This window comes from Mobula birostris, chromosome 16, assembly GCF_030028105.1.
Source record: "Mobula birostris isolate sMobBir1 chromosome 16, sMobBir1.hap1, whole genome shotgun sequence".
Classification (NCBI taxonomy): Eukaryota; Metazoa; Chordata; class Chondrichthyes; order Myliobatiformes; family Myliobatidae; genus Mobula; species Mobula birostris.
This window is the reverse complement of record NC_092385.1, coordinates 51,354,841-51,499,019: the sequence shown is the minus strand read 5'-3', so window position 1 is coordinate 51,499,019 and position 144,179 is coordinate 51,354,841. Positions and strand designations below refer to the sequence as shown.

The following is a 144,179-nucleotide window of genomic DNA, read 5'->3' as shown; positions in this document are numbered from 1 at the left end:
TATTGGAACCAAAGCTACATACAGCTCACATAATACATGATAAATCCTCAAATACAATTCCACCTTAATTAATCTCATAGCATTAATGAATGAATCCTTGGTCCAAGCTCTGAAATACTTTTGTACAGAATTTCTGCTTCCTGACACATGGCACTAGGTTGTAAAGGTTTGATCTCTGCACAGGATGCTCTTTCGTTGGATTAGCTCCTCTCCCAACACCTCTCCAAATCTTCATCCCCAAGCATTAAGGCATTATCTCACCCTCAGCTGTTCATAGTCATGTACATGGTAGTGTAATGACCAGTTTGGCGTCCAACAGTTAAGTAGAGAATTCAAGGGAACTACAATTAAATCCAGTTTTTCACAGTGAGGAATCCCTCATGTGACTCCAATCAGGGATCCTTTCAAGACTTTGGAAGTTGACCATTTCAGGTGCTACTGTGAGTGAGAGATGTTTCATTTCTCTACCATCTACTCAGCTCTAAATACAGTGATCTGATTGGCGTAATGTAACATTTCCCAACCAAATGCAACACTTTGTAACACTTCACCCATCTGACCACTGGGTAAAACAGGGAAAGGCTTACCTTTGCCCTTATCTATCACCACACGAACCTTTGTATCCAACACATCGTTCTCTGCAACTTCTCCAATGGGATCCTACCACCAAGCGCATCTTCCCCCGCTTTCTCGACTTTGCATGGGGATCAAACACTGCGTGACTTCCTTGTCCATGCATCCTTCCGCTTTGATCTCCCTCCTGGCACTTATCCCTGGAAGCGTGTCAAGTGCTATACCTGCCCCAACATCCCCTCCCTCGCTGCTATTTAGTGCCACAAACAATTCTTCCAGGTGAGGCAACACTTCACCTGGAAGCTTGTGGGGTTATGTATTGAATCCAGTGCAATATTCATGCATGTTTCACCAACTAACATGTCAATCTGGAGATCCTAGTGCCATGTTGCAGTGGCCTATCATTGGTGGATTCTACCTACTAGGAGGATGCTCCATTTCACCGAGTCTGTCTAATTGTCCTTGATGACCAGCAGGAAGCTCTCGCTTGGGTGGACTGGTTTCAGACTGGCTTCCTCAACCAAGAAGGAAAGCTGAATATGGGGGCACAGCTAAGTATGTTTGTCTGAGAGGTTGTGTTGCGAGGTGAATTTGTGCCCCTGTGAGAGAGAGAGTATTGTTTTCTTGAACATGTGCTTCTCATGGGACCAGGCAGACGAAGGTGAACAATTAGTTATCGCTCAGATAACTGTGGCTTTATTTCAGCTTGTAGACCTGGAGTCAGTGGCTGGCAGAGCCCAGGAGGCGTCTGGGTCCTGCTATCTTCACTCATATCAGAATTAACTCTCCGTACAGAGCAGGACTTCTTTCTTGACACAGAGGTAAGGCAGGAGGGGCACGGAGATAAAGATGATTCTGTAGATAAAGATGAGTCTCCACATACGCCATCTGTATTCCCAATTGCTAGATGCAGATGTAGATTTTTGCTATTTGTTGTGAACAACACTGGACTGGTTCTGGATAGCCTCTTTGTGTGAATTGACGGCAGCAGCCTGCTCGCGTGGGTATCTCTCCATTCCACAAGGATTTAAAGCTGCTTTCTAGGAACTTGTTTAAAGCAACTTTAACTTCCTGGGGAACAATATATCAGATGACCTCTACTGGGTCCAGCATATAGATGCAATCACAGGGAAGATGCACCAGCATCTTTACTTTCTTAGAAAGATAATGAGATTTGGCACGTCACCGAAAATTCTAACAAAAATTCTGTAGATATACTGGTAAAGTATCTTGACTGGTTGCATCATGGTCTGGTATACAGGAACATAAGAAGGTGTAGAGATTAGTTGTTTCAACCCATTCGATCACAGGCACATCCCTCCCCCACCATTGGAAGCAGTGCCTCAAAAAGGCAAGATCTATCATCAAAGACCACAATCATCTAGGCCATGCCATTTTCTCACAGCTACCATCAGGCAGGAGTTACAGAAGCCTGAAGTCACATACCACCAAGTCAATAATAGCTACTTCGCTTCAACCATTCATTTCTTGAACTAACTGAGGACAAATCCTCCTGGGAGGGGGGAGAAGATGGCAGCAGGACAGCAGCGCGCGCGGCCACTTCGGTGATGATATCTGTTATCTGTCAAGTAGGGGACCATGCACAGTTCTGATTTGATGGAGACAGACGTGAGAGCATGGAGGAACATCTGGAAAACTTCTGAAATGCCCGCTTCGCTGCCGCTGCTACTGTGTGGTAACCAGAATCTCCGGAGCTGAAGGCCCTGAAATCCTCGGCTTTGCATGTTTCAGTGGCCAGGGAGAGGTCGAAGGCGCTCGGGAGGCTGTATCGGAGAGGCTGGTTGGAAGCTCGAAGTTTTCGGACGGATGGACTCAGTGTCGGCTGTGGTTGGCTGCTTCCAAGGTATCGGCAAGTTGACGGTGCCTGGAAGTTTATGGCAGGGAGTTTCTCCCTTTTGCCGCCTGCTATCGGGGACTCGGGGATTGATCAACTTGGGGACCTTGACACTTTTTTTTACTGTGCCCATGGTCTGTTCTTCATCAAATTATAGTATTGCTTTGCACTGTTGTAACTATATGTTATAATTATGTGGTTCTGTCAGTGTTAGTCTTTGGTCTGTCCTGTTTTCTGTGGTATCACACCGAAGAAACATTGTATCATTTCTTAATGCATGTATGCATTTCTAAATGACAATAAAAGAGGACTGAGTGTTCTCATAATCAAAATCTAAATCTAACTGACACAACCATTTTCACTTCCTCAGCATAGGAAGACTATGGCCATTTTCAACACTCAACTTCACTCACCCCATTACTGAACTTTTCCCACAACCTATGGACTTATTTTCAAGGACTCTTCATTTCACATTCTTAAAAGTTCAAAGTTCGAAGTTCAAAGTAAATTTTATTATCAACGTACATAATATGTCACCATATACAGCCCTGAGATTCATCTTCCTATGGGCATACTCAGCAAGTCTATAGAATAGCAACTATAACAGGATCAACGAAAGATCAACTAGAGTGCATAATATTTATTGTTCTCGACATTTGTTCTTATTTATTTATTGTTATGATTATTTTTTTCCTCTTTCTTTTTGTATTTGCACAGCTTGCACACTGGTTGTTGTCCATCCTGATGGGTGAAGTCTGTCATTGATTCTATTGCAGGGGTCCCCAACCTTTTTTGCACTGCGGACCGGTTTAATATTGACAATATTCTTGTGGACTGGCTGACCTGAGGGGCGTGGGGGGGGTAGCGTTGCCAACGGACAAGAGAAGCAGTCAAATACGTTGGGTTTACCCCTAGAAAGACTACAATGACCATGAAGCCTTGTGCAGGCACCAGTGCGCATGCGTGTACGCGCCGATTTTTTCCTTCTACAAATTGTTTTTGCCGATTTTGTTGGGGGGGGGTGTTAATCATGACTGGAATATCGGTGATAAGTGGCTAATACACCAAATTTCGTTTCTAAAAGGGTTTATCTAACAAATTTAATATTAAACGCACAGCGCATATTTTCCTCACATGAATATAGTGATAAGTCAATTATCGGGGAGGACAGGGAAGCTTGAAGTAAGTGTTGAACAAACTTCCAGTAGAAGTGGTAGAGGCAGGTTTGATATTACCATTTGAAGAAAAATTGGATAGGTATATGGACAGGAAAGGAATGGAGGGTTATGGGCTGAGTGCAGGTTCGTGGGACTAGGTGAGAGTAGCGTTCGGCATGGACTAGCAGGGCAGAGATTGCCTAATTCCTAGCTGTAATTGTTATATGGTTATAGAGTATGTCACTTATAAGTCAATAGCATCATAACATTTTAAGTAACAGTTGGATATTAAACACACAGCACATATTTTTCCCGTATGAATATACAAAACCATTGCAACACGCCAATATCGCTGGATCAGTGGGAGCCCTGGGCTTGTTTTCCTGCAACAAGACGGCCCTATCGAGGGGTGAGGGGAGACAGCGATACTCGAAGGGGGTTCCCAATGTCCAGTCTATTCCGCAACTTAGTTTTCGTTGCATTCATTGCAGAAAACCTCGCTTTGCAGAGATATGTTGGAAATGGAAGCAAAGTTTTCAGTGCTTTCGTGGCTATCTCAGGATATTCAGCCTTGACCTTGATCCGGAACGCTGGCAGAGATGTTATGTCAAACATACTTTTCAGCCCACCGTCACTTGCAAGCTCGAGGAGTTGATCTCCTTCCCGCGCTGACATGGACGATGCGCAGGTAATGACCTCGTGTGCGTAATGGCTCAACAGTGGGAGTGACAAGGAATGAGGAAATGTTTCTTCGCGGGCCGGTAGCTCATGCTTTGTGGCCCGGTGGTTGGGGACCGCTGTTCTATCATGTTTCTTGAAATTACTGTGATTGTCCGCAAGAAAATGAATCTCAGGGTTGTATATGGTGACATATATGCACTTTGATAATCAATTTACTTTGCACTACAATACTTTCCATTTGTCACTATTGTGATCCTTCTTGTGTATAATACATGTTTAATTTAGGTTTTCTGTGAATGCTACGTATGTGACACTATGTGCCTGGATTGCAGCTGCAAGTAAGCTTCTGTATGTACTTGTGCATTTGACAAAAAAAAATTGACTTTGACATATTGGTAGATCCTTCGAGCACAGAAATCCTTGATTGTGCAGGGGGGAGTCTGGCAAAAAAATCGGATTTCAAGTGGGCTGCATCTGTACCTCTATAACATCTATGAACCAAATCCTAGCAAAAGTGTGTTCACAGTCTCCAGAGAGAACTTCTGGGTTAGCTTGAGATGGACGTCTTTACATCTCTTGTCATATTCTGTCTAACAGCATGTACACATGGACAAAATTTGGCCCCTCAAGCCTGCCCTAGTATTCAATATTATCATTGTTGATCTACCCCAGGATTCAATCTCTCCTCTGTTCCAGATTCCTATAGACATAAATTCCTAGATTTTTTAAAAGAAAATTTGTCTACATTCACCTTAAATATTTCTAATATTCAGACCTCCAAAACTCTCAAGAGTAAAAGATTCTGGGGGCCATCTGCAAGAAGAAATTTCAATGCATCCCAGTTTTAAATGAGCTGTCCCTTATCTTGTACTTATGTCTCCTGAGTCAAAGTTCTCCCACAAGTGAAAACTTCTCACCATCTACCTTAACATGCACCCTGAATGTGTTGAGTGTGCTCATCATCGGAGTTTGCACCAATGTTACAGAACACTCTTGTTGTGGCCCCCATCAGAGTCCACAGGGGCAGTCCATTCGTATGGACCACGCTATGCAGAGTCCACAGGGGCAGTCCACTCGTATGGACCACGCTATGCAGAGCCCACAGGGGCAGTCCATTCGTATGGACCACGCTATGCAGAGTCCACAGGGACAGCCCATTCGTATGGACCACTCTATGCAGAGGCAACAGGGGCAGTCCATTCGTATGGACCACGCTATGCTGCCACCATTGGGGTTGAGCCTCCACACCTGGATAAGGAAAACTGCAGCCTACTTGGTCTCTTGGCAACATGAGGCCTTCCGATCTTATCTCCTCATCCACTTTTGTACTCATTGTGAGGCCACATGCTGGTGCACTGCTTGCTTCTGTCTTCCCTTCATTTCCTTGTGCTCCTGCCCTGTGGTGGATTCTACTCCATCTCCTCTTCTTCAGTGGAGGAGGAATGAAGTGTCTTTTACTGATACCTTCAATAGGCAAAGCAGTTGCATTTTTAAGAAGTGGCAGAGTATGTTTTGTATTGATGTACAGAGACCACTAGCAGTCACATGTCAGAATCAGGTTTATTATCAATGAGCTATGTCAATAGACAATAGACAATAGGTGCAGGAGTAGGCCATTCGGCCCTTTGAGCCAGCACTGCCATTCACTGTGATCATGGCTGATCATCCACAATCAGTATCCGGTTCCTGCCTTAACCCCATAACCTTTGATTCCGCTATTTTTAAGAGCTCTATCCATCTCTTTCTTGAAAGCATCCAGAGACTTGGCCTCCACAGCCTCCTAGAGCATTCCATATATCCACCACACTCTGGGTGAAAAAGGTTTTCCTCAACTCCGTTCTAAATGGCCTACCCCTTATTCTTAAACTGTGGCCTCTGGTTCTGGACTCTCCCATCAGCGGGAACATGCTTCCTGCCTCCAGCGTGTCCGATCCCTTAATAATCTTATATGTTTCAATAAGATCCCCTCTCAGCCTTCTAAATTCCGGAGTATACAAGCCCAGTCGCTCCAAACTTTCGACATATGGAAGTCCTGCCATCCCGGGAATTAACCTTGTGAACCTACGCTGCATTCCCTCAATAGCAAGAATGTCCTTCCTCAAATTTGGAGACCAAAACTGCACACAGTCCTGAAATGCGTTGTTTTATGGCAGCAGCAGAGTGTAATGCATAAAGTATGAAGAGAAAGAGGAAGAAAGCCCTACAATCCGAGTGGAGTCATCGGGACGCCATTTTTTTTTAGCAGGCTCTCTTACTTTTACAAGGCCGAGTTGCTAGCTCGATGCTCAACCCAGCACAGATGGAAAGCGTGCAAGGGAGCCGGCTGGATTCGAACTCGAGAGCCTTCGCTCTGAAGTCTGGCACTGATGCCACTGCAGCTGGCTGGTGACGATCAGATTTCTAAATGGTACATGAATCCCTGAACATTACCTCATTATTTTTGCTCTCTCTCTCTCTATTTTTGCATATATATACAATGCGCCACTCCTCACACAGACATTTTCGCGGTATTTTTCCCTTTTTATTTTACGAGGTCGAGTTGCGATCTCGATACTCTACCCGGCACGGATGGAAAGCGTACTCGGGAGCGGACCCGACTGGTCTCGAACCCGAGAACCTCCGCTCCCAGGTCCGGCGCTGATGTCATTGCACCACCAGCCGGCCCCCATTTCTGCTTTCCAGAGAAGAACAGGTCAGTGTGGGAACTGGAAAGGGAATTGAAATGGCATACAGCCAGATGCTCAAGAAGTCCATTGCAGTCAGAATGCAAATGCACTGCAAAATGTTTGTCCCGTCTATGCTTGGTCTCCATAGGGACATTCTCTCCACTCATCCCTTCCCACATACCCACCCCTCAAAAGCAGTAGATACAATCAACAATCTTCTGGATAACCTCAGTGGATTGAACGGCATCAGTGGGAGGAAACTTGGGGTTGAAACCCTGCATCCCGAAGAGTGCAGAGGTGGGATGGTGAAGGGGAGAGGTAGAAGAGAATTCAAAGTGGACTGACGAAGGGAGCAAGGGTGGACTTGGAAGACAATGGCAAGTGGATGGTGGATGGAGACAGACAGAGAAAATGAAAAGAGGAAAAAGGGGAAAAAACACTGATGGAGGGGAAGGTGAAGGTTGCAGACAGCTGCTGGAGGGAAATAAATGGGAGCTCAAAGGTCACAAGTAGTGGATTCTGACGAATAATGGAGCTGAGAATGGGCAGCTTTTGGGGAGAGGTGAGTGGCATTGGTAACCAGTACCAGCTGGGAGGAGGGGGGAAACTGTGTGTGTGTGTGCAGTGGGTGGATGTAACCAGGAGGAACAAAGATGGGTGAAGAGGGATCTGGAGGATTAAGGAAGAAGGGAGAAAAATGGGAGCTTCAGAAGGAGATGGTGACAGAAGTGGGAGGGAGAGGAAAAGTGGGTCGGCTAACATTGGAAGACTCAATATACTTGCCTTTGGGTTGTGGATTACCAAGGTGGAATATAGGGTGTCGTTCCTCCAGTTTGCATTGGGCTTCATCCTGGCAGGAGAGGAGGGTGAGGATAAACAGGTCAGCATGGAAATGGGAAGGGGAATTGAGAGGAGCTAAACAGACCTGTGCGTTGACCTGCCCATTGTCAGCCTTTTCCACTGCTAAAGTGAGACTGAATGCAAACTTGAACAACACCTTATACTCTACCTGGGCAGTTTACATCCCAATGGCACAGACACTGCATTTTTCAATTTACGGGGACCTACACCTCCTGTTTCTTTACCCACCCTATTCAACCTGGCACGCGCATACTCTCTCTCTCTCTCTCTCTCTCTCTCTCTCTCTCTCTCTCTCTCTCTGTCTCTCTCTCTCTCTCTCTCTCTGTTCACCCTTTCCATCTCTCCCTCCCGCATTACCAAGACTTGTTACTATTCCTCACCTGATTCCACCTGCTTGACACCCTCACACCTGTCCACCTGTTTCTGCTCCTTTGGTTCACCTTTCCTATCATGTCCCCTTATCCCACTTGGCTTCATCTGCCTGTCATCCTTCCTTATCAACTTCCAGCTATCACCAATCAGTGTCTCTTCCTTTCCTTATCTCACCACTTCCTCACCTGGTTCCAACATTTAACTCCCTTTATCTGTTTTCACCTGTCAATCACCTCCCCATCTCAACATTCCCTCCTCTCCTCCTCCTCTACTTGGCTCTACCTGTCCATCATTAGCCGGCTATCATCTACTAGTTTCTGACCAATCCCTCCCTCTCACTTGCTAGCTCCCCTCACACTCTCAGCCCTGACGCAGGGGCTGGACCATTTCTCTGCCTCCACTAACACTGCTTGACCTAGACTTCTTCCAGCAGTTGATATTTTGCTCTCAATTCTAGCACCTGCAATCTCTTGTGCCTCCACGTGGACAGGTGGGTATGAACCCTTTGACATTTTTAGCTAGATTAGCCCTTCCATGTTTAATCAAATGTACGAACCAATTGAAAAGCTCGGCAGATGGTGCTGAGTCTTTTTTTTAAATAGGTAGATTAACTTTTACTTGAGTATCTATTAAAGGCAAGCATAGATTCTGTGCTATAGGCAAAGGCAATTGTGGGATTACTATGAAATGTGTTGTTGGCACCAACATTTCAGTTCTGCTTTCACCAGAAGACCATAGGAAATAGGAGCAGAATTAAGCCATTCGGTCCATCAAGTCTGCTCTGCCATTCCATTGTGGCTGATTTATTAACCCTCTCAACCCCATTCTCCTGTCTTCTCCCTGAAACCTATGACACCCTGATTAATCAAGAATCTATCAACCTCTACTTTAAATATACCCAATGACTTAGCCGCCACAGCCAACTGTGGCAATGAAATCCACAGATTTACCACACTCTGGCTATGGGAATTCTTCCTCATCTCTGTTCTAAATGGACATTCCTTAGTTCTGAGTCTGTATCCTCCGGCCCTGGACTCCCCCACTATAGGAAACATCCTCCACATCCACTCTGTCTAGCCATTCAATATTCAATGGATTTTAATGACATCTCCCCTCATTCTTCTAAACTCCAGTGAGTGTAGGCCCAGAGCCATCACATGTTCCTTTTCATCCCTGGAATAATTCTTGTGAACCTCCTCTGGACCCTCTCCAATGCCAGCGCATCTTTTCTTAGATAAGGGACCCAAAACTTCCAGCAATACTCCAAATGTGGTGTGACCAATGCTTTCTAAAGCCTTAGCATTACATTCTTGTTTTTACTGTATATTCTAGTCCTCTCAAGGCAGTTAGTCCACCTTTGGTCCCCACCTGGCACTCAGCTCTCACTTGTGGCTCCCTGTAGCTGTTTGTATGCGACGGCGACCACACCCCAGGCAATGGCTTCGACAAGCCGGCTAAACCAGGTGAGGGTAGCCGACGGGTCTCAAACCCTTGGTGAGATAGGGAGTTGCCTACCTCAGCATGTGAAGACAGACTCCGGTGGATTGAGCGGATGAGACCAATGGAAGGTCCAGTGGTCAAGAAGGCGGTCTCTGCAAGCGTCGTGGAACGTGTAGAGCAGGACAAGACACAGAAGACGTCCTGGTCATCCACTGCGCCTAGTCCCATCTCCAGCCGTCTCGACTCTGTCTTGTCACTGGATCCAGATGGGAATTGGGAAGAGAGAGTGAGGCTGACGCTGCGCAACTCTCGCTCACTTAAATCCAAATCACACGCTAGTCTCGACACCATCTGATGTCGAGGTCCTCATCGACGTCGACAATGGACGAACAGTCCTCTCAGATAGAAAATGAAGGCTTTCCTTACCACCGACTCAAGCTGCAAGTTAACCTTTAGGGAATCCTGCACGAGGACTCCCAAGTCGCTGTGCAACTCTTATTTCTGAATTTGCTTCCCATTTAGAAAATTGCCTACACCTTTATCCCTTCTACGAAAGTACGTGACCAGACATTTCCCTACACTGTATTAATCTGCCACTTCCTTGCCCATTCTCCTAATCTGGCCAAGTTACTGCAGACTCCCTGTTTCTTCTACACTACCTGCCCTTCCACTTATCTTCGTGTTGCCTGTAAACTTGGCCACAAAGCCGTCAATCCAATTCTCCAAATCTTTGACATATAACGTGAAAAAAAGCAGTCCCAACACTGTCCCTGCAGAAGACCACTAGTCACTGACAGCCAATCAGAAAAGACCCCTTGTATTCTCTTTGAACAGTTTGATGGTTATGTGTGAGATTGAGATTCTTTGATAAATAGAAAGGTTTTCCACAAAGACATTACCTGACTTACAGTCGAAGAGTCATAGAGCACTGCAGCACAGAAACAGATCTTTCAGCTTATCTAGTCCATGCCAAACTGTTAATCTGCCCAGTCCCATAAACGCGCATCTGGACCATAGCTATCCATACCCCTCCTGCCCATGAACTTATCTAAACTTCTCTTAAGTGTTGAAATTGAACCCACATCCACCACATCCTCTGGCAGCTTGTCCCACACTCTCTCCACTCTCTAAGTGAAAAAGCTCCTCCTCAGATTCCTCTTAAATATTTCACTTTTCACCCAGAACATATGACCGCTAGTTCTAGTTTCACCCAAATTCAGTAGAAAAAGCCTGCTTGCATTAACCTTATCTACAACCCTCATAATTTTGTATATCTCTATCAAATCTCGGTCAATCTCCTACACTCAGGGAACACTGCCCTATCCTACTCAACCTTTCCCTATAATTCAGGTCCTCAAGTCCCAGCCAAATCCTTGTAAATTTTCTCTGTACTCTTTCCATCTTATTGATATAGTTCCTGTAGGTAGGCCCACAATACTTGTTGTGTACTTCCAGTGTGTTTTTTTTTGTTGCTTTATTTCAGATTTTCAGCATCCAGAGTTTTCTTTTTGATTTTCATTAATAAGCTACCTAGTCAGCCACACAAAAAGAAACAAGGGAGGAGAAGATGGCAATGCGACGCAGCTCGCAGCGGCCACTCCGGTCGTGATGTCTGTTATTTGTCAAGTAGGGTGCCGTGCACAATCCTGATTTGATGGAGATGGACGTGAGAGCACGGAGGAACATCTGGTGAAACTTCTGAAATGCCTGCTTTGCTGCTGCTGCTACTGTGTGGTCTGGAATCTCTGGAGGAGAAGGCCCCAAGTCCTCGGCTTTGCCTGTTGCTTAGCGGCCGGGGCAGGGTTGAAGCGCTCGGCAAAGGATAGTGCTTGGAGAGGCTCTGTCGGAGGAGCTGGTCGGAGGCTCGAAGTTTTTGGACGGACTCAGAGTCCGCTGCAGTCAGGTGCTTCCAATGGTGCTGCATCGGCAAGTTGGCGGCACTTGGAGGTTCATAGCGCCTGCGTGAAATGATGAGTCTATCGGGACTTTGAGACTTTTTTTTACCGTGCCTATGGTCTGCTGTTTATCAAATTATGGTATTGCTTTCCACTGTTGTAACTATATGTTATAATTATGTGGTTTTGTCAGTTTTAGTCTTGGTTTGTCCTGTGTTTTCTTGTGATATCATTCTGGAGGAACGTTGTATCATTTTTTAATGCATGCATTTCTAAATGACAATAAATGAGGACTGGGTGTCCTCATAATCTAACCCGTGAGCTCTAGTTCTAGTCTCACCCAACCTCAGATGAAAAAGCCTGCTCCCATTAAACCTACCTATGCCCCTTATAATTTTGTATACCTCTATTAAATCTCCTGACATTTTCCGAAGCTCCAGGGAATGAAGTTCTAACCTATTCAATCTTTCCCCACAACTCAGGTCCTCAGAACAGGCGCATGCAGATGGAGTTCAGTAGAAATCAATCTTTTACCTCTGTGCTTGAATCTCAGCCACATCTCATTAGATACATGGCTATCCAGAGGAGTCTGACATGGCTGTAATCATTAGTGTAGAGTTCAGGTTGCTTTGCAGGGGTGTACATAACCGGTGGGGAAAAGGGAATGAGTGCATTCATTTATTACATTAATTGACTGGCACAGGATCGGCAAGCATCAGTTCATGTAGGTCGATATTTAATAATGAAGAAAGCAAAAGGATTAATGTGGCAAATAAATGCACACCCTTACTGAAACAATAAAGATCAGTGTGTTACCTAGAGCCCCTGAAATGGGAAATGCAGGACAGTGATTATTTACTAAACATTCAATATTGAAGACAAGGAATAATTTCTCAGAAAGACTGGCAAATAACAACTAGTGTGAAAACTTCGATTTGTAATTCTTATTTAATTGGCTGGCTCCACTTCCTCTATTAATGTTCTTTTGTGTCTCTCCTGAAATCCATTGTTTAGTCACTGTTTTAGTGTTGTCCATAAGACCATAAAGGCAACAAGACATTGCTGTAAAGCATTCAGCCCATCGAGTCTGCTCTGCCAATACACCATTGCTGACTTTTTTTTAATCCCTCTCAGCCAGCCCATTCTCCTGCCTTCTATCCATAACCTTTGACACCCTCATTAATTAAGAACATATCAACCTCTGTTTTAATTATACCTAATGATTTAGCTTCCATGGCCATCTATGGTGATCAGTTCCACAGATTCACCACCCTCTGGCTGTAGAAATTCCTCCTCATCTCTGTTCTAAATGTACGTACTTTTATTCCAAGGCTGTGCCCTCTGGTCCTCGACTTCCCCACTACAGGAAACATCCTCTCCACATCCATTCTATCTGGTGGTGGCACCCGTTAGTCTTGCGAGACCATGGATCTGCACCTGGAAAGTCTTGCTTCAGTCTGTCGCGGTGAGGCGACGCTGGAGTGTCCTTTCCAGGGCGTAGGCCTGGGCAAGGTTGCATGGAAGACCGGCAGTTGCCCATGCTGCAAGTCTCCCCTCTCCACGACACCAATGTTGTCCAAGGGAAGGGCAAGGGCTGATACAGCTTGGCACCGGTGTCGTAGCAGGAGTTGCCAGAACGAGGTTGAAGGCAATGTCGGACTGCCTTAGGGACTCTAGCTCTGGATTTGTCCTCAGGGTTTACTCCTGAAGCCTTTCCCATGAGTGGGTATGGCTGCAAAGCAGCGGAGGTTTGAAATCAGAGTTTTCCCTCTCTTAGGTGGACTGCCTTCCCAGGCTGACGAGCTCCATCTACCATTCTATCTAGGCCTTTCAATATCCAGTGGTTTTCAATGATATTCTTTCTCTTTCTTCTGAACTCCAGCGAGAATGGGCCCGGAACCATCAAACACTCCTTTTAGTTTAACCTTTTCATTCTGTAGATTCAGTTTGGTATTACCAGGCAGTGCACTGTGCTGAGCATTAAATGATTCTGTAAGGATGACCAAATTTGTAGCATCGGAACTTTATTCATTGGGTTTATTTTAAACATCTTCTATCTACCCGAGTGGAAAAAATAAAGTCATCCTGTCAATTGTGTTACTGATTTGCAGATGATCAGTAAACCGGAGAATTTTGCCAAGCAACACAGACTGGCTGATTTCTTCCAAGGGCTCTCTTCTACCTGATTCTAGCAGCAACTGTGCCAGTCCAGGACTCCATTACAGAACAGGTCACTGCCTCTATGCACCAAAGAAGGACTGCGTTTTAACTTTTAACATCAGATTTCAAGGTTGTCAATACCCACGCCATGCTCTCATCTAGCTGCTGCCTTCAGGAAGAACATACAGGAGCCTCAGGACCCACATCACCAGGTTCAGGAACAGTTATTACCCTTAACAAGTAGCTCTTAAACCGGAGAATTGTCTCACTCAACATCACTTACCCATCACTAAACTGTTCCCACAACCTATGGATTCTCTTTCAAGGACTCTCTTGTTATTTGTTTGTTTGTTTATTTATCTTTTATATTTGCACAGTTGTTGTCCTCTGCACATTGATTGTTTGTCCATCCTATTGAATGTGGATTTTCATTGATTCTATTCTATTTCTTGGATTTACTGTGAATCCCTGCAAGAAAACAAATCTCAGGGTTGCATATGGTGACATATATATACTTTGATAATAAATTTACTTTGAATTTTGAACTTTGAGATTTTGGAATGGGAATGGAAATAGAATTACTCTGGGTGGCCACCAGAAAATCACACGTGTTGTGTTGGGCAGAGACGAAGCAGTCCCACAATCTATATCATATCCTACAAATGCAGAGGAAGCTTCACCGGATTCTGTTGTTGCAAACAATACTTTCAGTTGGTTTCTCATACAAAAAGTTTATATCACATTAATTGTGGAGGAGAAGATGGTGGCGTGATGCAGATCGCAGCGGCCACTCCGGTGGTGATGTCTGTTATTTGTCAAGTAGGGTGTCGTGCACAATCCTGATTTGATGGAGGCGGACATGAGAGCACGGAGGAACATCTGGTGAAACTTCTGAAATGCCTGCTTCGCTGCTGCTGCTACTGGGTGGTCCAGAATCTCCGGAGGAGAAAGCCCTGAGTCCTCGGCTTTGCTTGTTGCTCAGCGGCTAGGGCGGGGTCGAAACGCTCGGCAGAGGATGGTGCTCAGAGAGGCTGTGTCGGAGGCTCGCAGTTTTCGGACGGACTCAGAGTCTGCTGCGGTTGGGTGCTTCCAATGTTGCGGCATCGGCAAGTTGGCGGCGCTTGGAGGTTTATGGTGGGGAGAGTTTCTCCCTTCTGCTGTCTGCATGAGATGATGAGTCTATCGGGACTTTGAGACTTTTTTTTACCATGCCCATGGTCTGCTCTTTATCAAATTATGGTATTGCTTTGCACTGTTGTAACTATATGTTATAATTATGTGGTTTTGTCAGTTTTAGGCTTGGTTTGTCTTGTGTTTTCTTGTGATACCATTCTGGAGGAATGTTGTATCATTTTTTAATGCATGCATTTCTAAGTGACAATAAACGAGGACTGAGTGTCTTCATAATCTAAAAAAAATGCTTGCTATATTGCCATCTGTGAGAATGATATTGATCTAAGATGGAGGAATGGTTGAGGTTGGGTTATAATGCAATCTATAATGAGGCACTTGCCTCCTTTGCAAACAGCAGTGTATTCCAGGTGAACCACAATCGATTGCAACATTAAATGCCACTGAAGTATGTTGAGAGCAATTGGGCAGCTGCCAGATAACACTGGCAGTCTAGCCGGCCAGTGTCATCGAGGGCAGTCAGAAAGCTGCTGCTGCTTTATTCCACAAACTGTGCAGGAGATACTCCTGCAGTGTGCGAATCGGAGGGGCGTGCTAACGTCCTCTGAGCTGGGCATTGGAGGTGCTATGGGACAGTGCTGCTGGTCAGGGTTTGCTAATGTTCAAGTCAAAGTCAAAGGAAAATTATTATGCAAGTATGTACATGCCACCATATCCTGAATACTACAATGCATTACAATAGCAGTTATGAAAACAATACATAAACAAAGGCAGACAAGCGTCCAAAGTGCAAAGTAAGATAAATTGTGCAAATAAAAAATAATAATGAAAACATGAGTTGTAGGGTCATTGAAAGTGATTCTATGGGTTCTGGAGTGAGTTCTGTGTTGAGGTGAGTAAAGTTATCCACATTGGTTCAGGAGCTTGATTTTTCTAAGGTAATAGTTGTTCCTGACCCTGATGGTGTGGGACCCAGGTCTCCTGTATCTCCAGGCCAATGGTAGTACAGAGGAGAGGAGGGGAGGGGAGGGAAGGGAAGGGAAGAGGAGGGAAGAGGAGGGAAGGGGAGGGAAGGGGAGGGAAGGGGAGGGAAAGAATGGAAGGGACTTATTGTGTAGAGAGAGTCTTACTGGCCAATATTGTGGGGAGTGAGGTAACTCCTGGTGTGTGTTACCGTGAATGATAGTGATGCTGGCCTCCATAGTGAACAACAGGGATGTTGCAGCATTAGTGTGCATTGTGATAGCATTGTGCTGACCTTCCAGCTGTTCCAGAGTGGCAGTGCTGGCCTTCCAGCTGTTCCAGAGTGGGTGCTGGCCTTCCAGCTGTTTTAGAGTGGGAGTGCTGGCCTTCCAGCTGTTCCAGAGTGGGAAGGTTGACCTTACAGCTGTTTTAGAGTGGGAAGGTTGACCTTACAGCTGTTCTAGAGTGGGAAGGTTGACCTCACTGCTTTTCCAGAATCAGAGTGCTGTCCTTCCAGCTGTTCTAGAGTGGGAGTGCTGACCTTCCAGATACTCCAGAGTGGGAGTACTGACCTTCCAGCTGTTCCAGAGTGGGAGTGCTGACTTTCCAGCTGATCCAGAGTGGGAGTGCTGGCCTTCCAGCTGTTCTGGAGCGGGTGTGCTGACCATCCAGCTGTTTTAGAGTGGGAGTGCTGGCCTTCCAGTTGTTCCAGAGTGGGAAGGTTGACCTTACAGCTGTTCTAGAGGTGGAGTGCAGACCTTCCAGCTGTTCTAGCGTGGGAAGGTTGACCTTACTGCTGTCCAGAGTCAGAGTGCTATCCTTCCAGATGTTCTAGAGTGGGAGTGTTGACCTTCCAGATACCCCAGAGTGGGAAGGCTGACCTTCCCGCTGTTCTAGAGTGGGAATGTTGACCTTCCAGATACCCCAGAATGGGACTGTTGTCCATCCAGCTGTTCTAGAATGGGATTGCTGCCATTTTATGTTCCACAAAGGGATAAACCTGTTGCTCATTTGAGTTCCTCTGACTGGCTAGTTTTCCTCAGTCTAGGAGTGAGTTTGGTCAGTGTTCCACAGAATGAAAACACTGCTGGTGTACATTTCAGGAAGTTTGACTGGAGCTGCTGTGTTATCCATTGAGCAAGCTTCTCATTGATGTCCCATAGAACAACATGCCTGCTGGCCGACACAGAGTGAGTCTGGACTGCTCTGTGTTCCAAAGAGCATGAGTGCAGCCAGTATCAACTTCACAGCATGATGGCGAGGCTCGTCTGTTCAGATTCACATTCAGATTCATTTATCACATGTAAATAAAAACATACAGTGATACGTGCTGTTTGTGTTAACAACCAACACGCCAAACAATGTTCTGGGAGCAGCCCACACGTACAGCCACGCATTCTGTGGCCAACATAGCATGCCCACAATCCTTGGCAGAACAACGCAGAACACAGCAAAACAGAACATAGCAGGCAACAAAGCAAAGGTAAATCAAACCCCGTTCCTCCCTTCCAACCAACCACACACATACATGTCCTCTAACCCCAGGAAGGGCCGTCTTCAGCCTCTAGTGGACTCATGGATTCTCATACACTGGGCCTAACAGACTCATGCCTCCAGCCATCGGGCCTCAACTTCAGGACTTCCTTCAGGCTTTAATCTTCATATTCGATCCAGGACTCGCCAGGGACAATGAACGGGGAGACTGGATGAGGATCTGAAATCCAGGCCTCAAACCCTAGACCTGCCAACTCATGTACCTCGGGGATCACTGCTGCTCATGCCTCCTTCCCCCACGGAACTCCAATTCCAGAACACGCTGATGACTTGCTGTCTATGGCGTACAAGTGGCGGAGTAATACAGACATACAGCATGAAAGCAGGCCCTTCAGCCCATCGAGTGCTGCTATCAGCCACTCATTTACACTTTCCTACAAGACCTTTATTAATCCCCTTTTGTATTCAAGGATCCTTGGGTTATTATAGCTGGGTGGGACAAACTCCCACTCCCTATTAAGTGCTCTCAATGAAATGCACCTCAAATAGCCTCTGACAATCAAATTCAGCTCCTGGCCTTCATGTGTGGCTTAGCTACTAAGCCCAGCGGAACCGGTTCCACTGATAGGAGAAGGGGCAAAGGCGAGTTACTGGTGCCTTAAACCAGTCGCTTCGGGCAGGTGGGGCTCGTCAGCCGTGGTTGGCAGCTCACCTAGGAAGGAAAACTCTGATCTCAAACCTCTGCTGGCTTGATGGAGTACTCTGGTGCTGATGGAGTACCTGGTAAGGCTCTGAAAACCTGTGCCAACCAACTATTGGAAGTATTCAAGGACATTTTCAACCTCTCACTGCTATGGGCAGAAGTTTCCACTTGTTTCAAAAAGGCAACAATTATACCAGGTGCCTAAGAAAAATAATGTGGGCTGCTTTAATGACTATTGCCAGACAGCACTTACATCTATAGTGACAAAATGCATTGAGAGGTTGGTCATGACTAGACTGAACTCCTGCCTCAGCAAGGACCTGGACCCATTGCAATTTGTCTATCACCACAATAGGTCAACAGCAGATGCAATATCAATGGCTCTCCACACAGCTTTAGACCACCTGGACAACACAAATACCTATGTCAGGATGCTGTTCATCGACTATAGCTCAACATTTAATACCATCATTCCCACAATCCGGATTGAGAAGTTGCAGAACCTGGGCCTCTGTACCTCCCTCTGCAATTGGATCCTCAACTTCCTAACCGAAAGACCACAATCTGTGCGGATTGGTGATAACATCTCCTCCTCGCTGACAATCAACACTGGTGCACCTCAGGGGTGTGCGCTTAACCCACTACTCTATTCCCTATGACTGTGTGGCTAGGCATAGCTCAAATATCATCTATAAATTTGCTGATGATACAACCATTGTTGGTAGAATCTCAGATGGAGATGAGAGGGCACACAGGAGTGATGTATGCCTACTAGTGGGGTGCCATCACAGCAACAACCTGGCATCTAATGTCTGTAAGACGAAAGAGCTGATTGTGGACTTCAGGAAGGGTAAGATGAAGGAACACATACCAATCCTCATAGAAGGATCAGAAGTGGAGAGAGTGAGCAGTTTCATGTTCCTGGGTGTCAAGATTTATGAGGACATAACCGGTTCCCAACATATCGATGCAGTTATAAAGAAGGCAAGACAGCGACTATACTTCATTAGGAGTTTGAAGAGATTTGGTATGTCAACAAGTACACTCAAAAACTTCTATAGATGTACCGTGGAGAGCATTCTGACAGGCTGCATCACTGTCTGGTATGGGGGGTGGAGGGGCTACTGCACAGGACCAAAAGAAGCTGCAGAAGGTTGTAAATTTAGTCGGCTCCATCGTGGGTACTAGCCTACAAAGTACCCAGCACATCTTCAGGGACCGGTGTCTCAGAAAGACAGCGTCCATTATTAAGGACGTCCAGCACCCAGGGCATGCCCTTTTCTCACTGTTACCATCAGGTAGGAGGTACACAAGCCTGAAGGCACACACTCAGCGATTCAGGAACAACTTCTTCCCCTCTGCCATCCGATTCCTAAATGGACTTTGAACCCATGAACACTACTTCACTTTTTGAATATATATTACTTCTGATTTTTGCACGATTTTTAATCCATTCAATATACATATACTGTAATTGATTACTTATTTATTTATTATGATTATTATTTTCTTTTTATTTTTTCCTTCTTCTATATTATGTATTGCATTGAACTGCTGCTGCTAAGTTAACAAACTTCTCGTGATAATAAACCCCATTCTGATTCAGATTGCAGTTATACCCACTCATAGGGAGGCTTCAGGAGTAAACCCCGAGGGAAAAATCCAGAGCTGCAGCCCTTAAGACAGACCGACGTACATTGAGTTCAATGCTGATTGGTAACTCCTGCAATGCTATTGGTTTCAAGATGTGTTGGTCTCTGCCGTTCCTTTGGGTTCATCGGATGCATGGAGAGGGGGAGCTTGCTACATGGGCAACAGCTTGCTCTCCATATCGTACTGCCCAGGCCTGCGTATCTAGACAGATAGGACACAATATCCATGGTCAACTCTGACCGATGGAGGCCTCGGACAGACAGTCCCATCAACTACACTTGGCTTCTAACATTCAACTACATATTAGGACCAATTTACAGTGTCAAAATAACCAACAAACAGTAATGCCCATAATGACTTTTCCTGGACACATACAAGTCTGGAAATGATGGTAGACTGTGACCAGTGACCTTCTCTGCTGACCTGACAGTTCGCTTTAGTGTTTGTATATCGTGACAGGATGCCGCACCGAACTAGACTGTAATGGCTGATGTGAGGATGGGCTCTGTGATGGCAGTGTACAATTACACTAGTATCTTCTGGAGAAGCTAGTGAAGTCTCACAGCATTAGAGACCCTCACCTCAGTGTGTTCTCCCTGCAACCATGTGGGTTTCTACCAGCTCTCGAAAACGTATTGATCGGCGGGTTGACTGTCCAATGTAAATTGTCCCCATCTAGCAAATGCTTCCACGGACATCCTGAGCATCTCCCTGAAAATGTCTACTGTCCCTGCAGGCTTCAAGGCTGCCACCATCATCCCAGGGTCAAGAGGCCCACAGTAACCTGCCAAAACGACTACTGTTCATGAATTGCATTAAATCTTGCCTTCCCACTACATTAGACCCCCTACCAGTGTGCATATCACCCGAATCGGTCTTCTGATGTTGCCATAGCCTCAGCCCTCTATTAAGTTCTGTCCCACTTTGAGTATGGTGTCTCCTACATCAGAAAGCTGTTCATCGTCCTCAGTTTGGCGTTCAATCCGATTATTCCTCAGATGCTAGTGGGTAAACTGTCCTTGTCGGGTCTCAAGTTGAAATTCAAGTTTAATTGTCATTCAACCACACAAAAATACCATGAATACAGCCAAGGTGCAAACAATGTCCTAACAGTCATACATGGCACAAAACACATATAGAACATATCAGATAGTAAGCACAGGTAAGATATCAGTAAAATACGATCACACAAAAAATATATATTCAAAGACCCTGAGTCAATGTATGTTGCAGCTCTCTGCAGTCAAACACAATATGGCTTGTCTTTTGCCAAGCGAACAGTGGGGAGCAACACCGACTCCAACTTGGGCACTGTGCCACAAAGTCTCCAGTGGACCACACCAACTCTGACGCCACTCTCCCAGGTGGCTGTGAACAGGTGACACCATGCCTTGAATCTAGTCCTCGCTACGACTGAGGCCATACCTTACGTCCCTGCCGTCTGCCAATAAATCAGTGAATCGGACTTGCAGCATTCCACGTTAACAATGTCCAACAGAGTCTTCCAATCACAAGAAAAGTGACTAAGACGACCACTCGCTACAAGACTGCACACCGACACCTCCGGTACCTCTCTGGCACAGGCAGCAGCACAATAATGTAGTCATAAAGAAGGCAAGACAGCGGCTATACTTTATTAGGAGTTTGAAGAGGTTTGGCATGTCAACAAATATACTCAAAAACTCCTATAGTTGCACTGTGGAGAGCATTCTGACAGGCTGCATCACTGTCTGGTATGGAGGGGCTACTGCACAGGACTGCAAGGAGCTAGTCAGCTCCATCTTGGGCACTAGCCTACAAAGTACCCAGGACGTCTTTAGGAAGCGGTGTCTCAGAAAGGCAGCATCCATCATTAAGGACCTCCAGCACCCAGGGCATGCATTTTTCTCACTGTTACCATCAGGTAGGAGATACAGAAGCCTGAAGGCACACACTCAGCGATTCAGGAGCAGCTTCTTCCTCTCTGCCATCCGATTCCCAAATGGACATTGAACCCTTGAACACTGCCTCACTTTTTTAATATACAGTATTTCTGTTTTTACACATTTTAAAAATTCTATTCAATATACACAATGGATTTATTTGTTTATTTATTATGTTTTATTTTATTTATTGTTGTAGTAACTTGTACTTTGAAAAAGGCACATTCGACAACTTCATGCCAAAGAAACAATTTTATGTTGAACTTCAAAACCGATATGTATATACAGAGGCTTTCACAACCTGTACAGCATGGTTGGCACACTATACACAAAGCCCACCAGAAGTAAAAAGAACGGAAGTAGAACCCCCCCATTATCCTAATTAGTATTAATTTACTTTTAATAATGCTCACATTACAACACTTCTCCCCCTTGTGACGACAAACCAAGTTATCAGAAGATTGATGCTGATGAGAGAGATAAGTGAGACAATGGAGAAACATTCAAAATGCTAATTAGAGAGAAGAGAGAGATTAACAAGAAAGAAACACATTTCAGAATATTGACAGACCGGTTGCTTTGAACCCGAACAGTTTGAAGTTTGATGGACAGGCGATACCCCAGCAGAGGGATAAAAAGAACAGGTTCGCTAAGGCATGACACACACCACGAGATCACGAGATAACGAGACCCTGGAAGAGCGGTGTGCCCCCACAAGTTGGTGAGAGTTTGGAGGTCTGGTCACAGGACCGACCATAGACGCACAGGGTGAAAAGGTACGATTGGCGGGAACCTGGTGTGTGTGTCCACCCTTGCCTGGGTGCCGGGTTCACTGCGGAAGAACGGTCGTATCCGGAACAGAGGGGTCACAGTCGGTGACCACAGAAGACATTAAAAGGGTTCGCCCGAAAGCTAACTGCGAAGAACATCAAAGGTCTGCTGAATCAGATTTGAATATCTCTATCTCTCTCTCTCTCTCCAACGGCACAACAGCGATTACTGCGAACTGTACTAAGCTGAACTGAACTCCGCGTCACTTGAGACTGATCATTTTACCCCTAGACTGCAATAGAGCTTGGTTGATTCCTATTACCCTAGTTCTGTGTACATGTGTGTTTTATCATTGCTAACCTGTTGCATTTATATCCTTACGATTAGAGTACTGTGTTACTTATTTCTTTAATAAAACTTTGTTAACTTCTGTTAAACCAGACTCCAACTAAGTGGTCCATTTCTGCTGGTTTGGCAACCCAGTTACAGGGTATGTAACACCCTTTAAAATCCAACATCTCCCAAATGTAAAAACTAGGAAATAAAAACAGTGGTGTTATTAACTTGCGTATCCCTGAAAACTTATACTAGTATCTCAGCAACAGTTTATCAATACAAAACATCTGGAAAACATGACAGATTCAACATTCAATCTAACAACAACAAAAAAAGAACTATCCCGTCAAAGATTCAGTCTGTCAGGAGGTTTACGAGTGTGCTGTGATCTGCGCACTATCCCTGGTGACCCAGCAGGCACCGCTGGCGAGGCTGTTTTGGGTGGATATGGTATTGGGGGCATGAGAGGGGTCTGTGTGTCTGCGTGAGAATGTCCATTTCAGGGGACCCCGACCCCTCTGCCAGTGTCTCGCCCTCTGGCAAAGTCACTGGTGGACATGCTTCCGCAGTAGTCTGTCTCACTTTTGCCTTCATCTCCGGGCGCAGCAGGTCCTATCTTGACTTAGGCCTACGCCCCATCAGCATCTCTGCTGGGGTGTGGGCAGTCGTAGTCTGTGGCGTGAGGCGGTATTTAAACAGGAAACGTGAAAGCTGAATGCTAAGAGAGTCCCCTGTCATCTGCTTCAGTCCTTCCTTCACTGACTGAACAGCCCGCTCAGTCAAACCATTGGAGGCTGGGTGGAAAGGGGCCGTCCAAATGTGACGAATGCCATTCTGCTGCATGAACCCACTGAACAGCTCACTGGTGAACGTCAGACCATTATCAGTGACCAGAGTGTTAGGCAACCCGTGGACTGCAAACACTTGCCTGAGTTTGTCTATGGTTGAGGGGGCTGTGATGTTGCTCATGATGTGAGCTTCGATCCATTTAGAATGCGCATCTACCATTACAAGAAACATCTGCCCCATAAAAGGGCCTGCAAAACCCAAATGTAGCCTAGACCAGGGGTGGTCTGGCCATTCCCATGGATGCAAAGGAGCTGGTGGTGTCATATTCTGATTAGTCTGACATTGTGTGCATGATTTTACCTTGTTCTCCAGATCCAGATCCATTTCTGGCCACCAAACATAGGAACTTGCAAGGCTTTTCATTCGAGACACTCCTGGGTGAGTCTCATGAATTTCCTCCACAATCTGTGAACGGCCAGGGGGAGGCACGATGACCCTCGCCCCCCCCCCAGAAAATGCAGCCATCCTGCAGACTGAGATCTGTCTTGCATTTGGCATAAGGCCTCAGTTCCTCTCCTTCCACGAATCTGGGTTAACCTTGTAAAAGAAAAGTCTTGACTTGGGACAGGACTGGGTCCCTCTCTGTCCGCTGCCTGATCTGGGTCACCTTTACAGGTGTCTCTGACAGCCTCTCCGATGAAAACACAGTCTCTGGAGGCACATATGTAGTACCAGGTGTCTCAGGTAAAGGTAGTCGAATCAGTGCATCAGCATTTGCACAGTGCGACCCTCCACACCAGAAACATTCCACCCGCTTTGCCTGTTTACCAGTCTCCCTCCTGCCCTGGTGCACTGCCGCCGACTGCGACCCCCCCCCCCCATGTCCTTTCTGGATATCCTTGGTTTTATTAGCAGCCATCTCCATGCCTTTGGTAATCTCTAAGGCTTCCTTGAAAGTCAGTTGTGGGGTTTCCCCTAACAGGCGGCGTTGTATGTTGTCATTATTAATGCCGCATACCAATTGATCACGGAGCATGTCTTCCAACACTGCTCTGAAATCACAATGCTTCACCAGCTGCTGAAGCTCGGCCACAAAATTGGCCGCAGACTGACCTGACTTCCTGAAACGGCTGTGAAACTTACACCGTTGGACTATCACAGAAGGTTTCAGATTGTGGTGGTTCCCCATGAGCTTGACTACTTCGTCATATGGAATATCCCCCGGTTTCTGCAGTGCAGCTAAATTCCTTATTAGCTTGTAAGTCTTTGCCCCACACACACTCAGGAGAATAGAGCGCTTCTTAGCCTCCTCAGTAATTCCATTAGCACAGGAAAAGTGTCCCATCCTTTCCTCATACTCTGGCCAGTCCTCCATCACATCCACAAAATCAACGATAGTTCCAAACGTAGACATCTGAACGTGAGGCCCCTTATCAGCGCTGCTGCTCCCGCTCGAAATGTGCCGACACGTCCACAAAACCAGTTTACCTTATCGCCAAAAATATGCAGTAACTTCTACTTTGAAAAAAGCACACTCGACAACCTCATGCCAAAGAAACAACTTTATGTCGAACTTCAAAACCGATAGGAGAGGAGAAGATGGTGGTGCAACGCAGCGCGCGTGTCCACTCCGGTGATGATATCTGTTATTTGTCAAGTAGGGTGCTATGCACAATTCTGATTTGATGGAGGCAGAAGTGAGAGCATGGAGGAACATCTGGAAAACTTCTGAAATGCCTGTTTCACTGCCGCTGCTACTGTGTGATCCAGAATCTCCAGAAGGGAAGGCCCCAAGTCCTCGGCTTTGCTTGTTGCTCGATGGCCGGGGCGGGGTCGAAGTGCTCGGCAGAGATGGTGTTCGGTGCTCGGTGTCGGAGGGCTGGTCGGAGGCTCAAAGTTTTCGGACGGACTCAGAGTCGGACTGTGGTTGGGTGCTTCCAGGGTGCTGCATCGGCAAGTTTGCGATACTGGAGGCTCATGGCAGGGAGAGTTTCTCCCTTCTACCTTCTGCATGAGATGTTGGGGCTATTGGGACTTAGAGACTTTTTTTTACCGTGCCCATGGTCTGCTCTTTATCAAATTACGGTATTGCTTTGCACTGTTGTAACTATATGTTATAATTATGTGGTTTTTGTCACTTTTAGTCTGGGTCTGTCCTGTGTTTCTGTGATATCATACTGGAGGAACATTGTATCATTTTTTAGTGTATGCATTTCTAAATGACAATAAACGAGGATTGCGTGTCCTCATAATCTAATCTAATATACAGAGGCTTTCACAACCTGTACGGCATGGCGGGCACACTATACACAGAGCCCACCCCAAGTAAAAAGAATGGAAGTAGAACCCCCCCCCCATTAACCTAATTTGTATTAACTTACTTTTAATAATGCTCACATTACAACAATTATTATTATTATTTTCTCTCTCTGTTGGATTATGTATTGCATTGAACTGCTGCTGCTAAGTTAACAAATTTCACGTCACATGCCGGTGATAATAAATCTGATTCTGAAGTCCAGCTCCTTCAGTTTCTCCACCAACGAGCAACTCACTGATGGGGTAGACATGCAGTACTTTAAGTTCTTCTTGTCTAGCAGGGTCTTGCAATTGTAAAAAAAATAACACATTTGGTTGGCCCCATAGAAACCACTGCTATCTTACTGGAAAAACACCTTCCTTTGTAACTGGATCTTGACGGAGAGACCTCAGGCAGCCCATGTGGCAGCAACATCTCCAGCTCCATAACACCGAGCACCTGTGCCCCACAGGGCTGCCCGCTCAGCCCTCTGCTCTCATACTGTTGACGTACCACTCTACTGCTCGACCCAGCTCTCCCCGCAGCATTAACTTCGCTGCTGTCATGACAGCGGTTGGTCGGCAACAATGATGAGCCGTTGCACGCAGATGAGGCAGAGTGGCGTGTGGACTGGAATGAGTACAGCAACTTGAGTCTCAACATGGACAAAACGGAAGAGGTGATTGTGGACTTCAGGAAGGTGCAGGCTGGCTGCTCCCTACTACATATCAGTGGCTGCTCCATGGAGAGAGTGAGGAGCACAATGTTTCCTGAAGTGTCATCATGGACGATCTCCCAGCACTACCTCTTTAGTCAAGAAAGCACAACGGCATCTGCACTTCCAGACAAGATTGCGGCGAGTGAGGCTCCCCATCCCCCTTCTAACTATATTCTACCGGAGCACCATTGAGTTTCCTGATCAGCTGTATCACCGTCTTTTATGGGAACTGCAAGGCACATAAATCCCTGGAAAGGATTGTGAGGACTGCTGACAAAATCGTCAGGGTCTCTCTCACCCCCTTCCCTCCTCCCCCATCCAGGACATGTGCCAGAAATGCTGCATTCACAGAGCTCTTCGCATTGTCAGGGACCCCACCCATCCCACAATCTTGTTGATCATTTCGAACAGAGCCTGGTGTTTCCCCATCCTTGGTAAATCCCCAGCCAGCAAATGGACACTTCGCAACAAGGACTGAGATTCGGCAGGGTGATAAAAAGGACACTATCATCCGAAGGCTAATGAAGATCGACAGGGGTATTGAAGGTATTAGTGACTGTAACAGCCTTTTTAATTCCTAGATAGGAGGAAGGAAGGAATTTCTTTAACCATGAGGGAGGTGAATTTGTGGAATTCATTGCTACAGACAGCAGGCTATAAAAATATATTGGGCATATTTAAGGCAGACATTGATCTGTTCTTAATTAGTAAAAGTGTCAAAGGTTACGGGGTGAAGACAGGATGGGGTTGAATAGGAAAATAAATCAACCCGACCGAATGGAGGAACAGACTCAGTGGGTCAAATGGCCTAATTCTGCTCCAATCTCTTACAGTCTTATAAAATTCTTATGAAAGCATTAGTACTTTAATTTTTGTTCCTAATCTTTACAAGTTCAAATGCTGTCTTTGTTAAACCTAAACCACATTCTGTTCCCTTTTTTAAGGCGAAAGGAAATGGATTAAACCCCAGCTATAAAGCATTGACTGGAGATGTGCTGTGGTGACCTAAAATGATGTATCCTTGTTTGTTGTGTATCCTAGCTGTGCAGACCATTGTCTGTGATTAGTCTTATTTAATGAAAATTTCTGATTGCTGCTTCTCATCAGAATATTCTGTCCTGATGAAGGGTCTTGGCCTAAAACCTCAACTGTTTATTTCCCTCCATAGATGCTGCTTGACCTGCTGAGTTCCTCCAGCAACTTAGCATGTATTGCTCAAGATTTCCATCCTGCAATCTCTATGATTGTTACTTGTATTTTAAGATCTTTGCCTTCATGTAGTTGAAGCCGTTTATATAAATCTGCAGTTACATAAGGACAGATGATTATTCATCAAAAAGGAAATACCTCCACAGCTAATTTTGTCAGAAAGTTAACAGGTCAATAATATACAATATGAATAGTCAAATAATTATTGAATAAGATCCATGAAGGGAAATAAAATGACATCAGATTCTTAATACATACATGAACATCAATTTCTTGAATTTCCAGTGATTGCCTCCCCACCACCATTCCCCATCCTATTTCCCTGTCTCATCTAATTTCTTTACCTGCCCATCACCCTCCTCTGCTGCTCCTCCCCCTTTCCTTTCCTTCATGATCTTCTGTCAGATTCCTCATCCTCTAGCCCTTTATCTCTTTCACCAATCAACTTGGAGCCAACCAGTTCATCAATCAGCTCCATGTACATGGAGCTCAGAAAAATGGAGGGCTATGGGTAAGCCTGGGTAATTTCTAAGGTAAGGGCATGTTCAGCACAGCTTTATGGGTCGAAGGGCCTGTATTGTGCTGTAGGTTTTCTGTGTTTCTACTGTCAGGCAGAAGGTAGCACAGTATAAGAATAAGGATTGTTAGGCTGGGTTATAGTTTCTTTCCCCAGGCTGTGAGAGTTCAGAACACCCTGCTACCACCTAGTACACATTATTATTGAACGTGCCAGTAGCATTATACTGTTGTATATTTAACTCTGTATTGTTATATGCACCTTATTTCACCTTGTACATCTACAGAATAATTTTTTATCTGTTAGTATTATTGTGCTAATATCATTGTATGTGCTGTATGTTATAGATGTACTGCATTTTGCATGTTGGTCCCTGAGGAATGTTGTTTTGTATGGCTGTATACATGCGTACGTTGAATGACAATAAACTTGAACTTGAGATGCAGGCGACTGATGGAGACGATGATGAAGAGAATGTGAGAAGAAAAAAGACGGGATTAAGGTCAGGCAACACACAATGTGTGTTGCTTGAATTTCCAGCATCTGCAGAATTCCTGTTGTTTGCGGGATTAAGGTCAGATTGGTATGAATGTGTGGTTGGTGTGGACTATTTCTATATTATGTCTCCATGACTCCAGTGTGAAGTGTTTGATCAGTCAGAGGACTTTCTTTCGGGTCTGTGCTTCAGCCTGCAGTGCTGGCCATTCACCAGTCCAGGCAGCATCCTCCTGTGCAATGACAGGACAATAAAGGAATGCTGCCTCATGAAGGGACTGAGGTCTTTCTACCATCGGACCCTGAGAGGTTGGATCCAATCAATAATTGATGTGTGCATTGTCCAAAGAGGCCATGAATGTTAATAGTGCCTTGTACAGTAACTGTACTAATACTACCAATATTTAGACCTTGTAACCTGTATAAGACAGACGAGACTATGAAGGTAAAGAGAGCTATGAACCATTTTTATTTGTATTTTCGTATATATATATTTTTCATAAATACATTTTAAATCAAACGGGTGTAGAGGGATCCGCCCAGCAAACTGCCTGCCTCTCTTTTGAAGTGGCAGCACTACTTGTGTATCCCTGGGGGAGAGACAGCGCAGAATAAATAGAATAAATTCCACTGGCTTGCTAGAATAAATGAATTCAGCAACCAAGGAAATGCATCCTGGACAAGAAGGATAATGTTTCTGTTTCAGTGTTTGATTTTGCAAATAAAGTATTTTTCAAATTAACCATGTTCTCCAGTCATTGAAAAAGGACTTCTCTTAGGTTGAGCGGACAACTCCTCCAGTATCCCATCAGCCATAGCAAATTTCTGTACAGTATTCTAAGGTGATTGGATCCTGGTCCTCCAGTATCCCAGCGCTCTTGGTTCCCCATCACCTGACTCGTGAACACTTCCGGTGTTGTGAGTAGCCGCTTGTCGTCGGTGTGGAGGCCCCAGCCCTCGGTCCCTGTTTCTCGGCTGCGGCCCGTTCTCCCTCCTGTTCGCCCCCCTCGCCTGACGCAGGATGTTGGCGTTTTTCAACCGGTTGCTAGACTGGATCAAGTCGTTGTTCTGGAAGGAGGAGATGGAGCTGACACTAGTAGGGTTGCAATACTCTGGCAAGACCACCTTCGTCAACGTTATCGCGGTGAGTGTCGCCGGCCAAGGCGCTCAGGCCTCCGCTTTAGCCCATTTAGATTCAGTCGTCCATTCCCTAGCCCTTCCACCCTTTCCGCAGTGCCCTCATCACATTACCTTCCACCTCAAGGCTCCTATATCCTCCTCTCCACCCTTTCTCAAAATGTCTTACCCTGCCTGGTTCAGTGTTCGCACCTCAGCGCCTCTCCGCCCTGACTCGCTGTTCGTGCCCCTGTACTGGCTCAATCTTTGTCTCTACTCCGACCCCGCCCTCTTAATCCCTACATTTTCCCCTCTGCTGGACCAAACTCAATATCTTCTTTCCCCATTTCACTAACCCTGGGTTTAAAAACTCCTTTCCCCTCCCATGCTCTCTGCTCTTCCTTAAAATCCCCTCTCTTTCTCTGGATAACACCTTCAGCTGTCTAACCCCAGCCTTTTCATTCTGTTCATTCTTCCTCTAACTCTAATCTTGACTGCATGTTTTGGAGTGCCTCCTAGTAACCAAGCCCTATTCTTGCCAGTGGATGCCCTTACCTCCACCTGCAGCTTTGTTATTCTCTCTAGTGTACGCTCCCGTTGCTTTGTTGTGCTCTCTGAATTTATTGACCCTTTATATTACGGTTTCTGCAGCTTGTGAAATGTTAATTGAGCTCGTTGTGTGGATTGTTTTGTTACTCTTCCAACCTGGGCTCAGTGTGTCATCCTCCAGTGTCTCAACCCAAGCAGCTAGTGAATTCTCAATTGGAGCCTCAAGACTTGTGTCTGAATCTGAGTTTAAAGATGTTACCCCATTTCTGTTGCGGTGAGAAACAGATTATGTGGGTGATGTGGTTATGCTTTTTCTAGCTTAAAGCTTAATACCTTGCATACGAGAGTGCCAATAAAGTAGGTATTGTAGGTTTGCTCACTAGAAATTGAAAATTCAAGACAATGTAAAACCAGGAACTGAAATCCATTTGGCAGGGAAGCCCGTTTAAAATTAACAATACATTTGGAAGGAATGGCCTTGGGAGCCCTCAAGTTGACTCTGGCTCTTTGAGGTCTCGGAGCACTAGGGTACGCATTGATAAGCTAATCTTGTGCTATGGAGCATACTCTTGGTCCTGAACTTGCAGAAAGCAATTAGGAAGAAATACTTAAGGGCACCAGGGAGGGAGAACATGCTCAGGGTTGGTTAATGTCCAGGACCAGGCGCTTGTTGGACGCATAGCTGTTTGATAAAGATTGAGCTGCAAGAGTGGCTTTGTGACATTTACTGATTGAGCACGATGTACAGAAGAACCCTGCATACATCTGTTATATTTAGCAGTGACAACAGCAGTGTCCTTACAAATGCTGACCTCATGTTGAAGATCTGACTCAATGTGAGGCATGGCATTGTCATTATCTTAAACTGGATAGATTTGGAACATATTCGACAGCAATAAGCTGAGCAGTCATGGGATCTTGTAGATCTGTAGATTACAATGCACCAGATATGCAACTTTATAGCCACATTTTGCATTCAGTGACAGCAAGCCAGAGAGATCACTGTTGGATTTAGTGGAGAATAATTTAAAAGTAGCATGGGACGAGTATTACAAAAAATCCTGTAAACCTGGTGAAGCTAAAATGTGATACAAACCAGTGAAAAGCAGGTAGCAGTAAACAATAATTATCCATGAGTTTCCCCATTCTCATGCTGACTGCTTACTGAGTGCAAGTCATCAGCTGTGTATTTCAAAATCATTTTCAATCAGCCGTTAATATCCTCCTCCAGAATCACAGAAGCTGGGTGTCAGCCGATTTCATTTCCTGAAAGCAGGGGTCCCCAGACTGGGTCCATGAACCTCTCGGTCCATGGCATATAGAAATTGTGGTAACCCCTGCCTGAAAGGGTGAGAGCAGTGGGTGCAACCAAGCCGGTTGACCTTGACAAAATCCATTTTGAAACATGCTCTGGAATTACTGTGCTTCCACTGAAGATCCTCCAGGATGTGCAAATCCAAACTGGTTAATCTCTGCCATAGCAGTTAACCAAGAAAGTGGGTGGTATCACACTGCTGTCAAGAGGTCCTTAAATTATTGCTATGGTGCTCCAGTCCTACAGTAGTAGACCAAACATGGGTCAAAGCTGAATATGAGAGTTGATTATAATTTCCTTGGCTATTGAAATAGCGTTTACTGGAAAACATTCCCCGGCTGCAGGGGTCCATGGCATGAAAAAGGTTTGGAACCCCTGCTCTAGTATCAATAGGATGTGGATGTGTGTGGGCATGTGGCCAAGTGGTTAAGGCATTGGACTAGCGACCTGAAGGTCGTGAGTTCGAGCCCCAGCTGAGGCAGCGTGTTGTGTCCTTGAGCAAGGCACTTCATCACACATTGCTCTGCGACGACACTGATGCCAAGCTGTATGGGTCCTAATGCCCTTCCCTTGGACAACATTGGTGTTGTGGAGAGGGGAGACTTGCAGCATGGGCAACTGCTGGTCTTCCATACAACCTCGCCCAGGCCTGCGCCCTGGAGAGTGAAGACTTTCCAGGCGCAGATCCATTGTCTCGCAAGACTAACGGATGTCCGCTAATACCCTCAGTCTGGCCCCAGGATGTGACAGAAGGAATTCTAAGGGACAATGTTCCGGCTCAGCCGGCTTCAGCTGCTCCATCCATGTTTTATTTTTGATATTAATGGAAATATTGACTTTGATATACATTTTGATTTTCAACAGTTCATGATGATGCAGTCCTATAGGTCAATGCAAGAAGACGTGAGATCTTCAGACATATGTGACTATGTGCCAAATACCATTCATGCCACACAGAAATGCTATGAAATTGCTGTCCACATTAAGACAGTGTGTAGTTGTTCAACGGCATTAACATCACCTCGTCTTCCACCAACTGCATCTACTAACTTGAAGCTGTCTGGAGCAGTGATGTATGCACAAGTATTTACAGAACGCTGCAGAGACTGAGTGTCCTCACTTCCTGAGTCTGTTTAACCTTACCGTTTTTTGTAGAACTTAAGTCGAGAATGAAGTGGAATGCTGCCTATCTGATTAAGTGCAGCTCCAAGAAGTTCAACAATAAGTAGTCAGCTCATTTGGTGCCGCATCCACTACCTTAAACATTAATTTCCTTGGTTGCCAGCATTTAGCACAATGTATGCTGTTTACAACATGCAGTTCAGCAATTGCAAGGCTCCTTTAGCAGCATTCTGAATCCTATAACCTGTACTGAACAACGGGACCAGGGCAGCAGAAGTTAAGGAGGGAGCTCTCTCAGGTGCTGTTCTCCCACCTGCCACATTAACAAGGAAGTTTTAGTGTTCATTCATTGGTGGGACTAAATGCTAGAAGTTCTATTCAGACTCCTGTGGGCAATAAATTCTGGCCTAGTCAAGGCTACATGCAGTAAATGAATTTAAAAAAAAGTCATATTAACAAGATCGTGGCAGAACATTTGAAAACTCCACGTACAGCGTACCATTTGATATCCAAAGCGCCACCGATCTTGAGTTGTAAAATACTGCTGTGAAAATCTGCAGCTCTCCCTAGCGATAACAGCCAAGTCAAGAGATTCCCAGCCCTCTGAATAATGTTCTTGTAGCTTCAGCTGGTACTGGTTACCTTCATATTTGGAGAATGTGATTCTTCTGGAATTTCAAGCTGCCCTAAAGTATCTAGGCAGGTATCTTATTGGGGTTCTAAGAATTTGATAAGTTTTAGTTAAGATTTTGGCATAGTTCATTGAAGTGAGCAATGCATAAGTTGACTGTGGAACAGCAAAGAAATACTCTTGACTTACTGGATTAATGACGTTAAATGTTAAATTTCATTCTTTATTTTCTAAACAAAACCATAATTGTATGTAATGGTAAATTCAGGCAATTAAATTTCCTACATTTAAAAAAAAAATTAGAACTGTTTCTGCAGCAGTTTCAATCTGTATGATGACAGTTGGAATCTGTACTGGGTTATGTAACATGGGGAAACAGATATGTTGTCATCTTTGTATCCTTCCAACTACCAAATACACTAGCTATTTGCAGCTGACTTCAAGCATTGCTTTCCGTTGTGTAATAGGAAAACAGAACTCTTCCCAGGCATCTTGCATTGCAGACACTTCAAATGTGTGCTCAGTCCCATTGTCCTTCTCCTCCCAATTTCCTCAGAACCTCTGTCTAAACTGGCACTTTACAGTTTTTCTTCACATAATTCCATCTGTATGCTAGAATTTTTTTTTTGCTTTACCCATTGATGTAGGCAACATCAAGCACTTCTATCCTTTCAAGCCATCTAACTGTGTGGTGAGTAAGTAGAGCAATGGAGGAAAAAAATGGGTGCATAATTAACATCTCTATCTTTATGTTCCTTTATCTTCTGGCTGCCATTTGCCAAATGTTATCCCCTATTTAAACTAATTTATTTTTAACCAATGTTGCTGAAGAAAACTACTTTGAGTCACCAGCGTAAGTGAGGTGAGGTTTGCATCTTAGTGGTTTTGTTCTGCCCCATGTAATAATTATGTACTGGTCTCTTAGGTGATTTTTGCAGTGCAGATTTCACTGGGAAGAATTTTGGTTGAATATCTTACTCGTGTTAATGTTTGATATTTTAGGACCAGCCAAGCCACCTTAGGCTGTTCATTTTGTGAAATATCAAATGGATTTAGCGGAGCCCAAGGTTAATGCTAGGCTCTTCTGTTTAATTTCTAGTGCAATTAATCATAAATCAATTTTTTTAAAAGTTGCAGAATTCCAAGTTCAACTTGGATTCAGTGCAAATCAGTTGCCATGATGTATTGTACCAAATTAAAATTCCAGAAGCCCACCCCACCCACCATTGATCATCTGATTAATTTGAGGTGGCTCTTTCAGGTGATTTTTTTTTTGGGTGTAAGTTTTTAAAATAATGTGTATTTAAGCAAACTGTGACAATTAGTTTGTTCACTGAGTTCTGTAAACGGATGATTCTTAGATGATTGACTAAACACATTAAATTAAACCTATAGATGTATAAATGGAATTTATACCAAATTAGCTTGAAGTTTTTAAAAAAAATCATTTGAATAGTGCAATTGTGCTTAAACTTCAGTTTCCATTATTTCATTTGTATGAAGCTTGATCTTTGATCAAAATTTGAATTGTCCATAGTGCTGTTTATGGGGCACTAGTAGAATTGCCCTATTTTAATGTTGTCTAAATGGTGACTAATCAATTGAATCCCTGTTCTACAACATAGTTTCATGCCAGAACACAGCCTTTATTAGCTTCAGGATGTGCTGTTGTAATATTCTTCTGCTGGCCTTCCATCTATCACCTACCATACACATCTTTTTTAGGACTGACTCGTTCTGACTTGCGTTTTGCTGTTCCATCCAGTACCCTTCATTTGAATTTGCTAAAACCATGGCATGGCCTAGCCCCTTATCTCTGTAACCATACTGAACCGGTTGAACCTTCGAAGTTTACTTATCTGGATGTTTTTTGTTCTACATTAATAATTTTAAACATTTTGCCTTTGGTCATCCTTTCAATTTTTTTGGTGCTAAATTCTAGGAGTTTGTCTAAGTTATCTCACGTTCATTTTAAAACGCTGCCTGCAACTTTAAGCAACCTATTGGTCAAATGCTTTAAATACTCCAAATATGATTGCAGCTGACCATTTAAAATGTTTTGATTTCTTAATCCCCTATACCAAAACTTGTAATCCTCTGCATATGGAAGCTTGTTCGGCTAATTAGTGAAAACCTTTACTCCTGGAGAAATCAAGTGAAGAGGGACAGTTAGAACCAGGTCACTTTAAAGTGACTCAGGTATCACTTTGGGCGTCTAGCTCAACATTTCTTCCTTTCAAAGCATTGTGAATGTTGTAACAGTTGAAACTGTCATGACTGAGGCTTTTTTGAATATAAGAATAACCAGGACTACAGCCTAGAGTGCTTAACTAGACTTGTGATCAATGAAAAAGTAAAATGAATATTGGAGGCTGAGTGTAATGTTCTGTTCCTACTTTCCAGAATGATAATACTGCCACTCTGAAGTAAGAGCAAAAAATATTTAGCACATCTGATAATATCTATCGAGATCAATGTCTCAGATCGGCCTCCTTTCATTGCAACCTGATCTGAGTGCTACCAGCAATTTTTGTCTTGTGCCTGTTCATATTTCCTTTTGCGATGTGGCAGCTCTTCCAGAATATTCTGCTTGACCATTGCCAGAGTATGTGTCCAATAAACAGCGTGTTGTCAGCAGTGAGACTGAGCCATTATCAGCAAAACTTGGCCACTGGTTGAAGTATAGAATTGAAGTAGAAAGATGAGCTTGCAGTTTGTGATGTACGTCCAAAGAAACCATGAGAATAAACGTGAAGGTTCCCTGATACCTCAGTAAAGTGTGAGCCATACCAAGTGGCTGGTTTCTACTGTACTGGGTATTTTTGACCAAGAAACTGGAAAATCAAGTTGGGTTTCTTGTTGCTGAATGTAAAGATTGGCAGGACAATTTATAAGGAGGGTTGGATAATTTGAAGGATTAAGTGCAGCTTTTATATTGACAGGTAGGGTTATTGTAAATGTACTTCAATACTTAGTTTATTAATCTGGGTCTGAAATGGTATAGATTTGTGTATTTGAAAGGTAGAAATAATGGGTGTAGAAAGATTGTATACAAATCAGTTTTAAAAATGGCAAAGGCTTATGGAATAATAGATTAAATACAATGGACAGAAGGCTTTCCTGCAGTAATACAAACTCCTTGTGGAATAACTGGAATACTTCCTTCTGGGCCCTGTTGTTTAGGATGCTTGAGTCTTGGTTTAACTGCATTACAGATTCACCCAAAAAAAACACAATGGGTAGCATAAACATGAGATTCTGCAAGTGCTTGGAATCCAGAGCAGCACACCCAAAATGCTGGAGGAACTCAGGTTATGCGGGACCTATAGAGATAAATAAACAGTCAACATTTTGGGCCGAGACCCTTCTTCAGGATTGGAAAAGAAGGAGAAAGATGCTGGAATAAAAAGGTGGGGGAGGGGAAGGAGGCCCAGCTAGAAGGTGATGGGTGAATCCGGGTGGGTGGGAAATGGGCTGGAGAAGGAGGAATATGATAAGAGTGGATCATGAGTGGAAGGGAAGGAGGAGGGGAATTGGGGGGAGGTGATAGGCAGGTGAGGGGAAGAGGTAACAGGCCAAGTGGGGAATAGAAGGGGGGGGCGGGTGGAGAGACATTTTACCGGAAGGTGAAATTGATGTCAGTGCATCAGGTTAGAGGCTACCTAGATGGAATATGGAGTGTTGTTCCTTGACCTTGAGAGTGGCCACATCATGGCAAAGGAGGAGGCCATAGACTGACATGCCAGAACAGGAATGAGGATAGCAATTAAAATGATTGGCCACCAGGAAGTTCTGCTTTTGGCAGACGGAGCAGAGGTGCTTGACAAAGCAGTTCCCCAATTTATGTGGGCTCACCTGTACAGTAAGCTGCATTGGGAGCATCAGATACGACAAACGACCCCAACAGATTCATAGGTGAAGTGTTGCCTCACCTGGAAGGATTATTTGGAGCCTTGAATGGAGGTAAGAGAGGAGGCAAATGGGCAGTTGTAGCATTTGTGTTGCATGCAGGGATATGTGCAAGCCGCATCTTTTATGAACCTACCGATTCCTATGGTTACCTTGGCTATACTTCATCCTACCTTGTCTCCTGTAAAAATGCTATTTTTTCTCAGTTCCTTCATCTCCACTGCATCTGTTCACAGGCTGAAGCTTCCCTTTCTAGGGCATCAGAGATATCATCCTTCAAAGAATGGTGCTGCCCTCCCTCTTCCATTGATGCTGCCCTCACTCTATTTCCTGGTCATCTGCACTCACCGCATCTTCCTGCCGCCATAACAGTGTCCTCATCTACCACCCCATGAGCATCCACATCCAGCACATTATTTTCTGCAACTTCTGCCATCTTCAATGCAACAATCGCTCGTTCCGTGATTCCATTGTGCGTTTGTCCCTCCTCACCAATCTCCCTCCTGTCATATGGATATTATCTCTTCTCCAATTTTTCCATTTCTCCAATTATGGCCACTATTCCATATCTTAGTAGCATGATAAATTTCTAAATTTCTGGGTTATGTTCTGAACGGTTCAGTGAAGCCCTGCGTTCTTGCATGGGAAGATGAGATGGAAAGATGCACTGAGGCAGAAACTAAGATGAAACGAAAATGTTTTCCACCCTGGTCGACTGAAATTGGTTAAGTCCGAGAAGCATTTTGGAAATTTTAGTCCCATTGACTATCGTATCTACCCAGATTTCTAATTTGCCCATTGACAGCTGTAAATAGCTTCTACTATGGTGTGAATAATACTTTATGAAAATTAGATCAGAACTATTGGTGTCCTTATGAATTTCATTACATTTCAGATAGATTTCAACTACAAGTTGGAAAAAGCCAATGATAAATTTTACTATTGGAGATTGATTGAAAAAGCTAAATTTTGGGGTTACACAGATAATATAATTCCTAAATAGACATTGTTACATAGATAGACAAACCTTTAATTATTGCTTTGTATTCAGTCAAATGACGGTATCATCAAAAGGCAGAGGAAAAAAAATCCCTATTTAGCCCTAAACAATTTTCAAGATTTAAAAAAAGTATTACAGTAAAACTGCCTTTACACCCACGCATTGACAGTGCTCACTCTCGTAATATTAATGTGATCCTTTGGTTCACTCTAAAGGTGGACATTTCTGATGACACAAGTTATTCAGACAAACTACTATCTGAGGATCGCACATTTTTTAAGGCTTGTAGAGGAAATGACTCTTGGAGTTATTTGATAATTTAATCTATATTGATCTCAAGATAGAAACGCAAGTTCAGTTTTAGGGAACAATTTATGATGGATACCACATAGAATGTTCTAGAAGGACTTGATATTCATCAGCAATGGCCAGAAAAAAAAGTTCATTCAAACTGAAAGGATATTTCTCTATGCTTTCCGGGAGTAACTGAAATGATACAATCGGATGAGTGAGGCATCTTCTTTCATGAGTTTCTTTTGCAGACTGGCGCTAAGCCTCTGACTGGCTTAATGCTGTAGCTCACACAGTAGCTAAGACCTATCCAGCTGTTGTATATTTAGCTTCTGCGGCATCAGACAGAGTTCCCGGGTGGATTGGAGCTACTTTAAATTGGTTTGAAGATTTTTGCTTTGCAGTTTTCCAATGGACAATTCTCCTAGCCATTGGAATTAATTGTTCTTGTACCTGCTTTGTTGGGATGTTGAAGCCTGTGAGGATGGAAGCTTGGTGACTTCTGCCTTTTGTATAACAGCTCCACTCCTAAGATTTAGTTAACTCCATACTTGACCTGTGCTAATATGGGTTGTCTCTTGTATCTTTGCTTTGCTATACACTGCCTCATACTTGCCTTTTATCTATTCCTCTGATTCATTCTCAATCCCAGAAGAGTGAAGAGCAGGGACTGACCTGATCATGTTATCATTGCTCTTATCCTTTTCCTAGTCCTGATCACTAACCTTGCATATGGGTATGCATGTTTCTTGCCTCATCTTGAGCGGGGTTGGGATGTCTTGTGAATAATTGTTCGAATAATACAATCCAAAGATGAGTCAACAAACATTTTTTCTTACATATTTGAATATTAAATATTTACTTCATAAAATGGTAAAATTTTTCTTCCCCTCTTCTTCTATTCCCCACTCTGATCTCTTACCTCTTCCCCTCAACTGCCTATCAATGTTTTATGGACTTACTACGTAAAAGACTTTGAGTATAAAAACAGTCTTCACTACTTCTACCTCCTGCAACAGCTTCAGAATATTTGGCTTGTGTAAATGCTTTGCAAGCAAAGAGTTTGGAAAAACAATTTTGTGTAAAACATTTAAGATGTTGGATTACTCAAAAGACATAAAGGAGAAGTGAGAAATAAGCTACCACCTACCCCTGCTTCTCTACTTAAGCCCTTGCAGCTGTGAGCCATCTTGTTCCCCAGTTACAATGAATTAGCAACCTTGACTTTGCTGACCATTTTAAAATAGTTAAAAACAAACAAGAATTAAATAGCTTCAACATGTATTTAAAATTAAATAACTTTATTCTTTTTCCTAGAATTCACAAAAAACAAGTTTATCATTCTTTAATAATGTGTTTTTAAAGTAAGATTTTGAAAGTTGTCACTTTGCAACATTTCAAGGTATGAGCAGAAAACTGAATCAGTAAAATATCAGCTGGGAAGGTATTATTGACACTTTAAGGAAATTAGTTTTTTTTTATTGCAATTCTATCAAATCTAGCCTCAGACTACAAGCAGGGTTTAAGTAAATCCTCAAAGGAAGCATTGATAGACAAAGTTAAGCGTAAAGAATGTTTAGATGTGGAAGAAGAAACCATCCCCAGAATTCCCCCCACCTAACGAAAAGTATCCACAACTGTTTAAAACCAGAGATTTGTACACTTGTGTAACTATTTTCATTAAAAGTTGGGCAATCACCGGTGTAGCACACAATGTGATACAAATCAAAAGGGATAAATAGAAGCCCATGAAAGACAAAATTACACTCCCTTTTAGAAAGAATCATGATAGAAACTTTTCATACAAAGTTTTTTTGTGACAACAACATACTAGGTTACTGGGTTGAATAAGAATAATTTTTCCCCAGATATTATTTTAAAAAATTGCTTCAGAAATCTGTATTGACAAGGCATTCACTTTTAATTCAACTAACAAAAATCAATGCTGCTCTGGAATAATGTGATGGATCAATGATTTTTAAGCTGAATTATTCAATGCAGACTTTGATTATCCATTTGACTCTTCATTTTATGACATTTTTCAGCTGGTTGAACTCCATGCAATAGATGAGGATGTTGGTTCATAAACCAAGTAAAGGAAAATACCATCCAACATCTATCAGTAGCTGTTTTTCAAAAATATTTAAGAAAACAACCTGACAAGCAGATTAAATTCCCAAATGAAAGTTGTTAAAAAGGAAAATTTCTAAGGTTACAAGGAAGGAGAACAAAGATTAACCAGCAATTCACAAGCCATCACTCAGCCTGAAAACCTGGCATTGCTAATAAGGCAATTGCCCTTATGAAGGTGGTTGGGAGTCACTGTATAGTTCCAAGGATGATATGAGAAACTCTGAGCTCTGCATTCTTGGTATAGGCAAAGGTTATTAATCAACATCTGTGACAATTTTCCATTGCACATAGCATAGCTCCAGCAACAGGATTATTAATCCTCTGATGTTTATGAACAATTTTTACTAGGGCTTCTTGTGATGTTTCACTCAGTCAAACGTTGCATTGCAATCGAAGGCCAGGTTGTTAATCCATGTTTGGCTGTGATGAGGTCTAGTGAAAGTGTCCCTGGCTAAACCAAAAATTGGGTAATGGCGAGCAAGTTATGTTGAGTGTCACTTAACAGCACAGTCAGGAGTACAATTTGTCACTTTGCTAATAATTCAGTAGATGGACCAAATGGTCTACTATAATTCTGACATCTTTGAAAACTGATTTAATCTGAAAAAGGATCTAGTGCTTTCCTGGCATATATGACAAATAACCTTCTCAGGCTTCTAGCCAGGTACAGGTATTGATTATAACCAACGTTTCGATGACAAACTCTGCCACCCTTCATCAGAGATTACGCCTGGGCGTGTCTAGTCTGATGGTATTTATACCTCTGTAGTCCATCCCTCCTGATTAGTTAGTCCTTAAAAAAACTGTTCAGCAATAGTCTCCTGTCCCAATTAAGCAACATAGTGTCCCAAATAGACAAAGGGAATCCTAGAAATTTTGTCGATTAGATTTTAAGAGTTGTCCCAAATAAGTGGCTGTCCCAATTTATTGATGGCCCAATTAACCAGAATCCACTATGCAAGTAACTTATTGGTCCTACTTATTGCATTGTAGGAGTACCACATACAAAATATATGCCTAAATGCAAATAACAAACATATTCAAGTAGCTGTACCTTGTGACAATAATGCTTTGTGAACCTTGGAGTCTTGAGAAAACAATCTTTTCTGAAGAAGTTTGAACAGAATAGATGAAAAGGTTGTCAGGAGAATAGCATTCCTCAGGTTGTAACTATTCTTTCTCCTCATGGTAAGTCTTTTACATTTGTATAATATAACACAGAATTCAGTTACATAGATGGTTTTAAAAATCAAAAGTGTAAACTATGATAGTATAATGAACAATCCATATAATGAATTAATGAACAACACAATTAAAAGTGTGTTATATAAAATCTTAAAAACTATATTTTGGTTTAAATGAAGAAATATTTCCATAGGTGGTAAGGTCAATATTATGAGACCATAGGTTCAAATATCTAATGCAAGATCTAGGTGGTTAGAGGTTGAGCAGTAAACTATGATCTCAAACTCTGAGATTCAGTAATCTCTTATAGAAAGAAAAGTTTATTCATCTTAGAAGTAAAATTTCTAAGGCTGTGGGTGAGAAAGCAGTAGTGTGATACTACACTGATTCTATCTTGTTTCTAAAGATGATAGTCTAACCGTAAAAGCTAGAGAAAGGCAGCTGCACTGTCAATTAGAGGAAATACTTAGTAATTTCTAAGTGTAGACCCTTCAGTTTCTCAGTTTTGCTGTAAGGTAATATAAACTTATTTCAGTTTTGCAACTTCCCTATGTAACAGACTTGAACTTTTGGTCTCTACTGTTAGCCCTCATTGGTATTGGAGGCCAGTCATCAGTAAGTCAAACGCAGGATTCTATTTTGCAACTTAAGCCCATCACCTTATTGGGATCTAGGCTGCTGTCAGCTTGCCAGGGTCCTCTGTTGGTGGGCTGTAATCATTGCAAGAAGTCGTTGGTTGGAGCGGATGATCAAGGTTTAAAAAGAGCTCCAGGCTTTTTAGAACCTTTTGGCTGGCTGCAATCGTAAGGATCTCATAGGCACACAGTAGTGGTCAATAAAAAGAAGTAAGGTGTAAGTGGACCGGACAGTTTTTGAGTGGTCAGGCTTTGGCTCAAAAGGCTGGGGCGAGAACAGGTGCAGGCTAGACCTCAGACTTAGAGAAGTTAGAGGGTAGGCAGCATTGTAGTTCAGGCAGTGGAATCCTCCTCCTGTGAGGTGTGGGATTTCAGGGAACCCAACAGACTCCCTGATGACTACAGGATGTGCATCCAACTGTAGCTCCTGACTGACAAGGTCAGGGAGCTGGAGCTGATGTACTCTGGATCATCCAGAGGCTGAAAACCTCATTGACTTTTACTGAGGTGGTCACACCCAGAATGCAGGCTTCAGATGATAGATGGGTGACCACCAGCAGAAGTGAGGGGAGTATGCAGGGTTTGCTTGGTGGCCATTTCTGTCAGCAATAAGCCATGCCTTGGGTTATCCCCCACCCAGAGGTATCCAATCAGGGCACAGCAGCAGCAGCCAGGCCAGTGCCACTGTGTCCAGCTCTGAGGCTCAGCAAGAAAGGGTAAAGTCAGGCAGAGCGATAGTTAGGAGGATGGAGATGAGATTCTGTGACCATGAAAGAGATGGCAGGATGGTGTGGTGCCTTCCAGGTGCTCGGGCCCAGGAGGTCTCAGAGTGGCTGCAGAAGATTCTCATGAGGGAGTGTGAGCTGCCAGAGGTCGTGGTGCACATTGGCACCAATGACATAGGTAGAAAAGGGGAAGAGGTCCTGTGCAGTGAGTACAGGAAGTTGGGGAAGAGGCTGAAGAGCAGAACCTCCAAGGTAGTAATCTGTGGATTACTCCCAGCGCCATGTGCTGGTCAGGGCAGGAAGAGGATGATGGTGCAGGTAAATGAGTGGCTGAGGAAGTGGTCAGTGGTGTATCAGGTATGGCAGGTATAGCGCGTGCCCTGGGCGCCACTGAGCAGTTTCTATTTAAGTCAGACAAGCCATCCTCGGAGAGTGAAAAAAGAATTTTCTTCAGATGTATGATCTGTCTTTGATTATCATGAGTCAGAAGCACTAGGATGGCCTTATTTCAGAGCATTGTGTAAGAAGACCATGAAACATTTCTTCACGAAGAAGGAAAGTGGAGCTGAAGGACGGAAGAGACGAAAGTTGGAGGTGGAGGAAGCCAAGAAGTTGAATAAGTTCTTTGTGCCCTACTTTGAAAAACCCAGAACAAGTAGTTTGACACGTTCCATGGAGTCGCCTGCACCTGCTACAAGTTTGTTAGAGTCCGAAGGTGGATCAAGTACAAATGCGTCACAAGCCGAGAAGAAAGTCAAGTCAGATAAATCCGAGTATGACGAGATTAAGAGTGAGGCTGCCACAGAGAAAGTGGACATGACAGGAGGGGAAGACGATGGTGGTGGTGGTGATGTTGAGTTTATTGATGAGATTTTACCTGACAAGATTGAACCTGACGACACTGAACCTAGTGAACTGGATGGTGTCAAAGAGCCTCAAACTGTCATACCAGAAGTGATTGAACAGCATGACATTGGACTTCTGAAGTTCGACAAGGATACTGGAAAAGAAATTCTGCCTGATGCGTTAAGAACAGAAATACTAAAGCTGGGTTTGAAGTATTTCCAGAACAGTGAGGAGCCTTTCCTACCAGCAAATAACTGCTCAATGAACAAAACTCGGTTCAAGAGGAAATTGGGAAATGGTTGTGGTGAGGAAGTGACTGGCTCCTGGTTGGTCTATTCCCCTTCTTAAAAAGTCTGCATTTTGTATCTGTTGTCTTCTCTATTCCCGGTCAGACCATCAATCCTCATTGGAGCAGGAAAGTGGATTCAACCGGTGGAAAGCACCTGAAAGGATTAGTGTTCATGAAAATGCCAAGAATCATTGGGAATGCTTCACACAAGTGGAAAGAAATGGGAAGAAACTTAGCTGGAAACAGAGGAGTTATTGACGCGGTATTTCAGTCACGGATTGAGAAGGAAAAGCAGAAGCTGCGTGATAACTTGACGAGAATCCTTCACTGCATAAAATTCCGTGCGACCCAGAACCTGGCATTGCAAGGACACAGGAAGTCACTTCAGCTAGATAATGACTCCAATGTGGGAAATTTCCCTGGCTTACTGAAACTACTGGCCATCTTCAACCCTATCATAAAAGAACACCTCACTCATTTGAAAAGTCATCCTGGATCCACGTTTATCTTTCACCGGGTGTCCAGAACGAATTCATCCACATGGTGGCATCCACTGTTCGCCGGAGTTTACTGAGAAGCGTTCGTAAAGCCAAGTACTATGGTCTCATGTTCGACTCGACTGCTGATCAGGCACTCTGTGAGCAGATGTCAGAAGTAGTGAGGTACATGGAAGTTGATTTTGAGAGGAAAACAGTCTGTGTTAGAGAGTCCTTTCTTGGTTTTATCCAGATAAGGTAGAAGGATGCTGAGAGCTTGGTTGAAGACATCTTGAAACAGCTAGAGAAGGGCAAAATGGAGCTACAAGATTGCCGGTCACAGTGCAATGACAACGCTGATGTGATGGCTGAACACAGAAGTGGTGTTTATCAAAGATTAAGTGAGAAAAACAACCTAGCAGTGTTTGTGAATTGTGACAATCACTCACTCAACTTGGTGGGTGTACATGCAGCCAAGCAGGATACAATGATGGTCACGTTTTTTGGAACCATCAAAGCTCTCTATGTGGTTTTCTCTTGTTCAACACAGCGCTGGGAAAAACTCAAAAACGCCGTGCCTATGGTTGTTAAGTCGGAATCCGAAACCAGGTGGAGTGCAAGGACAGAAGCAGTGAAGCCCGTCAACAAGTACCTTGAGGAGATACTTCAAGTTCTCCAGGACATGATAAACAATGAAAAGGAGACCAGTGAAACAAAAAGTGACGCAAGGCAGCTGTACAACCACGTGTTGAGTTACAATTTTCTGATTTTGCTAGAATTTTGGAACAAAATATTCATTTGCATTGACCATATTCAAAAGAGGCTGCAGGATCCTAGCATGAACTTCCACGATGCTGCCCTGGATTTGAAAGCCCTCCAAGATCAACTTTATGATGAAAGAGAAGTGTTGGTCAGTGAGTCATTCGAAGAAGGAGTCTGTCTCTGTCAAGAATGGAATATTGAAGTTGAAAGACGTCAGAGACGAAAGAAACAAATGGCTGATGAGAACTCGAGACGCTGGGTTAACAGCTAAGGAGGAAATGGAAAGAGTCATGAAGGGAACACTCGACCATCTTCACAGAGAAATGGACGAAAGGTTTGCTCGTTTGCACGACACTGACACCAAGTTTGCGTTCCTTCTCGATGTCGAGGGACTGTGTTATGGCGCCGACAGTAACGACCTAAAGAAGAAGTGTGAAAATTTGGGGGAATTGTTGTGACAAGAATACACATAGATAAGATGTTAGCTGTCCTGTGTGATCAGCAGTTGGTCTGCCACCTGTCTTCAGGAGAGAGAGAGAGAGAGAGAGAGATAAGGAAAACAATGGAGCAGCATTTGGAGATGTGTAATGAAGGGGAAGGAGAGCTGTCAAGAGCGGCTCCCCCTTTGAACCCTGAACTGTTTGAAGTGATGGACAGGCGATACCCCAGCAGGGGGATAAAAAGGGACAGGTTCGCTAAGGCGACACACACGACACCCGAGGTAACGAGACCCTGGAAGCGGTGCGCCTCTCACAAGTCGGTGGGAAGCTTTTGGACAGCTGATCGCGGGATCAAGCCTTAGACGCTCAGGGTGGAAAGGTACGATCAGCGGGAACCTGGTGTGTGTCCGCCCTTGCCTGGGTGCCAGGTTCACTGCAGAGGATCGACCGCATCTGAAGGAGGGGTCACGGTCGGTGACCTCAGGTGACATCACAAAGGACTCGCCCGAAGGCTGCCTGCGCAGGTCTGTGTGTGGAAGCCGTTTTAAATATTCATTCGTTTTCGTTCTCTCTCTCCTCCCCCCCACTGTCCATCGCCATGGCAACGATTACTGCGAACTGAACTGAACTTTGCGTCACTTTGAAACTGATCATTTACCCCTAGACAACGATAGAGCTTGATTGATCCTGTTATCTTAATTCTGTGTACATGTGTGTTTATCATTGCTGAACTGTTGCGTTTGTTATCCTTTTGATTAGAAGTACGGTATTGCTTGTTTCTGTAATAAAAACTGTCTTAGTTCTAGTAATCCAGATGCCAACTGAGTGATCCATTTCTGCTGGTTTGGCAACCCAGTTACGGGTACGTAACATTGTACAGCTCTGACGTTGATGGACAGTAGATATATGAAGAAATTTTGGATTGCAGGATGTTGCTATCAAGGCGGGTCAACATGAAGATATCAAGACCTGAAGAGCTTCGTGAATTTATTGTTCAGTATGGAGATGAGAGCATTTTCCCCAATCTTCGCATTGCTATTCAGATAATGCTAACCATCACAGTTTCCATCGCCAGCTGTGAGAGATCATTCAGAAAGTTAAAGCTAATGCTTTCATATTTGAGAGCCTCCATGGGTCAAGGCAGACTCTGTGATCTTGCTCTGCTGAGTGTAGAAAGAGAAGAAACTGAAAAAAACTGACTTTGATCACATCATAGACCAATTTGCATCAGTGAAAGCAAGGAAGGTGCAGTTAGAATTTTCATGTAGTGCCATAATTAATTAAAAGATTAATGAGCTTGACTTTATTTTTGAGCTGATATTATGGTAAAGTTATCTAAAAGATGGGTGTCAGATGTTTGGACAGGGGTGCAATTTCAGTGCTTGCCATATGCGCTATTTTCTGTAGATAGGCCCCTGGAAATGGTACGGGGGTAAGGATTCTAATTTCTGGATCCTTGGGATCTCTTTTGGGGAAGGTATGACCTGTACAAAAAGAATGGATTGTACTTGAACTTGATGGAGACTGATATCCTAGTGGGCATGTTTGCGAGCACTGTTGGGGATGGTTTAAACTAATTTGGTAGGAAAATGGGAACTGGAGTGATAAGGCTGAGGATGGAGCAGTTGATATACAAGTCAATCTGGTGTTCAGTGAGGAAGGACAGGCAGATGATAGGGCAAAATTGCAGTCAGTGGGATGAGTTGAAATGTAACATAGGGGCATAATCGAAAAGGGTGATGAATAAAGGACTGAAGGTGTTATACTTGAATGCATGCAGGAGAAGGAGTAAGGTAGATGAACAAATGAGAAAATCTGCAGATGCTGCAAATTTGAGCAACGCACATAAAATGCTGGAGGAACTCAGAAGGCCAGGCAGCATCTATGGAAAGAAGTACAGTCGAGATTTCAGGCCGAAACCCTGACTTGGAGTATTTATGAGCAGTTTTGGGTCCCTTATCTAAGAAAGGATATGATGGCATTGAAGAGGATCCAGTGGAGGATCACAAGAATTATTCTGGGAATGGTTAATGTATGAGGAGATTTTGGCTCTGGGACTGTACTTGCTGGAGTTTAGAAGAATGAGGATGGGATCTCATTGATCTCATATTTTTAAAGGCCTAGAGTGGGTATGGAGAGGATGTTTTCTGTAGTGGGTGAGTCTATGACCAGAGGATACAGCTTTAGCAAAGAGGGACATCCATTTAGAACAGATAAAGGAATTTCTTTAGCCAGGCAGTGGTGAATTTGTGGAATTAATTGCCATGGATGGCTGTGGAGGCCAAATCATTCAGTGTATTTAAAGCAGAGGTTGGTAGATTCTTGCTTAGGGTGTCAAAGGTTACGAGGAGAAGTCAGTAGGATGGGGTTGAAAGGGATAATAAATCCACCATGATAGAATGGTGGAGCTGACTCGATGGGCTGAATGGCCTAATTCTGCTTCTATATTATGGACTTGTGGTCTTTAAGTTGTTCCTAGGTGTAGCCGATCATATATCCTTCCCTACTCACGGATGGGATGTTTGAAGGGATGGGGTTGCTAGTCCCATGCCCAATTCTTCTCCTTTCACAGCCGAGCTTGGGACAGTCTATGGCAGAGTTTTTCTATTTCACTAAAGAGGTAAAAAAGTACTTGATGTATAGCCCTTGTACATACTTTTACAGGTTTGGATCAAGTATGTATAAATTAACTATTCAAAATGCATTATTTAAATATAAAACATTTGATTTCTTACATTCTCGGAACAATTTACAGTGGCTAACTGACCCCCACACGTTTGAGATGCTGGAAGGGGTCTAGAACACCACGAGGAAACCCACGTGTTTATAGAGACAGCAGACAGCACTGGAGGTCAGGATTGAATCTAGGTCTTTAGCACTGAGGCACCAGCTCTAGCTTAGACTTTTGCAATAAGTTTTCATATCCATTTAATGCATTGCATTTGACTTTCAGACAAGTTTTGTCTGTGGGCTCAGTTCATTGTGCAGCATCAAGTAATACCACTGCTGGGTTTCTACCCTGAGTTCAGTATACTTTGTGCCCTCAAGCATGGCTTTTATTTATACCAAATATGTATAGGCATTATATTATAAACTGTGATTGTGGATGTGGACCAGGTTGGAGGAATTAGTGGATTCTGTCCCGTTTAAGGCGTTTGTTTGGAGAGCTAAGGAAAACTACTTTTGCAGAATAATTGACTTTCAGGTAGCGCAACATTATATAACTCCATTCTATGACAAAAGAAAGACTTACATTGATAGGGTATATTTTGCAACTTCAGGCATTCTAAAACGTTTTGTGGATCACTGAAATGTAGGGAGTGCAGTTACCACACAAGCAAAGCGAAACTAGCTCATTTAGTGGTATAATGATGAGACAGTGCATTAATGTTGGTTGAGCCATGCATTCACAAAGATCCTGGTACACTAATTTATTTGTGACAGTCTTACCTGCGGTATATATACTAATTCCACTTGCCTCTATTAATTCACGTATTCTGCTCTCACTCCATCCTCCCGCCACCCCACTAGGAATAGGGTTCCCCTGGTCCTCACCTACCACCCCACCAGCCTCCGGGTCCAACATATTATTCTCCGTAACTTCCGCCACCTCCAACGGGATCCCACCACTAAGCACATCTTTCCCTCCCCCCCCCCCCCTGCATTCCGCAGGGATCGCTCCCTACACAACTCCCTTGTCCATTCGTCCCCCCCATCCCTCCCCACTGATCTCCCTCCTGGCACTTATCCGTGTAAGCGGAACAAGTGCTACACATGCCCTTACACTTACTCCCTTACCACCATCCAGGGCCCCAAACAGTCCTTCCAGGTGAGGCAACACTTCACCTGTGAGTCGACTGGGGTGATATACTGTGTCCAGTGCTCCCGATGTGGCCTTTTATATATTGGCGAGACCCGACGCAGACTGGGAGACCGCTTTGCTGAACATCTACGCTCTGTCCGCCAGAGAAAGCAGGATCTCCCAGTGGCCACACATTTTAATTCCACATCCCATTCCCATTCTGACATGTCTATCCACGGCCTCCTCTACTGTAAAGATGAAGCCACACTCAGGTTGGAGGAACAGCACCTTATATTCCGTCTGGGTAGCCTCCAACCTGATGGCATGAACATCGACTTCTCTAACTTCCACTAATGCCCCACCTCCCCCTCGTACCCCATCTGTTACTCATTTTTATGCACACATTCTTTCTCTCACTCTCCTTTTTCTCCCTCTGTCCCTCTGAATATACCTCTTGCCCATCCTCTGGGTCCCCCCCCCCTTGTCTTTCTTCCCGGACCTCCTGTCCCATGATCCTCTCGTATCCCCTTTTGCCAATCACCTGTCCAGCTCTTGGCTCCATCCCTCCTCCTCCTGTCTTCTCCTATCATTTTGGATCTCCCCCTCCCCCTCCCACTTTCAAATCCCTTACTCACTCTTCCTTCAGTTAGTCCTGACGAAGGGTCTCGGCCTGAAACGTCGACTGCACCTCTTCCTACAGATGCTGCCTGGCCTGCGGCATTCACCAGCAACTTTGATGTGTGTTGCTTGAATTTCCAGCATCTGCAGAATTCCTGTTGTTTGCCTCTATTAATTCCATTTTCCTCTGTGCCTTGTTCATTTAGGTTCCTTTTCCTGCCTCCACCACCATCTTTGAGAACTTATTCAGTTCCCAATCACCTTTCTAAGATTCTATGTCCTTTAAACCTCCTGTCTCTCACCTCAAACTATACTCATTAGTCCTGGACACCCTTATCATGGGAAATAGATTCTATACCTCCCTTTTATATACCTATATCATGTCAACTTGAAGACTTCTTTGCTCTGCAAAGGAAACAGACCCAATCCATTCAACCTCCAGAGAGCACGTTATTTAACTGCCAGCCATTTAAACTTCTGCTACGAAGTTACAGATTGGATTTTTTCTGCTTGGAAATTAAATTCTGTCAGAAATTAAGAATGAAGATCTTTCTCCAGAAACTTCAATAAAAATTGCAATGTACAGCCAAGCAAATTTGCAGTTGACATTATTTTGTATTTTTCAATAATAATATAATTTTTTTAACAAGATAAAAGATTTTAATCATAGCATTGCGTGTCAAGACATGACTGGTTTGTGAGAGGTTACTATAGAGAGCCTCATCCCTTGGAACCTCTTATCTATATACTACTAAAACTCTCATGCTCTGTCTGTTTGTGACCTCCAGTTAGCAAACGGTGCATTACAGTGGAACTTATTTTGGCTGAATTGAATTAAAATGTGCTAACTTACAGAATGCAGGAAAAGTCAGGGTTATATATTCGTATAAGATTGCTTATTCGCCAAAAATAAACAGGCTGGCTTTCACTCAAGAGACGACCTGACATCATGGAAATTGGGACGTGACAGCCCGACGCATGTGCATGGCCAGCCTCAACAGTGACACCTACCGGAGCAAAAGGGCAGGGCAGCTCTATTTCGAGGGGTCACATTCTGCTAAGCACCATCAGCATGTGCATAGATTGGGACAGATCAAACTGAGACCCATCAATAAGAGGTAATTAAATCTTATTGTAATGACGTACTTTGAGACACCCGTAAAACTCTTTGCTGCAGTCAAAGGACAGCGGTGATATAACATGTCCATTTAGGAGAGCACCAACCACATCATCAAGAATAATCAGCATCCTTTGGTGTTAGTGCTTCGTATCTTCTATCCAGCATTAGGATAAAAAAAGTGGTCAGCCTAATTATGCCGCGTGGAAGGGGAAGGGGGACATTATGTTCAAGAGATGACACCAAATGTCGATGGGAAGTGGTAAGGAGAGGGAGAGAGCAAGAATCAGATGAGGCCAGGGCCACATGACTCCAGGATCAAAGAGTCAGGACAAAAAAAGATGAGAGAAGAAGAGACAGAGGAGGAGAGGCATGCATGTCTCCAGGATCAGAGACAGACAACAAACAGCAGAAGAGATGGAGAGACGGGAGGTGAAAGGATTGCACATCTCCAGAATGACAACGAGAGGCACAAGGGTGGCAGGTAAACCAGAAATGATGCCATCAAAAGTGTCCTTTGTTAAATGAGGAGCAGCTATATTTGCTTTGTTACGCATCGTTCTTCTTTAATAAACTGAGGTTTTCTACTTCAGTTTCCAAAGCAAAGCGATACCAATAGCATTCAGGAAAATTTAATGTTCATTCTGGTCACATCAGACTGCACTACCCTTCTCTCAAAGGGTGCCCCAATCTAGTTTTGGTTACGAAAAAGCTCTGATACTCCACAATCATATTATTTTGTTTTTTTTAAATCTAGATGGTTCAACATCTGCCCTAGCAGTTCATGTTTTCCATGCACCCTTGAACACTCAGGATTCACTGAAAAATATATTTAATATTTAGTAAAGTGTAAAACTTAAATATCCAGTGGTCTGGAAAATCCACCAGTTTACCACCACCAAAGTCCCCAGAATGTTGGATTATAGAAGTTGTATAGATTTCATTGTTTGGAAATTCCACCACTCTTTTGAGGAAGTACATTCCAGCTCATTAGAATCATTGTGCCATTTTGTCTCCTTTTGTTCAAGCTTCCCTCAACTGTACTCCAAAGGGAAAATTCCACCCTCCTAAGTGTCTTTACTGTAGCCCATGCTGTCCTAGAAGAAGCATTAAAGCTTGATTATATTTTCCATGTATCTGCCTGACCACCTGTGTCTTTTAGGCATTGTCTTGTTTAACTGATTTGTGTGGCAATGCTACCAAGTGAACATGCTCCTTTCTCTGACAGGAGTATACACCATGAATCACTAACGTTTAGTAAGTGTTATGTTCCATATTGCACTGTTACAACTAAATTTGGTTGTGATTCTTGAAAGGTATCAATGCAAATGATTTTTTTGCAGTGTTAAATGTGTAAACTGTTCTCTTTTTCTCCAATTAGCGACAGTATTCAAATCACTTATCTATTTCTTGGCGCGTGGCGAAGTGGTTAAGGTGTCGGTCTAGTGATCCGAAGGTCGCTAGTTTGATCCTCAGCTGAGGCAGCATGTTGTGCCCTTGAGCGAGGCAGTTAACCACACATTGCTCTGCGACAACACCAGTGCCAAGCTGTATTGGCCCTAATGCCCTTCCCTTGGACAACGTCGATGGCGTGGAGAGGGGAGACTTGCAGCATGGGCAACTGCCGGTCTTCCATACAACCTTGCCTAGGCCTGTGCCTTGGAAACCTTCCAAGGCGCAAATTCATGGTCTTACGAGCCTAACGGATACCTATATATATATCTATTTCTTGTAATTTCTAGTCAGATGATAGTTGTGTATTTGATGTTAATCTATGACCAATAATTCCTGCTCATTCACTTCGTTAATGAAGTATGACTTCCACATTTTTACAAGCTGCACTTTTTGTCGATTTTGTGCCACAGAGAAATGTCAGATTCAATTCCAGTGCTGATGCTATTTGGGAGTCACTACTTTTGTAAAACTTGCTTTCATTAATCTTCCACTGCTCTTCTCTATCCTCCAAATTTTGCATGTCAATTTATTTTGGCTTGCCCTTTCCTATTTTAATATCAAATTTTCTTAAGTTTTTTTAGTCGCTGTTGACTAAATTTAAGCTTAATTGACAACTTCCTCCTTTCGAGTATTGTGAACTGAAATTCCTCAGTGTAACCATTTCCTCCTAGCATTGCATTGTATAATGGCTGCAAGTTTGAACTCTAGTGTACTTCTGGAATCTTACTGATAGCAAGCTGAAATGGAAGAGAACTGAGGGAGATTTGGTTGTTTTAGGGAGAGCAGAGGATGCAACGTGAAAGGTTACAAGTAGAGAGAACAATAGCATCATGTTTTGTCTAGGTTATGGAGAGCTCAAAATATTGATTGTTTATTCATTTCCATGGATGCAGCCTGACCTACTGAGTTTCTCTAGCATTCTGTGTATGTTACTTTAGAAAAGAGAATACTGGATAGGAGGTTGGTTTTATCTTGAAGGATCTCAAAAAATTTGAAGGAGATTAATTTGGATGTCATTTGTACCCTTTTCTAGAGGGGTGCATGGTATCACTTAGAATACTGGAAGTATTGGTCTTGATTTGCACTATCCTAAATGATGATCATTCTATTGTGCCTATTCCTGTATATTGCAAAATGCTTAGTGAACAGCTGTAGATAAATGGAATGAAACGCCTTTTTAAAAGAAATCCAGGATTTCACAAAGCTCACATTAGCTTTATCAATAGTTAAGAGATTATTCTAAACCTTTAATTTATCTGTATTCAATGGACTTTAGAATGGCTTTTTTAAATTTCCTATTATTCCAAATTATAGTCTGAGCACTTTATGTGCCTTTTGTATACCAAAGCGTTCAAAGTTATATTTCTGGATTATCAAGCTTAAAATTTAGAATGATTGTTTACTGTGAAGAATGGAATGTATGTGAAGAATGGAATGTATGCTTATCATCTTGGAAAGGCAAAGCATGAATTAGCTTTTTATTGGCATTGTAAATAGTACGAAGTATTTAATAGATCAGAAATGGTGTTGCAATCTTTTATATATAGGAAATGTCAATGTTATGTCTGTTTGGCTAATGTATATTTGTCTATAGAGAACTTGCCTATCTATTACTAAAACCCTCGTGCTCTGTCTGTCTGTTTGTGACCTCCAATTAGTGCAAAATGGTGCATTACAGCAGCACTTTTTTTGGCTAAATCGAATTAAAATGCGCTAACTTACAGAATGCAGGCAAAGTTCAGGGTTATATATTTGTATAAAATTGCTCATTCGCCAAAATCAACAGGCTCGCTTTGACCCGAGAGATGATCTGCCATCATGCAAATTGGGACGCGACAGCCCGACGCATGTGCACGGCCAGCCTCAGCAGCGACACCTACCAGAGCAAAAGGGCAGGGCAGCTCTATTTTGAGGGTCACATTCTGCTAATCACCATCAGCATGTGCAGGATTGGGACAGATCTAACTGCCACCCATCATTAACAGATAATTAAATCTTATTGTAATGATGTACTTCGAGACACCCATAAAACCCTTTTGCTGCAGTCAAAGGACAGCGGTGACTATATCAGGTCCATTTAGGAGAGCGCCAACCACACCATCAAGAATAATCAGCATCCTTTGGTGTTACTGCTTCGTATCTTCTATCCAGCATTAGGGTGTAAAAAAAAAAATGGTCAGCCTAATTGTGCTGCGTGGAAAGGGAAGGGGAACATTATGGTCAAGATGACGCCAAACATCATCAGGAAGCGGCAAGGAGAGGGAGAGAACAAGAACCGGATGAGGCCAGGGCTGCATGACTCTAGGATCAAAGAGTCAGGACAAAAAAAGATGAGAGAAGAAGAGACAGAGGAGGAGAGGCATGTACGTCTCCAAGATCAGAGACAAAGAACAAACAGCAGAAGAGATGAAGAGACGGGAGATGAAAGGACTGCACATCTCCAGAATGACAACGAGAGGCACGAGGGTGGCAGGTAAACCAGAAATGATGCCATCAAAAGTGTCCTTCGTTAAACGAGGAGCAGCTATATTTGCTTTGCTACGTGTTGTTGTTCTTTAATAAACTGAGGTTTTCTACTTCAGTTTCCAAAGCAAAGTGATACCAATAGCATTCAGAGAAATTAAATGTTCATTCTGGTCACATCAGACTGCACTACCCTTCTCTCAAAGGGTGCCCCAACAGGTCACCCTGTTGTCTAGTATTTGCAAAAGCTTAAGGTATGGAATAAGATTCACACTCATGGAATTTATATGGAAATTTAAGTAAATTGATCTCTTTTTCCAACTGATGCTTATGTATTTACATTGGTTACAGACAACTATATCCTACAAAGGCACCCCCCCCCCCAAAAAAATGCAATGGTCACCTGTAATTCATCAGGTGTGGTTTATCATGTCAAGGCCAGATGTAATTTTTAATCATTCCTGTTCAAAATGTAACCAAAAGGTATCTGGGAACATTTGAATTAGTTGAGAATTGTCGACTGCAGTAAGGCCTTTCCCGCTAAACCTAGCTGATGGCTGTGAGTTTAATTTTTACTTTGTTGATCACAGACAATATTTTGCAATGAGTCCTACCATTACTTTCAGAAAGATTTGAAATGATTAGTGTGATCATGGTAAATAATTTTAATTATTTATTTTCATTTCCAGTGTGGTCAGTTCAGTGAAGATATGATTCCGACAGTTGGCTTCAATATGAGAAAGGTCACTAAGGGCAATGTAACAATAAAGGTATGTACTAAAATGGTCAAATCAATGTAGTATTGTTCAATATGTGTTCACAATTTGCAGTTGGAATGTACATTGGATAAATTTGCCCAGTGCGGCTGTTCACTTATTTTAAATTTCAAAACAAAATTGTATAAGTTATTACTTGTGCAACTCAGATTGGGTTCTTTCCAAGCATTTATTAGCTTGCCCTTTGCAGAGTAATAAGATTTGTAGTAACATGACAAAGTCACCAGAGAGACGCAGCTGGTAGATATAAAAGTAGTCTTTTATTCAACCAAAAGAGCCATTCTCTGAAGGAAGAGGCCTGTTTGACCCAATATTATATGACATTTTATATGTTAAAGATTAAAGGACAATTCTACAGTTAGAGTGCATCTACAATGCTTCCTTTGAATTACATATTTTCACACCGCCAGCTTTACACCCACATTCCAGAGGCCGAAAATGAATGTTAATCTGCATTGTCTTGTTTTCAATTAACTGATGTCCACAGCTCCAGGACCAACTATTGTCCAAAGATGCATTTTAAATTTAATCTAAAATACACGTTCAGGTCTAAAGGTTGGTTACTGAAGTGAATTGCTGAAGTTAATATTTGCTATATACTTTAATTTCAGAATATGTTCTAACAAAGTTAAATCAGTTTAAAATGTTCAGATTCTATTGTAAATTACTTCAACTTTACCCTGCTACACATACACTTAAAATCAATTTTAACTTTTATGTAACACCCATAACTCTAGTGTTATGAGTAGTTATGCCTTGGGGAAACATGAACCTACTTTTTTGCTTTACAGTATGGTGAAATCATGAGAATGTTGCTGGATGATTGGAGCCTTGTACCAGACTCAGTTAGTTGGAGTAGATCATTTCATTTCAGGCATGCTTCTAGGTACCTTGAAATCTAAAGTGAAATGCATTTGGATAGCAAAATACATGGTTATTGAGTATTTCTGCCTCTTTCTCATATGCAACACAACTTTTCGTTGCCTTTTTTTTCCTCTAGCTTACTTAATAGTTTCCATGATGCTGTTATAGATTTAGCCATTTAATTTACTTCAATATCATAAGAACCTGAAGTATGTTATGAATTTCCATGTGTTTGATTTACATTTTGTGCTTATAATATTGGCTTTGTAAATCAAAGACCGAGACAAAGCTATCTTTCATTATAGTAACTACTGCAGCATTTTCTGCATGAAATAGAGTGTACAAAAATAGCCACAGTGCATTTTTGTTATAACATCTTGTTAATCAAATCATTTTCAAGAATGCATGTGTTCTGTTGATCACAGAATGACTGTACATGTAATATTTAAACATGGACTGAGTTGACAGAATGTAATTGATATTTCTGGAGGGTTTTGAGAGGAATGAAACAAAGGAGCTGAATGGAATTAAAAGGAAAGGTGCAAAAGACTTGACTGGTCCACATTTCCACTATTCATTAAAATTAATAGGAAAGCTGATTTTGATTTTTGGAGTTGAGGGGTTAGTGATTCTGAAACTAGTGACAGATATTTGTAAATCAGTTTTTTTTTTCCCTACTAAATTTCCAGGTGTAACTGTGAATGTGTCAGTACAGCAAGGTACCCATACTGTGTTTACAACAATTGGTAGTGAAGGCAACCACATCCATTTCATCAGTTCCTTGTGGGTTTGGGCAGAAATTTCCAATATGAAATTACGTAGATTGGAATTTCCCCAAAGATACTTCAAAAATGTGATTAAAATTTACCTTTGATTTTTATCTTTTTACTTGGAAATGATACTTGTCTCCTATGTCTAATTAGTTCCTGCATTCACGATAGACTTCCATTTCATTGAACTGCTCAGGTGCTTATGAGAACATGAACATTTCATGACAAATATCCTTCCTGGGCCCAGTAATAATAAGAAACAACAATATATGGAGTCTCCAGGTCCAACATATAATTCTCCGTAAGCCTCCGAGTCCAAAATATAATCCTCTGTAACTTCCGCCACCTCCAACGGGATCCCACCACCAAGCACATCTTTCCTTCCCCACCTCTGTCTGCTTTCCGCAGGGATTGCTCCCTAGGTGACTCCCTTGTCCATTCGTCCCCCCCATCCCTTCCCATCGATCTCCCTCCCGACACTTAACCTTGTAAGCAGAACAAGTGCTACGCCTGCCCTTACACTTCCTCCCTCACCACCATTCACGGCCCCAAACAGTCCTTCCAGGTGAGGTGACGCTTCAGCTGTGAGTCGGCTAGGGTGATATACTGTGTCCGGCGCTCCCGGTGCAGCCTTCTATATATTGGCGAGCGCCGACACAGACAGGGAGACTGTTTTGCTGAACACCCACACTCTGTCTGCTAGAGAAAGCAGGATCTCCCAGTAGCCACACATTTCAATTCCACGTCCCATTCCCATTCTGATATGTCCATCCATGGCCGCCTCTACTGTCAAGATGAAGCCACACTCAGGTTGGAGGAACACCTTATATTCCGTCTGGATAGCCTCCAACCTGATGGCATGAACATTGAGTTCTCTTACTTCCGTTAATGCCCCTCCTCTCCTTCTTACCCCATCCCTTATTTAATTATTTATTTAAAATTTTTTTCCCCCTTTCTTTCTCTTTTTTTCTCCCTCTGTCCTCACTATATCTTCCTCTGCTCCCCCCCTTTCTTTCTCCCTCGGCCTCCTGTCCTATGATCCTCTCCCTTCTCCAGCCTTGTATCTTCTTGCCAATCAACTTTCCAGCTCTCAGCTCCATCCCTCCCCCTCCTGTCTTCTATCATTTCAGATCTCCCCCTCCCCCTCCCCCTTTCAAATCTCTTACTATCTCTCCTTTCAGTTAGTCCTGACGAATGGTCTCGGCCCGAAATGTCGACTGTACCTCTTCCTATAGATGCTGCCTGGCCTGCTGCGTTCTACCAGCATTTTGTGTGTGTTGCTTGAATTTCCAGCATCTACAGATTTCCTATTGTTTGTGAATGTATATTCAAGTTAGGATTTTGTTTGACTTTGAGGAGAATAGAGATATTTATGTAACTGCCAGCTATCACATTCTTCTGAGAGTTGGAAGATTGAGGTTTTCAAAGAACTTACAAAAAAGTCTGGCAAGTGATTGAATAAAATATCGTTGAAGTTGAGCACAGTAGTCTTCATGGTTCATAGTGGGGATTGTCATGTTGATCAAACTTGCTGCTTGGTGTTGAACTATAACTGTTGAAGCTGTACTGTAACAAGAGGATTCTGATTTCCGACTTGAAGCTTGTAGGCGATCATGAATACTGTGAGGCTTTTGGGGTAAGTAACACTGCAGCATAGCCTTGCTAGTTTGATTTTAAGTGTGTGTGCTGGTGTAGTTGTTCATTGGCAACAAATCAGGATGTCATTGCAGTTGATGGAATACTCAAATGTTGTGGGAAAGCAGTAGATTCTTTTTGTGATGGTCAATGCCTCCTTCTTGAGTGTGAGTGTTTTGTTGGCCCAAAGGTATAGGTTTGGTTTTGTATCTTAACGATGATGCTCTGCTTTAAGGAATTATGAATAGAACAGTGCTGCACTTATCAATGAATATCTTAATTTCTGACCTCTTCCTTTTATAAATCTGGCCTGGGGTATTTACAAATTACCCTTAGCGACCCTGAGGGTGGCCAGGGGGGCTACACTATAATTAGCGTTATATCAAATTTACTTAAAATGGTTAATATAATATAGAATTTGTGTAGGCTAAACGTTTTTGCAAGAAAATAGTTTTTTTTTCCTGTTGATATGGGAGGTTTTGGGCTCTGGCCATACTTTGCTCATAATTAATAAAGTAGTAAAGTTTACTTCATTCCTCCCCTACCAGCTAATTAAGGATTTTTTAATCACACCACACCCAATTCTCTCTTCTTTACCCCTCGAACCTTACAGAGTCTGTTTTTGCCTCGTAGATACGGTGTCTCCAAACAATGATTGCCAACAAGATTGAGAAGCTGTTCCGTCCCCAGTCGTTTATTTTATCTGTAATCTTGTCATCATTCTCCAAGAGTAAGATTTGGAAAGGCAATAGGGAAATTAGGGATAGTATCAATTCCAAAGAAGAAGCATATAAATTAGCCAGAGAAAGTGGCTCACCAGGGACTGGGAGAAATTCAGAGTTCAGCAGAGGAGGACAAAGGGCTTAATTAGGAAGGGGAAAAAAGATTATGAGAGAAAACTGGCAGAGAACATAAAAACAGACTGTAAAAGCTTTTATAGATATGTAAAAAGGAAAAGACTGGTAAAGACAAATGTAGGTCCCCTGCAGACAGAAACAGGTGAGTTGATTATGGGGAGCAAGGACATGGCAGACCAATTGAATAATTACTTTGGTTCTGTCTTCACTAAGGAGGACATAAATAATCTTCCAGAAATAGTAGGGGACAGAGGGTCCAGTGAGATGGAGGAACTGAGCGAAATACATGTTAGCAGGGAAGTGGTGTTAGGTAAATTGAAGGGATTGAAGGCAGATAAATCCCCAGGGCCAGATGGTCTGCATCCCAGAGTGTTTAAGGAAGTAGCCCAAGAAATAGTGGATGCATTAGTGATAATTTTTCAAAACTCGTTAGATTCTGGACTAGTTCCTGAGGATTGGAGGGTGGCTAATGTAACTCCACTTTTTAAAAAAGGAGGGAGAGAGAAACCGGGGAATTATAGACCAGTTAGCCTAACGTTGGTGGTGAGGAAACTGCTGGAGTCAGTTATCAAGGATGTGATAACAGCACATTTGGAAAGCGGTGAAATGATCGGACAAAGTCAGCATGGATTTGTGAAAGGAAAATCATGTCCGACGAATCTCATAGAATTTTTTGAGGATGTAACTAGTAGAGTGGATAGGGGAGAACCAGTGGATGTGGTATATTTGGATTTTCAGAGGGCTTTTGACAAGGTCCCACATAGGAGATTAGTGTGCAAACTTAAAGCACACGGTATTGGGGGTAAGGTATTGGTGTGGGTGGAGAGTTGGTTAGCAGACAGGAAGCAAAGAGTAGGAATAAATGGGACCTTTTCAGAATGGCAGGCGGTGACTAGTGGGGTACCGCAAGGCTCAGTGCTGGGACCCCAGTTGTTTACAATATATATTAATGACTTGGATGAGGGAATTAAATGCAGCATCTCCAAGTTTGCGGATGACATGAAGCTGGGTGGCAGTGTTAGCTGTGAGGAGGATGCTAAGAGGATGCAGGGAAACTTGGATAGGTTGGGTGAGTGGGCAAATTCATGGCAGATGCAATTTAATGTGGATAAATGTGAAGTTATCCACTTTGGTGGCAAAAATAGGAAAACAAATTATTATCTGAATGGTGGCCGATTAGGAAAAGGGGAGGTGCAACGAGACCTGGGTGTCATTATACACCAGTCATTGAAAGTGGGCATGCAGGTACAGCAGGCGGTGAGAAAGGCGAATGGTATGCTGGCATTTATAGCGAGAGGATTCGAGTACAGGAGCAGGGAGGTACTACTGCAGTTGTACAAGGCCTTGGTGAGACCACACCTGGAGTATTGTGTGCAGTTTTGGTCCCCTAATCTGAGGAAAGACATCCTTGCCATAGAGGGAGTACAAAGAAGGTTCACCAGATTGATTCCTGGGATGGCAGGACTTTCATATGAAGAAAGACTGGATGAACTGGGCTTGTACTCGTTGGAATTTAGAAGATTGAGGGGGGATCTGATTGAAACGTATAAGATCCTAAAGGGATTGGACAGGCTAGATGCAGGAAGATTGTTCTCGATGTTGGGGAAGTCCAGAACGAGGGGCCACAGTTTGAGGATAGAGGGGAAGCCTTTTAGGACCGAGATGAGGAAAAACTTCTTCACACAGAGAGTGGTGAATCTGTGGAATTCTCTGCCACAGGAAACAGTTGAGGCCAGTTCATTGGCTATATTTAAGAGGGAGTTAGATATGGCCCTTGTGGCTACGGGGGTCAGGGGGTATGGAGGGAAGGCTGGGGCGGGGTTCTGAGTTGGATGATCAGCCATGATCATAATAAATGGCGGTGCAGGCTCGAAGGGCCTACTCCACCTATTTTCTATGTTTCTATAAAATGAAGGGGAAATGGGAGATTGTGACAAAATAGGAAGAGGGAAGTAGAGAAAGTAATAAATGTAACCAATCTAACGTTCAGCCTCTTAACTCAGTGCAATCGGGTGGAGAATAAGAACGGGGGATCGATTTGGTAGCTGTAAAAGTGGTGTGTGGAGGGATGAGGCTTTTATTTAAAAATTATGAGTATGAATTGGCTTGAGTTGAGAGGAAACTTTTGAAACTGATTATTTCAGTCTCTGTTCTGTGAGGTGGATGGTGGGGTGGAGATTTGTCTCTATCAAAAGGCGTATAAGGTGTTCTTCCATCCACCAGCCTGCAGATCACTTTTTGGGCAAGGTGTAGCACTTGCTTAGCCCCCAATCAGGGTCATGTGAAGCCATGGGACCAGGTGGTGAATGATCAGCTGGTGCATATCACAGATCCTGGTTATGTGACCATCTGAAGAGTATTGATAATGGCTGGGGCCACCTGTCTTGTAGTAAAGACACTACCGAGAAGAAGGCAATGGTAAACCACTTTTGTAGAAAAAATTGTCAAGAACAATCATGGTCATGAAAAGATCATGATCTCCCATGTCATAAGGCACAGCACATAACAAACGAATGCTGTGTGATTGCTTTCCTCCTGTAAAAGTTCAATAAGCCCTGCATAGTCAACTGGGCACATCTGTAAGTGTGTTGAATTTCAAGTGTTCATAACAATGTTCATATTTCTATCCTTTGAAAGATCTGGGATATTGGTGGACAGCCAAGGTTTCGAAGTATGTGGGAGCGTTATTGCAGAGGAGTAAATGCAGTTGTGTAAGTATATCTTGCATTTCTTTTGCTACATTTCAGGAGCCAATTGCATAGGTCTGTCAGTTGTGATTGAAAAATCATTAAGACCAGTGCAAGGGATTGAACATGCTGGTGATTTTAATAAAACCTTGCCATTTCTTAAATTAAACCTCTGCTCAGATCCTTATTATCAGTGGTCTTTGAAGTTATGGTTACAGATGAATGTAATGTTCTCAGTACCTGCATAATGGCATTTCAGCAGGTCTGCAGACACTGTTGAAATTTCAATGTAAGTTTATTATAAAAGTTCATGCAGTATATATCATCTTGTACAACCCTGAAATTCATTCTCTTGAGAGTGTACACAGTAAATCCAAGAGCCATGATAGAATCCATGAAAGATTGTATCCAGCAGGATGAGCAAACAACTAATGTGCAAAAGACAAACTGTGCAAATATAAAAGAAAATGGATAAATAAGCAGAAATAGTAAAATACTCAAAATTTGAGGAAACTTGTTGAGCATTTACAGCAAACTATTAATTTATCATCTCCAGTCCACTATTACAAACTATATTGATTGCTGGACATTTCACGTAGAAAATTTTGCTTTCCCATTTTGGCTGCATTGTTAAATGTTCTTTTAAAGGATGAGTTACCAAGCTACCCAAAGTTGTGAGAAGATTACCCTTTGCCAACTCCCTACATTACACTAAACAAGTGACGCTCGTGTTACAGCCATTTGAGTTACAGGAACTTCCCTATTAGAATTCACAAATTGCTAACCAAAATTTGAGATATGAATAAAATCACTCTCATAGGATTTGTTTGGAGAATAGTGTGGGGAGTGGGGTTGATTAAATCAGCACTTTTTATTTCAATTCCCATTTGATCATGTGTACATGACTGGCTTTTGGTTACATAAAATAGCAACCGTTTCCTAGGAGCACGAATTCCTCATGATGTTATAAAATTGCAGCAGTAGCAATCTTCAGTTGGTTGCATAAATAGAATACTAATGAACTTGTTATTTTTTTTCTTGATGCTTTTTTTTTGCTAAAGTATATACCAAATTCATCAGAGGTAAACCATGTGGATGTGAGATAGATGAAATTTGCAAAGACATTACTTCACTTAAGTTAAGATTTACATGACACAACCAGTCAAACTTTACTGAATAAAACTCCAGTCTTGAACCTTTAACATTCACATCTTTTAAAAGATTCCAGAAAAAGATGGAAATGTTCTTGCTAGTTTGATAATTTGAGAAAGCATGTATTATAATCCATTTGAACCTCAGGAACTTTGCCAATGAGCTTAAAGGTAATTGGGTATCTTAATAGAATTCATAAAGGAGAAAAAGATATAATGTTTGGCAATACAATTGTCAGGAAGTTCCAAAGGATTTCTAGGTTGATTAATAGAGTTTAATCCTTACATGTATAGATAAGACTAATGCAATAGGTGTACTATAAAGATTTCCAAACTGTCTTCCATAAAATGCCAAATAAATAGGTCAAAGCATGTGGGGTCAAGAATACATAGAATAAGAAACTAACTGGCTTCAGGACAATAATGAGTAAAAGGACACCTCCTTTGGTGGGAGAAGCTGAGAGGTGGTGTACCACAAGAATCAGTGCTGACACCACTTTTTAAATAACTTATTAATGGCCATGTTATTTAATGTTCCCATCTGTTTTGTAATGCTGTGTATTTTTATCATTGCTAAATTTTAGAAATTTGGCTTTCTAACCCATCTTTGAAATAGTTGTAAATAGCTGATTGCGGTTGTGATCCCAGTTTGGATTTTAATGGGACACTAGTAAGTTTGAGTAACCTGCTTGTTATCCTATCAGTCTGTATTACTCAGCTAATTTTCTAAAGAGGGTTAAGTTCCTTCAGCCTCAACATTACTTTTCTGATTGCTTGGGACTTGATCAAAAATGTAAGTGATATCCTTAAATATTACTCAATTGGATTCATCAAGAATGACTTGCCTTTTACAAATATATAGTTGCTGTCTCATCAGGTGACGAACTTTGCTTGCTTCATTTTTAAATATAGATCTGTGATGGTCCAATATCAATTGAGCATGCTCACCTATACTTCCCTTGTTTATTCCCACAGTTGCAATACATTACAATATACACCTTACAATTACTGGAAAAAGACAATTAGATTTCTTAAGATTATTTAGTTTTAGGCATCTGAATGTTGGAGACTTAATAATACATTGTGGAATTAACTGAGGGACATGTTATTTTAGATCTGATCATGTTAAATGAGATAGGATTGAACAGCTAATAAAGTATTTTTTGGAGAAGGGTAATCAGTATATAGTTCTGGAACTTAAACTTGGATTACAGAACTGAAAGGTGTGAAGACACAGCTTCGAATGGCCTGGGTAACTGAAGTATTGAATAGCTTTTAAAAAAAAAATAAGTATGCAATTGAGGCAGATGCTGTGAGGAGCCATCTGTAGTTAACAGAATTAAAGTGAGGGTTCTATCAAATTGAAGAAAAAATTAGTATTGCAATGGTTAATAGTGAAGATCAGGATTTTTGAAAATAGTAGAGTGCCCTAAGTAAAACAGCAGAAAATAGATTACTGTCAAAAATAAGAGCCAACTTCCTGAAGTTCATAGAAAGTAGTTGAATTGCTAAGGTAAACTTTCCTTCCTTTGAGGTGAAACTGGTGAATTAGCAATGGGAAATATGGAAATGGCAGTGACTTCTGAGAAGTATTTTCTGTTCCATAGGATTAGTGGCTAGCAATTTACCTTTGAATGAGAAAATCTACAGTAGATGACGGAGGAGCTTGAAACAGTCCCAGTTATGAGAAAAGGTACAATGCAAACCAACATCATTTAACATGGACAGACAATTAGTCTGAAACACAATGATTGGTAAACTATAGTTAATTTCCACAAAGATCAATTATTTGCAATCGATATTAGTATACTTGGATAAAGGGGCTATATGTTGTAGCTGACAAGTGAGAAAGAGTTGAAAATTATTTTTATGGAATGCTGAAATTGCTCACTGATAACCGCTGGTGTTATAGTAGTATCTTTTCAAATGCCAAAATTTTAAGAAATCTTGCTTTTAAGCTAGTACAATATTGTACTTCATGTGCTCATTGTATAAATATTTAATGGAAATCAGTAACCAATAATGTATTTTATAATGAATATAATGTACTTTATAATAAAATCAAATATGTACTGTGGTTTGGCTTACTCTACAGTAGATAGTCTGTTCCTCAGGGTGGAAATGTCAAATCCTGGATAATTTTGGTTTGAAGTGGAGGTAAAGTTAAAGGAAATTTGCAAGGCATACTTTATTTTATCTAGCAATGTGCTACTGGAAGCTGGTAGGACTGTAGCAATGTTTAAGGGCAGGTACCTGAACAAGCAGGCGACAGAGGGATGTCGACCATGTGTAGGCAGATGGGATTAGTTTTGATTAGTATCATGGTTGGGGCAGATTTGTGCTCAGCAGCCTGTTCCTCTGCTTTAAAGTTCAGGCAATAGATGGACAATCTATTTATGTTTGTTTGTTGTCTGAATATTAAGTTTACATGCCCACTTACAGTATTACTCATTTTAATTTTAAAATAGACATGAAAGTAGTTGCATCTGGATTTCCTGCCATTCACAGGATGCTGATAACTTTTTTTTAATATAGAAAGCTAAGCTAAACTGCACCTAAGCCCAGCCTTTAAAACACACAAAACAGCATTTACAATCTGAACACAAGGCATTCTGCAGACGTTGGAAATACAGAACAACACACACACACACACACACACACACACACACACACACACACACACACACACACACACACACACACAATGCTGGAGAAACTCAGCTGTTCAGGCAGCATCTATGGAAATTAATAAATAGTTGACATTTCAGGCATAGACCCTTCTTCCCTCCTATTTTCCAGTCCTGATGAAGCCAGAATAAGAAGGTAGGAGGAGGGGAAGGACTACAAGCTAGGGGGTGATAGGTGAAGCCAGGTGAGTGGGGGAGGAGAGGATTAAGTTAGAAACTGGATGGTGGCAGGTGGAAAAGATGAAGGGTGGAGAAGAAGGAATCTAATGGGAGAGGAGAGTGGACCATAGGAGAAAGGGAAGGAGGAAGGGCACCAGGGGAAGGTGATAGGCAGGTGAGAAGAGGAGAGGTCAGAGGGAGGTAGAGTGGGCTACTGAAGAAGAGAGAAGGGGAAGGGGGAGAAATTAATAGGAAGTTCGAAAAATCGATATTCATGCCATCAGGTTGGAGGCCACCCAGATGGAATATGTGTTGCTGTTCCAACCTGAGAGTGGCCTAATTATGGCAGTAGAGGAGTCTATGGACTGACATGTCAGAATGGAAATGGGGATTGGAATTAAAATGGTTTACCACCGGAAACTCCTGCTATTTGTGGATGAAGAGATTGTGCTCAGCAAAGCAGTCTTCCAATCTACGGATTAGCTGGTGAAGTGTTGCTTCATCTGGAAGGACTGTTTGGGACCCTGAATGCAGGTGAGGAAGGAGGTAAATGGGTAGGGTAACACTTCCACTTGCAGGAATAGTGCCTGGAGGGAGATTAATGGGGAGGGACACATGGACAAAGGAATCACAAAGAAAATGATCTCTGCAGAAGGTGGGGGGGGGGGGAGGTAAAGATTTGTTTGGTGGTAGGATCCTGTTGAAGATGGTGGAAGTTTCAGAGAAAGATGATGGATCGAGAGCCTCATGGGGTAGTAAGTGAGGACAAGAAGAATTCTATCCCTGTTAAGGTGGCAGGAAGATGGGGTGAGGGCTAGTGTCTGGGAAATGGAGGAGATGCAGGTGAGGATGGCATCAAATGTGGAGGAAGGGAAACCTAGTTGTTTGAAGGAGGAAATCTCTGATGTCCTGGAAGGAAAGCCTCATCCTGGGAACAGATGCAGTGGAGATGAAGGGTCTAAGAAAAGGGAATAGCATATTACAGGAGACAAGTTGGGAAGAGGTATATTCAACATAGCCGTGGGAGTTAGTAATTTATAACATATGTCCGCAGACAGTTTGTCTCCAGAGATGGAGTTAGAGAGATCAAGAAAGGGTAGAGGGATGTCAGAAATGGACAAAGTGAATTTAAGAATAGGGTAGAAGTTGGATGGAAAGTGTTTGGCATGGGTGCATGAAGCAGCTCCAATGCAATCATCAACGTAGTGTGAGTTGAGGTGCAACCTGAGGTCATTTCCACAGCAGCTCCATTACTTGAATACATTTTGTATATGGATCTTTGTTTTGGGTTGCAACTTGGAAGACTGCAAACAAGTGAAGTTCAAAGTAAATTTATTATTAAAGTACATGTGTGTCACCATAAACAAACTCTGAGATTGATTTTCTTGTGGGCATACTCAGTAAATCTATAGAATAATAACCATAACAATCAATGAAAGACAGTTCATCTTGGGTGTTCCTCCAGATTGCAGAAGACAAACTGCAAATAGAAAAATGAAATAATAATAAATCGGCAATAAATATCAAGAGCATTAGATGATGAGTCCTTGGGTTGTGGGAATATTTCAATGATGGAGCAAGCGAAGTTGACTGAGGTTATCTCTGTTGATTGAGGGGTAGTAACTGTTCTTAAATCTGGTGGTGAGAGTCTTGAGGCTCCAGTACCTTCTTGCAGATGGCAATAGCGAGAAGAGAGCATGTTCTGGGTGGTGAGGGTCTCTGATGTTGGATGCTGCAACACTGTTTCATGCAGATGTTCTCACTGATCGGGAGGGCTTTCCCTGTGATGTACTGGGCCATATCCACTACTTTTTATAGGATTTTCTGTTCAACGGCATTGGTGTTTCTATTCCAGGTTGTGATGCAGCCAGTCAATATACTGTCCACTACACATTCATAGAAGTCACATTAGATGTCACGCTGAATCTCCGCAAACTCCTAAGGAAGTAAAGGCGCTGCCGTACTTTCTTCATAAATGCATTTGGAATTTAAAGTTTCTCTCTCACTCTCTCACACTGTCTGATCCTCTAATGAGGATTGGCTCATGGACCTCTAGTTTCCTTCTTCTGAAATCAATTAGACTCCTCCTCCCCAGAGATGTGAAGGCTCTGAATGATTTTGTGGAGACCCACTTATCTACAGCTGTTTTAATAAAGTCCTTTGCAACCATTGTGTATTCATTCAGATCCACTTATGATTTCTTGAACATGGCCCTGTCCACTGACTCAAGACAATTCCATAGCCGTTGCTCTGCCTCCCTTGACCACCCCTTTGTTGTCCTAATCTCTGGAGCCTCTGCCATTATTCAGGTAGAAGGACAGCCAAGTGATCCGCTTTACTGTAATACGGTTTGGCATGGAATGGTAGGCATTGCTTATCTTAGTATAATAGTGGTCTATTATGTTGAGACCTCTGGTACTACAGGTTATATGCTGATGGTAATTTGGTCGAGATTTCTTCAAACAAGCCTGGTTGAAGTTCCTGACAGTGATTTGAAATGTGACTGTTTCTTGTTTGGAGACGGCATCATGCAGTATCACAAGCACATGATTATAGTTGGCCGCTGCCAGTTTATAAACTGCAGTCAGGATTATGGAGGAGAACTCCTAGGTAAATAGAACGGATAGGGAGCTAGGAAGGGAGTTGAGAAAAAGGACCGCAAAGGTAGTAATCTCGGGATTACTGCCTGTGCCACGCGACAGTGAGAGTAGGAATGCGATGAGGTGGAGGATAAATGCGTGGCTGAGGGATTGGAGCAGGAGGCAGGGATTCAAGTTTTTGGATCATTGGGACCTCTTTTGGCGCAGGTGTGACCTGTACAAAAAGGACGGGTTACACTTGAATCCTAGGGGGACCAATATCCTGGCAGGGAGATTAGCGAGGGCTGCTGAGGTGACTTTAAACTAGAATGGTTGGGGGGTGGGAATCAAATTAAAGAGGCTAGGCGAGAGGAGGTCAGTTCACAACAGGGGGATGGGAACCAGTGCAGAGAGACAGAGGGGTGTAAAGTGAGGGTAGAAGCAAAAAGTAGTAAGGAGAAAAGTAAAAGTGGCAGGCCAACAAATCCAGGGCAGGCATCAAAAAGGGCCACTTTTCAACATAATTGTATAAGGGCTAAGAGAGTTGTAAAAGAGCTCCTGAAGGCTTTGTGTGTCAATGCAAGGAGCATTTGTAACAAGGTGGATGAATTGAAAGTGCAGATTGTTATTAATGATTATGATATAGTTGGGATCACAGAGACATGGCTCCAGGGTGACCAAGGATGGGAGCTCAACGTTCAGGGATATTCAATATTCAGGAGGGATAGACATGAAAGAAAAGGAGGTGGGGTGGCGTTGCTGGTTAAAGATGAGATTAACGCAATAGAAAGGAAGAACATAAGCTGGGAAGATGTGGAATCGATATGGGTAGTGTTGTGTAACACTAAGGGGCAGAAAATGCTGGTGGGAGTTGTGTGCAGGCCACCTAACAGTAGTAGTGAGGTCGGAGATGGTATTAAACAGGAAATTAGAAATGTGTCCAATAAAGGAACAGCAGTTATAATGGGTGACTTCAATCTACATGTAGATTGGGTGAACCAAATTGGTAAAGGCGCTGAGGAAAAGGATTTCTTGGAATGTATGCGGGATGGTTTTTTGAACCAACATGTCGAGGAACCAAATAGAGAGCAGGCTATTCCAGACTGGGTTTTGAGCAATGAGGAAGGGTTAATTAGCAATCTTGTCGTGACAGGCCCCTTGGCTAAGAGTGACCATAATATGGTGGAATTCTTCATTAAGATGGAGAGTGACATAGTTAATTCAGAAACAAAGGTTCTGAATTTAGAGGGGTAACTTTGAAGGTATGAGACGTGAATTAGCTAAGATAGACTGGCAAATGACACTTAAAGGATTGACGGTGGATATGCAATGGCAAGCATTAAAGGATTGCATGGATGAACTACAATAATTGTTCATCCCAGTTTGGCAAAAGAATAAATCAAGGAAGGTAGTGCACCCGTGGCTGACAAGAGAAATTAGGGATAGTATCAATTCCAAAGAAGAAGCATACAAATTAGCCAGAAAAAGTGGCTCACCTGAGGACTGGGAGAAATTCAGAGATCAGCAGAGGAGGGCAAAGGGCTTAATTAGGAAGAGGAAAAAAGATTATGAGAGAAAACTGGCAGGGAACATAAAAACTGACTGTAGGAGCTTTTATAGATATGTGAAAAGAAAAAGATTGGTAAAGACAAATGTAGGTCCCCTACAGACAGAAACAGGTGAATTGATTATGGGGAGCAAGGACATGGCAGACCAATTGAATAATTACTTTGGTTCTGTCTTCACTAAGGAGGACATAAATAATCTTCCAGAAATAGTAGGGGACAGAGGGTCCAGTGAGATGGAGGAACTGAGCGAAATACATGTTGGTAGGGAAGTGGTGTTGGGTAAATTGAAGGGATTAAGGGCAGATAAATCCCCAGGGCCAGATGGTCTGCATCCCAGAGTGCTTAAGGAAGTAGCCCAAGAAATAGTGGATGCATTAGTGATAATTTTTCAAAACTTGTTAGATTCTGGACTAGTTCCTGAGGATTGGAGGGTGGCTAATGTAACCCCACTTTTTAAAAAAGGAGGGAGAGAGAAACCGGGGAATTATAGACCGGTTAACCTAACGTTGGTGGTGGGGAAACTGCTGGAGTCAGTTATCAAAGATGTGATAACAGCACATTTGGAAAGCGGTGAAATCATGAAAGGAAAATCATGTCTGACGAATCTCATAGAATTTTTTGAGGATGTAACTAGTAGAGTGGATAGGGGAGAACCAGTGGATGTGGTATATTTGGATTTTCAAAAGGCTTTTGACAAGGTCCCACACAGGAGATTAGTGTGCAAACTTAAAGCACACGGTATTGGGGGTAAGGCATTGATGTGGATAGAGAATTGGTTAGCAGACAGGAAGCAAAGAGTAGGAATAAACGGGACCTTTTCAGAATGGCAGGTGGTGACTAGTGGGGTACTGCAAGGCTCAGTGCTGGGACCCCAGTTGTTTATAATATATATTAGTGACTTGGATGAGGGAATTAAATGCAGCATCTCCAAGTTTGCGGATGACACGAAGCTGGGTGGCAGTGTTAGCTGTGAAGAGGATGCTAAGAGGATGCAGGGTGACTTGGATAGGTTGGGTGAGTGGGCAAATTCATGGCAGATGCAATTTAATGTGGATAAATGTGAAGTTATCCACTTTGGTGGCAAAAATAGGAAAACAGGTTATTATCTGAATGGTGGCCGATTAGGAAAAGGGGAGGTGCAACGAAGCCTGGGTGTCATTATACACCAGTCATTGAAAGTGGGCATGCAGGTACAGCAGGCGGTGAAAAAGGCGAATGGTATGCTGGCATTTATAGCGAGAGGATTCGAGTACAGGAGCAGGGAGGTACTATTGCAGTTGTGCAAGGCCTTGGTGAGACCACACCTGGAGTATTGTGTGCAGTTTTGGCCCCCTAATCTGAGGAAAGACATCCTTGCCAAAGAGGGAGTACAAAGAAGGTTCACCAGATTGATTCCTGGGATGGCAGGACTTTCATATGAAGAAAGACTGGATGAACTGGGCTTGTACTCGTTGGAAGTTAGAAGATTGAGGGGGGATCTGATTGAAACTTATAAGATCCTAAAGGGATTGGACAGGCTAGATGTAGGAAGATTGTTCCCGATGTTGGGGAAGTCCAGAATGAGGGGTCACAGTTTGAGGATAAAGGGGAAGCCTTTTAGGACCGAGATGAGGAAAAACTTCTTCACACAGAGAGTGGTGAATCTGTGGAATTCTCTGCCACAGGAAACAGTTGAGGCCAGTTCATTGGCTATATTTAAGAGGGAGTTAGATATGGCCCTTGTGGCTACGGGGGTCAGGGGGTATGGAGGGAAGGCTGGTGCAGGGTTCTGAGTTGGATGATCAGCCATGATCATAATAAATGGTGGTGCAGGCTCGAAGGGCCGAATGGCCTACTCCTGCACCTATTTTCTATGTTTCTATGGCACTGTAAATGACTTAAGCCATTGTCATGTATAATCTAATCAAAATATAGTTGATTACTTGTGTAGAGTAAATAATGTGCTGTCTTTCTTTTCAAAGTTACATGGTAGATGCTGCAGACCGTGATAAAATAGAGGCTTCTAGAAATGAACTTCACAATCTGTTAGACAAACCACAGCTCCAAGGAATCCCTGTGAGTACTTGAATATATAACACTACCCCAATTTGCAATCTGTGTTTTGCGTTTAGTTTTAATATTTAATGTATTTAAACCTTTATTGTAAAAAAAAGTATATAATTTAAAATTTGTCAAATGCACCTGACATGTAAAGTGCATGCAACAAGCTCAATGGATTTTCATTCAAATTTCACTTCAAGTTAGAAATGAAAAATTCTTCAGAAATTGTGATTCTTAAATTTCAACAATCTTTTCACTGATTGAGGTGAACTTGGGGGAGCTTGCTAAAATGTTTGTGGCCTTGGTAGTCAAAGGGTTATAAATGCTCACCTCAGAGCAGAAATATTCACATTGTCTTCTGTTTGAACCAATATTTAGGAGTTGCCAAGAGTGTTAATGGTTGTGCGAAATTCTGAAAATGTGAAGAAAATATAAGTAAGGAGATTGATAGTGTCTTAATAGAAGGGGGTGAATCTCTGGCATTAATGTATCCCTAATGCACGAGATGGAGTAGTCCAGCATGAGATGATAAATAATTGCTTGCAATAAGCAGCAGCCAACGGTTGGGAAATTAACTTGCTTAGTGAGACTCAGTCACAGAGGCCTTATTAATTGGGAGGTAGCTATTTGGTTGTAGTGAGATGAGAAATGAGGGTTCAACCTAAAACATCTTCCAACTGCATCCAAAGCCTCTGACAGGCTGAGGAGCTACTGTTACTATGGTAATAAGAGATAACTAGAGACCTATTCTAAAATAGCAAAATACCTGTGTGAGGTCTGAGGAAGAAATTGGGTATTTTTATTATTTACCAGGAGCTCTCAATTCAATGTTCCTCTATCAAATTGAGACTCAATCCCAGTAACATTATAATACACAATTAATGTGGCAAATAGAGGTGAGGCTGTATTGTAAGTATTAGTCCTGCCGCAACACGCAGAAGATGGTTAAAGTGACCAAGACTGGACCACTTGAAGGTTTCCTTATTGGAGGAAAACAGGAATAGGAGAGAGCCAAGGTGGAGGTCAGAACAGCAGGAGTACCTGGCATTGCAGAGGCCTTGGGGGTAATGCACAAGATGCGACCCTCAAGCTCAACAAAGGGAAGTCATAAATCTAACAGAGAGTGACGTTTCTTGAAGGGTAATATTCTGTGTAATGTGATGCTAATATGTTTTGCAATTGTGTAGCTTGTGACAGTTGTTAGTCGTGTGACCCAAATACAAGTGTGGGCAGGCATAGTGGGGTGATCCTTCAGTATGCTTTATGCTACGCTGATATTAATTTTACTCCCAGTAGGGTTGGTGCGTAAGTGTAGGGAACATTGGAGTTGCTGGATGTGGGTCACCTGGAGTAAAACAATTGAAACCAGTTGAGGGTTTAGAATGATTCTAGTCATAGCTTAGCATCGACTTTTCTCATCTACTGGTGAATTTATAGTGTTTTATAACACTTGACTGTGGTTAGATGAAAATGGAAGATGCTGACACAGGACTGGATCATCTGACTTTACATCATTTCATCAGGCATCTTGCAGCTGTGACAAATTCTGCACTGACTGGTGACCTGGAAGTTTATATGATTGGTCTTTGCATCAATGTGCTGGTAGTGCAGTTTCTTTCACATGATTGACAGTGAAACGTCAGTGGTATTTCTGTGCTGTGCCGTTGTCTGGGGTGAAGTTAACCCCATTTACCCTTGCACTATCTTCTCCCTCCTTTCATTGAAATACACATGCCTGAGGAATGCTATTGAATTTCCATGTCAATCATGTCAGGAAAAATTGATGACAATACTGGGATTATTTACCACCATTTTTATTCCCGGTTGGAAGTGGCAAGATCACTTAAACTGGCTAGCTTCTAGCCATCTCGCCAGCAAAGCCAGCCATTGTTTGCCATGCTACTGATTCTCTGCGGGCCCCCCACCATTCAGGGATCTAGCAAAACCCTACAGCTGAAAAAGAAATTGAAGTCAGCTACAATCTTCTTCAACAAAATGCTTTTGCCTTGTTGGTTAGTACTTTGAACAAGCAATTAGATGGGTGCAGCGTGCTTATAAAGTTCAGTTTCCCCCATTTTTACTCACTGTTAATGACTTCCTGCTTTTCAGCTGTACGGCTGTGCACAAAATAAAGTACTTGGTGGGCTAGAACCCTGAATGATAGAGGTGAGCCTGGATCTCCCAGCTTCCACTGGCGCAGTGATAGAGGGCTGGGTTTGCTGGTGAACTGGCAGTCAGAAGGTGACTGGTTTGGTGGTCAGCAAGCTACTCTTATTTTGTCTTCCAACTAAAAGTGAAAATATGCTGGTGAAAAGTCCCTTAGTTGGTCATTGGGTCAGATGATCCTACACATGATTCAATAATTTCTAGACTTAGATTTAGTTTGGAATAATTGTAGTGTGCCTTATGGAACAGCAGAGGTTGCTGTATGTCAGGCAGGTTTTGAGTAATTGCAGCTTCCATTTAGGCATTACTGTTCAGATTTTTCTTTTGGTTTAGGTGCTAACATTATCCAATGCTTTTGAATTCATGCGTTTATGAAATATTGGTTTTTGTGCCCACTGGGGCTCACCAGGTTACAGACAACTTGCAGAAATCTGACATTATGCAAACTCTCCCATAAATATTTAAAGTGCTTTTCAAGACAGAAAAGTTAGGTTCAGAACTATAAAATTTTTCGAATTATGGAATAGGGTTAGCAGTTAATTCAAAAGAGAACCCATCTTTAGAAAAAAATCTGTTTCTGTGTAACCTCAAGGCAGTATTTAAATAGGTACATTGTTTTGAAGAACGTGCCACCTGGTATGAAGCAGCAGCTACCGGACAGATCTGCTTTCTAAACTGACTTTCTAATCTCAAGTGCTTGTCTAAAGTACCTTATCAAACAATGCAACATTCATTGATAGAGTCAGTGTAATACGGCCTGGAAAAAGCCCTTTGCCTCAATGGGTCCGTGACAGCCACAGCAGCCTCTCTGCTAGTCCTAGTTTGGCCGATAACCCTTCAAGCCCACCCCCTCCATGTACCTTTCCAAATGCTCCATAAATGTTGCCTTTGTACCTGCCCCAATCACTTCATCTGGCAGCTCATTCCATGTACTCACTGCCTTCTATGTAAAGAAGTTACCTTTCAGTTCTCTTTTAAATCTCTCCCCTCTTGTATCTGTGTCTTCTAGTTTTGGACTCCCCAACCCTGGGACAAAGTCTGTGATCTTTCACCTTGTCCACTTCCCTCATTTTATAAACTCTCATAAGGGTGCCCCCTCAACTCTCAAAGGTTCCAAGAAATAAAGATGCAGCATGGCCAACCTCCTTCCTATAACTCAGTGCAGGTAGCATCTTTGTTAATCTCTCTGCACTCACTCCAGCTTGACATTGACTTTTCTATAACAGGATGACCAAAACGGTGCACAATACCCTATGTGTGGTCTCATCTAAAATTTGTATCACTGCAGCGTAATGTCCCTACTTCTAAACTCAGTACCCTGACTGAAGGCCAGCATGCTAAGCACCTTCTTCACCACGCTGACTACCTTCAGTAAACTGTTCCAAAACACTTATCAGTGTTCAATGTACATGCCTTACCCTGGTTTGACTGCCCAAAACGCATCACACAGTTAGTCATAGAAAACTACTGCGTAGAAGTAAGCCCTTCAGCCCATCTGGTCTGTGCCAAACCATTTAAACTGCCTAGTCCCATTGACCTGCACCCTGACCTCTATACCCCTCCTATCAATGTACCTATCCAAACTTCTCTCGAATGTTGAAATTGAAATCGCATCCACCACTTGTACTGGCAGTTTGTTCCACACTCTCACCACCACCTGAGTGAAGAAGTTTCCCCTCACGTTCCTCTTAAACATTTCACCTTTTGTCCTTGACCCATGACCTCTAGTTGTAGTTCCACCCATCCTCAGTGGAAAAAGCCTGCCTGTATTTACATTATCTATACCCCTCATAATTTATAACCTTATAACTTTATCTATACCCCTCTATCAAATCTTCCCTCAATCTTCTATGCCCTAGCAAGTAAAGATCTAACCTATTCAATCTTTTCTTATAACTCTGGTCCTCCAGTCCAGTCAACATCCTTGTAAATTTTCTCTGTACTCTTTCAACCTTGTTTACACCCTTTTTGTAGATAGGTGACTGAAACTGCACAGAATACTCTAAATTAGTCCTCACCAACGCCTTATGCAACTTCAACATAACATCCCAACTCCTGTACTCAATACTTTAATCTATGAAGGCCAACGTGCCAAAAGTTTTCTGTATGATCCTGTTTACTTGTGATGTCACTTTCAATGAATTAAGGACCTGTATTCCTAGATTCCTTTGTTCTACCGCACTCCTCAGCCCTTAGGATTCTCCCTCACCTTGCCTGCTAAAGCAACGTTATGCTCTCTTTTAGCCCTCCGATTTCTTTCTCTTCCATTTCTTGTACTCCTGAAGTGCCTCATTTGTTCTTACTTGCCTATACATGCTATGCACCTCCTTTTTTCCCCCCCTTAACCAGGCCTCAATATCTCTGAAACCAGGGTTCCCTAAACCTGTTATCCATGCCTTTTTTTCTGACAGGCACATACAAGCCTTCTGCTCTCAAAATTTTTCTTAGAGGCCTCCCACTTATCAAGTACACCTTTGCCAGAAAGCTGTCTGTCCCAGTCCCCAGATTCTTTCTGATATCATCAAAATAGGCATTTCTCTGATTTCGAATCTCAGCTCTTTTCCTTTTTCATAATTACCTTGAAACTAATGGCATTATGGTCACTAGAAGCTCCAAAAAATGCATTTAAATGTCCAGATAGTCTACTTTTGTGTTGTTCAGTGAATGATATGCATTGTCCTATCACAAGGGATGGTGGCTCTGCTCCTTTGGTACCTTTGGGAACCTTTTGCCTGTAGGAGGAAATCAAAGTCTGTATTTAACATTTCACCTGAAAGGTGGCAACACTCTGTAAAAACTGAACTAATGTCAGCCGAATTATTTTTCCATCTTGCTGTTCTACGTGACTTTGGATCTTCATGATTAGAATGAGTGCTACCATTTGAGGTATGACTGACCTGCATATTTCTGGTATATGTAAGCTTCACTTAATCACTTTTAAACCGTGGCACTTAGCAAAGCATCCCACAAGCAAACTTGAAAGGTCAAACTAAACTTGTACACGCTAATCCAAACATGAAACATGGTTAGTTATGTTGTTAGTAGTTGTGCATCATACAATGGTACTAAAGTATCCTATTGCAGCAACTATACTTATTTGTTGGATGAATGTACTACAACATCACTGTCCTCCATTGGAGGATTGATAATACCAAAATAGTTGCTTCTTGCAAAAGAATTTCTGTTTCAACAATAAGTAATTCAGTCGGCCACTCTGTCTGTAGGGTGGCACGATAGCGTAGTGGTTAGCACAACGCTTTACAGTACAGGCAACTGGGCTCAATTCCTGCCTCTGCCTGTAAGGAGTTTGTACGTTCTCCCTGTGAACATGTGGGTTTTCTTCAGTTGCTTTGGTTTCCTCCCAAAGTTCAAAGATATACCAGTCTGTAGGTCAATTGGTCATTGTAAATTGTCCCATGATTAGGCTGGTCTGATATAAGAGCAGATTTAGGACACTTGGCTCATTGAGTCTACACTGCCATTTCATCATGGCTGATCCATCTTCCCCCTCCCCCCTCTGCCTCAATCACCTGCCTCTTCCACCTTCCTCCTCCCCCCCGCCCCCCCCCCATCACCTTCATGACCTGACCAACCTCTGCCTTAAATATACTTAGACTTGGCCTTCACAGCTGCTTGTGGCAATTAATTCCACAAATTCACCACTCTCTGAAGAAATTCCTCCTCATCTCTGTTCTAAAAGGATGTCCCTCTATTCTGAGGCTCTGTCCTCTAGCCTTAGACTCTCCCACCATAGGAAACATCCTCTCCACATCCACTCTATCAAGGCTTCCAATAGGTTTCAGTGAGATCACCCCTCATTCTTCTGAATTCTAGTGATGCAGGCCCAGGGCTATCAAATATTCATATGACAATCTGTGTAATCGTGGAATGATTTTTGTGAACCCCCTTAGTACTGTCTGCGGTTTCAGCTCATTCTTTCTAACGTAAGGTCCCCAGAACTGCTCTCAATACTCCAAGTGACGCCTCACCAATGCTTTATAAAGCCTCAACATTACATCCTTGCCTTTATATTCATCTCAAAATGAATGCTAACATCGCTTTTGCCTTTCACACCATGGACCCAGCCTGCACATTAACCTTTAGAGAATCCTGTACAAGGTCTCCAAGTCCCTTTACACATCAGATTTTTCTATTTTCTCTTCATTTAGAAAATAGTCAACCCTTTCATTTCTTCTACCAAGTGCATGCCCATACACTTCCTGACACTATTCTATCTGCCATTTCTGTCCTTTCAAATCAATGTGTATCCTTGGACATTAAGCTCCCAGCTATAATCTTCTTTCAGACATTATTCAGTGATTCCTACAACTTCGAACATGATGTCAATCTGTAACTGTGCTACAAGTTCATCTACCTTATTACATATACTCCATGCATTGAAGTATAACACTTCCAGTCCAGTATTCAGCTTTTTCGATTTTGACCACCTTATATGTTGCAACTCATCCTGTTGACTGTAATTGTGCCCTATCGTCTGCCTTGCTTGGAGTCTCACTACATATTGCCTCTGTTTGTAAACCAGCTGCCTCATCTTCAGCACTATCACTCCGGTTTCCATCCACCTGCCAAATTAGTTTAAACCCACTCAAACAACTCTCACCAACCTGCCAACAAGGATATTAGACCCCCTCAGGTTAAGGTGTAACCTGTCCCTTTTGTACAGGAGGTACCTTTCCCAGAAGAGATTCCACTCATTCATAAATCTGAACACCTGCCCAATTGCACCAGTTCCTCAGCCGTGCATTCACCTGCCAAATCATCCTATTCTTGCCCTCACTGGCACATGGCACAAGCAGCAATCCAGATATTACTACCGTGGAGGTCCTGTTTCTCATCTATCTAGCTCCCTAAAATCTCTCTTCAGGATCTCCTCACGTTCTGTACCTGTGTCATTGGTGCTAATATGTACCAAAACTTCTGGCTGCGCACCCTCACCCTTGAGAATGCCATGGACCTAATCAAGACATCCCTGATCCTGGCACAAGGGAGGTAACGTACCATTGGGCATCTCTTGTGCCTACAGAACCTTGTCTCTGTTCTCCTGACTATGGAGTTTCCTATCAACACTGCACTCCTCTTCATCTGTCTGCTCTTCTGAACTACAGCACCAAACTCGGTGCCAGAGACCCAGTCACTTCTCAATTCCAGATTAAATTGGGAATTGCTAGGCAGCTTGGCTTGAATGGCCGGTAGGGCCTATTCTGCACTGTATCTCTATCAATCAATAAGTAAATATTGGAGTATGAAACTATACTTGGCTGGGTTGAAATTACTAATGTAGTTCATCCTTTGAAAAAAAATCCTTGTAAATTCTCAGGTTTTTTTTTACACGAAAAGATGTCCGAAAGATGTCCTCCATAGGAAAAAAAACCCCTTTTTATTGAAGTGTGTTATGTGACTGTACAGAATTTGTCCCCAAGAGATCCTATACTCTTCAATGTGACTTGAGTTAATTAGCAATAATAAAAGAATAGGCTGTGAACTTGTGCATTGGACTGTGGTCATATTTTGCAAAATTAAATCCTCTACTGCCTTCAGGTTTTTGTGAAGATATCTGGAACCATTGCTGTACCCTTCAATTGAGAATTATCTATATCTTCTGCAAGCTTCTGTTGGCTTTAATTTGAAGTATGCAACTAATTACTTGTTAGCAAACCCAGAGGTGTGTCCTTCAGTAATCAAATTAATTTTAAATTCTGTACTTGTGTGAGAAAAGCTATGCTAATCTTTTAGTTTTCAAGGTCAGGAATGGAAGTTTCATGCTGGAACACCAACTTCCAAATCTTTTATTTGTATTTGAGTTTGGATGTCATTCCAGTGCTACTTGAAGGGGCTATGCTGGTCCAGTTGGTTCGGCAATTTCTCTGAGCTATTTTTTAAATTTTTGCTATTGGGAGAGGCGGTTGTTCTTAAAATAAAGTAGGTTAACCATCATCAGAACTGGTGATTAAATGTTGATGTAGTGCTGCTGCACCTGTTATATTGCTGCCTTTTCAATTTCTAATACACAGTGAAACTACTGTATATTTCAGTGCTAACAGCAGTGCATTAGTCTGAACCCATAATGTTAAGTTGAAATAAGAGTTTGAAATGCCTGGGTTATGTTACAGATATTTTCAGATAGTTGAAACCATTGTACAGAAAGCACTGACAGTTCAGGATATAGACGCTAGTGTACTATTTTCCGTGGCATGCAGAGAAGTTTTCAACCACTATTTTCATATCTGATATTCTGCATCTGTTATTGCTGAATCATGTAATATCATTTTTACAACATACTGTAGCCCAGTGTGGGTGTGGTATCTAATATTGATGGTTAAGAGGCTGGTGTGGTATTTAATGTTAGTGGTTAAGAGGTGCAGTTGCCATTAGCTGGGAAAATCCCACAGTATAGCTGGTTTTTGAATTTGCATTGAATATTTGGACTTTCACTTGTCATTAAGTTGTTGTACACATTTTGTGTAACTTTTCTCATATGGGGAAAAAATCTTTAAATTTAAATGAGTTGTGAAGTGCTTATGAAACTTCAGTAGAAGTAGAGGTGAAGTTCTTATATTATTGAGTACCAGTATGAAAGTAACCAATGTAATTGGTATAATAGTGATGTGTAAATCTATTTTCATCTCCAAGTAAAAGCTATAATTGAGGTAAGAGATAAACATGTCTTAATGTATTGTTAAATTTGTTTTCAGGTCCTAGTTCTTGGAAATAAGAGAGATTTGCCAAATGCTTTGGATGAGAAACAGCTCATTGAAAAAATGTAAGTCGTTGTTCTGAATAATGGCACACCTTTTCCTCTGGTTCTTTACAGAACTTCAAAGCTGTATGTTTAATGGTGCTGGGAATTAAACCTGGGATGTAAACAATTATTTTGTGGTATCTGATTAAAATGGAAACAGAAGCTTTAGATATCTCAATTATTCCAGCATATTCATTAAGTAAATAAATGGCAAAAACAAGTATAGCGAAATGAAGCTGGGAGGCAAGTTGGAGCTGCTCACTTCTGACAAGCAATTTCCAAATATTATAAGGAAGTAGCCCAAGAAATAGTGGATGCATTAGTGATAATTTTTCAAAACTCGTTAGATTCTGGACTAGTTCCTGAGGATTGGAGGGTGGCTAATGTAACCCCACTTTTTAAAAAAGGAGGGAGAGAGAAACCGGGGAATTATAGACCGGTTAGCCTAACGTCGGTGGTGGGGAAACTGCTGGAGTCAGTTATCAAGGATGTGATAACAGCACATTTGGAAAGCGGTGAAATCATCGGACAAAGTCAGCATGGATTTGTGAAAGGAAAATCATGTCTGACGAATCTAATAGAATTTTTTGCGGATGTAACTAGTAGAGTGGATAGGGGAGAACCAGTGGATGTGGTATATTTGGATTTTCAAAAGGCTTTTGACAAGGTCCCACACAGGAGATTAGTGTGCAAACTTAAAGCACACGGTATTGGGGGTAAGGTATTGATGTGGATGGAGAATTGGTTAGCAGACAGGAAGCAAAGAGTGGGAATAAACGGGACCTTTTCAGAATGGCAGGCGGTGACTAGTGGGGTACCGCAAGGCTCAGTGCTGGGACCCCAGTTGTTTACAATATATATTAATGACTTGGATGAGGGAATTAAATGCAGCATCTCCAAGTTTGCGGATGACACGAAGCTGGGTGGCAGTGTTAGCTGTGAGGAAGATGCTAAGAGGATGCAGAGTGACTTGGATAGGTTGGGTGAGTGGGCAAATTCATGGCAGATGCAATTTAATGTGGATAAATGTGAAGTTATCCACTTTGGTGGCAAAAATAGGAAAACAGATTATTATCTGAATGGTGGCGGATTAGGAAAAGGGGAGGTGCAACGAGACCTGGGTGTCATTATACACCAGTCATTGAAAGTGGGCATGCAGGTATAGCAGGCGGTGAAAAAGGCGAATGGTATGCTGGCATTTATAGCGAGAGGATTCGAGTACAGGAGCAGGGAGGTACTACTGCAGTTGTACAAGGCCTTGGTGAGACCACACCTGGAGTATTGTGTGCAGTTTTGGTCCCCTAATCTGAGGAAAGACATCCTTGCCATAGAGGGAGTACAAAGAAGGTTCACCAGATTGATTCCTGGGATGGCAGGACTTTCATATGATGAAAGACTGGATGAACTAGGCTTATGCTTATTGGAATTTAGAAGATTGAGGGGGGATCTGATTGAAACGTATAAAATCCTAAAGGGATTGGACAGGCTAGATGCAGGAAGATTGTTCCCGATGTTGGGGAAGTCCAAAACAAGGGGTCACAGTTTGAGGATAAAGGGGAAGCCTTTTAGGACCGAGATTAGGAAAAACTTCTTCACGCAGAGAGTGGTGAATCTGTGGAATTCTCTGCCACAGGAAACAGTTGAGGCCAGTTCATTGGCTATATTTAAGAGGGAGTTAGATATGGCTCTTGTGGCTACGGGGATCAGGGGGTATGGAGGGAAGGCTGGGGCGGGGTTCTGAGTTGGATGATCAGCCATGATCATAATAAATGGCGGTGCAGGCTCGAAGGGCCGAATGGCCTACTCCTGCACCTATTTTCTATGTTTCCAATGTATACTTTAAATATGTGGGGAAAATAGCAGGGAAGGGTTTTAAATATGGAAAATATACTTGTCCTGTTGATTCTGAACTAATTGGAGTGCAAGCTGTCTTGGAACTTGCAGCATTTTTGTGATATTTTTATATAGAGGAACCATATTTTTGAAGACATTATCCAAAGCATTTCCTGCTTGTCTGGTGTGAATAGGTTAGAATGACACATGCTCTGGTAATTTTGAGTGGATAATCTCGAATCCTCAATTGTCATTGCATCACACCTCATTTCACTTCAGCAAAATATTGCCAGTGAGTTGCCCCATCTGCTATGAAGCACTTGCTGCTTGGATTGTTACACTGGCTTTACACCAGCAGGGTATTTGAATGGAACAAACAAGCGATGCAAAACCTCATGTTAATTCTGTTGCACATAGCTTGGCACCATTGATGCGAATCTTGAAATAATCTTGGTATTGCACTTGTGTAGTGAGCTTTACTCAATAACAAAATTATTTGGCTTAAAAATTTCTCTAAGCATAGTACAGTATCATTCCATAGAACTAACAAGCATCTTGGTTAACCTTTTATCTTAGAAAACTACTTGTGAGGTATGTACCAAAGCATCTTGCTAAAATAGTTAATTCATATTAAAATATTTTAGAGATGCCATATGCATTGTTTGCTGGCTGTATAATCAGTATTTGTGCAGCTATTTTTCTCAGACTCAAATGACTTTGTTATAATACAGAATTAATAACAGACTTTTTTCATAGAGTTCTAGTATTGTTCCTAAGAATCTAAAACTACTTGTACTTTTGTTTTCTTTTTTAATATTTGCAATGAATCATAATATAGATTGAGTTATTGTTGAATACTAAACAGATATGAACATTTGAAATTTCTTATCTGACCAATCTGATACAGTAATCAGTTGTTACTGATGATTTCTTGAATTATGTAACTGTATTAGATTATTGATTACTAAGAATACTATTTATTTTATCATACAGTTTGGTTATTGGGAAGCAATGTTAAATACATGTTTAATAACTGGTGGAATATAATTAAAATATTTCAGTGGTTAGTCCCTGAACTTCATAGCAAATTGTGTGCACTCATATCAATGCATTTTTGTAATTGTAGGAATCTGGCTGCTATTCAGGATAGAGAAATCTGCTGCTATTCAATTTCATGCAAAGAGAAGGATAATATAGGTAAGATTGTGCTTATTCCATTTTATATCAGTTAAGTTTGAAGCTGTTTGGAAAAATTGGCCTAAGGAGGAGGAAAAAACACTACTAGGGTGTACAGTATTAATTGGGACTTGTGTATGCTCATGTTACTAACTATTTGAACTAGTCAGCATAGATTTGCAGTGGGTCGCTAATGCCTTACTACCATAGAATCCAAACTCTTGGGATCCTGTGTAGAATTTCGGAAGTGATTCAACTGAAAATGCAAATTGAAATCTTGGTTGGGTCTGCTGTAAAGATTTTGTGGTAATTTTACAGGCAAATCTTGGACTAAAATCAGTTTACATTATTAAATCTTGTCTTTTAGTATCCTTGTTAAAATATGAAAATTAAATTTCTTGGATATATTTTGTATGAAGTGGGAAAAGTAACATTTGTAGTTTGATTAATGTCAATGTAAGGAATTGAATGGGAATTAAAGACTGTCTGGAGGTTTTGTTTGAGATGAAGGAAGAATTTGAATTTATTTAGAATATTGAATGAAAAGCTGAGGCAAGTTGAAAAGCTGACTAGCGGTGACAAGGGTTTGAGTAAGTTTTGGCAGATATGGATGACTTTGCTGTGAAGTTTCTACATTTTGGAACGGTGCATGCATTTAATCTATATGTATTGTATATTTAATTCTGTTGCACAGGATGGTCCTTTAGATGAAAATTTCATACTTTCGCTTTGGTGAACTTGCACACTCCAACAGTGGACTGATTCCACAACCTACTGATTCACTTTTAAAGACTTGAACTCATGTTTCTGATATCTATCTTTCTGTTTTTGTTTATTATTTTGTTTTTTATTTGAACAATTTATCATCTTTTGCACATTTTCTAAAAAGCAAGACTTTCAGGGTACTAATCTCTGGATTGCTGCCTGTGTCACATGCCAGTGAAGGTAAGAATAGGATGATATGGCAGGTGAATCCATGGCTGAAGAATTTGTGCAGGGAGCAAGGTTTCAGGTTTCTGGATCTTTGGGATCCTTTCTGGGGAAGGTATGACCTGTACAAAAAGGACAGGTTACACCTGAACCTGATGGGGACCAATATCCTTGCGGGTAGGTTTGCTAGAGTGGTTGGGGAGGGTTTAAACTAATTTGGCAGGGGGTGGGGGCCAAAGTGATAGGGCTGAAGATAAGGCATTTGTATATAACTAGATGCAGTGTGTCGTGAGACTGAGGAAAGACAGGCAGATATTGGGCAGAATTGCAGTCAATAGGATGAGTTGCAACATAAAAAGCGAACAAAATATAAAGGGCAAATACAGGACTGGAGATGTTATATTTGAACATGTGCAGGGTATGGAATAAGGTAGATGAACTTGTAGTGCAGTTAAAGATTACCAGGTATGATGTTCTGGACATCACTGATTCATGGCTGGCAGAAGATCATATAGGACAGGCAGCTAGGCAGAGGGGGTGGGGTGGCTCTGGTTTAAAACAAGAAATCAAATCCTTAGAAAGGCATGACATAGGATCAGTAGATGTAGAGTCCTTGTGGGTTAAGATATTGCAAGGGTAACAAGACCCTGATGGGAGTTATATGCAGGCCTCCAATCAGTAGCCAAGATGTGGGCTACAAATTACAGCAGGAGATAGAAAGGTATGTAGAAAGAGCAATGTTGTGATAATCTTGGAGGATTTCAATATGCAGCTAGCTTGGGAAAATAAGGTTGGTGCTGAATCCCAAGATAGGGAATTTATAGAATGTTTATGTGATGGTTTTTTAGGGCAGCTTGTGGTTGAACCCACTATGGGAATTGGGAATGGTAATTCTGGATCGAGTGTTATATAATGACCAAAATTTGATGAGGGAGCTTAAGGTAAAGGCACCTGTAGGAGGCAGTGATCATAATATGATAGAATTCACCATGCAGTTTGAGAAGGAGAAGCAAACTTGGATGTGTCAGTAAAGGGAATTACAGAGGCATGAGAGAGGAGCTGGCTAAAGTTGACTGCAAGGGGGACATTAGCAAGGATGACAGCAGAATGGCAATGGCTGGAGATTCTGGGGGCAATTCAGCAGGTACAGGATAGATACATACCAAAGATGAAATATTTTAAAGAGAGTGTGAAGCAACCATGGCTGACAAGGGAAGTAAGTAAGACAGTATAAAAACTAAAGAGAGGGCACATAATAGAGCAAATATTAGTGGGAGTTAGAGGATTGCGAAGCTTTTGAAAACTAACAAGGTAACTAAAAAATCAATAAAGAGGAAAAAGATGAAATAGAAAGGTTAGCTAGCCAATATGAGAGGATACAAAGTTTATCAGCTATATAAAGAGTAAAAGAGACGAGTGAATATCGAACCACTGGAAAATGATGCTGGAGAGGTAGTAATAGGAGCAAAGAAATGGCAGACGTCCAGAAATATGAGTGTGTAGGGGCAGAAGTGAGTGGTGTTCCATTAAAGAAAGAAGTGCTTGGGAAACTGAAGAATCTGAAGGTCAGTAAGTCACCTGGACTGGATCCCAGGGTTCCGAAAGAGGTAGCTGAAGAGATTGTGGAGGCATTAGTAATGATCTTTCAAGAATCAATAGATTCTGGAATGGTTCCAAAGGACTGGAAATTTGCAAATGTCTCCCCACTCTTCAAGAAGGGAGGGAGGCAGAGGAAAGGAAATTTGTAGGCCTGTTAGCCTGACTACAGTGGTTGAAAAGATGCTGGAGTCTATTATTAACGATGATGTTTCAGGGTACTTAGAAGTGCATGATAAAATAGGCTAAAATCATCATGGTTTTCTAAAGGAGAAATCTTTGAGGAAATAATAGGCAGAATAGACAAAGGAGTGTTAGTGGATGTTGCTTGTTTTGATTTTCAGAAGGCCTTTGCCAAGATGCCACACATGAGGCTGCTAACAAGATGAGAGCCCATGGTATTGCAGGAGAGGTACTTGCATGGATAGAAGACTGACTGACGGGCAGGAGGGAAAGAGTGTGAATAAAGGGAGCTTTTTCTGTTTGGCCGCTGGTGACTAGTGGTATGCTGCAGAACTGGTATTGGAACCACTTCTCTTCACGTTATATGTCAATGACAATTGATGGCTTTGCGGCCAATGCAAACGTGGGTGAAGGGGCAGGTAGTGTTGAGGAAGCAGGGAGGCTGCAGAAGGACTTAGACTGGGAGAATGGTCAAGGAAGTGGCAAGTGGAATATAATGCAGGGAAATGCATGGTCATACACTTCAGAAGAAATACAGGCGTGGACTATTTTCTAAATGGGGAGAAAATTCAAAAATTAGAGGTTGAAAGGGGCTTGGGAGGTCTTGTGCTGGATTCCCTAAAGATTAACTTGCAGGTTGGGTTGGTTGTAAAGAAGTAATTGCAATGTTAGCATTCATTGTGGGAAGACTAGAATATAAAAGCATGGATGTAATGCTGAGGCTTTATAAGACATTAGTCAGACTGCGCTTGGAGTATTGTGAGCAGCTTTGGGCCCCTTATTTAAGAAAGGATGTGCTGATGTTTGAGAAAGTTGAGAGAAGATTCATGAGAATGACCCTAGGAATGAAAGGGTTAACATACGGCGGGGTGTTTGATGGCTCTCAGCCTGTTCTCGCTGGAGTTTAGAAGAATAAAGGGGATCTCATTGAAACAGAAGACTGCAACTAGCGGGGCACTGTCTACGCCACCCCGAGCTACCTGCCGGCATAGTCATCATGTGGAAGCCCAAGCATGGGAGGATAAACCCTAGGCGCCCTCCCAAGAGTATGGTCAACACGCTCCTGGAAGACAGCAGCGTGGCTAATGTAGGTGAACTGAACACACTGATGAGGGAGGGAGAGGGAGAAGTGGAGAGTCCGTCATCGTGCCTGACGCTGGCCCCCTAGGCCTGAGTTGACGTAGTAGTAGTAGCATTGAAACTTCTTGAACATTGAAAGACCTATTGGAGTGCACGTGGAGAGGATATTTGCTATAGTGGGGGAGTTCAGGACCTGAGGGCTCAGCTTTAAAATTGAGGGATATCCATTTAGAACAGAAATGAAGAAAAATGTCTTTAGCCAGGTGGCGGCTGTGCAGGCCAAGGCATTGGATGTATTTAAGGCAGAGGTTCTTGATTAGTCAGGATGTCAAAGGTTCTGGGGTATAGGCAGAAGAATAGAGTTCAGAGACATAATTTATCAGCCATGAAGGAATGGTGAAGCAGACTCAATGGCAGAATGGTGTAATTCTAATGTCTTATGGTCCGTCTTTGTGTGGAGATTTTCATTGATTCTGTTTATTTTTATTTACTGTGAATACCCACAAGAAAATTAATCTCATGTATGTACTTCGATAATAAATTTACTTTGAATTTTGTGAAAACAGTTTTGCAAAAAGAAGCAATAATTGAAATGAGTGTTAGTCATATAATATAGCATTTGATCAGTATTTTTGTAATTTTAAAAATTTTAACTGAGTATGGTGGTTAAAAATCATCTGAGCATGATTACAGTACCATGATGTTTCCCATTGTCAGATAGATGTTTTGTTTAGAAGGTAAAAGGAGAGCCCAATATCCAGTGTGCAGCATTGTTTCAGAGGCACCGTAACTATAATTACAAGGCACATCAACTGTGTAGTCAGGATGCAGGATGGTTGGTTATCCCCTCATGCATCATCTTGGTAAACTCTAGTTTTACTGGAACTTATCTAAGAGGTGATTCCTTTATATAAAAAAATAAACTGAACAAAATGCTTTATTACAGCAATTCAACTTGCCACATTCCTTTAGTATTATAATTTCCAGATAAGTTTAATTTGATAAATTATGTATTTATTGAGATTTAATTTATGACTTTTAATTTATTTAATGTATTAATTTATGAAGATATTTTTGTACAAAATTTCAAATGGCTTTACCTACTGGGGAAATGCCTGGAAAATTGCTGTCCTTTCCCAACTGAACTCATTAATGGTAAAAATGAATTATTTATGTATATTGATCGTTTTATGCTGACTTGGAAAAGGAATGTCAGATTGATGAGGATGGTGTGAATGGCAGTTCTGTGGGTGAGAGGCCAGACTGGTTCAAACTCACAGATAGATGACAGCTTGGATAGCCATATGTTATAACAAGTGGTATGCAGAAGAGCATCTCTAGGTGCACACCACATCAAACCTTGGTGTGGATGGGCTACAGCAACAAAAATCCTGACCGGGTTCCACTCCTGCACCAAATAAAGTAGCTACTGAATGTATAGCTAATTGTTACCAAAAAAGCTACATCTTCAAATAACTTACATTTTTGTTTTATCTTCTTAGATATCACTCTGCAATGGCTAATTCAGCATTCAAAATCTAGAAGGAGCTGAAATTTAATGCGAAAACCAATGTGTAAGCAGCCACTGTCCTTCACTCATTATTCATTCTTCCTGGGATAACAAGCAGAAATACACTATTCTGAATATATTGAAATACTTAAAGTCCCTTGTGACGCATACCGTTGAAAAGTATGTTCTCATTGTGAGACAAACTTGCTTTACAAATGCTGTTATATAAAAATCATGATTGAGACAAATGTTGAAGTCAGTGATATAAAAGCACAAGGAAGAGCCAATGAAAATAATCATGCTTATTACTCAGCCTCGTGTTTGGAGTCAGCAGTATCACAAGTAATTTTTTTTTATATAGCTTTTATTGGTCTCACACTATTAATGTCCTTACAAATGGCGTTATGGAGCATGTCGTGTTGCATCCCTCTGTGTTGGTGCTGTAGATATTTCAGTGTCACTAGGATTTTTTAAAAAAATGTTTACTGTCTCTGTATTTAAGACATGAACTTTTTTCAACAAGTAGCATATGTATGTTGTAGTTTGGGGCCATCACTTAAGTTTACTTAAGCTTTAATTGAAATTTATACTTTGGGTGTGCTGGTTGAATACACTGCTTCAACATTAAGAGTCTTGGCACTATTGGGCAACGTGAACTTCTTGTAAACGTGCATGCAAAACTTCCAATTATAAGATTGTAAATATTATGTGGAATTAGTTTACTTTTCTATTTAGTTGACTTGTGAATAATTGTGCTCTCCTCTCACTTCTGTTGAAATAAATGGAGTTAATGAGGGCATATTGTTGTCATGTCATTTGTTCAAGTATTTTCGATGAGGTGCAATGAAAATATGTTCAAGGGTAACTTTTAAAAATAGGGAACATTTGTATCAAAGGTCCCTGCTGTGTAATTGAATTTGAGTTTAATTTAACTCGTTTTTTTTTTAAGACTCAAGTTTTCCCTCCTTAGTTGAGCCTTTTTGAATATCCTGGTTTAAAATGACCAGTAGTGACATAGGAGCAGAATTAGACCATTTGGCCTGTCAACTGTGCTTTGAAATTCCATCATGGCTGATTTATTATCCTACTCAACCCCATTCTTTTGTCCTTCTGTAACCCTGGACACCCTTACTAATCAAGAACCTATCAACCTCTGTTTTAAATACATCCAATAACTGGGCCTCCACAGCTGATTGTAGCAATGAATTTCATGGATTCACTATCTTCTGGAAAAGAAATTCCCCCTGATCTCTGTTCAAAATGGTGTCCTTGTGCTCTGAGGCTGCAGCCTCCTGTCCAAGACACTCCCACTTTTGGAAGCTTTCCTTTCCAGATCTCCACAATTGATCATACAATCCCATTTACTGTAAATTGCTGCACAGTGTTGAACATTAGACCCAAATAATCCCAAACCGCACTTGTGGATATGAATGAAGTTAGATCAAATTATGTACTTAAACTTGACAAAGCCTGAGTGCCAGATTTCCCGTTGACTGCTGGAACTGAGCTAACGGATGTTGATCTCAGAAGTAAAATAATTAAACTGAAGTTGGTCTGGTTCTTCAGCTACCATTTATAGTTTTACAACTCTTGGACTTGACTACATTTAAAATGACTTCAATAGCTCAGTTACCTGTAGGTCACCAGCTGAAGGTCATTAATGCTGGATTAACATGATTACATGTCTTTGCAACAAATTCTGGGCATGCTAAGTACAGCAAATACCCTAGACTGCCAGAAAAGTAACATACCAGCTTGCATCTTCTGGATGATGCTTAGAGCTACTGTGAAAGGTAGCAAAACTTAGTATGTATCATTTTGGGCAAAATGTGTATTTTAAATTCTGAAAAGATTCTGCACCATTGTGATTCTGCCCTTGATATCTGGGTTGAAAATTTGGGTGTGAATCCTAGAGTTCTTGACATTTTGGCACCAAAATCGGAGTGCTGATGACAGCTATTGTCATTAGAATTAAGCATTTACTATTTAATTTAGCTGCGTGTTTAACATTTGTGTGCAATTATTTTGAAGGGCATAACTGATGCAATTAACTGTTTCTGATTGTATAATGTACCAACGGTATCACAAAAATCTAAGTCAAGTGAGTGTCAAATCTTTTTGTTTTAAAAAGAATAAAAACTGGCTTTTATCTGCGGATTGTCTGATCAAAGTATTCTAATCTCAAGGTGGGTAAATAATCATTATTATCAGTTGTGGAATTTCTTAAACTCAGTGAAACACTTTTTAAAACAAAGTATTATGGAGCTGGATGACAACATCTGAGAAGTATCAGTCCTGATGAAGGGTTTTGGCCCAAATGTCAGCTGTTTATTTCCCTCCACAGATGCTGTTTGACCTGCTGAGTTCCCCCAGCATTTTGTGCATTGCTATTGAAATGTCTTGAGTTTCATATAGATTAGAGTAAGGCAATATACTTATCAAACAAGATTTTTAAAAAATCCATTCCTGATCACTGAATCTGAGTTACTGTAGGGGAACATTTAAAATAATCCCAGAAAGCTGCTCTATCTGTTTAATCATATTTTGAACAGGGAGATGAAAGGGGATGTTGATTAATAATAACCTTCAGTCTCATTGGAAATGCTTTTCTGTATTCCATGGATTTAATCATTGTAATGTCGTGGCAGATAATCACATGACCAATTGTTCAGAAACAAGAAATTCCTAAGTGTTAAATGAGGGATTAGGACTTTACATGAATGTTCATTGCTTGAAATACCGTACTTTAAATCCATGCAAGTGCCTTTGGTCCTCTGCTTACAGTATTATCCACATCTGGTACTTCAGTGTCATTGTAAATATAAAACCTGAGTTGCTGTAGTGAGATCTGCGTGAATATGATCACAGCTGCAATCATTTAATCTTTCATGTTAATAGTTTGTGTGTGTGGGGGGGGGGTGTGGTGGTGGTGGTTTTAACTTTAAGCTAACAAACTCATTCCTGTGAAGGAAGGCTGAAAAGTTATGTCATTACTGGAAAAGGTACCAAAAATTAAGAGGATTTTATTAAAAGGTTTGAATTATAAGGACAGGCTAGGATGTTTTCCTCTGAGGGGTAGCTTTATGGAGGTTTATAAAATTCACGGGAGGCATAGTAAGTGTAAATAACCTAGGGTTCCTTATTGCTGTCATGTGAAGCGGCCGATCATGGTCTTTCCATGTCAGGATTGTTCTTGACAATCTTGACAATTTTTTCTACAAAGGGTGACCTGCAGGCCAGCGGAGAGAAGAAACGCCTTAAACTTCCTTTGGTGGAGACGCATCTCCACCCCGCCAACCCCTAGGGTCGGGGCGTCTAAAACAAGAGTACATGGTTTAAAGTGAGAGGGGAAAGATTTAAAAGGCACTTGAGTGACAACTTTTTACATAACAGCTGTGTGCATATGGAATAAGCAGCTGGAGGCCTCGTTAAAGAATATGAACACTTAGACATTGCCTATCGGTTTATTGGTGTAGGTTTGTGAGGACCGAAAGTGGTTAACAACTTTGGAAATTAAGGACACGGCTATATGGAACCTTAAAATTGAGATCTGTAAATAATGAGTCTATGTTTAATTAATAAGCATTTAAAAATCAACTCACTAGACTTCACCTCAGTAAATTGCGATTTCGGCTACACTGCCTGAGTGGAAACAAGTGCAATGACTTCCTCATTACTAATGATTTCCGCCACGTTAACCATGTTTGAAAAGTCCTGTTACTGGCCTCCAGTCACGTAATTGGACTGTCAGCATGCGTAAGCGTGCCGAGTTTGGGCATGTCCCGCAGCAGCAGGTATGTGTACAAAGGTGAGTGACGTCATCAATTACCTGCTTCCCATTGGCCAGAAGGGGCGGGGGAGCTTTGATTGTAAATTGACTGGAACACAGGCCAATCCATGTTTAACACGTCAGCATTCCGGCCAATCGGCAGGTGGTGGGAAGGCGGGGCGAGCGGATGCTGGGCCTGCTAGGGGTCGGGCCCTCCGAGCAATGCTGTTGTGGTGTTGTTGATCCGATAATGCAATGGCGCTCGATAGTGCTGGGCCTCTTGCTGTTGAGGCTGGGTCTCCACCTCACGCTCTGGTTCCTCTTCGGCTTCGGGCCCAGCCTGGGATTCTACCAGAGCTTCGTGCCCTTTCGTTTCAGCTTCAGTATGGTGCGGCAGTCCGAGGGTCAGGCCGAGGCCCAAGCCGTCAAGAAGCCGTCTTGGTTCGACCAGACTTGGGTGCGGGGACAGACTCCGGGTGGCCACTCCCTGGCAAGAGGGGACCCGATGGTGTGTAAAAGACGGTCTCCTTCTGCTTCCCGGCCTGCTGGGCCTGGCTACAATTTCCTGGATAGTTTTGGGGAGTACAGCCGCAAGTACAGCGCCTTTCCCGACCTGCAGCGTCGCCGCATGAAGGAGGCCGCCCTGCGCATGTTCTACTTCGGCTATGAGAACTACATGGAGCACGCCTTCCCACAGGACGAGCTCAATCCCATCGACTGCCAGGGCAGGGGTCCTGACCGGGATAACCCGTAAGTCTGGAGGGCGTGGGCTGGGCAGTGGTCCGGAGAGGGTAAGGGTGATGTGTATGCTTAAGAGAAAGTGTAGAAGACGGGTTGGGTGAGCGGTTTCTGGGGAATACAGAATGAGATGAGCTAATACCTTGAGAAAATGGGGACGAGGTAGGTGATTGGGAATGATGTGTGGGGTGAGTTCAGGGGAGGATGAGATGGCAGGGCAGGTGTCTACGGAAAGGATGAGAGTGGTGTGGGTGGATGTCCAGGGAGGACCGGGTGAGTTGGCCAATTGTTTAAAACGCTACTTGAGGATCTGGGAAGCACAGATGGAATGGGGAGGAGCCCGGGTAGCCATATGGCTGAGGAGAGTTGGGAAGATAACCTACAAGATGGGGAAGGCGAATGGGTTAGGATGAGGTGAGAGCAGTCATGGTGAGGAAGTAGTGGAAGGCATCCTTGAATTTGATGGTGAGAGGCTTAAGGTGGGCGAGCTATAAAGTGGAGGATGATCATAATCAGTTTGGACTAGGAATGATGAGACTTGGCAGGAGTGAAGTAAATGTGATGGGTTGTGCATTGCTTGTGATGAGTTAGAGTTTTTGGGTACGTTGGACTAACAAATATTTTGAGTTATTAAAAATCTTTCTGAATAGGAGGAAACTTCTCCTTAGTCAAAGTAGACATCTTGTTAGCATCTTTTTTATCTTTTATTATCTATAAAGTGTTTTAATGGCTTTTCAATATTCCACAAAAGAAATTTGTAGGAATTAAATTCTAAGATCTCATAAACACAGAATGAATTACATGCTTTGTATTGTCATTTTACATCTGATAAAGGGCAAGTGAATAGCATTCCTAGTATTAACCATAGTTTTTTCTTTTGGATACTGATGTTTCTGCAGGTCATATAGATTTGATTTTAGAACCACAGTTGTCTATACTTGAGTTATTAATTACAATTTCAAAATTTGTAGTGTTACATATTAGGTTGTTAGAAAAGGGCCAAGTAAATGTTTGCAGAAAACAGTACCAAAACAAAATAATGTAATTGCTGGAAATAACAGAAGATGAATAAAGGAGATGAAAGGACTTGTGGAGATGGAGGTAACTTTAACAGTTGTAGTGAACGGAATGAAATACAGATAAAAATTTGAAAATGAGATCCTCCGTTGGTCGTAGTTGACCATGGATATTGTGCCCAAGCTGTCTATGTGATATACAAGCCAGGGCAGAGACAGTTACAGTTTGGCACCAGCAGAGGCACAGGAGTCAGCCAATCAGCATTGAACTCGATGTAGGACTGCCTGAGGGACTCCATTTTTGGATTTTTACTCAGGGTTCACTCCTGAAGCTTTATCAATAAGTCGTTATAGCTCCAAGGCAGCGGAGGCTTGAGATCAGAGTTTTCTTTCTAGATGAGCTACCAACCATGGTTGATGAATCCCATTTGCCTGAAAGATTGGAAATAGGTTGGTTAAATTCAGATTGGTAGATAGTTACCAGTAGTCATCAGGTAGACATTTATGTGTTTAGGTTAAACATGAGATTCTACAGATGCTGGAATTCTTGAGCAACACACAAAATCCTGGAGAAATTCAGGAAGTCAGACAGCATCTATAAAGGGGAATAAACAGTTGATGTTTTGGGTTAATACCCTTCGTCTGGATTGGAAAGGAAGGGGAACCATCCAGAATAAGAAATGTGGGGGAGGGAGTGTAAACTGGTAGGTGTTAGGTGAGACCTGGGAAGGGGGATGAAGTAAGAAGCTGGGAGGGAGGAACACACATCAAAGTTGCTGGTGAACGCAGCAGGCCAGGCAGCATCTGTAGGAAGAGGTGCAGTCGACGTTTCTGTTTTATTTGGAATCAAAATGGAGGGTGGCATTTCAATATGACTTCTCATTGCCATTCTGACAAGTCTGTCCATGGCCACCTTTACTGCCATGATGAGGCCAAACTCAGGCTGGAGGAGCAATATTTCATTACTTGTGGGTTGCCTCCAACTTTATGGCATGAACATTGATTTCTCGAGCTTCCAGTAATTTCTCCCCTTCCTTCCTTCTCTTTTTCCATTTCCTATTCTGGTTACACTCTAATCCCTTTACTTCTTGCCCATAATCTTGCTCTGGTTCACCTCCTCCTTCCCCTTTTTTATCATGGAATACAGTGTCCTCTCTTCTGAGAGTCCTTCCACCCTTTATTTCTTCTATCTCCCCTCCCAGCTTCTTATTTCATCCCTCCTGCTCTGCCTACTCACTTTCCCAAGAAGATTGTAAGTGGTGTGATATATCAAAGCATGGTTATGAACTTTAGAAAGTAGAGCAGAATGCTGTCCTTGAATAAACATTTTTAAATTATCAGTGTTATACAGGTATCTTGGCGCATTGGTTCATAAAACACAACAAATGTTTTCAGTGCATCCTGCAGTTAGAGAATATTTAGTTTGTTAATTTCTTGAGCACTAAGGGAATCACACAGAAAGGTGGACAATACACTGTAAGCTCATACAGACATAGTCTACAACCATCATCTATTTCTATTTTGAAATGCTCAGTAAGTCAACTATTAGCCATGGAGAGAGAAACATAAATTAACTTTCATGTCAATGACCTCTTATTTTAATTGAAAGAAGTTAGTTTTACTAGATAGCTGATACTGATATCGCTTTTGTGGTCAGTAAACCCCAACGTTCACCTTAGTTTGCATGAATGTGTCATTTGGTTCTTACCACATTATTTGAAAGAGAAAAATACAAATTTCTTTCACATACTAAAAAAATACAAAATCTATAAATATGAGTTGACTGGGCTAGGTGCAGTATGATATGGGAGCAAATATTTGCAGCTGGGCTTTTGTGCAGTAGATGCTGCAAAGAATTTTAATGTTTTTGTTAGAAAATATTACTTTTACTCAATTCAGCATTCTGGATGTCAGTTTTTTTAAACCTGTGTTCTTTATTAAGGTTCAAGTTTAATTATCATTCAACCATACATGATTACCCATGAATATAGCCAAAGAAAATAGCTTTACTCTGGGGCCAAGGTGCAAGACACATTAACACGAAATTCTGCAGGTTCTGGAATTCCAAAGCAATACACACAAAATCCTGAAGGAACTCAGCAGGTCAGGAAAAGAATAAACAATCGACATTTTGGGCCAAGTCGCTTCTTCAGGACCAAGAAGGAAGGGGGAAGATGCCAGAATAAAAAGGTGGGGGGGGAGTGGAAGGAGGATAGGTTAGAAGGTAATAGGTGAAGCCTGGTGGATAGGAAAGCTAACGGGCTGGAGAGGAAGGAATCTGATAGGAGAGATGGGTGGACCATAGGAGAAAGGAAAGGAGGAGGGGACCCAGGGGGAGGTGATAGGCAAGTGAGAAGAGATAAGGGGCTAGAGAGATAGGAATAGAAGAGGGGAAGGGGAATTTTTTTTAACAGGATGGAAAATTCAATATTCATGGTATCAGGTTGTAGGCTACTTAGATGGAATATGAGGTGTTGCTCCTCCATCTGGAGAGTGGCCTCATCATGGCAGAAGAGGAGGTCATGAACTAACATTTTGGGATGGGAATGGGGAAAGAAATTAAAATGCTTGGCCAATAAGTATTTCCGCTTTTGACGGATGGAGTGGAGGTGCTCGATAAAGTGGTCTCCCAACTTGCGCTGGGTCTCACCAATGTAGGAGGACTAGGAGGACACATGAGGAGCATCAGATACACTAGATGACCCCAGCAAATTTGCAGGTGAACTGCTGCCTCACCTGGAAGGACTGTGTAAAGCCCAGTAAACTGGCAGGTAATGCACAGTACAAGGCAGGTAGAGCACATATAAGGTATCAGTAAAATAGAATCATGCAAAAATATAATCCAAGATCAAGTCTCATGAATGTTGCGGCAATCTGCAGTAGAACAGGATACGGCTCGTCTTCTGCTAAGCAAACATGGTGGGGGGGGGGGCGGCAGCACCAACTCCAGCTTGGATGCTGCGCCACATTGCTTGCGGTGGAGCGCACTGACTCCGACATCTCTTTCTTGAGCGGAGCTAAACAGGTGATACCGCAGCTTGGCCTCTTGTCCTCTCAATAAACAAGGCCACGCAACTCCCCCTCTGTCTACCGATGAGTTGGTGAATCAGACTTGCAGTATTCTACATTATTAATGTTCAACAGGGTCTTGCAATCAAAAGATGATCACTGGCTGTTAGACTGCACACTAACTCTTCTCTGATGCAGGCAGCAGCATGATTTGTACCAAGTCCAGTTTCTTCACCAATGACCAGCTCACTGATGGGCTAGAACTGCAGTACTTAAAGTTCTTAATGTCCAGAAGGGTCTTGCCAATCATAAAAATTACATTTATATAAAAAAAAAGACTACAACACCTTTCATCAAAGTTGCTGGTGAACGCAGCAGGTCAGGCAGCATCTCTAGGAAGAGGTGCAGTTGACGTTTCAGGCTGAGACCCTTCGTCAGGACCGTTAGTCTTAACGAAGGGTCTCGGCCTGAAACGTCAACTGCACCTCTTCCTAGAGATGCTGCCTGACCTGCTGCGTTCACCAGCAACTTTGATGTGTGTTGCTTGAATTTCCAGCATCTGCAGAATTCCTCGTGTTTGCGGCTATAACTCCTTTGGTTGGCCTCAAAAAAGCCATTGCGATGGAAAGTGACACCATCTTACTGAATGTCAAATGAGTTCTGGCAATATAAATCATCAATTTTTTTAAAAAAGTCTAATTTCATCTGAAATAATCTAATGTCCTCTGCATTATGCAGTCTGTCCTTGGGTTATGAACACGCAGTATATGGACATCCACACATATTGACAAACTTCCATAAATGTTATTCACTTCAAGTAAAACCAATCTTGGAAAACATGTTTGCATTTAAAATCCTAACACTTAGGCATCATTGTCATATAAGAATACAGGCTGCCAGTTTCATTACAGGTAGTCACTTAAGAGAGTAGTTTTGGAAGTTGATTGGCAAGTGTTTCCATTGATACCTGTATAATAGTATTCTAAACATTGTAACATTCAACTTCACTATAAACACCAATGATTCAACCTCATCAAAGTCAGCCATTGAGTGGGACATCCTAATTCTGTACCATTATAACTAGGTAGAAGGCAATAAATTTTCACTTTAATTTGCCCTCTTCAATACCATTCATTACAAAACCATGAAGGTGTGGTTACCATAGCAAATGATTTTGTTTATGTTCCAAAGTTTGGATAAAGTCAACAATCTAGAAATCTGGAATCTGCTTTTATTGAAGTTGCAAAAAGACAGTGACTGGTTTCAATTGTTTTTTTTAATTATTAAGCCTATTTTGGCATATTTAATTCAATTAATTTTCTCCCCATGATTCCATCAGAACTAAGGAGATTTATTCTCTTGCAACTTTTTGTGTGCAACATTTTTTAAGATCTATTATGTGCAGGCAATTGGCCTTATCATTATCTTGTAGAATTTGAGAAACTAAGTAAGATATGATTATATGTTAACTGTCAATGGCATTCTTTTGTTTTGCAAAAAGTTAAAAATGGTACGTTTTAAGGTTTAAATGAATGAAGCCATCCATTAGCAAAAAAATAAGCATAAGGAATATTTACTTGTTTGCTTAGTGATAAAGTGCAGAGTAAGCCCTTCAAGCTATGCTGGTCCAGCAACCCTGACAAACCCAGTTAACCCTGACCTCATCACAGGACAATTTACAATGACCAATTAACCCACTTAGATTGTGGGAAGAAACCGGATGACTCAGAGAAAACCCACGGGACGACGTGCGGAGACTTTACTGAACGGCACCAGTATTGCACTCTGAACTCTGGAATGCCCTGAGCTGTCATAGTGTTTTACTCACCACTATGCTACCGTGACATGGTTTTGGTGCATTGCTGGCTAAGTGAGAAGAATTTACACATATTAAGTTTGGCGAAATGGTTCTTGTTGAGCATAGATACTAACAATCCTTTGTAGCCCAGTTCTGTGCTCAATATACAAAGTCTGGGATACAGCAGGTTAGAACTTTAAAAAAAATTATTTTCTATTAAGATTTTATGCTGTTACTGAGAGATATAAATACATCCTCTGAGTCACCCCCCCCCCCACCCTGGACATTTTTGTTTTTCCCCAGTTCTGATGGCCCTCTCATCCCTTTATCTCCATGACTGTAATGATCTGCCATTCATCTCCCTCTGGTTCCACAACCTCTCCTTTTCTCCGTGGTCTACAGCCGCCTTCTCTCAGATTCCTCCTTTAGCTCTTTACCTATCACCTCCCAGCTTTTCACATCAAACCATCCTCTCCCAGATACTCACTTTCTCCCTCACCTGGTCTCAGATATCACCTTCCAGCTTGTAGTCCAACCACCACCAGGCTTCTATCCTCCTCCTTTCCAGTCCTGATGAAGGGTCTCAGCCTGAAGTCTTGACTCTTTAGTCCCCTCCATAGATGCTACCTAACCTGCTGAGTTCCTCCAGCATAATGAGCAAAATGTTTCCATTGGAAAGTTCTGTTCATTATTGTTTTTGCAGCAGTAAGTATAGATTTAAAATATCATTTAACCAAATTAATAATTGGAATGCATGTGGAGATTTTAGAATATTTAAATTATTAAGTTATGCTCATTAAGTTATGTAATATGTTTCTTTCCTAGAAGAGATACTACTTAAAATTCAGGCAAAGTTACAAAGTATATACTTTGTTCATTATTTGATGATAGTAGTGGTTCATGGACAAGATAGTGATGAGAATGGTTTAAAGTTGTGAAGAAGTAGGAAACCTCACAACAGGAAATGCTGGAAACATTCAATAAGTTGGTCAGAATCTATGGAGTGAATAAATGTGTTTACTTCTCAAGTGCAGACCTTTCATAAAATCTCCCATTTGAAGAATGATCCACATCTAATTTGCTGATTTTGTTGGTCTCTTTCTTTCCAGTGCTTACTATTTTATTTCTTATTATTGATTTAGTTCTTTTCAAACCCACAACTGGAACGTTACCACAGAGCAACAGTAATTATTATTGACCATGTGCCATAACTTGAAAACCCAACTTTACACTGCCACATGTTCCTGTAAAGCTGTTGTATCAGGCAGCTATAGTAAAAAACTTCAACAATTTGTTTGCAGTTCTACTGCAGGAAAGCAGCAAGCATTTGACTTCATTAAGGCACTTGTAGCTTGCATTTTAGTTCCATGTGAACCATGTGTGTTCTAATAGTGACCCTAAAGAACTCTCAAACCTCACATTGAGTGGTGTATATTATTGAATTGGGATACGTTTTACAAATTACTTTAAATTCATATCTTTATAGTTTAAGTTATTGCTGTTAGGCAACCTAATGAATTTATGCATGTCTTCAAGCACAAGTTATTAAATTTGCAGTTTAAAACCTTGTGTACAATTTCTTGTGTCCATTTTGTTCATTCTGAATGGGATCTGGTAACATTTTACTAGATCCCATTCACCATGATTGTAACAGAGTTCTCTTCTTCCATGTTAAAGAAACCAAGGTCTTTTATTCCTCTCTCTAACTTTACCCCCACCCCAATCTCTGAAGCACTTGCCGTGGCATTAGTGTATTTACATAACAGAAATGGACTTCATGCAGTTAAATGTCTTTTTAGTTGATAAATGACTCTGTGAACTAATTGAACATAGTGGACACAGCAATCTCTGTGTCACTTTAATACCAGCAGGGAGTTTTGATAATTTGGGTATCTCCATGAACATTTAATCAGATTTACAGTAGATTCCGGTTAATTGGGAAGCATTGGGACCAATACATCTTGGCTGGCACAATTAAGTGGCTGCCACAATTCAGAGGTACATTTAATATCAGAGAAATGTATACAATATACATCCTGAAATTCTTTTCTTCGCAAACATCCATGAGAACAGAGGAGTACCCCAAAGAATGAATGACAGTTAAATGTTAGAACTCCAAAGCCCCCGCAGCTCCCCACTCCCACGCATAAGCGGCAGCAAAGCAATGATCCGCCCTCCACCGAGCACTCAAGCGTACAGCAAAGCATCAGTAAAGACACAGACTTGCGGTACCCCAAAGATTATTTGTTCACCCAGTAATTAGGCATACCACAGGCGCTCTCTCTCCTTAACAAGAGAAAAAGAGGTCTCTCTATTTCATGGGGAGAGAGGAGACATTACAACCAACTTGTTGATTTATGATGTTAAAAGGTGAGGCTTTATGGAAACAGGCATGCAAAGGCAAACTGCCGTTTAACTGAGTAACAGATTTTGTACTTAAATGAAATACAAGTCAAATTAGAGCATTACAAATCCTACTACAGTACTATAAAGCTGTATATTTAGTTCCTAATATATATTGATGGAGGAATTAATCCAATGTACGTTGCTGTGTTCTTTTGATTGCAAATGAACAAAATCGGTGCAGGTAATGCACTGCCTTCTTACAATGCATCTTCTGAATCTTCATGTTTATTATAACATTCAGGATGATTTTTGATACCTTCAAATTCTTTGTGGTCCCTAACTTGTTGAAGAAGTGAAATTGTTTCATTTGCACTCCCGGCTGTTTCTGGCATCTCCAAGTCTGAGTACTTGAAACTACAGTGAGCAAAACAGTTCTGAATTGTCTTACAACTTACTTCTTACTATCAGTGACAAAAAACACTGGTGTTTGAAAAGAGCCACACGTAACTGACGCAATTTAAAAAGTGTTTGCTTTAAGCACTGTGTAGTGTTTAACAGTCACATTCGTGCATATGGCTGACACTAGTTAGAAGCAGTTCAGTAAAAGTCTCCTGTCCCAACTTAAACAGCATAGTGTCCCAAACAAATGGAGGGAATCCTGGCTATTTTCTTGATTAGTTTTTGTATTTTAAGAGTTGTTCCAAATAAGCAGCTGCCCTGATTAACTGATGGCCCAATTAACCGGTATCCACTGTATTTCCATTCTAATCCCAATCTGAGTTATTTTGCTTTTGGAACTTGTAATTAATTTTGTTTTCCTTCTAGTTCAAACATAAACATTAATGATGTCCTTGGGAACTATTCTTTAACACTGATCGATGCACTTGATACCCTGGCGGTGAGTGACAGATGTTTGATTTAATAATTACTTTGCTCTGTGGGACTTTTCATTTTTATTGTGCCTTAGTTTCACCTTAGTTTTCCAATTTTCTTTGTTTTCCAGATACATTTTATACAGAATTTTATTGATGTAGTTGTATGGAAAAACTATACTTCACACTTTATTATCATGAATTAAACTAGCACCATATGGAAAAAAACATTTGCTGGAAATCTATAAAGAAACATAAAATAGATGTACTGAGCAAGTCAGATAGCATCTGGAGGGGAAAAACATATTTAACGTTACACCTGTTGAAAAGGCATCAACTTGAATTGTTGAAAGTAAATTTATTACTTACAATGCAATAAAATCAATGAAAACCTACACACACACACACTGACAAACAACCAATGTCTAAAAGAAAAAAATGTGCTCATTGCTTGGAAGGGCTTTGCCTGTGATGGACTGGGCTGTGTCCTCCACTTTTTGTGTGCTTTTTCTGTTCATGGGCACTGTCGGTTCCATAACAGGCTATAATGCAATATTAGGTTAGGATACAATAGTACTTCCTTCTCTCTCCAAACATGCTGACTGACTTACTGAATACTCAAAGCATTTCCGTTTTTGCTTTCTGTTAGAAACTTGTATATTATCACAGACCTAAATAGGTTAATAGTTTGTGTTTGCATGGAAGTTCTTATGTGTTTAGTGATGATGTTTTGTTTATTGAATCCATAACATGATTAAAACTGCAGAATCCTGCTCTGTGATGAAGTTCCACATATGTAAACAATGATTTCACTGGCTTAAATGCTTGTGGGCTAATAATGTTTCTAATTGTAATCGGTGATGGGCAAAAAACTGCTGGAAACAATGAGTGTGTGGTGCCAGCCATTACTGGTGGGTGGAAGTGCCTGTTTATTACAGAGGAGAGATGGGAGCTAAGATTTAGCTCGCTCAGTCCAATTGATCGATGATTTGCATTACTCTTGCAGGAATGCAAAATTGCGAAGTTTACTTTTGTCTATTCATTAAAATTAATTGCATTTCCTATCATTTCTAAGTTTGTATCAATGATGAGTTAATCTTAGATTGCTATTTGTCACTGATAATTAATGTCATAAAGATAGTGATAATTGCATTTTTTTATTCTGCCAAGGTATTCAATTTTGATGCCCAGAAAGGGAATGATTAAAACTCTGGTGACTTCTGTAGGAGTTATTTATATACTCTAATAGGTTTTAAATATATTCTTTAGTTATAATGGCAGCATTTTTGCATTGAGTTTTGCCGTCCAACTTTCGGTTTGTGACCAGACTAATGCTTAGTAATAGATCCTAGATTAGTATATTTTGAAAACAATGCTATTCAAATAGTATATCAATTAATGCAAGAAAATTGCTAGATTGTGTAGTTCTTGCAAACATCATATCTACCATGCCACATACATTATTTAATTTCAATTGTTACATTTAATGTCAGAGAAATGTATGCAATATACATCCTGAAATACTTTTTCTACACAAACATCCACAAAAACAGAGGAGTGCCCCAAAGAATGAATGACAGTTAAATGTAGAACCCCAAAGCGCCCCCCACCTCCCCCCTTCCACACACAAGCAGCAACAAGTCAGCGACTTCTCCCTCCCCCCCACCAGCAAAAAAACATTGGCGCCCCCCCACCAGGTACTCAGACATGCAGCAAAGCATCAATAAAGACAGACTTGCAGTGCCCCAAAGACTACTCACTCACCTTTTGAATAGTCGCTACTCAAAGACTTGTACAAAAGTTTACAGACTCAGCTGGCTGACAAATTTTTTTTTAAGTTAAGTTCTAATTTTTTTGTCTCCCTTTGCCTATTTTAAGCCTTAATTTCTCTTTCATCCCAATATTAGACATTATTAGGATTATAGGATAGGCAATTGGACTGGCTATTCAGTGTTCAGTTGTGGAGAAAAATTTGATGCAATATGAAAGTTGAAGTAAAAATTCTAATTTTTGATGATTGCTACAATTATGTTAATTCAGTGATTTCAAGGCTAGAAAGCAGGTTAACTGGATTTAAAAAAAAATGTATGAGGACATAATGCAGTGCATCTTGAAGAGATGCTGTATATATTTAAGTTTAATTGAGTATCTTTCTTTGTGTTTTATGAAGTATTTATTGTGTAAACCTGTAAGTGTTGATGGTCTCTAACGCAAAGGATTAGTACTAAATTTGCAGGATTAGGGACAACTTTGGCAAATTTACCATAAGTAAGCCTGATTATATATGGATTAAAATTGACCATGTAACTGGAGTATATAACTTGATTTACTGACGGACTCTTTATCCAGTTGCTATATATTTTTTTTTGTCAGCCCACACACACAGGAATTGGAAAGTCCCACTGAATGCTTAACTGCAAATACTCAAAATGCAGATGTTCCCCCCCATCTTGAGAAGTATTTTGATCATAGGGCTTTGTTATAACCTATGTGCTTTGTTACACTGAAGGTTTGTTTGTCCCATTATAGTGTTTCAAATAAAGGCTGAGTTCGCTTATGTTATCACTCCTGAACATGTAGTGCGTTCGCGGTAGTTACTTTCTTTTATGGTTAATCGCAGAGTTCATTTGTAGTCACCCTGTTTGGGAGTCATTTTGATCTCTGTTAATAATTAGATATGTCTGATTAGTTTTGTATTTTCCACTAGTATGAAGTGAAAAACAAGTTTGACTTGTTTATCGTTGCTCTGCTTGGCATTGACTATTGTAATTTCTGATAACTTAGAAAAATAGTTTGAAGCTTTGAGGCAAATTGTCCCTAGCAATACAGCATACTGTGAAATGAAATTAAGTTAAATGGTTTGATAGAATGAATTTGAAGTTGCAGTATGTACAGTGGAGTGGGATAGTTAAAAAGCGACATGCTTGTGGGTTTCAGGTGCAAGATGAGTGGTTACTGACTGCAGCTGTTTTCCAGTGCAAATCTGATAATTGACATCATAGTTTTGAATCAGTCAGGTTGTAATGCCTGCCATAAACAATTGAGTGAATTTCAACTTTGTGCTTTATCTTCAAGATTGAAAGAGTAAAATATTTGTTACACCTAGAAAATGACATGGCATTATTAAAAGTAGTTCTCCCAAATGTGTTACGCTTGCAAATCTTCCTCACAGAAATCTTTAATTAAAAGCATATTTATCTAAATGAAATTCGTCATAAGTCAGTAATTATGCTAACCTTACGAATATTGATTCAAAAAAGCTATTACTTGGAATAATTAGACCTAATTGTTACTTGTATTCAATCTTTGAATCTCTGTTAGTTCATTGAGTGTAAACATGCTGCTCAAAAAACAAATGTTGTGAATTCTGAAATGTGAAATAAAAACAGGACATGTTGGAAACATGCAGGTCAGATAGTATTTGTGGAGAAAGAAGTAAAGGTAATGTTTTGGGTTGATCTCTTGTTGAATGGCTTAATTGTGAAAACAGTGTTAATCATAATTAGTTCAATATTTGTAGTTACATAAGAAAAAAGAGCAAGAGTGGGCTACTTTGCCCCTTGTGTTTCCCCAGCAATTGCATAAGATGGTGGCTGATGTTTTTACCGTCGTACCATTTTCCTCTGCTAAGCCTATGGCTTGAATCCCTAACCATCTAAAACTGTATCAGTCTCTGTGTTGAATGTACCAAGCAGCTGGTGCTTTAAGTTCAAAGGATTCATTACCCTTGGGTGAAGCAGCTTGTTGTCATCATGGTTGACCCCTTACTTTGAGATAATGACACCTGGTGTCAGGTGCTCTTGCCAGGTAAAACATCTACTTTGCCAAGCCCTTTTAAAAAAAAAATCTGTGTTTTGTTAAGAGCGGCCCTCTTTCTTATTAAGTGCTTCTCACAGCTTTTAATGGGATTAAAAAATCTCAAGAATCAAGCAGCTTGTTATTGTGGTTATTACATAATCATAGGGTGCATACTTTGTTACATGGAAATTCTAGTGCCTTTAATGGAAATGTGACAGTTTTGTTGGTACATATTTACTAATTCATCTGCTTTGTAAATGCTTTGTTACTTTGCTCCTGTGCCTTCAGAGGCCCTCAGAAATAATATCATTCCCTGTTGCAGAAGACAACTGTGGAAACGTTATTAAATTTATGTGAATTTAATGGGGTAATCGAGAACCTTTAATAAGTGAAGTATCAGCAAGGCAAGGTAATGCTGGTGTTCACATAGGGCAGTACGGTGTAGATTCTGTATCAAGTCTGTTCATCAGAAAAATGCTATCTTTCAGTCACGCCATGAAGATCAGGTAATCATAGTGGCTTTAAATAGCAGTTGTGGGGTTCTCCAAGTACGGTTGCAATGTTTGAAACTTCTCATTAGGAGCATTTTTGAAATTACACTATGCTCAGTTAGGAATCTGAATGCTTGGTAGATAATTTTAAATTCTCAGACATGTAAATGAAGCTTGTGGCATTTTCAACAGGCTGACAACCGAGGGCACCTTTGCTCAGTACCATAGTAGTGACGGTGTGATTGGCTGCTTTAGGGATAAACTATTTTCTGTCATTGCCATAGATCATTAAATGATTCATTAATTCCAAAAATAAATTCCATAAATTTTGTCATTTGTTTGTCAGGAATGCACAAGAGTGAAGAAAGCTTTTAAGTTTTGTTTCATGACTCTTTTTTAAACTTCAATTGCTAATATTAGTTTTTTTTTTACCTGAAGATGACTCTATTATCTTATTTTTTGTGAAACTAGTTGAATTTTTCAATAGAAACAGCATAGGTGAAAATCATTAATTTACATTAGTGTGTAAGGAAAATGTTTGGTAGGGCTAACCATACCTACCATGCTTCAATAATGTAACAGCAATATTTTGGATGCTTGTTTTTTTTTTCCTTTTTGTGTCTTTGTTGGATTGTAGGATTACTTTCTTATTGCCGAACCAAAGGGGGGAATAACTGGCCGCGATAATTAATTTGTGATGCCTGGTCATCCAGTTTACTGAAGTGGCAGGGGCTCCAACCTGAGCATTAGAAGCAGCCGGTTAGTGAGCAGCAGGCAGCAGCGGTTCAGGGTAAGTGTCTACCTGAGACCACAGCAAATTTCTGGTGACAAGTGTCAAAGGAGAATTACTGGAATCAAGTCATCTTTGGGGAAACCTGCCTTATGAATTGAATATATAGCTTTATTTACTGAATGTAGTTTTTCTGGAGCAGTTTTCAAATTTCATTGTATTTATTAGTTGCAGCATTGTAGATTGTGTAATTCTTATAGAACAATGCTGCTTTGAAAAGGCCCAAACTGTTTAAGCAGAAGGTCTGAGCTGCAGCAGAAATTGAATTTAGTGTACGCAGATAGGCATTTTTGTTGCAGCGAGAACAATTTACAATGACCAATTAACCTATCTTTGGAAACCCACTTTAAAAAGAAGACTTCTAATTATATAGTGTTTTTCACAATTTGTGTGAATACTGTACTTTTGGAATACAATCAATTATTGTAATGCAGGAGCCAAGCCAGTTTGTACATAGAAAATTACTACAGAAACAGAGATTTCTTGTTAATAAATTCTTAGTTGTTGAATAACTTTGCCTTGGGGACTAAGGAATGTGAAGTGTGACTCGCTTGCCTTTCCAAAGAGTGGTGTGTGTTTTTGAGGGGCTATGTCTGGTCATACTCAATGGTGATAAAGCTGAGTATGAAGTTAGTTAAGTTCTGACTTTGAATTGATTCTGCAGTCTTCATATTCAGAAGTATGTGCGTCACCAGTGGGGCAGAGACGTACATTTTAGTATGGGAGCAATTGGCATCTGTTATTGTACTATTTAGAGGTGAAGGAGCCACACTGCCAAGAACCTACCTATTTTAACACCTACCAAATGACAGGACACTTTGCAGTGTCCAGTTAACCTACTAACCAGTACACCTTTGGACTGTGAGAGGAAACCCACGCAGTCACGGGGAGAACTTACAAACTCCTTACAGATGGTGCTGGAATTGAAGTCCGAACTCTGCTCCATGCTGTAATAGTGTCGCACCAACTGTGATGCTACCATGGTACCCGTCTCTGAATTTTGTTTGTTATTTTCTTGTCCCTTTCCCAAAAGTAAAGCAGTCATCTGATAGCTAAGGCTGTGCCAGGCAACTACAAACAACCAAGACAGGAAATTGCACGTTTCTTAACTGTAGAATTTTGAAATTGAGTTTGGTTATCTTAAAGATAAAACAACTTTTAATGTTAATAATAAATCAGAGATCTTCCTTCACTGATTAAACAATTAATATATGAAGATGTTCAGCCTTTTAAGATTTATGTTTAGATGTTGATTGCCTACCTGTTGGCTTGTAAATTTATAAAATCTGTATTTGCTAATTTTGTCAAAACACTTCCCAGTTGGTGACAGTTATTATTAACACAACTTATTTTCCTGCCACAGCTGAGCATGCAAAGTTTGTGGCTGTGGTGGTTTTGACCTGTTAAAAACATTACTCCTCAATCAGGACATGCCCACAGTAACTGAAGTTGTAAGTTGTTTGCTTATGTATCATGTTGATGACACAATAACCCCTGGTAATTTCCCCCAAGAGTAATAAAGTGAACCATGTAGTGTGATATTAAAGCATCCTGAAAGAAAAGTATGCTGGTTGTGGATTTTTGAACAGATTCATAGTTGGTGGATTATTGGATTTCACAACATGCCATGTTAGAGTCAAAGTTTCTGAGCAGAGAGTTTTGGGAGGAAACAAGTTATGAGCTGAATGCATTGGTCAATTTGAAATTTCACTGAGTTGTACCCAGTGGTTATAATTGCAGAAGTAATCTGATGGAATGCTAATATTTCAATGTCTGCATATTATGTGAAATCTTTTTATTTCTATTTTGATACAGGATAATCTTGTTCTATGCACTTAAGCTCTCGCATTTTGTTTTTGCAAGTTCTATTACTTATGCAAATTACCACACCTTTACAAGAGGAGTTTTGCTGTCTTTTTCTTTTGACAGTGGGTAAAGACCGGTTGGGTTTGGAAGTAAACCAAAGTATCCTTCTATCTAGGGTGGTTGACAATATTAAGTGCCCTCTGACTCCGAATCGATCATTTGTAGATCCTTTACTTAATGCTTTTATCTTGCATATCCCCACCTGCGGCCTGCATGGATGAGATTGTATTTATTATGACTTCTGTATTCTGAATGTGATTAGTTTTGTATTTTCCCTTGAAAATATTCAACCTAATGCTAGATTCGCTTAATATGCGAAGAAACAAGAGGTTTAATGGAAATTCCCAGCTATTTATTTTGAATTGTTTTGACAGACCTTCACAAATGAAAAGATTGATTTGGAGCACATTTCTAATCTGTTTTGGAATAGTAAGAACTCATAATGATCTTTTTAAACAACAGCAATATTTAACTTTTCACTGTGTAGGTTTTGGGCAATGCTTCTGAATTTAAAAGAGCAGTGAAGCTTGTGATTACCACTGTCTCTTTTAATAAAGATTCAACTGTGCAAGTCTTTGAAGCAACTATCAGGTAAGCCATAGATCTGATCTCTGTACGTACGTAATTTAAATCTTAAAATTTCAGTCGGCCCTTAATCCATTCAGAGAGTAAGTTACAGTTTAACACAAATTTAATAACGCTTTGACTGATTTAATTATAAAGTTTCATTTTATGCCCTTGAATTCTAATTTCCTTAAGCAAAGGATTAGATTTTCTGTTCTGTGAAATTGAATTCAACTAATTTTAAGTGGATCTATTAGATCAGTGCTGGATCATTGCTTAATCTGGAATACAAGGCGAAGTTACACAATCTACCTGTATAATTTGTCCTCGTGTGTAGTTCTGATGGATCTGCTATGTATTGCTCTCAAGTTGGACGCATCTTTGAGATGTGGTGTCCAAGTCTGAAGTAACCAGACACGGCTGCAGAGGCCAAAATATTGGCTGCATTTAAAATGGAGGTTGATGGGTACTTAATTAGTATAGGTTTGAAAGGCTGTGGGGAGAAGACAGAAGAATGGGATTGAGAGGAAAAATAAATCAGGCATGATTGAATGGTGGAGCAGTCTGGATGGCTGAATGGCCTAATTCTGCTCCTATGTCTTATGGCCTTATATGGATTGCTATAATGTCTTCCCTTCGCATTTCAGTTTGCTTATGTTGAAGATTAATATTCCAATGGTTGAAGTCCCATTCTGTACCTTATGCAGTTAGTATCTAGGTTTCTCGGCTTCTCCATGAAGACTTACCACTGGATTTAAGTATTGGAGCCTTTTTGGCAGCTAGTGCTCGGTGGTTAAAAGTATTGACTAGAAATTATTGAAAGTGAATTTGTCCCATCAAAATTCCTTCCCTTTGATGCATGTCTACTGCTTTTGTTGAATTTGAATCATTGCAAGCACCAGGGTAGGCATATATCTGCCTCCTTTTTTTCTCATAACTTATTTCTAGTTGCAGTTTAACACCATGTTTATTTTGTTACAGGATTTTAGGAAGCCTACTTTCTGCTCACATGATTATAATAGATCCTGCTCAGCCATTTGGAAACATGGTTCCAGAGGGCTATGATGATGAGTTGCTTCATCTAGCTCGTGATTTGGCTGTAAGATTGTTGCCAGCATTTGAAAATACCAAAACTGGCATTCCTCATCCAAGGGTATGGGCCATTTAATGATTAACTTATCGTTTGTTAGAACTGCAAATAGCTATAAAATTATTTATCATCTTTTATGTTATGCTGTTGGATTTCTATATTTAATAACTTGTATTGAATTTAAGGATATTTCTTAGTTGTTAACTATATTACTGTATGTTGGGTGCAAAAGGTGCATGTGTTGCTTGGGAGATCAGCATTATTGTCTATTTTTCAGAGGCCACAAGAAGTCAAATTAGGAAATTTTATCTCTTCAAACATTATTGATGAAAGCGAGCTTAATATGCTTGATTCTTAATTGCAGGATGGGGAAAATGTATGGGAGAGGGAAAGAAATGAAAACAGATGTGTTCTAGAGAGCTCATGAGATATTAGAACAATCAACGAACTAACCTGTGGCTTGTATACATTATCATGGCTGCTTTTGTATTCTTTTGTGAGATGTATGAAGGGTCACTGCAAGATCACAACTTGTGGGATTCTTCAGATTTGCTATAATACCAGAGTGAAGAGAACAAAAATGACTGCAATCGCACTTAGAGCTATGGCACTGAATAATGTAAGAGCCAGTGGCAACTGTGAGAATGCATTGAAGGTTCTATCTGAAGGATATATAAGAAAAGAACTGTTTAAAGGCAGGGAGAGAGAGAAACAAAAATCAGAAAGAAAGGAAATACAGAGCAAAAGAGCAGCAGCTCATGTACTGACAGCACATTGTATTCCTTAGGACAACATTCCAGTCAATATTTTTGGGTAACCAAACTTTCTATTGGAATTGGCTTATTCCAAAGGACAGTCATCAACCTGAAGTGTAATTCCAAAATTCTCAGCACTGGTACTTACTAATTGGCATGTACACTATTGTTTCTATTTCATATTTCCAACATGAGCCTACTTTTTATTTCTTTCACCTGCTATTGTTGACTTAAATTGTATTTCATCTTGATTAAGAATAATCGTATAAAGTATTTTCTGCTTTCTAAAAAAAATTCCCAGGTGAATCTAAAGAAGGGCGTGCCTTCTAGTTGTCTTAACGAAACCTGCACTGCTGGAGCTGGTTCTCTACTTGTGGAGTTTGGAATCCTTAGCCGCCTCATTGGGGATTCTACTTTTGAATGGGTAGCTCGCCAAGCAGTGAGAGCTCTCTGGAAACTGAGAAGTGATGAGACGGGGCTCCTAGGTAACCCATTTCTCGTGAAACTACAAAAGCTGTATTTTAATGTAAAATAAAGTGGTAGCCCATCACAACATTTTTTTGTCAACATTTTAAAATTTGAAATTTGAAGGAAAAAAAAAACATTGCTGTATGATGTCTCTACATTTAAATCTGGATAATATAATAATTGACTGCGGCGTTTTTAAGGATGGCCTTTCTAAGTGCTCAACACCAGCCTGCCTGTTCCTTGTTGACTTCAGAAAGAAATTAGAGAATATTAATAGCTGCACAAAGACTGAAATGTGAAGTAAGAAATTGCAAGATGTAGTATACTTTAATGCCAAAATGTTTTCATGGTATCAGTTATCTTATAATTTCGCAATACAGCAGCTGTCAGTTCTTGCTGTTTTCAGTTGAGTGCTCTAAATAGCTTGATCCTGATATGGGTCTTGCAACAGAGCAGGGGTTCCGTAAAAGGTTCCAACCTTTTTTATGCCATGGACCCTTACCATTAACCGAGGGGTTTGTGGACCCCAGGTTTGGAACCCTTGCTGTAGAGAGTTGGTGGTTTCTCTTTTTTTTGTGTATATTTAATTAAATGAAAATCGTATATCTTGTAGTTGGTACTTCTGTCCATTTTGGATTATACCGTGACATAATATACTACTGCCAGGTAAATTTTGCTCTAACTATACCACCCAATATCTAAAATATCTGTGATGGTTCTAGGTAAACCTTCCTAGAGCTGTGTCTTAGAGATAATTGTAGTATTGCTCTGGTGCACTGCAAGTTTCGGGGTTGTTTCGTTTCTTTTGCTTAAACCCTTTTAACTCTCTTAAACCCTGTCCCACCCTAAGCTATTGCTGTTGCCAAACAAGACTGGCTATTGATCTAACTTGTTATAGGGATCTGATCTGCTTCCACCCACCCAGGGATGCCAATACTGTTACGGGGGTCTCCTCCTGTAATCATGATCTGAGAGGCACATAGAGAATCTGTATTTAATGACAAGTAACCATTATTGTCTCAACTAAAAAGCATGTGGCTCCACAAACCAACTACCTGTGTGCACACACTAAAATTCCCTGACCCTTCATGAACAGTCAAAGAAGAGAAAAGATATTACCTGGGAAAAGAGTCTACGCTGGCAGGATGCTCTTTGTGATCCTGATCTCCACGTGTCTGTGAGGTCCTCCTCATCTGTGATGGTTGGTGTTTTGAGGGTTATGTATTTATCGTGTTCCTCATCAGTTGAACTGAGGGATCTCCATCCCATTGGCTCAAGATCACCTGACCTATCTGGGTCATCTTTTTACTGATTCTAGTTCAGGGCTACAACCAATGTTGTTCTATGGTTCCTGCCCCCCACACCGCCCCTCCAGCCTTGTGTATTTGTTCCTTTCAACTGTGTCTGCTCCAAACCAGTTGAGCTAGGCGACCCAGACACTGAGTTGAATGAGATTACAGATCACTCTTCTGGTAAGTCTGTCACTGTTCATAATAGATGGCTACTGGTCTGAGAATGGTCTCAGGGGTTTAGCAAGCTGAAGCTCCTTGTCTCCACATTGAATCGCTCTGATTGGATTATCCCAGAGAAAGTATCAGTTCAGAGTTCACAAATTGGGGGAAATAAAGACAATTGGTTCGTCTGCTTCTGTCCTTGATTCATCCAGATCCAGTAATTTGTAGACTGTAGTTCTTTCTGGCCACAAACAGTAGTGACTTTCGGTGTTTATTACCACTGTGCTGTTTCGCTGCCCTTCCTGACCTTTCACACTTTATCATTTCCTTTGAATGATCTACACCAGTGTACTGTCTACCTTAACTAAGGTTTACTAGCTACTTTTTTGCCATGAATTGGTATCTGATATCCAAGCAAAAAGCTTGACTGAAATACTGTGTGTCCCTTTATGTTTCACTACTTGCTAGAACTTGGAGATAGGGTGAGTGACTATGCATGCGCTAAGAGAGAGGCGTTTGATCATAGTGGGATGAAGATAGTTTGCTAAACAATACATTGAAAACTAGATAATTGAATAATAACTGAGCGTATGATGGGAGCTAGACACACAGCCTTGTGCACCTACGCCGATAGAGATTGTGGAGGAGATGCTGCTGATCTGAACTGACTGGGGTCTGCAAGTGAGGAAATGGAGGATTCAGTTGTGCAAGGAGGCATTGAAGCCAAGGTCTTGGAGCTTATTGATTAGTTTTGCGGGGATGATAGTATTGAATGCTGAACCGTAGTTGATAAAGAGAATCCTGATCCTATGCACCTTTGCTGTCCAGATGTTCCAGGGTTGAGTGAAAAGCTAATGAGATGGCATCTGCTGTGGAATTTTGCTCTGATAGGCAAATTAGATCTAAATTGCTTCTCTGGCAGCATTTGATATGTTTCAGCACCAACCTCTCAAAGCACTTCATCACTGATGATATTAGTGCTACTGGGCAATAGTCATTGAGCAGGTCACCATGCTTTACTTGGGTATAATTGAAGCCTGCTTAGGTACTCGGACTGCCAAAGTGAGAGGTTAAAGATCTCAGGGAACACTCCAGTTGATCAACACAGGTCATTAGTACTTGGTCAAGTCCCCCGTCTGGGCCAGGTGCTTTCACCCTCCTGATGGCTTCTTGCGTATCAGTGTTAGTTCAGAGACCTTGCAACTGGGTGGCTGCAAAACAGGAATTATAGTACAGGAAATATGTTAATTACATTTGTATTCTTATGATGTATATTTGAATTAACTGACAATTTGCGCAGAGTTAGTGCTAATCAGTCGTTGGCTGAGGTTCTACTTCATAACTAAGCTATCATTAGCTGTAACACAGGTGTTCAGTCATGTAATGTGCTATTTTTAACATGTCCTGTGATCTTTTGAAGTTCAAAATGGGTCAAGTTGTGCAATTGTTATATATTTTCTGTATTTGTGTATGTATACTTGGACATTCAGCTTTCTATCATCTTTTGCATAGGGAATGTGGTAAACATCCAGACTGGACAATGGGTTGGGAAGCAGAGTGGATTGGGAGCAGGAATGGACTCTTTCTATGAGTATCTTCTGAAATCCTACATATTATTTGGAGAAAGTGAAGACCTGGAGATGTTTAATGCTGCATATGAAAGCATTCAAAATCATCTGAGAAGAGGGTATGACATTCCTTGTGTACTTAAGATTCTGTGGACAATTATTGTGTTGCTACAGCCAGTTAACCTTGATTTGACTTTTTTAAAAAAAATTATGCTGCTAAATACTTTGTTCGTAGCAGATTTCACTTGGTTAGTAAATGCACTGATAGTTCATGTAATAACGGAAAATTTTCATTAGTATTAATGATTCATTGTAAGGAAAGGCAGAACAGTGATGAAAGAAATGTCAGAATAAAAATTGCCATAAGTCATTATATAAACTATACAGAACTACAAATTAAAACACTGTAATGTTAAATATTTTAAACATTGGGTTTTCATTTTATTTCTTAAATAATAATAATAGTATTCTCCCGTGCCTCACTGGTGCATCGGACAGTACCCTTGCCCTTTCTTTAGCGTTTGTTTTATGAGGCCGAGTTGATAGCTTGACACTCAACCCTGCCAGATGGAACTTGTGCAAGGAGCTGGCTGGATTTGGACCCTGGACCACTTGCCCTGATGTCCATTGCAGATGCCACTAAACCATCAGCAGGTATCTCTGCTTAAAAGCAGTGGATAATTTAAAGGGTGGCACAGTGACTATGAGGTTAGCGCTGCAGTCTTGCAGCTCCAGAGATCCAGTTTAATCTTGACCTTGGGCGCTGTCTGTGAGGAGTTTCCTTGGATCCTCCAGTTTTTACCTACTTGCCAAAAGCTTGCTGGTTGGTGGGTAAATTTCTCTGAGGAAGGAGATAATGGGAGTGCAAGAGGGAAAAAAAATGGGCATGTTGTACGTGGGTGCTTGGTGTAGTGGACTGAAGAGACAGTTTCCTTGCTGTATCAAATAGGAGTAGGCTACGAGGCCCCTTGAACTTGCTGTTTTTGCTATCTTGGCTCATCTCAATGAGATCTCCTCTCACCTAAATGTCAGTGCATATACTCAATATTGACTTGATTTAACTTTGTAGGCTAGTCCTCTCAGCATAGGACATAATGCAGGGAATCTGTGCTGTACCTGCAAATAAGTCCTGACCTGGATATGAGGACTACACAATACTTTAGTGTTGTCTCTCCAAAAGCCCTGCAGAAATACAGCAGGTCTTTTCTACTTAAAATTGCCTGTAGTAAGGGCCATCAGGCTGTTCTTCCTAAGTAATTGCTGTATCTAGCTCTCAACTTTCTATACATTTTAAAATGGCATACCAGTATCCCTCTGTACAATTTTATCTCAGCATATAATCAATTATATTTCAGTTGTTCCTATAAATAATACCTTACTCCCATTTTATGTTCATGCCTACTTGCCGACTTGCTTATCCTGCCTGCATTCCTTCAGAATTTTTCTTCTCACTGGCTGCTGGTTTAATATCATCTGCAGACTGACATATTGCATTATTCCACATCTTTTATTGATGTGTTTTTTGTACATACCTGTGGAACTGGTAAAGTCTGCTGTATTCCTGTGCATGTTCCTACCAATTTGTGTCCTTTATCCTATCCTTTATTTGGGCTAATAGAGTGAATCTTCCTGGGTGAGGCCATCACTTAGCTGTTTAAATTAAAGTCATTCCTGAGTAGAATGAGACAGTGTTACATCAGTGACAGACTTTGCAACTCCCAAGTGAGGCCTACGTCTTGCTGGAACTCCTTAGCGTTAAACTGCACAAATGTTACGGAAGTGTTTTTGAAAAACTGTTAGTCATTTTCAAAACATGTTCTATCCTCAGCTTTTTTCTGATGTCAAAGCCTGTCAAGTGAATTCTGCAGCAGGGCCTCTACTCTACATTAGTTGAGATCTGATTGGCGCTGAGGCCTCGCTGTATGATTGTAGAGTATGGAAAGTCAATTATATCAGCCCTCTGCATTAAATTTGAGTGGGATGCAGGAGTGTTCTGGTGACTATGTTATTGGCGATCCTATAAACCCTTAGTTAACTATCTTTTCTTTGGCATCTTTTTGAAAACGCAGATTACCTAGAGAAGGTTGGAATTTAAGGCAAAGTATTATTAATATGCTAAATTTTCATTGCTTTACCTTAATAGGAAAGATTATTAGAATGTCTCACTGAAAATGAGCAAATCTGCAGTTTCAGAGCCTGTGGCATCAGCAAAGCTTACCTTATGTTCTGTGCAAAGGCTGAAACTTGCTAATATAGCTATAATTTATATGTGGTTTTTTTAACAGCAGCTTAATCCAATAGTGCTATTTGCAGGAACCAGATGTTATTACAAATACTCAACAATTTATTTGCATAGCATTTACCAAAGTTCATACTTCTAGAACAAAGGAGGTCAGAGGGACCAAAATGAGGCATTTATAATTATAAAGAGCAAAGACAGGGTAGATAACAAATATTTATCTATGGCTGAAACCAGAGAGCCTGGGTTCAAGGCAAAGATTGGGAGATTTTAAGGTGGTCCTAGTTAAGAATTATTTTAATCCAAAGATTGGTTGGAATCTGAACTCTCTGTCTGAGGGACAGTGGAGGTGGAGTTTCCTGCATTTAAAAGGTACCTTGATGCCCGTTTGAATTCCTAAGACTTGGAATAAAGGGACAAGTGTTGCAAAATGAAATATATGTAGTTTTGTTCTCGATGGTTGGCATTGCAATATAGGGCTGAAAGGCCTGCTTCTGTGTTGTATGATTCTGTGATTATTTACTGAAAGTATAGTCTTTTTAAGGAGCAGAAAAATATGACTTGCATTAGAAACTATAGCAACATTTCAAAATAACAGCAGGAATATTTGTCACAAATTTCCAGTGAGTGGAGGATAATTTCAATCTATATGCTTAAACTCAGTCATTTACATTGCACTCAACAGCTTGATTGGCAGCTTGACACACGACTTTTGTCTGGGATTGGTATGGTGACTACCTATGTAACTAATAGGAAAATGAATAGATTAATTTGGACTATAGGCCATTTTCTAATCTTGAAAGTTTGTCCTTGGTCTCTTCAAGTTAGCTTTTAATGCAAACATTACTCTCTTAAACATAAGTGATGCACAATTGACATTTTATGGACTGATTTTTCCTGTTCAATGCATGCTATGTCTACACAAAAATTTAGTCTGTAGATCAGAATATCCTGCAATATGGCTCAGTTTTTAAAAGCTTCTCCAGCAATTACTACATAATATACTGTATACTAAAGATTGGGTGATACCTGTGTGATGAACTAATGCCACTTCCTGTGCTGAATACTTTGGTGGTGTAGTTTTAATTATTAGCAAAATAATACATTTGAAACAAATGTTATGAAGTCTGTAATCTCTTCCAGAGTTAGCTTATCAACTGACAGATGGTAGTTTTAAATTTTTATCAATATTTTTTTTAACACAGGCGTGAAGCTTGTAATGAAGGAGAGGGAGATCCTCCACTTTATGTTAACGTGAATATGTTGAATGGGCAATTAATGAATACGTGGATTGATTCACTGCAAGCCTTTTTCCCTGGTCTTCAGGTATATTATTGATTTTAAAATGAGCATTTTTCTAAACACTTGTAATGTTTCTAAGTGGGCTTTTTAAGGCATAAAGATATTTTTGTTTGTTTTTAGGTGTTAACAGGTGATGTAGAAGATGCTATTTGCCTCCATGCTTTCTATTATGCCATATGGAAACGATATGGGGCTCTTCCAGAGCGGTATAATTGGCAACTACAAGCTCCTGATGTGATGTTTTACCCACTAAGGCCCGAATTAGTTGAGTCTACTTACCTACTGTATCAGGTATGATACCAGTAACTTAATGTTATTTTTCACTGCAACCAATCTGTTCAAGAGCTCTTTACTCCCTATCATTATCATGTTATGTTTTGTTAAATACTTTCATGCTCTTCAGACTCATCTGTGTGAGTAAGTATAATAGAATTGTTCCAACACAGGGAAACATTTGGGTTTCATTGTAGTTAGAACAATAGTGTGGAAACGGAACGAAGGCAGGAGATGGGGCTGAAAGGGAAAATGAATCAACCATGATGAAATGGCAGAGTAGACTCGGTGGGCTAAATGGCCTAATTCTCCTCCATTATCTTATGATCTATGAAACGCATTGTTGTGTGCCACCTTCAGAAGGGGTGAACAAATAAAGCTTTAGATACACTTGTTCAACAGGATGTACCAGCAAAATGAACAACGCAATAAATAGCATGGTTTAGAGAGGAAATTCAAGAATTTCTGGCTGAAATCCAGATTAAAATAATGGCCACCCTAGTGATGGAATGATTAAGATCACTGATGTGAAAATGGAATAAAATATGGGATAAGTGGCTGGTTTCTCAGGAAGGAATTGTCTGGTTCACTTTGGTTTTGAGCTCTTGGCACTTTAAGGTCATGTAATATGAGCAAATATGTCATTTTGAATTCCTTACTTTGGAGATTTCTGATCTGGATGTTTAGTCCTCTTAATTAGATTTTTTTAATTGCTTGAAATTATGTTATACGTTCATGGAATTTGTAATGTGCAAACAAACTGATCATGAATCTCTGCCAAGCTGCAGTTTATATTGATTTTTGAAGAATGAATGCTAGGATGTGTGTCAGGTTGATACTGTTTAATAAACAGTAACAGTTTGTGAGCAGAAGGAATGATGCTGTAGAGTTATAGCATTTGTAGGCTTACTAACATCTGGGCACAAGCAAAGTTACATTTGTTCGGTGCTGACGTTTCTAGGGTTTGAATATTTTTACAAATAATTTTTCATAATAGATATTTGCCTCTTTTGCATAATTTTCATGTACAACTATATCTCAGTGAAAGTTTAGTCCAGAAATTGCAAGTTTGGTCATTTGCACAGTCATATCTGCATCCTTTGCAGTATGTGCTTGTTATCTGTCTCTCCAGTCAGTCAGGGAATACTCTAATTGGGATAGATTTCTAGGAAAATATATGCATTCTTTGGAGGACAGTACTTATATCTACATTAATATATGTTGGATTAAGATTCTACATGAACTGAATTTGCTGAATCTGATTCCACATTACTGCATGTATGGGGCATGGCTTATACACTTCTAAAAATTTTTTTTTTTTTTTACAAATTCCATATTTTCTCACTTATAGTACAGAAAAATCCTGGTACAGTATAATTCCAGATGCTCTCCTTGACCTGAAACCATTGAGTTAACTCAGTTGCAGTGACCAAACACTGCTTTGATTGAGACCACCCAGTTAGGCATGGAATGTTGACCATTATCTTTCTTTTCAAACCTTTTTATTGTATATATAGGAAAAATAACATGAGTACTTCGAAGTAACAACACTTATAATGCCTCAAAAAAAACATCATCTTAAAGATTGAAAACAAAATATTGTGATAGCAGAAAAAACCTACTGAGCAGAAAAGTGAGGAAAAAAAAGAGAACCCATTAGGTGTACAACCCCGGAGCCATGCGTCATACGAAAAACTTCTAAAAGTAAACATCAAACCGCCAGCAAGAAAAGAAAATATACTAAAAGAATTTACAATTAGATCGTGGAAAAATCTATCAATTAACTCAAATGATAATAATGAGCAAATGAGCCCCATCTTTTCTCAAAATCAAATAAAGGTTCAAAGGTTTGACTTCTAATTTTCTCCAAACTAAGACATAGCATCACTTGAGAGAACCATTGTGACAAAGTGGGAGCTGATGTATCCTTCCACTTCAACAAAATGGCCCTCCTAGCTGTCAATGTAACAAATGCAATAACATGTTGGTCAGACACAGAAATACCATGAATATTTTGAGGAACTATTCCAAAAAGCACAGTTAATTAGGTTGTAAATTAATTTTAAGTGCTTTAGAAATTGTTGAGAAAACCGACTTCCAGAACTGTTCCAATATAGAACAAGACCAAAACATATGTGTCAGTGTAGCTATCTCAGTTTTACATCTATCACAATGACTATCAACATGAGGAAAGATTTTAGAAAGTCTCTCCTTTGTCAAATGATAACGATGTACAATTTTAAATTGAATCAATGAATGGCTAGCACAAATTGAAGTAGAGTTAACCAACTTCAATATCCGCATCCAGTCCTCTGTCATAAAAGTCAAATTAAGTTCCTTTTCCCAATCCTGTTTAATCTTAGATAAAGGATGCTTATCCCATTGTAATAGTAAATTATAAATTCTTCCAATAGAACCCTTAATCAAAGGATTCATACTCATAATAGTATCTAACAGGTCAGCCTCCAATATGTAAGGGAAATTACTTAAATATTTTTGTAAAAAATGTCTAACTTGAAGGTATTGCAGAAAGTGTGAGTATGAAAGAGAATATTTATCAATTAATTGTTCAAAGGACATCAATCTATCTTCTTTAAATAAATCCAAAAAAGAATTAATACCTTTATTTTTCCAAAGTAGAAAAATTGGATCACTCAAAGAAGGCTTAAAAAAGTAATTTTGGTAAATTAAACTACAAAGTTTAAATTTTTAAGAAAAAAATTGTGGAACTGGAGCCAAATTTGTAAAGAATACTTAATCACAGGATATAAGTTTAAATTAACAACTTTATCTAATTGCATAGGTAAAGGAGCCCCCAATAATGAGGTTAAATAAAACTGTTTATAACTTTTAGTTCCAGGTCTTCCCAAATTGGCCGATCACTCTTATCAACCCAGTATAACCAAAAAGACATGTATTGCAGATTAACAGCCCAATAATACATTCTAAAATTAGGCAAAGCAAGACCTCCATTCTTTTTCAATTTTTGTAAATGACATTTACAAATTCTTGGTCTTTTATTATTCCAAATAAAAGATAAAATAATAGAATCAATCTGATCAAAAAACTTCCTAGTCAAAAAAACAGGCGTATTCTGAAATAAATATAAAAATTTGGGTAGAATCATCATTTTAACTATATGAATACGACCAACAAGTGAACATGTAAGTGGACTCCATCTACTAAATAAATACTTCATAGAGTCTACTGAGGGAACAAAATTAGCTTTATAAAGATCCTTATATTTTTTAGTAATTACAATACCTAAATATCTAAAAGGGTCTGAAACTTTAAAGGGAGTATTATCATATATAGAAACAGAATCATTTAAAGGAAACAATTCACTTGTACTAAAATTAATTTTATATCCTGAAGGAACGTTGACTGTTATCAATTGTTTCCATAGAACTTTGAAGTGTTAGAGTTTGGCAATGAATTGTATTTTCCGGGAAACCAATTTATAAATGTTAAGTTAAAAATTTCGTGTTGAATTTGTGCTGTGAAGAATCAGCATTAATTGATTTGATGCCTTTGATTGTATATCACTTTTTCTTATCAGGCAACAAAAAATCCTTTCTACTTGCATGTGGGAATGGATATCCTTCAAAGTCTGGAGAAGTACACAAAAGTCAGGTCTGTATTGGAATGCAATTTATACATTGTTCATCTGTGTATGGTGAATAAAGTTCATCCTTGAATGGTGTTTTTTGTAAAAACTTTAAAGTTTAATATTGCTCTTAAATCACTTTTAAAAGCTCCATCAGGATAAAATTTCTTGATTGCTACTGTTAGCTTTTAGATTACTTAACAGTGTAGTTGTAAATATAAAGGTTTTGATTAGGTGAGTAAGATTTTATGGGAAATAAACTCGTGTTACTTCTCACTAGGTTTGATTCATGAGTCTGAGAGATTTGAATGGATGCAACTGAATGAAGTGACAAATAGTAGCAATGATGAAGAGCGGAAGGAGAGGAGAATGTAGGAATGTTTTTCACAATCCCTTGCGTTAAGTTTTTGCCTGTCCTCTAATGAAGATTTCCCTAACAACTTGGAGATCTAAGGCATTCAATTGCACCAGGAGAACCCAACCTTTCCCTTCGGCTGGTCATGCTGGAAGAAGGGATCTCCTTACTTTCACAATTTTGAAGATTTCCTTCCGTTTGCTTCTTCCATTAAATTGATTGCATCTCCCAATTATCAGGCTGTGATAAAAGTTTATTGATTTGAATTGTTAATATTGTTCCCTCTAACTTGCAGCCCATTTTCAATGTCATTTTTTTATTTCAGGTTTTTCTTGTTTGCACAATTTTGCTTTTGTGTTACTTAACCGGTAATATGGCCAAGGGTTATCCACCTCCAATAAAAACACACGTCTCATGAATCCTGACTGCAGCACAGTAGTGTAGTGTTCAGCACAACGCTCTTGCAGCACCAGAGTCCTGGCTTCAATTCCTGCCCTTGTAAGGATTTTGTATATTTTCCCTGTGACTGCGTGGGTTTCCTTCCGGTGCTCTGGTTGCTTCCCATATTCCGAAGGCATATAGGTTAGTGGGTAAATTGTTCACATGAGTGTAATTAGGCAGTGTGGGTTCATTGGGCTGGAGGGGCTTGTTACCCAGCTATATTGTGAAATAAATAAATCATGAAGTTTCTAATTATTTTCTTTTGCCTTGTCTCATACATGTCCTCCCCCTCCCCCGCTGGTTATTAAAGTATGCAACCAATAAATTGTTAGGAGCTGCTAATTTTAGGTGTATAAGAATTGTACTTCTGTGGTATAAGAATGGTTATTTCTTAGTATATTGCAAGCATCTGATCCTTCCTTCCCACTTAGCCCTCCATTTTTTTCTTTGATCCATGTGGCTTTCTAAGAATCTTTTAAAAGTCCCTAATGTATCTGTGCATTCCATGCGCATACCACTCTTTGTGTAAAAAGAAAAACCTACCTTTGTCCACCTATATTTGCCTCCAGTCACCTTAAAAGTATGCCCTCTTATATTAGCTAGTGCCACCTGGGGAAAACAGCGTTGGCTGACCAATTGGTTTTGATCATCTTGTACACCTATATCAAGTGTCCTCTCATCTTTCTTCACTCAAATAGAATAGCCCTAGCTCACTCAACCTTTCCTCTTGAGACATATTTTCTAATTCAGGCAGCATCCTGGTAAATCTCCTTTGCACCCTCTAAAGCTTCCATATCTTTTCTATAATGAGACCACCAGAACTGAACACAATACCCCCAAGTGTGGTCAAACCAGAGTTTAATAGAGCTGCAATTTGTGGCTCTTGAACTCAGTCCCCTAGCCAATGAAGGCCAGCACACCATATGCCTTCTTAACCGTCCTATCAACTTGCACAACAACTTTGATAGATCTGTGGACATGGACCCCCAAGATCCCTCTGTTCCTCTATAGAACATAGAATAGTACAGCACAGTACAGGCCCTTCGGCCCACAATGTTGTGCCGACCCTCAAACTCTGCCTCCCATATAAGCCCCCAACTTAAATTCCTCCATATACCTGTCTAGTAATCTCTTAAATTTCACTCGTCTATCTGCCTCCACCACTGACTCAGGCAGTGCATTCCACACACCAACTACTCTGAGTAAAAAACGTTCCTCTAATATCCCCCTTGAACTTCCCACCCCTTACCTTAAAGCCATGTCCTCTTGTATTGAGCAGTGGTGCCCTGGGGAAGAGGCACTGGCTATCTACTCTATCTATTCCTCTTATTACCTTGTACACCTCTATCATGTCTCCTCTCATCCTCCTCCTCTCTAAAGAGTAAAAAGCCCTAGCTCCCTTGATCTCTGATCATAATGCATAGTCTCTAAAAACCAGGCAGCATCCTGGTAAATCCAATGCTTCCACATCCTTCCTATAGTGAGGCGACCAGAACTGGACACAGTACTCCAAGTGTGGCCTAACCAGAGTTTTATAGAGCTGCATCATTACATCGCCCTACATCACAAACTCTATCCCCCGACTTATGAAAGCTAACACCCCATAAGCTTTCTTAACTACCCTATCCACCTGTGAGGCAACTTTCATACTGTACCATCAAGTTCAACCGTCCAAAGTGTTTCATTTCACTTTTTCCATTTTGAACTACATCTGCCCAGCATTGTGTCTTATCATCCAACATTTGTGTGATCACTGAAAGCTTTCATTATATTATTCATATTTGGGCACTGTACTGTATGAAAGAAACAGTGTTCACTTTTTAGAATAATTGAATTTTCACTTTTTTTTAAACTTCCAAGTTCATTTAATTTAATCTCAGTCTCCCTTTCACTATTAAAGTGGCCTTTATTTGGTTCCTTGTAATGCAGTGTGACTTCAAGCTTCACTGTTTGATTACGAGTAATACATACAAAATGCTGGAGCAACTCAACAGGTCAGGAAGCATCTAAGGAGAGGAATTAACTGTCAGTGTTTCAGCCTGAGACCCTTCATAAATTGTTGCCAGACCTAGAGTTGCTCCAGCATTTTGTGTTTGTTACTCTGGATTTCTAGCATCTGCAGAGCCTCTTGTGTTACTATTTTATTATGAAAACGTTTGTGTACTGCTGTTCTAATAGCTTAAATTCATTTTAGCACTTGCTCCTCACTATTTTCAAACATTTATTGCAATACTTTTCTGCATACTTATTCCTCGGAAATTATTGTTCTAATTTGGTTGTGTTCTCCTGGGATTTGTCTTGTATTGATTATCCCTTTTCACCCAATTACTTTTTCTAAATCAATACAGAATCGTTGCCAACTGCTTAGCTAATCTCATTCTGGTTCCAGATTTGTTTCATTGGGACTCTTTAAATTTATCTCCTATCCTTGGGACCTCCTGCTTGCTCCTACCACACTGTTTTTCCTGATACTTATTATATTTTCCATTTGATTTCAACATTTTCTCTATAAGGTATTCTACATTCTGGCACTGGTTAGGTAACAGATCTTTGGAACATAAGCTGCCTGTAGGTCTGACCTGAATAGTTAAATCACTTTTCATGGATGTTTCCTGAAGTGCTGAGTGTTTCTAGCGGTTTTAGTTTTTAATTTAGCTCTCCAATATCTGTAGTTTTTATTGATTGGTATTCTTTTGATACTTGTGACTGCAAAGGGTAACAAAGCAGGCCAGTTGTCAGTTCTGATTTTCTGCTATTTGATTGGTTACACTGGACGATAAAGATTTTGCTTTCTGAATACTTTTGAGACTATATTATGGATTTTGGACTACTGATCATGAAAATCATCATGGATTTTCCCTATCACGCACTGTTTATTTTGTAATCGTCTATATTTGTTATTTCAATTCATAATACAAGTTAATTAAAATATTGCCCACAATGTAGGCTGAAAAGTTTCTGTCTTGTCCAGTAATGCTTGGGCATACTTAGGTAGGGTGGATGCTGCAATGCAGATCAGGTTTTAGAAAGGCTGTAAAAGCATCACACACACACTATTCTATGCATTGTGTTACATGTATATCAGTTTGCAATCATGGTGATGTGCATACTCTATGCACATAGCATATTGTAGGTACTCGTAATAAAGTAATTATATTTTCAGGAGTATTGATAACAAAATGTCTTCCCAATGTTGCAATAGCCACAATACTTCGTTATATTTGTGACGAGTATACACTTAAATCTCAAAGATGGAGCATAACTCCTCTTATTAAGAAAGCTTATGAGCTCTGTTTTGGGTATAAAATTGGTGACCAAGACAAAGCTTAGGCTCTTCACATTTGTTGCATTCCCGTTTAGATCCTTCCTTGCAAATCTTGGCACTATCAGTGGCGAGCATAGTGAATGGTTTCCCTGGACATTATGGTCGTGGAGGGACTGTATCAGGGCAACTGGAATTCATCAATGCTGGCTGATTATTGTTGGGCACTTAAGTAAGAAGCCTTAGACACTGAGTACAAATGAAAATCATCAACAAAACATTGTTAGCTTAGTTAAACTATTGCAAAGCGTCAGCACAGTTACACAATTAAATGCATTATATCCAATTAAAATAAATTTCTTGTTTTTCCAAATTCCTATGTGATACAAGTAGTCTGAAATTATGTTTGTGTTCAGTTTCAAGTGGTCTATCAACCACAGAATATTTCTGAGGAAGCAACACTTGAAAAATTTGTTAGGCAGTGTTATATGACATATTGTGGCACTTAAGTTACTGTTGGCTGTTTTATTTGGAAGCAGGTGTGGTTATGCTACACTTCATCATGTAATAGACAAGTCAAAGGAAGACCGAATGGAGAGCTTCTTTCTCAGTGAGACCTGTAAATATTTATATTTGGTACGTTACCTTTTTAGTAATTTGTTTAATAAAGGTAGTTGGTTATTGCAGTAAAATACTGTTTAATGCAGCCAGTTGTAACCTGGAATACTGGTGCTGAAAGCAAATTCAGTGGAAAAGTAATTGGATGAATACCAGAATGGAAAATGGAGTGTGCCGGGGAGTGTGGGATTGATTAAATTGTAATTTCAAAGAAGCAACTTGTTTATAATAGGCCTACTTCTGTGTTGGGTCATTCGATTATCTTATTGTCTGCTAAATCGTCATGGGGGATTGTCTGAAATGTAGTTTGTAACTGACAAACAGCTATAGATCAGAGAGAGATGAAACTAACCCCTAATCTTGTCAATGATGGAACATTGTAATTGCAAACTGACAAGGTTACATTGGAAACTTGCACTGTAAAAGAGAACTTCATAATTTCTGGTAGAAAAAAATTGGTGTAAGTGTTTCAAAGGTATGGCATGCACAAACGAAACAGATTTTTTAAAAAAAAAAACTTGAGTTTGAGATAATTTTGCTGCATGATAAGACTTGTAAGTTTAGATGCATGCCAGTATGCAAAGTCGCAAATTGAGGATTTATGCAGATTTTTCAAGTAAGTCTTGTGGATAAGTTGTGTCTCTATCCTTTGTGTAAAGCACCTTACTGTTGTCAACTAAGAGTGGTTTACCTCTCATTTTTGGAATGATTATCTGTTGTAGGGTATGGGTGCCACTGCTTAGAGGGATTTTATTGCTTGTTTTTGTAACTGCCTCTGAACTGAGTGGATTTTTGGCAATTTCTCTGCTTAGTTCCAGAGTCTCAAAACGGATCAGATGAGAACTGGTATCCTTCGTCAGGGGCTTTGGTGATCCATCTGGATTTTACAGCAATTTGTCTGTGCCATGCTACCTTTCAATCTATTTGTTAAATTCAATATTAGTCCAGCTGCCTGGTGGGATTTAACCATTGATTAGTAGTCAAGATTCTGGATAGGACTCCAGTACTTCACTGTCTTGCTACCACAGCTTATCATGCCCCCACGTTTTCCTGTCTCTTCACCATGACAATAGTTTCTCATGGTTCTTTTTAAATTGCTTGCGGACATCTCAATCATGCCGTAATTTTCCATCTTCTCAAAATTTTGAGCCTAGTCTGTGTAACCTGTGTTCATAACATAACCTTCCAGTCTAAGTGTCATTCTGATGAATCTGCCTTGTGCTGCTTGCGGATCTAATGCATCTTGAGTGAGCTGTGCCAGAAATGACTGCAGTGCTTCAGATGGCATACGGCAGCTCTGCATAGTTATGTAACCTTCTGTGCTCCAGCCTGTCAATAAAAGGGCTCAGTTAACCATATAACTGTGCCCTAAAATTTAGTACAAGACCCTAAACCTCTGCTCATCTGAAGTAGTGGCTTCTTAGAACTTAACACTTAGATCTTCAATATGCAAACTGAATCATCTTTTTCCTATATTGAATTCCATTTGTCACAACTTTGTCACTTAAATTTATCTGTCATTGCAGACTACTTGCAATCTCTTCTTCTGGCTGTCTTTTCTTGTTACTTAACCTTGTGCTGTCAGCAACTTCAGACATGCAAATCTCACTTCCATCTAACAAGCTATAGTGAAAGCAACACACAAAATATTGGAGGAACTCAGCAGGTCAGGCAGTATCTATGGAAAAGAGTCTCTTCCATTAACACACTTTTCCATAGATACTGCCTGACCTGCTGAGTTCTTCCAGCATTATGTGTGTGTTGCTTTGGATTCCAGCATCTGCAGATTTCTTCATGTAGTGTGAAATTAGGTTTTATGAAATAGAAGCAAAAATAGGCCATTCGCACCCTTGTTGCTCTGTCATTCAATAAGATTATGTGCAATCATTTACCTCATTGAACTTTCCTACTGCTGTTAACCTCTTATTTCTTGACTCCTTTATAATTTAAAAACCCAGAGATCTGCTGAACAACAAGGTAGATATATATGCATGTTCTTGCTTCAAATTAATCAGTTGTATGACCTCAGAAGGTTTCCAATTCAACCTTCATAATGATTTCTTGTGTGAAATCTTGTGGAAATTGCTTCAATTTATACAATTATTTACTGCATCTTTTAACCTTGCATTGAAAGGATGAATTTAGTAATTTCACTTCTGATGTATGTTAATAATGTATGATAATGTATTTGAAGTTGTTCCTTGAGCTGTTTCTGAATATATCTGTTTAGATCAGACTGTGTTGCTGTTCAGATGCTAATGGATTAGATAAAATCAACTTTTAATCTTGTCTTTGTTTTGAATAAATGAACAGCTGTTTGATGAAGACAACCCTTTGCACAGATCAGGGAGCAAATATCTTTTCACAACAGAAGGACATATTTTGCCAGTAGATAAACTTTTCAGAGAAAAGCCCTGGGAAGATGCCACCTCTAAAGAAGAAGGTACAGTGGGTACCTCCAGTATGCTGGACCACAGACCTGCTAACTCCAGCATCAATGTAAGTCAGACTAGCTGTGTATGATTTTGTTAAAAAGTCTACAAATTGGACACTGTTGAAATTTGTACCAGACCAGCCAATGTATCCTTGCTTGTGCTGAATGGTCTGTTTCTGTCATAGATTCATTATGATAACTTTTGTCACTATCCCTCTTCTTGTTATGGTAAGGGATTGGCAAGAGCATGGGAGATGGGTTCTAGTGATATATCCATTTCCATGGCTACATTGACACTGGTTAAGGGCAATCTCTTTACTTCACATACGTACCCAGATTGGAAGAGATACAGTTGCTGCTATATCATGTACCATGCATTTAATCTGTTTTTAACAAGATACTGAATAGTGATCTTCATGCAGAAAATAACATTTATTTATTTGCAGGCCACCTCATATTCATTTATATTCTAAATCAAAATAGGATATTTTTGTTTTGCATTTTGTTGTAATGAAAATTAATTGCTTTGAAAATACCTCCACAGTGCAGCAGAGTCCCCAGTGAGAGAAGATACGCGTTGCCTTTAAAGGGAGTTTACATGCAGCAGATTGACCAGATGGTGGGACTTCTTTAAAACAACCTCATCTCTAATGCACAGATGTCCAGGGACAGAACCTACAGCTATGCAACTTTGATTTTTTTTGTATATAAGTGTGTTAACATTTATTTATTAAGATTTTTAAAACTTCTCAAAGCTTTTCTAAGACATGTAATTTCATTTCTGCAATAGTGATATTACATATGCATCTTGCTTCAATGCAAGGGAAAATGTTTTTGTTAAAATAGGTGGGGTTTTGATGCGTGAGTGTCTTCCATGAAGGCATATGTTTAATCATTTGTCTAGATAAAAATTTAAATGTAAAAGACTTGTGCTAGATATTTGTTTAAATCCACTTTTGTAATTCCCTTGTCTTAAATGTGCAACAGTGTGAAATAAGGAAGCTTCATTGAACATAATATCCAAATTTATACTAATGCATATATATCATATTGGTGTAAGAATCAACCCAACGCTATGAAGAACTGAACTGTGAAAGAGCATTAGTCAGTTTGTCTGGTGTAGTGCTGAGTGTCTCCAGCAAAAGAATATAACCAACTCTGGATTTGGCTAACGTGCCTTCAAACTATCAGTGCATTTAACTGAAGTATCTAGTGTCATGTCTGTCTGGGTATTAAGCAACGTTGATTTCTGTTATCTTTCTTGTGTGTTCCATGTACATTAATTAGATGGTTTTGTTCCTGGCTGATTTGAGGACTGCTTATAATGAAATGTTCCATAATCATATTCATTAACCATATCACAATTTATTTTTGTGGATGATTTTATGTGATCTGTATTCAGAAAGTAAAGATGCTTTACATCTTGTTTAAAAATATAAAAGCAGCTGACATATTATTTGTTGCTACAACATGATTGAAAGCATCCACAACTTTACTTTTTGAAGGCATTGGGATATGTTCCTTACTTTCTGTTCATTACTTTTACCCACATTGGTGCAGATCAGTTTGAGAGGTCTGAAATTCAGATCATTTCATAGTCTTGTCTGCAGTTCCAGAATGATACCTTCTAAAGGCCAGCTTAAAATAGTTGGCTTTCATTTTGATAACATTTGCTGTGAGAAACTTGTTAGGTCTTTTGACAAATTATAAATGCTGATTTTGAACTTCACCACATTCTATGCTTTCTGTATCAACAGTGAATCTGTCAGACACACTATGAGGGTTAACCTCTTACAAATGGACAGTTACTGAATCATTATCCCTATTTTGTATCTGTTGTTTTGACCTTGGATGGGGATGGTTAAAGTGAAATGCACTTGGCTATTGCAGTGGAAAATGTATTAATCTCCTCAACAAAGGATGGACCATTAGCACTTGTTTACACTTAGCAAACTCCCTTTTGGTTATTTCCAAATTTACAATGTATTTGAATAATTTACTTAAAATTACAAAATTAAATTGCATCACATTTCTGTCTGTGTGTGTGCATGTGTGCACAGGCATATTTTCTCTCTGTTCTGTTATTAGAAAATCATTGCACACCTATTGGCTTTTCCAAACTGGTTGGAGAAGAGAGTGGATGAAGGTACTCAGTGTCTGAGTTGATGGATTTAGAAGCTGAAGGTTAACATTTTAAGGAACATTTGTGTAGTTCATGATGATGTGCCTTAGCATGGATGTTGGGGCATCCAGATCGGCCAAAGGGGAAGTGAAGGAATAAATAGGGTAAACATCGGTCGTGAAACGATACAGCATTTTGTTATTTCCAGTCTGTGGTTACATCTTCTGACAGATCTTCATCAGGTATCTCTTGCTAACATTGCTTACATACTGTATGTAATGTTCATTTGCTCAATCTTGGCATTTCCAAACATTTGAGTGGCTTGCCTTTCAGCAACATAGTCAGTTGCTTGGCCCTGCCCTCTCTCACTGCTGTGCTTTCTTCTACACTCACTCTCACCCTCCTTCCGCCATGCTTTCAACCCTTCCTTCTGTTCCTTCTCTTATTATTGTTCCAACCCAAACACTAATCTTTGCTTCTGCTTTCATGTGTTGCTTTTCTCCCATTAGTTTGTCCATCTCTACTTACTCACATGCCCCTCACCCTCCTCGAAGATAAAGGATCTTATTTCTATTCAGTATTTCCTTGCTAAGTCAAATGAGACTGGAGATGAAAGCGAGTGAGATAATGGCCCACCTTGCTTGCTTTCTTCACTAACAAGTTGCAAACTTCACTTAATGATATCATTTATTCTTTGTAATATATTAACGTTACAGTTATAAGTTTACCTGTTCCTTTCCTTGGCTTATTTGGATGATCCTCTAGTTTACCTGCTATTTCAATTTTATCAATCACATGGTATTACCCATTGTGCAATCATTGGAATTCCTCCAGATTCCTATACACTTATTTATGTGAGAGTAAGAGAAGTCTGATTAGGACACAATTACGTAAGATTTTCCCTTCAGTTATGTGTGCAATGATGATGCCAAATGTGTTTGGATGGCCAGCATTTTAACATTTTAGATGATTTCCATTTCTATGTGACCAATCTGAGTGCCATGGTAGATGGTTCCGAAGCACATGAGATCTGCCTCATTTTTTAAGATATTGGTAAGATTACGTGTGGAGCATTGTTTTCTTACAGATAATAGTATTTACTCAAAAGCAGGATGTTTAATGTAAAGGACAATGCTGAACTATCAATGTTTACCAAAATCAATGTGCAATACACTTGTATAAAAGAAAATTGTATAAATTTTATTTTCCCAGAAATGAGTAATGGTATTAAAGTGTCAAAGGACCAAATAGAAGTCAATAAAGATTCAGTGCCATTTCTTTTTGTTGCATTTGTTCTTCCTAATAAATAAGCCTTTACTTGCATATCCTCTATATTTTCTAATCTCACTAATACCTTTTGAATAAAAGTAGCAGGCTTTTTTGAATGGTGTATCTCCAAAGATTGCTGAAATATCTGAAGGAAAAGATTGAAATATATTTTTCACCAACTGCACAAATAAATACAAGGAGTTATGGTTGTACCTTATTGTTGATCTAAAGCAGAGTCTTCCAAGTTACCCAATATCAGGATATCAATACTTAACATCCAAACTTCAACCATAGCTAATTGAAACATCCGTTTGCTTTGTCCAGTACTTCAAAGAAATGAGATATATTTATCTTGCAGAATTATTCTAATGTGATTTGCAGTTTTAATTTTAACCAGCTCTTTGTGTAATGTCTCATATTGAGAGACTTGGAGAGAAATAAATGCAATCACCTATATTTCACCTGATGTAACCATTGATCTTTTTAATTGATTTGTCCACAAACTGTAACAAAACAGTATTTAGCCAGAGAGTAGTGAATCTGTGGAATTCATTGCTACAGATGGTTGTGGAGGCCAAGTCATTGGGTTTATTTGAAGCAGAGGTTAATAGATTGTTGATTAGTAAGGGAGTCAAGCGTTACAGGTGAGAAAGAAGGCAGGAGAATGGATTGAGAGGGATAATTAATCAGCCATGATGGAATGGTGGATAGACTCGGATGAATGGCCTAATTCTGCTCCTATGTCTTGTGATCTTATGGAAAACTCATGAACTTTATTATTGTGGTGCTAAGTATACTCTTAATTTGAGTGTTAGTAAGACCTCAGAAGTTAAAACAATGCAAGCTTGTATTCCAGCTAAAAAAAAAAAAGTGGCTCAAAGAAATCATGAAGGGTATTCTTAAACTATGGATATTTAATACAGTCCCATTCGGATCTCTAAGAGGTCTATCATTTTCCATGACCCTGTTCTTTTCAAATTTTCTGCTTGCAATAGTTTTCAACTCTTGGCCCTTCTTAAAAGATGAAAGATCTACAGTACGCAGAACAAGTGGTTCTGTTAAAACCCCAACCTGCTGTGCAGATATAATAAGCATGTGCTCTAGATGTGTTTACATTACAGTATAAGCATGAAGTTGCTACAGCAAAGGCTGTTATTTATTGAACGAATGCCAGCTCCTAATACTATATATCAATCTTGTCCATTACTTTGGCCCTTACAATTATTCTCTCTTGAGGAGTAGCAATTTCCAGATTATAGATACACTCAACTTCAAATCTATTTTCCTCCCATTCCCCTCTATCTTCTGCCACAGAATTTAAAGCTTCGTTCCCTGGTCTTTTTCAACCTTGTCAAATGCAAAACAAGTATTCTCAATTTCTCCATATCTGTTTTAACATTGCCATCTTTCCTGTACCAGTGTTTCTGAAACTTCTTCCTTTTAACTCTACCATATTTATTAGGGCTTTCAGTTGTGTTTGTTCCATTTGCAGCACCTTTTCAGCACAGAATAAATACAGGGTTTCCCTCGTCTGCAGATCATCCTCCACTTTTTAGGATGCTGCCTTCCTTCTCATCATTTGGAAGGAAGCCTCTAGCATGCTATGGTTCATGTTTCCATCTTCCACCTTCCTGGAAATGGATCCCTGCAGGAAATGCAACACTTGGCCTTTTACTAACCACCACGCAGGTCCCTAAACACCATGCCAAAGTACTGATGTCGGCACTTTCAAAGCAATAGGCAAAGGAGAAACGAATGCCGATTAGGTGAACGATTAGCAAAATGTCCCAATTCAGGCCACAGGTTTTTCTGTTACTTTAATTCTCCATCCCAGTCTCATTTTGACCTATTTTGGTCTCCCATTCTAAACCTAATGTTAGGTTGAAGAATAATACTTCATCTTTGAACAAGGCACTTTAAAGCTGCCTTGACCCATATTAAATTCAACTTTCAGAAATTCTAGCATTTGCATTTTGCATTTCCAGCTTTGAGGATTTTTTCATGTAATGTTGAATTTTCTACATTCTTGTATGTTAATTCTGAGCTTGCTTTTTGAAATTCACTCCTTTTGCCTCCTGCCCACATCCTATCTCTTTAGTGTTGTTGTCCCAGCCCTCTTTCTATGACTTGTTTAATCTTACAGTTCCAATATGTTTCATTTCATTAACTTTATGCTTTTCTAAAATTATTAATGACAGTGCAAGTAATCTAAGAGTAATTATTTTCAACTACTGAAAGTCTATTAAACCTAGACTTGATGGAATGGCTGCTGAAAGCATCTGAGGTTAAAATTGAGAGTATTGCTGCATTTTTTACTGAACAAGATGTAATACAATACAGACATCCATAGTCAGGGGAACAGACAGGAGATTCTGTGAGCCTGACAGAGATACCCGCATGGTGTGTTGCCTCCCAGGTGCCAGGGTACGGGATGTCTCGGATTGGGTCCTGAATATTCTAAAGGGGGAGGGTGAGCAGCCAGTTGTCTTGGTACACGTTGGTACCAATGACATAGGTAGGACAAAGGAGGAGGTCCTGAAGAGAGATTTCCAGGAGTTAGGAAGGAAGCTGAGAAGCAGGACCTCCAGGGTAGTAATCTCGGGATTGCTATCTGTGCCACGTGCTAGCGAGGGCAAGAATAGTCGGATCAGGCAGTTGAATGCGTGGCTGAGAGACTGGTGTAGGGGGCAGGGCTTCAGGTTCTTGGATAATTGGGATCTCTTCTGGGGGAAGTATGACCTGTTCAAAAAGGACAGGTTGCACCTGAACCTGAAGGGGACCAATATCCTGGCGGGAAGCTTTAATAGAGCTTTTAGGGAGGGTTTAAACTAATTTGGCAGGGGGATGGGAACCAGAATGATAGAGCGGAGGAAGGGGAAAACAGAAATAAATCTAAGATAGTGAGCAGTAAAGATGTCAGGAAAGACAGGCAGGTGATGGAGCAAATTTGTAGCCATTGGGATGAGTTGCAGTGAAATCAAAGCAAAAAGTATCAAATACTGGTCTTAAGGTGTTGTACTTAAATGCACGCAGCATAAGGAATAAGGTGGATGATCTTGTACAGCTACAGATTGGCAGGTATGATATTGTGGCCATCACTGAGTCCTGGCTAAAGGATGCATGTCTCTGGGAGCTGAACGTCCAAGCATACATGGTGTATCAGAAGGATAGGAAGGTAGGCAGAGGGGGAGGCGTGGCTTTATTGGTAAGAAATGATATTAAATCATTAGAAAGAGGTGATAGAGGATCGGAAGGTGCAGAATCTTTATGGGTTGAGCTAAGAAATAGCAGGGGTACAAGGACCCTGATGGCAGTTATTTATAGGCCTCCAAACAGCTGCAGGGATGTGGACTACAAATTACAGCTGGCAATAGAAAAGGCTTGTCAGAATGGCAGTGTTATGATAATTGTGGGGGATTTTAACATGTGAGTAGATTGGGAAAATCAGGTCAGCACTGGATCTCGAGAGAATTTGTAGAATGTCTGCGAGATGGCTTTTTAGAACAGCTTGTTGTTGAGCCCACTAGGGGATCGGCTGCACTGGATTGGGTATTGTGTAATGAACCAGAGGTGATTAGAGAGATTGAGGTGAAGGAACCCTTAGGAGGCAGTGATCATAACATGATTGAGTTCACTGTGAAATTAGAAAAAGAGAAGCCGAAATCTGATGTATCGGTATTTCAGTGGAGTAAAGGAAATTACAGTGGCATGAGAGAGGAACTGGCCAAAGTTGACTGGAAAGGGACACTGGCGGGAAAGACAGCAGAGCAGCAGTGGCTGGACTTTATGCGAGAAATGAGGAATGTGCAAGACAGGTATATTCCAAAAAAAGAAATTTTCGAGTGGAAAAAGGATGCAACTGTGGTTGACAAGAGAAGTCAAAGCCAAAGTTAAAGCAAAGGAGAGGGCATACAAGGAAGCAAAAATTAGTGGGAAGACAGAGGATTGGGAAGTTTTTAAAACCTTACAAAAGGAAACCAAGAAGGTCATTAAGAGAGAAAAGATTAACTATGAAAGGAAGCTAGCAAATAATATCAAAGAGGATACTAAAAGCTTTTTCAAGTATATAAAGAGTAAAAGATAGGTGAGAGTTGATATAGGACCGATAGAAAATGATGCTGGAGAAATTGTAATGGGAGATAAGGAGATGGCAGAGGAACTGAATGAGTATTTTGCATCAGTCTTCACTGAGGAAGACATCAGCAGTATACCGGACACTCAAGGGTGGCAGGGAAGAGAAGTGTGCACAGTCATGATTATGACAGAGAAAGTACTCAGGAAGCTGAATAGGCTAAAGGTAGATAAATCTCCTGGACCAGATGGAATGCACCCTCGTGTCCTGAAGGAAGTAGCTGTGGAGATTGCGGAGGCATTAGCCATGATCTTTCAAAAGTTGATAGATTCTGGCATGGTTCTGGAAGACTGGAAGATTGCAAATGTCACTCCGCTATTTAAGAAGGGGGCAAGGAAGCAAAAAGGAAATTATAGACCTGTTAGCTTGACATCGGTGGTTGGGAAGTTGTCGGAGTCGATTGTCAAGGATGAGGTAACAGAGTACCTGGACGCATATGACAAGATAGGCAGAACTCAGCATGGATTCCTTAAAGGAAAATACTGCCTGACCAACCTATTACAATTTTTTGAGGAAATTACCAGTAGGCTAGACAAGGGAGATGCAGTGGATGTTGTATATTTGGATTTTCAGAAGGCCTTTGACAAGGTGCCACACATGAGGCTACTTAACAAGATAAGAGCCCATGGAATTATGGGAAAGTTATATACGTGGATACAGCGTTGGCTGATAGACAGGAAACAGAGAGTGGGAATAAAGGGGTCCTATTCTGGTTGGCTGCCAGTTACCAGTGGTGTTCCACAGGGGTCCGTGTTGGGGCTGTTTCTTTTTACATTGTACATCAACGATTTGGATTATGGAATAGATGGCTTTGTGGCTAAATTTGCTGACGATATGAAGATAGGTGGAGGGGCCGGTAGTGCTGAGGAAACGGAGAGTCTGCAGAGAGACTTGGATAGATTGGAAGAATGGGCAGAGAAGTGTCAAATGAAGTACAATGTTGGAAAGTGTATGGTTATGCACTTCGGCAGAAAAAATAAACGGGCAGACTATTATTTAAATGGGGAAAGAATTGAAAGTTCTGAGATGCAATGGGACTTGGGAGTCCTCGTACAGGATACCCTTAAAGTTAACCTCCAGGTTGAGTCGGTAGTGAAGAAGGCGAATGCAATGTTGGCATTCATTTCTAGGGGAATAGAGTATAGGAGCAGGGATGCGATGTTGAGGCTCTATAAGGCACTGGTGAGACCTCACTTGGAGTACTGTGGGCAGTTTTGGTCTCCTTATTTAAGAAAGGATGTGCTGATGTTGGAAAGGGTACAGAGAAGATTCACTAGAGTGATTCCGGGAATGAGAGGGTTAGCATATGAGGAACGTTTGTCCGCTCTTGGACTGTATTCCTTGGAGTTTAGAAGAATGAGGGGAGACCTCATAGAAACAATTCGAATGTTAAAAGGCATGGACAGAGTGGATGTGGCAAAGTTGTTTCCCATGATGGGGGAGTCTAGTACGAGAGGGCATGACTTAAGGACTGAAGGACGCCCTTTCAGGACAGAAATGCGAAGAAATTTTTTTTAGTCAGAGGGTGGTGAATCTATGGAATTTGTTGCCACGGGCAGCAGTGGAGGCCAAGTCATTGGGTGTATTTAAGGCAGAGATTGATAGGTATCTGAGTAGCCAGGGCATCAAAGGTTATGGTGAGAAGGCGGGGGAGTGGGACTAAATAGGAGAATGGATCAGCTCATATAAAATGGCAGAGCAGACTCAATGGGCCGAATGGCCCACTTCTGTTCCTTTGTCTTATGGTCTTATGGTCTTAATAAACCTTTTGAACCTCATCAAGCTAAACAGTGTGAACTAAATTCCTTTACTAAAATAAGTTTACCTGAACTTTGAGAAATAATTATTCAACTAAAACCGTTCACTGTGTCCTTGATCCTATTCTCTCAGGAATTTTTTTAAACAGAACTTTCTGACGTGCTAATCGACAGTGTACTCGACATTGTTAGTTGCTCAATAGTTTCTGGTATTTGTCCAGATTCCTTAAAAACTGCAGTAGCTAAAACCCTGCTTAAGTAAAAATAATCCAGACTTGTTCTTTGGACAATTTTAGACCTATCTCCAACCTGGATTTTCTAAGTAAAATTTTAGAAAAAGTTTATTGACAATTAATTTATTACTTGAATAAAAATACTATTCTTGACAAGTATCATTTAGATTTTAGATCAAATCATAGCGCAGAAGCTGTATTGCTTAAAGTAGTTAAAGACTTCTGGTTTAATGCTGGCTTAGGTAACATCAGTTCTAGTTTTCTTAGATTTGAGCACTGCATTAGTCAATGGATAGGTCTTTCTGATACTGCCTTAAGCTGGTTTCAATCTTATATAATAGAAAGAAAATTATTTGTTCGCTATGGTGAATGTGCATCCAAAATCTATTTGTTGTGTTTGGTGTGCAGCAAGGTTCAATTCTTGACCTGTTGTTCTCACTACGTGCTCCCATTGGGTCAGGTTATTTCAAAACGTAAGGTGAATTACCACAGCTATGCAGACGACATACAACTATTTGCCTATTACACCAGGTGACCCTGAGGCTCTAAAGCCCTCTGGTCCGGTGTCGTATTAGAGTAGATGAGCCTAAATTTCATTATAGAAACTGTGCTATATAAGGTAAAAAAACACATATTGACTATTGGTAGCAATAAAAAAAGTGTGAATCTTAGAAATAAATGATCATCTGGCCTTATAAATGAAGCTAGAAGTAAAGAATTATGTATTATTGTTGACTCTGAGCTAAGTCTTGATTAACATATTATCCATATTATTAAGACTGCGTTCTTTCATTTAAGGAACATTGCAAGAGTTTGATTTCTTGCAACATCACAAGATGCAGAAAAATTGATGCAGTACACACTTCTGTTTTTAGTAAATTAGACTATTGTAATGCGTTCTTTTCAAGACTGTCTAAGAAAGATATAAATCAGCTGCAGCTTATTCAAAATGCAGCAGCAAGAATCTTAACCTAATAAAAGAAATTCTGAGCACATTTCATCGATTTTGGATCATTGCACACTGGTTGCCCGTGTCCTTTAGGATCAATTTTAAAATACTCAATTGTATCTAAGGCTCTGAATAATCTAGTTCTTCTGTGTATTTTGGAGCATCAGTCCCCTTCCATCCCTAATCGTAGTCTTGGATCCATGAATGCTGATTGGCTTAGTATTCCTAGAGCAAAGTATATGAGAACTGTGATGTGGCCTTTTGCCTTTTGTTCTTATGCACCTAAAGTCTGGAATACTCTACCGACTGAGGCACGCCAGACTTGTACTGTAGAGTGTTTTAAAACACCTCTAAAAATCTACTTTTTAAAAAGTTGGCATACTTATAGGATTACTTAATACCAGTTGATGTGGATTACATTCATCTAATTTGGTATATTTGATTAGATTTTATTCTATGTAATGTTTGTCTTTACTTATGTATTTATAATTTTGTTTCATATGTTTATGATCAAAGGATTCCAAGTATACAACCCTGAGATTCGGCTTCTCCAGTGCCATGAAACAAAGAAAACCTTGGAACTTGTTCAAAGTAAAACAACAACCGCCCCCATGCAAAAAGAATACAAATCGTGTAAACGGCAATAAGAACATCAACCCCAGCCCCCAGGTAAAATACAAATTGTGCAAACGACAAGAAAGAACAAGCAAAAACACAAAATCAAAAGAATCCATATTCAGTTCAGCTCAGTGTTCATCATCTACAGGCCACCCCACCCAATTCAAAGTCGCCCAAACTAACAACAGGTAAGGGAGTGACCAGGAACTACAGTCCAATCCATAAGTTGCAGACCCAGGACTGCAGACTCTTTCCTCTGGTAGCAGTGAGTGAGAGGCTAATGGACAGCCCATCGCTCACCTTGCTGTTTCAATCTTCCTCGATGATTTAATTGGCAAGATCGGTGAGAAATGAAGCCAATCACAGGCTCACGCTCCGCTTCTAGCTTTCTTGGCCTTGAAGCCGCTCACCTCCTCGAACCTTCTCGGAGACAGTAAAGCTCCAGATTGTTCAATTGGCCCAAAAACACACTATCAAGCTGTAGATCACAGGCTCCAATAGTACCAGAAGCACATTTGAAAGAAAAACAAGACATAAAAGAAAGGAAAAGAGGTTTCATGGACCGTCTGGAGGATGTCACCTGTGGTAGCATTGTTTGCCTTCTTCCATATTGATTTAAAGCACTTTGAGCCTGCATCTTAATGTATGGAAGGTGCTATATAAAGTTATTATTACTGTTATTAACTTGAAATTATAACCCTTTTTCTTTCCACAGATGCCACCTGACCAGATATTTTTGGCATTTTCTATTTTCTACTGGAAAGCCAGGATTCATTATTTTTGCCATCTTTACAATTGGGATGTTTAAGATGATAGCTATGCTCTGCTTAAAGGGATATGCAAGGATATTTAAACATTTTTGCCACTAAATCTTTGTGCCTTGAAACCACCAGGTAATGGGAGCAGTTTCTCTTATCCTTATCAGAACCCATCATGGCCTTGAACACCCTTACCTAAATTCCATTCACCCTTCTCTACCTGAGGAGAACAACCTCCAGTTTCCCTGGTGACCCTGGGAGCTGAAGTCCCCATCTGTGGAACCATTCCAGTTAATCTTCCCTATACTGTCTCTAGGGCCTTCACATCTTTGCTAAAATGACATGACTGGAAATGAACAAAATAGTTATTGTTTGATCCCTGATTTATCATTGGCTTTCCATTGTTACAATTATTTCTCAATGGAACATAGAAACATAGAAAACCTACAGCACAATGCAGGCCCCTTGGCCCACAAAGCTGTGCCGAACATGTCCTTATCTAGGCTTACTCATAGCCCTCTATTTTTCTAAGCTCCATGTACCCATCCAGCAGTCTATTAAAAGACCCTATCGTATCCGCCTCCACCACCACCACTGGCAGCCCATTCCATGCACTCACCACTCTCTGTGTAAAAAACTTAACCCTGACATCTCCTCTGTACCTACTTCCAAGCACCTTGAAGTTATGTCCTCTTGTGCTAGCCATTTCAATTACAAAGCTTTGCTAACACTTGTTTGTAAATGTCCTGTCACTGTCAAAGTTTAGACATGTATCCTCCCTGATAGCTCATTAGAACTGTGACATTTGAATTATGTTTCTCATATTTCCTTATGGTACTGAGAGGCCATTCCACCCACTGAGCCTCTACTGT

The 144,179-nt window shown here is 40.8% G+C and overlaps 2 protein-coding genes across 4 annotated transcripts; both read left to right on the top strand.

Moving 5' to 3' along the window:
• Window positions 1-29,543: 29,543 nt before the first annotated feature.
• arl8ba (ADP-ribosylation factor-like 8Ba) lies at window positions 29,544-91,365 on the top strand. The gene is made up of 7 exons (XM_072280625.1): window positions 29,544-29,804; window positions 56,229-56,309; window positions 63,079-63,152; window positions 73,234-73,327; window positions 82,192-82,259; window positions 85,198-85,268; window positions 90,539-91,365. Exons 1-7 carry the CDS (start codon window positions 29,682-29,684, stop codon window positions 90,586-90,588), a joined length of 561 nt encoding a protein of 186 aa, XP_072136726.1. The 5' UTR covers window positions 29,544-29,681; the 3' UTR covers window positions 90,589-91,365.
• Window positions 91,366-94,491: 3,126 nt separating this feature from the next.
• edem1 (ER degradation enhancer, mannosidase alpha-like 1) lies at window positions 94,492-134,869 on the top strand. 3 transcript variants are annotated; one of them, XM_072280622.1, is made up of 12 exons: window positions 94,498-95,065; window positions 104,048-104,120; window positions 111,527-111,630; window positions 112,585-112,756; window positions 113,750-113,933; window positions 116,883-117,057; window positions 120,383-120,503; window positions 120,600-120,770; window positions 124,312-124,385; window positions 128,957-129,053; window positions 131,349-131,534; window positions 132,014-134,869. In XM_072280622.1, exons 1-12 carry the CDS (start codon window positions 94,503-94,505, stop codon window positions 132,101-132,103), a joined length of 2,010 nt encoding a protein of 669 aa, XP_072136723.1. In that variant the 5' UTR covers window positions 94,498-94,502; the 3' UTR covers window positions 132,104-134,869. The 3 variants fall into 3 exon arrangements, with proteins under 3 accessions (XP_072136725.1, XP_072136724.1, XP_072136723.1); XM_072280624.1 differs by lacking the exons at window positions 128,957-129,053; window positions 131,349-131,534; window positions 132,014-134,869 and adding an exon at window positions 125,040-125,286 and having other exon boundaries at window positions 94,492-95,065; XM_072280623.1 differs by lacking the exons at window positions 128,957-129,053; window positions 132,014-134,869 and having other exon boundaries at window positions 94,493-95,065; window positions 131,349-131,512.
• Window positions 134,870-144,179: the final 9,310 nt, after the last annotated feature.

What these genes read in the sequence shown, in the direction of transcription:
- edem1 (XM_072280622.1), top strand. Translation starts at nt 94,503, where the DNA reads ATGCTGGGCCTGCTAGGGGTCGGGCCCTCCGAGCAATGCTGTTGTGGT. An exon ending in ATGCACTTGATACCCTGGCG is followed by an intron (nt 104,121 to 111,526) that starts GTGAGTGACAGA and finishes TTCACTGTGTAG; the next exon opens with GTTTTGGGCAATGCTTCTGA. An exon ending in CCTTTTTCCCTGGTCTTCAG is followed by an intron (nt 120,504 to 120,599) that starts GTATATTATTGA and finishes GTTTGTTTTTAG; the next exon opens with GTGTTAACAGGTGATGTAGA.
- arl8ba (XM_072280625.1), top strand. Translation starts at nt 29,682, where the DNA reads ATGTTGGCGTTTTTCAACCGGTTGCTAGACTGGATCAAGTCGTTGTTC. An exon ending in AGAGGAGTAAATGCAGTTGT is followed by an intron (nt 63,153 to 73,233) that starts GTAAGTATATCT and finishes TTCTTTTCAAAG; the next exon opens with TTACATGGTAGATGCTGCAG. An exon ending in AAACAGCTCATTGAAAAAAT is followed by an intron (nt 82,260 to 85,197) that starts GTAAGTCGTTGT and finishes TTGTAATTGTAG; the next exon opens with GAATCTGGCTGCTATTCAGG.